At 45.7% G+C, this 144,179-nt stretch overlaps 2 protein-coding genes across 4 annotated transcripts; one reads left to right on the top strand and one right to left on the bottom strand.

Moving 5' to 3' along the window:
- Positions 1-39,650: 39,650 nt before the first annotated feature.
- IRF2 (interferon regulatory factor 2) lies at positions 39,651-125,821 on the bottom strand. 3 transcript variants are annotated; one of them, XM_039253836.1, is made up of 9 exons: positions 125,660-125,821; positions 82,153-82,248; positions 73,004-73,103; positions 71,149-71,325; positions 70,785-70,831; positions 60,820-60,937; positions 48,934-49,098; positions 41,943-41,989; positions 39,651-40,634 (listed from the first exon to the last, which is right to left on the bottom strand). In XM_039253836.1, the coding sequence occupies exons 2-9, from the start codon at positions 82,237-82,239 to the stop codon at positions 40,326-40,328; spliced, it is 1,050 nt and encodes a 349-aa protein (XP_039109767.1). In that variant the 5' UTR covers positions 82,240-82,248; positions 125,660-125,821; the 3' UTR covers positions 39,651-40,325. The 3 variants fall into 3 exon arrangements, with proteins under 3 accessions (XP_039109767.1, XP_039109769.1, XP_039109768.1); XM_039253838.1 differs by lacking the exon at positions 125,660-125,821 and adding an exon at positions 125,262-125,283; XM_039253837.1 differs by lacking the exon at positions 125,660-125,821 and adding an exon at positions 124,154-124,233.
- Positions 124,200-125,423, top strand: LOC120246367 (basic salivary proline-rich protein 4-like). The gene is made up of 3 exons (XM_039253835.1): positions 124,200-124,436; positions 124,586-125,167; positions 125,406-125,423. The coding sequence occupies exons 1-3, from the start codon at positions 124,200-124,202 to the stop codon at positions 125,421-125,423; spliced, it is 837 nt and encodes a 278-aa protein (XP_039109766.1).
- Positions 125,822-144,179: the final 18,358 nt, after the last annotated feature.

The following is a 144,179-nucleotide window of genomic DNA, read 5'->3' as shown; positions in this document are numbered from 1 at the left end:
CTTCTAGTCTTTCCTGGCTTGCTCATACAGTTGCAGTCAGCAAAAGGCAGTTTGTTGGAAGGTCCAAGATGGCCACACTCACATGTGAGAAGTAGGTGCTGGCTGTGAGCTGGTGCATTTTGTTTCTTCTCCACACCGCCTCACATTCTCCAGTAGGGCCAGACATACTGCTGTTATAGGCATTATAGGACAATGGTCCAAATGAATGAGGGCTGAACCTGCCACACTTCTTGAGCCTGGGCTCTGGAACTCACATGTATGTCTTTTCTGGTACATTCGATAGGCCAGAATAGGTCACAAGGTCATCACAATTCTGAGGGGGGAGGGGAAACAAACTGCAATGTTGCACGGAAAGGATGACTAGGTCACACCGTAAAGAGTGTGCATACTAGAGAGGGACATATGGCCACTAAACAACCAGGGCCATTAAAAATATTTTATTTTCCTCATTATGAAATTAGAATAATAACCAACTTCCAGAGTTATTTTGATAATTAAATAACAAATCTGACAGCCTTAACATATAAAAAACACTTGGGGAAAGTGTACCTATTATTAATGTCATTAAAGACTAAGGTTATAGGGGCACCTGGGTGGCTCAGTTGGTTAAGCATCCAACTTCAGCTTAGGTCATGATCTCATGGCTCATGAGTTTGAGCCCCACATCAGGCTCTGTGCTGACAGCTCAGAGCATGGAGCCTGCGTTGTATTTGGTATCTCCCTCTCTCTCTGCCCCTCTCCCAATTGCATTTTCTTTCTCTTTCTTTCTCTCTCAAAAATCAATGAACACTAAAAAAATAAAATAAAATAAAAATAAAGACTAAGGTTATAGACAGGCCTCCCTCAAGGAAAATTTCTTCTTTTAAAATACTTGTGTTGGGGCAAATGGGTGGCTCAGTTGGCTGAGCACCTGACTCTTGGTTTCAGCCCAGGTCACGATCTCGCAGTACATGAGATCGAGCCCTGAATCGGGCTCTGTGCTTACAGAGCAGAGCCTGCTTGGGATTCTCTTTCTCCTTCTCTGTCTGACCCTTCCCACACACATGCACACGCTCTCTCAAAATAAAGAAATAAACATTAAAATAAAGAAATAAAAAAATGCTAAAATACTTGTGTTAACTTCTTCCCAGGCTTGGTGAAGCCTGCAGGACATAGGACAAAGAACTGAATTCTGTTACATTTTGGGGTAAAGTCTTGCTTATCCTTTCCTTTCTGTAAATTCCAAAATGGAACTGGAGTAGGGGACTAGTGACATCGAAATGGTAGTTTGGTGTGCCTTCGATTTTTGTGTTGAGTTTATATGTGTCTACGTTGGTCAGTGTCCAGTCAGCAGGACAGGAACGACTACAGGAATTTCAAAGAGACGAGCGGTTCATAAAACGTGAAGGGCTGGAGGAAGCTGAGATCATCCAGAGATGAGTAACAGCAGGAAGCTACTACCATCCTAAAGCTGAATGAACACAGGAAAAAACGGTGTGATCCAGGATCCACAACTGCTCTGTCGCTGGGGCTGCTGGTATACCCGCTGCCCCGCTGTCCTCGACAGGCCATCGGTCAGGAAGCCGGGAGGCTGAACGGCCACCCCAGGCCACCTGTCGCCGCTGCGGCTGCCTGAGCCAGAGCCAGAGCCAGAGCCAGAGCTCGGGGGCTCCGGCCTGCGGAGGCTGCAGAAGCATCTCTGCCCCACGGCTATGGAAGTTCCAGCACCCGAGCACAAGCCCGCAGTCACCTGCTGTCGCTGCCGCGGCCCAAGCCTTCCGCTGACGGGAAAGAAGAGCTGGCTTTTTCTTCCGCCTCCCTAGCACCTTCCACCCGTCTGCGCCACGGGTGGAAGCTAAGCGGAAGCCAGCTGGCGGGGGAGTCTGGGAAGCGGGGTTCCCAGGCTTCCAGTCCCTCTGGACAAGGACGGGAAGGGTGGGCGTGGAGTCGGAGCCGACAAATAGAGTGTGGCTCGGCGGCTGATTCATACCCAGATGTGTCCCGGAGCGCTGCTGCCTGTGCCCCCAGATGTTTTCTGTTCGAGCCTGTGGGAAGCGAAGTGAGCATATGTTGACTGTTTCAAAACTGCGAATAGAACGTTCTCAGGCCGCATTTAACCATGTGATAATCAAACCCCTCTTCCTCGTGCCCATGTACTCCTCTCCTCCTTGGGTTTTGGCAGGGGATGTGTAAACACTGGCAAAAACTTGCATTTCACACTCCACTGTGCAAAATACCAGTGAAATCTTTCTAGTCTCCTGCCTCTTACCCACTTGGGAGTGTTTCATTAAAGAGCCGATGCCTTGTGTACTCTGTGTGGGGCAGCTCTTGGGAAGGGACGTGGACCCCTTATTTTCCTTCAGCGGGTCCCAAAGGTGCTCCTGGTTTTCTCTTCCAAACTGTCATCTCTTTTCAGTGACTGCACATGAAGGACAACAGAATGTGCCACCCCAAAATATGCCATGTCACCCCAAAATATGCTATGTCAGTGGTGGTTTTTTACATTTTTAATTTTTTTTAATGTTTGTTTATATTTGAGACAGCGAGAGAGAGACAGAGAGAGCATGAGCGCGGGAGCGGGAGAGGGGCAGAGAGTGAGGGAGACACAGAATCCGAAGCAGGCTCCAGGCTCTGAGCTGTCAGCACAGAGCCCGATGCGGGGCTCAAATTCATGAACTCCGAGATCGTGACCTGAGCTGAAGTCAGAGGCTTAACCGACTGAGCCCCCCCAGGTGCCCTGCCGCTTTGGTATATTGATTATTTTAAGCTGTGGGCGAATACAGGGGGAGGCTTTCTCTGAACTCCCCTCATCTGCCTAAAGGCAGATCCTCCAAAAGGAAGTCAGTTGTCATACATCCCCTCCTGTGAGTCTCATCAACCAGGGAGAACTGACCCTTGTCATAGGAAAGAAGCCTAAAGTCGACCCGCACCCAAACTAACTTTGTCACAAAATGTCACACCACCCATCCATTCTGCCAAGGGCCCACTTGTCTTTCCTAAAAATCATTTCCTCTCTCCTAAGGGGCCTATATTCTCCTTCCCCTTTCTCTATTAAGATGGCTTTTAAACCTGAATTCTAATTCACTTCTTTGAGTTGTTAATTTGTCCCTGGGTATCTCCCACATAGTTAGGAAGGGTACATGGTAATGCACACACGTATACATTGTACGAGGCACATATACAGGTGGTATACGTGTTAATGAAAATCTGTTTTTCTCCTGCTAATCTGTTATTACAGAGGTCTCAGCTGAGAACTCAGAAAGGTAGAGGGAAATTACTTCTCCTCCCCTGCACATGTGAAGTCTGGTGGATACACAATGATGCTAATGAACTAGCAGTAACTGTCCCTTACGAAGCAAGGTCATTTTCCTTGGACACCTGAGCACTGACTTCTTTAGACTATTATTGGATTTTCCCTTAGGTTTGTCGCATCCGGTTTTTCCTTCATGGGTGCAAATCAAGCTGCCGCCTACAAGACCAGCCCTGGAAAGGAGAGGGGTAGGGTACGTGTGATAGGGCCCAGACATGCTGACAAATGAGGCTTGATCGGGCCTTGGGGGAAACTCTATCCTGACCCTGGAATTGGCTTCTCTGGTAAGATCAGGTCACACTGAACAGTGAAGCAAGGCTCGTTTTGGAGTGGACGTCTCGGGGACCTCGAGGCAGCTTAGATACCTGGCTGAGGCTCCCGATGGGGCTCCAGCTGAGGCTATACCAGGGATGCAGCTGCATATGGTCCATTTTGGGGGGCATGGATGGCACATTACAGAGAAGTTTACTGCCTCCTCTTTCCAGTCCTGACAATGACCTTCTTACATCATATCCTCTTTAGGAAGAGGGGAGCTGGGGGATCTTGAACCTGGGGAGCAGCTGAGCCAGAGTCAATGCCCTATCTATTCCACCAACACAGGAATGGGAACAAATCCCTGTGACTGGCTTCCCCTAAGGGGCCTGAGGGACAATCCTTCGTTGAGCATTTGTCATGTGCCAGGCACTGCGCCGTGTGTCTGACACACACATGATGTACTTTAGTCTTCCCAAGGACCCTGAATGGTAAGTGTTGGTGTGCCCATTTTACAGGGAAGGACTATAAAGTCTAGCACAGCAGAAGATTCAAACCCAGGTCCGGCTCATTCGAAAGCCATTTGTTTCCATGACAACAGCCTCTCTATTTAGAGAAAACGCAGTGTGGAAGAGGACCAGAGCTGGATGGACAGATGTGTGTGGAAACAGAGAGGAGAAGGGAGAGCCCGTGTCTGGAATGACCACGCACTCATCACAACTGCTGTACCCCTCCCGTCCCCTCTTCCTTGCCAGTATCTCACAGTGGCACACCTTACCTGGGCTACTTCTTTTATTTTTTTCCCAGAACCCAGTATAATTTTGAATTTGGGGTCCTAGATGAAGGTTTCTGCTGATCTGCCCCCTATGGCAGGGCCCCTTCCCTGCCACTTCTGCTGCCTACATCCCAACCCACTGGCTCTAAGAGTAAGGCCTTTCATTCCACACAAGGCCTCCCCTTTCACAAGGCTGTAAATACAGCTGGGCAGGACCTAAGCCTGCTTGGTAATTGCTGTTCCTGAAGACCCATGACGTCACTGAGCACCCAGGGGATGGTCTCTACATATTTTCTGACCAACTGAAAAAACACATTAACCTTGAAAAAAAAAAATCCCCGGCATATTAGGAAAAGCAGAGCCACTCAAGTCACTTTCATGGGGCTCACTTTGGGATTTGCAAGCAACATTTTGAACAACTAAAAGCATGAAGAAGTCAGTGGTGTTGAGCAAAATGAAAGAAGTACACCAAAACAGATCGCCATTTTTCAAAAAATCTCTTCCTTTTAAATTCGGTGTCACGGGACAGTATTTGCTGCCTAGGCAGCTCGGCATGTCCTCACCCCACATGCCCTGCTCCCCTCTGAAGAAGAACAAAAAGTAGGAAAAGGAAATCCTATGCTATTGGGAAACTGCTGGCTAAAATTTCCTTCTATCTTCCACACTTTGTCCTCCTAACCCAGTTCTGTGAATGACCTCAGTGGTCGAAAGCTTTGCACATTTAAGTCAAACAGGACTCAGATACAGAGAGGAGAGGGAAAGAAAACGAGATGATCTGAGGTCCTAGAACAAGCTCTTTTAGCCAACATCATCTGCAGAAAAAAATGTTTTAAACACCATTTTATGAAAAACCAGTACGGGGAAGCAACCTACCAGGGATTTCCTCTCGGCAAGGAGTTTTTGGTATTTCACATCCTCCACATTTCCAACAGGTGACCCAAAAAGCAATAACAGGGCTGGGGAAATTCTTCCATTTCACGGCAGCTACAAGAGAGACCATCTCAAGAGTCTCAAGAGTCTGAAAAAATATATCCCCAGGGACAATTTCTTAGGAGGTTTTAAAGACAGATTGCTTTGGGGGGAAAAACAGATTGCTTTGTTAACTCTCTGTGAACTCCATAGTATTTTCAAAATGCTGCTCTCCTGTCTTCAATTTTACTTCCTCTTTCAGCTGTGGATCAGCAAATGCTGTTGCAGACATTAGCTCTCCCATTAGTCCTGAGTCTTCAACTCCAAATAAAAATGGATGGATGGATGGATGTGCTCAATACTCTGTCTCTGGGACCAAGAGCTTGTACTCAAAAGGGCTACCTCACTTCTCAGCACTGTCAGATTTCTGTTGACGCAAGAATCCACCCAGAAATCTGGGGAAACATCTCTGGTAGAGTGACACCAACTGTCCCACGCATTGGCCACAACATACAGGAAGGAAGTCATGACTTAAAAATATAATTCACACATAAGCATTCGGCCAACATTTAAATCTTAATCTGAAGTCTCACAAGTCCCATCCAGTGTCATTAATAATCACACTGACACTGAGTTCAGACCGTCTCCTCTGAGCTGGCATCTTCCTGCGAGAGATGCCTCAGCATAGCCAGTGGAGTGCCATCTGATGAGAACTCTGCCCATGGCTGGACTGGAGTCCCACATCCATTTTCCCCTATGTTATGGCCATGTCCTTCTGTCCAGTGGTAAATTCCCAGGGCTTATGACATGTCCTTGGATCTCAAGTCCCACTTGAGAAGGATTTTGGTACTTGCCTCCTGAACTCTAATGATAGATGCGAGAGCTTGTCATTGGGTCAAAGAAGTGTTCATCAAAGTCCCTGCTCTGCTACTAAATGATCCAAGTAAGGCTTCCTCCACTGGGGCCTGTGTACCTGACAGAGGTCCCCAACCATGGTCGATCACACTCAGAGCCCAGAGCAGCATGGAGGAAATTTCAGTGTCTCCACCCAGAGGTAAACGGGGGTTTAATCCCTTGAAGTCAATGAACTTCTCCAGACTGCTCTTCAGTAAAAGATCTGCTCTGACTTCTGATATGCTTATCTATTTTCATTTTTTACATCACTTCCTGGTAACAGCCAGGACTCACAGAGATGACTGAGTCCTTTTATAACACCCCAGTTGGCTTCAATGCTTCCCCAGTGCCTGCTCCCTGATGGCAAGGCTCTGTTACCCAGAGGTCAGCATGAGGCCAAGGGGAGAGCCATCTGGTACCCAGGACATGGGAAGTCATCATTTTAATCCACTGACCATCTGGGTCTATTAAGAGACCTGTGTCTGTGGTCTGGTGCTTCATTAGAAAAACTGTTTTTCTGAATATAGACTCCAAATCATCATTCCATACAAATGAAATTAAATAAGACACCTAGCCCCAGATATGCCTTCAAGCTATTGTTCTTTGACTATTCAGACACACCGACCCCCCTCAACCCTTTTCCCTGCCTGGCTACCCTGAACTGTGTACTTATCAGCTGACCGAAGTTCTTTTTAGCCTGGTTTTGGGGAGTCCTCCCCTGATCAGTGTTAGCCTTATCTTTTGGCAGCAGTTTTTAAAAACACGTAAGCCCTTTTCTTTTCCCTCCAGTGCCGCGCCTGCACGCCGTACACGCTGCCCCTAGATGCCTCCCAGGAGCACTGCCCTGGAATATGGTAAGCGGAACAGAACCACCTGATGATGTTACTCATTCACTGGGATGATGGGAGTTCAGTGGATTATGGAGATCATTTCTCTGTGATGTTAACTGAAGGCCAAGGTCCACACTGCTCCGTGTGCCTCTTTTAGAACACCAAGGCCAGTATCATTCTCACTGCACCAGTTTATCATCGACTTCCTTGGAAGCAGGTGGGTGTGGCCGGACAAGGATTTGCTGAACCAACTGGCAGGCAAATATTTACACCTGCAGGCGCTGCTGCTCCCGGGTGGGGCTGAGGGCCCTGCGCAGAGAAAGCTCCCTCCATAACTCTTTCCTCCTCTTGCTTTCCACGGTCCCCACTTCAACCTAGTTTAATCGATCCTCTTTTTAAAGTTGTTCAAATGAGGACTGATAAGTGCCCTCGATAGAGCTCCTTGGTGAGTAGTTTAAATCCAATTCACTTACATATTCAATCGGTGCCTTACCGGCACTTACTGATCCATTGCGTGGAACTCATTTTTCATTATTATTTCTTGAGTAGGCGATTGGAAAAAGTTGCATGTGCGTAGCTCATTCTCCAACCTCTTTCTGAATCTTGTGATCAGGACAGAGCACGGGCTTCCATTTTCTTCACTGCCGTCCATGCAATGCTTCCCTCTTAGCAGAATTCAGTGAATGCTGACTCCCTCTTGCTTGCTATGCAGAAAGGGGGTTCTCACCTCTTCTAAGTCCCCCAGCGGCCTGCCTTCTTTCCCAAGTTGTGTGGCCTCAGTTTCTCCCATTGTCCTTGTGGCTTCCTTCTGAACGCCCTTAAGGGTTTATTTCTTCTCTTACTGGGCTGCATTAGCCATCACTAAGCTACTTCTGAGTGAACACCAGGCGAACAGACAGGAGAGACTCTAGAAAAGCTTTGATGAATGCTTGCTCTTTTGGAACAAAGGGTAAGGCCAGCCCCGAGTCCAGTAGCGCAAACAGGACAGATCTGGCGACTGTCAAGGACAGAGGCACCACACAAAGATCTTCTGGGGTGCACAGTGAGGAGGAAGCCGGGGGCTGCCCAAGGGGCTCCACGGCCTCAGCCCCTTCTCGGTGCAAACGTCATCTTCCAATTTAGAGGATGCAGTTGAAGGGCAGAGGGGGGAAGAGGCACCGAGAGGGTGTGGATGGAGGGAGGAGGTGGTGGAGTGGGAACTGACCCCACAAGTTGGGGAGTCTGAGGAACAGATATGGGTTAAGAGTGCTTCAGGCTGGGAAATGGGTGCAAATCCATTGTGCACATTAATATAATGGAGGTCCTAAAATCTGTCAGTGGGGTGTGCGTTTGAAGGCCACCCCTTCCCCCATCTTATAGTGGCTTTGTTGGTGAGGCTTTTTCTCTCGATCATACCTTGTGATAAGCAGAGGCATTGAAATTGTTTGAAGGAAAAGTTGGGACAGCATGCATGTCTAGAACCTTCTTCTATATTTTTATTTCCTCCAAGGGTTCCAGGGCCACAAAATCATAGGAGGGTGACGTGAAGAGGGAATTACAGGGGCGAGGCAACTTGAAGGATACATGAGGAAGGTGCAGTGTATGTGAGTGTGAGCATAGGGGTGGCACCGCCTTCTTGGGAGAAGCTTCTCGGTGCCTGCAGTCCAAGACCATGAGGAACAGCCCGGGGTATAGGAGGTCTGCCGCCTCCGGCCATCGTGACTGTGACAGCCAGTGGTACCAGAGCCGAGCACAGCTCATCAGGCACCCCCCCATGTTGGATGCTACTGCCATTGTCCTTTGCTCCACCCAGAAGTTACTCTATACCTGCCACAGTCTTGCTCATTCTCAAGGCTCTGCTCAAGACCGCCTACCGCGGGAGGCCTTTGCCTCCACACTGCCGCCCTTATTTGAACTCCTAGCACTCACTGCTTCTACCAATTACAGTCGGCTTTTGCTCATTTTTTCCAAGCAGATCAACATTTGGAAGCGATGACCAGCAAGGGTTTTAGAATTAAATAGAAAGTTTTAGCACTAAAGGAAGACTCGGAGAAAATCTGAGAATTTGAGCATCTTGCAAAAGTGTCTCCCATTGGGCAAGTAGGAGCTGGTTTCATCACTTCAAGAAATTGGACTTTCCAGTACGTCTGGGGAAGTTGTAAGCGGAGATAAAGAATTTGCAAAGACATTTTCTCCAGTGCTTAAAAAGAAATGATGGACCAAGTCAGCTATCTCAGGATTGCACTTTAAAGCAATTTTTATTTTATTTTTGAGAGAGAAACAGTGTGAGCAGGGGAGGGGCGCAGAGAGAGGGACAGAGGATCCAAAGCTGGCTCCGCGCTAACAGCAGCAAGCCAGATGCAGGGCTCGAACTCACAAACCATGAGATCATGAGATCATGACCTGAGCCAAAGTTGGACACTCAACCAACTGAGCCATCCAGGCGCCCCAAGATTGTACTGTTAATTTTAACGAAGCAGATCATTATCAGAAACAATCGCTCCCATGAACATTTACTTCTCAAGGAGAAAGCAAGAGCCCAGAATGGACTGACAGCGGTGGATGTCATGCCAGTGGAGATTAACTGTGCTAAAATTTTTATTAGCGTTATTGTTATAGTAGCGCTCTGCTTATACATTTCATAAGCTTTGAATAATTTGCCCTAACCATACTTTTGCTAATAGCTCAGCTATTTTTCATGCTTGATTTTACAGGTTTTTTTTTTCCTTTTAAGTAGGGGAGGATATATATATATGGCATTATGTAGAAAATCCAATATTTGACAATTTCTGGTACTGACCCATGACACCATTTTCTGGATTCTTGTCTCACTTCACTTTGCTGTTTGTATTAGTTTCCTATTGCTGCTGTAACAAATCACCACAAGCTTAGTGGCTTCAGACACCACAAATACCTTACCTTATGGTCTGAAGATGAGAAGTCCAAAACAGGTCTTACTGAACTAAAATCAAGATGAGGCAGAGCTCTGTTCCCTTCTGCCTTTTCCAGCTTCAAGAACCTGTTTTCATATCTTGGTTCATAGTCAACATTGGCCAGTCAAGTCATTCTCATATTGCATAACTGACTTACTTGCTTCCCTCTTTCGCGTAAAGGACCCGTGTGATTACACCGGGCCAAGCTGGATCATCCACGCCGACTTCCCATCTCAGAGCTTTGATTTAGTCGTATCTGCAAAGTTCCTTTTGTAGTGTAAAGGAACACATGCACAGTTTCCAAGGATTAGGGTGTGGACCTTTTAGGGGCGCCATTATTCTGCTACCACTCCATTATCTACCCCTCTGCGTCTTCGTGCTTCATTGTCTTTCTATTCCCCACAGCAATTGCTCAATTCAGATACTCAGAGCGTATTTTCAAATTAACTTTCCTTCCTGACTCTTGATTTGAATAACACCCAGGTGTACTCTCAGGTGTGGGTCGTGGTGAGCCAACCATGGCATCTTTACCTACCTGCTTGCTAGGATTCAAAAATGATTAACTATTGCCCCGATTTTCAATACATTTGCCTTGCAAAATGTTCAAGATGACTGGTCAGCATCCAGGCTTTTAAAAACATGAATAACACATATAACTAAAGCTAAGAATAAGTGCAGTACAGGATCAAGCACAGTTTTACAGAGCAAGGAAGGGGCTGCAATTATTGGAGCAGACAACCAGGGAGAAAGAGAGTCAAAGGGGGTCCATTCTCTCCACATTTTGAATAAAGTCTTGGGGAAAATTGAAGTGGTGGAGGCAGGGGCGGGTAAGACAAAGTGTGCAAAGATGTCATGGCATAAAAGTTAGAATCCAAGGGGCACCTGGGTGGCTTAGTCGGTTGAGCATCCAACTCTTGATTTTCACTCAAGTCCTGATCCCTGGATTGTGGGTTCAAGGCGCACATTGGGCTCCGTGCTGAGTGAGGAACCTGCTTAAGATTCTCATTCTCTCTCTCTCTCCCTCCCTGCCCTCCACCTCCACTTTGCACACTCTCTTGCTCTCTCTCTCTCTCTTTAAAATTAAAAAAATGAGACCCCAAAAGATATCAAAGTAAGCTTATGCCTCAACATATTCAAAGAGCAAAGGAATACACATTTTATTTCAAGCGATACAAATAAAACGTTAAAATGTAGAGACTCTTGGAGGGAAGGGGAGGGCAGGAGGAACCGATACAAGCAGTTTCCCTGGTCTTTCACTTTGTCAGTCAACTGCTCAAACAAATCACGGTTCCACAGACATTTCAAGTTTATCTCCACCTGCCCATGAGCCTCTCTCCAAGCCGTAGTCTCATGATACAGTCACAACTCCCTGTACTTCGCACCTCCCAGTATTTAAATGTGCTACCTGCTTCCTCCTCCCAGCTGCAGCTAAAACACAACCAGACTCGTCTCGATGAGTGAAGATTTCCTCCACTCCTGGACTCCCAGAGCACTTTGTTTGCAAAGTGCAGAGCACTGACCACATGTGGCTTCAAATTCTGCAACACAAATCCACACACAACCTCTAAAAGCAGAATCCACTGTGGCTGACTGTATTTTCCAAAGATTAGAAGATGACAACATCTTCCATCAGGCCCTTCCAGAACCTTGCCAATAAACCTGTCAAGACGTAGAGTCTAATTCTCTTTCCTCTGAGTCTGGGCAGAGTTGAGGCTTGATTGCCACAGACAGAATGCAGTGGAAACGGTGCTGCACGACTTCCAAATCATAAAGGCCATTCATCGAGCTTTCGTCTAGCTGCGGAAGCACTTCAGCTTTGAGCCCTGAGCCTCCATGTTTGAAGTCCAGCTACCCTGAGGCCGCCACGCTGTGTGGGAACCACACCACATGGAGAGGCCCTGGATGGGTGCTCTGTCCACAGTGCTCACCTTCAAATATTTCATCCCAAACCAGGGACCAGATATGTGTGTGGTGGAGTCTTCAGATAATTACATGCCTCAATTTCATGTCACTCCACACATTATGGAACAGCCCTAAGTGCTATGGAGCCGGGAGATGGCCCCTCCCATGGCGCCAGCACAGACGGATGAGGTGTGCTGGCCCGGCTCGCACTGAGCACGGTGGTGCTAAGGCTGCCTAGGCCCCCGTCGTTACTGAACAGCCATTCCCACTCTCGATTCTGAAACCACACAATCCATGAGCAGAATAGGAAAGTTGTGTTAAGCCACTCAACTTTGGGGGGGACTTCTTACACAGCAACAGTAACTGGGGTACCAAGTTTGAGCTGTATCGGTATTTTCACTGAATTTACTGTTTGGGGGTATCCTGAATCAGAGTTCTGACCACAGCCATGAAGTCCTCAGACAGACTAACCCAGGAAAACTAGAGGACAGTCAGTGGCTTCTCCAGCTCTGGATGAGAGAAAAGCATTATGAGGATCATTTCTAAGACAGTTATGTTACTTGATGCAAGAAAAAATATTGGGGGGAAGCATACCACTTTTCTAGAAAAGTGAGAATTTGGGTGCCTACAGACTGCTAAAAATAGGCACAACTCCCTCCCCAGGACCCCTGGGTGCACTGCCTTCCTGCTCTAGGGAAGACCACCACCAACTTAGGCAGGAAGGGCCCCTGTGGGAGGAAGACAGCAAAGGACCCATCTCAGACACGTTAGGGATTTCCAAGAAGTCCTGGTAACAGTCCTTTGTGTTGCTGCTTACATATGTCTTTTTTATGCCACATTGTGGGTCTCTCTCTCTCTCTCTCTCTCTCTCTCACACACACACACACACACACACACACCACAGCTGACTGTGCACAGGACTTCCTGAAGCTTGGACAGAGTAATTATTGCTGGGAAGAAAAGGGAAGTGGATGCTTCCGGTGAGTTTTGCCATCTGTGGCTGACATGTAAGGAGCCGGGCAAGCTTCCCAGTCCAAGGAATCTGTGACAGGCTCATAAAGCAAAGGAGAATAATCCCCACCGAAGGTGCTGAAATGAAAGTGAGCTGTCCAAACAGGGGACCCTTTCCTTATCTGGGGACCAGCTGAAATGAAAAACAAAACCTGGCAGACTTTGTATCGTTGCCTTGACAGTTAAGGAGACACAGATCAATATTGTTAAGACATTTAGGAATCCAAGAAATTGTTATTTGAACTATAATTTTTCTTTGCTTAAGACAACTGAATACTTTGTGCATGGACCAGGACGGGAATATAAAGTTCTTGGATGTTTAAATCAACCAACCATTCAATCATTCAATCAATGATTACTGAGCAGGAAATTCCAAAACTGTTCATTTGCATAAAGAAATTCCAAGAAAGAACTTGTTAAAGTCTGCAGTAAATGGACATTTCCTTCCGCATTAGTGGGGTTTATTACGCATTATAAGTCTACCTGAGGCTCCAGACTTACATTTCAAATATCAGGCTTCCTTCTTCTTATCCTAAAAGGTGTAAGCACGAACTGAGTACTGGTTTAAGTCTTTCTTAGTGTAATCACCTCCCCAACACCCTCAGTTCTCCGATCACTCACTAGCCAAATCTCCAGCATACCGGTGCTGACGCTTTGGGAAAAGCCAATTACAAATCATCTCGTATTAGTTAAGATGGTGCTGGCTGTTATCACACATAAACACGCAAGCCTCAGAGGCAAAATCATATTATTGATTTATATAAAATATATAATTTTACTTATGAAATTTATGTTCCACTCATGTAGGGTCCAAGTGACCGCAAGGCTCCACTCTGCACAGCCCTCTGGAGACCCCAACTGAAAGAGCAAATGCACGAGCGTCCTCAACGCTCACAGGGCTGGCCACGGCACAGACATCCCACCAACACACAGAACACAGGGAGCAAAGCATCATATTTTTATAGGCCAGGCCTAGATGTGTTTACATGACTTTTGCCCACATCCCGATGGCCAGAGCTCATCACATGGCCCAAATTAGATGCAACTGTTTCTTCTGGGCAATGCTATCCCTGGCTGACCATCTGCTTCCCAGCAACACGGAAGGGAGCATAGTTCCTTGGTGAATAACCAACACTTCTCCACCCGTCTCGCTTACACTGTGGATGCCATCCATCCCCAAGCCTACGGGATAGTGCCATAGATTATAATCTGGAGCCCAGTGCCACCAGATCCATGCTTTGCTGTCCGGCCTGCATCATGTTTAGTTTGGAGCAGTGCCGTGGAGGTGGGAGAGGGCCCCCCCCCCATGATGGCACCGCACAGATGGATGAGGTTGTGCTTGCGCTCAGCACAGTGGTGCCATGACCTTTCGTGTTTCCCATATCCGTTCACCTAAGGGGTTCTCCCATGTGTGGGAGGACCTTGTGAAGGAGCAAAGGGTTCCTTCCATCCTTAATGACAGATGGACACATTGGCATGTTTGGTGCCTGCAGGCTGACTTTGGGAAACCAGCACCGGGCATCAAGAAGGTTTGCTGTGGGCCACCTGGGTGGCTCAGTCAGTCAGGCGTCCAATCGCCACGATCTGGCGGTTCGTGGATTAGAACCCCGTGACGGGCTCTGTGCTGACAGCTCAGAGCCTGGAGTCTGCCTCAGATTCTGTGTCTCACTGTCTGCCCCACCCCTGCTCATGCTCTGTCTGTCTCTGTCTCAAAAATAAATAAAACATTAAAGAAAAAAAAAAAGATTGCTGTGGGACGAGGCCTTGGCCAGGATTTCACTTAGTAATAAATTCTAGCTGCTTTTGTTCTTCTGGAAGCATCTACGAACAATGTAAGCCCCGGGCAAGGGAGCCTGTGTAAAAACCTGCTCATTTGCATAATAAATCAGCCCGCTCAGTGGGCTCCTCACCCTCCTTCGATGCAGATGGAGATTATTTTTAAGTGATGGCAATGTAAACCGTCATGGCTTGTTATCCCATTGTCCGAGGCACTGTACAGAGTCCAGCACTGCTAGTGTAACAGTAACAATCGTTCCGTAAAGTAGACAGCATTGGTTTTGTTTTCAGAGGCGGTACCTCAGCAAGGTTAAGTAGGTGGTTCAAAGTAAATGATGAGAGGCTGAGCTGAAATTCAAGTCCAGAACTATGTACCTCTACAATGCGTTCGGGGGCGCCTGGGTGGCTGAGTCTGTTAAGAGTCTGACTTCGGCTCAGGTCATGGTCTCACCGTTAGTGAGTTCAAGCCCCCGCGTCAGGCCCTGTGCTGACCGCTTGGAGCCTGAACCCTGCTTCGGATTCTGTGTCTCCTCTCTCTGCCCCTCCCCCACTTGCATTCTGTCTGTCTCTCTCAAAATAATAAATGAACATTAAAAAACATTTAAAATGCATTCTCCTCCCACCACGCTCCAGGATGACAACAGCCAACCCTCCACTACCGCACCATGAGGTGCTCACCACCAGCCAAAAAACAAATGCCCAGCACACACCAGGCAAACACCAGCCCCCGCCCCCCTCCCTGGCAGGACTCACCCATAGACGGCTTCTCAGACTGCCCCGGGGCCCGCCTGGGCCTTCACCTTGATAGAGTAAGCCCCGCGTACAGCTAGTTTGGTGACAGCGGATTCACTGCAAGTGAGCGTTCCCTGTACATAACCACTCACGACGATAGCGTAGCCTCTGTGGCCACACCCACTCCTTTCCAACCTCGCAAGGGCTGAGCTGCGAGACACCACAGCTGTTCTGGATCGTCGTGTTCAGGCGGACCTCGTTACAAGGCCCTTCGCGTACCCGCTTCACAGACGACAGTCAGGTGTTCCTCCTCTGGAGATGTCACAAAAGCAACATCGATTTAAACGGTGACCAGCGGGTCACCAAGACAGCTTTTTTGCCAAGCCACGGAATATTTTGAGAGATAGTTACTAAAACCAAGAATCCGAATCGCTTAATACCTTCTCCAGCGGATGTGTGTGTGTTCCTTTACAGCCATTGGGCAACACTCTGGTGTTGATCACAAGAAATAAAGGCTGCATAATCCCTTAGCGCCGTAATTAAGCGAATGACTTCATTTATTGTGCTGCTTAACATCGCCAGGCACTCTGCTGAATGATGTACATGCATTGTCTTACTCAGTCTTCACAACGAGGCTACAGAGGCTATAATCTTACTATTTCCATTTTACGGAAGGAAGATTCAGGTGTATGTCAAATGGCAGCAAAACTGGAGGTCTGTCTGTCTCTAAAGCCCAAGTTCTCTTCTCTGAACCAGCCCACCTGGAGGTCCCAGAGCTGTCTGCAAAGAATGCCAGCCAGAAGGACACTACAGCATGGATCAGGGAAACATTCCAGGGCCCTGTGGCAGTGCTTTTATTGTGCAATTACAAGAAAGGGAACACAATGTTCTGAAAACGCACAAGGAATGTAAACAAGATAGAAGGAACCTCAGAACTCATGCTAATCACTTACTGGAAGTTGATTCCAGAAAAAAGTCTTTTGGATCACATTTGACAGGGTAGATTCCCCCCCCCCCCCCCCGCCCAAATCCTGAAAAAAAGTGCTGAGCGCAATGGCTGGCTTTTGCAAGGGTGTATGTACTTAAGATAGTTCATCTCTTCCTAAGCAAGTGGTTTCCTTGCTTACACTGGATCTCAAGTGAGCTAGTTAAGAATTCCAAGGAAGACGAGAATTAGCTGTTAGAGGGAAAAATCCCAAAGCTGACATTGGTTGACAAAAGTAACTTCACAAGTTTGATGGCATGATCTTGGTATTTCACAGTGAACCCCAATGCCACCCACTTAACATCTATAACCACTTCTGGGGACAGCCATGGGATAGAGTTATGTGAAGGACCCCTGCCACATGCCTGTTCATATACAATAAATCACTCAGTCAAGATCATGAACTCCCTCAAATTATTTCAGTTGCTTCAAACGGAAACACTCACCTGTGAAAACGCATCCATATTTTGTCATATTTTCTTTATAACTGAAGCTTTAGAACCTTACAGTAGAAATGAGTTCATACCCTGTAACCATTTATTGAGTATTCACAATGTGGCAGGCTCTACAGGTAGTATCTTACTGAATGTTGACAATATCCTGAGAGTTTGTGGACAAAGAAATCTCACGTCCATGCTATCAAGGGGAATTGAAATTCGGAGAGCTTAAGTGATTTTCCCAATGTCAAATGACAAAAATAAAACAATGCAATGACTGTGATGTCCTTTACTCATAGGAAAACCATCCACGGATTGGGGGAGTACCGTGCTTCTCAAGCAGTAAAGCACTCTTCCTGAGGAAATTTGGGCAAGAGCGGATTTTTTAGAGCATAAGAAACAGCAACTCAGAAACAGAGCATCATTGGCTAAGAGGGTGGGGACTTCCTTATAAAGCTAAGAGTTCCTGTTTTCTAGGCTAAGGTACCGTAAAGCTCAGTCGGACGACTGTGATTGGCCTACGCTAAGTTTGACAGCGACGCATTTCCCTTAAGGGCTGCAGACTTAGGTTTTGATTTGTGTGGTGGGCCATGCCACTGGGGAAGCCTCGACTTTGCAGGTCTTGATATAAGAATTAACGTCATCATTTAAAAGGAAAAAAGGGGCGCCTGGGTGGCTCAGTCGGTTAAGCATCCGACTTCGGCTCAGGTCATGATCTCGCAGTTTGTGAGTTGGAGCCCCACATCGGACTCTGTGCTGACAGCTCAGAGACTGAAGCCTGCTTCGGATTCTGTGTCTCCCTCTCTCTCTGCCCCTCCCCTGCTCACACGCTGTCTCTGTCTCTCTCAAAAATAAATAAACATTAAAAAGAACTTTAAAAGAAAAGAAAAAAAAGAATTACTTTATAACCAAGAACACAGAGGTCGTAAGTGGCTGAGTACAGATTCAGACCCAGGTCTTTGCTTCCAGAGACAAGTTCTCTTACCAGTTCTCTGAACAACAGACTTGAAGTTTTCTAGCACAGTTGTACAGTGGGTCACCCGAGAAACTAGAGGACCTTGCTTGGCATCACTCTGAAGTTTCTATTCCACCAAAGCATGTCAGGAATCCTGAGAAAAAAGGATTTGTATATGTATTCAGAGACTGCCTTTATTTTTTTACACATAGCCCTTTCTTACCCGACATTGTTCTCTTGCCAAAGGCCCCCCAAATCTACCATCCACTATCTGAAGTAATACATAATTTCATCGATCAAAAAGTCACTTCTTTTGAGCTCTGAGAATCTGCCCATCAGTTCCTATTTGGAGCCTACAGGAGCTATGTTAGCTCTGTCTGAAGATCTCCTGTAGCTCATGGGTTCTGTCAAATAGACTATAGTGGCACTACATCAAGAATATAAAGTCTTGTTTCACTGAGATCTCTGTGAAGTGTTTGTCACAATACAGGTGAACCTATATCCCTAGCCTTTTGAAACCAAACTGTGACAAATATATTGACGTCACTTCTTCATGTGGTGATCTGCTCCAGCCAGGCCAGTCCTCGTGCAGGTGGGGGTGGGGTTCTCCTAAAGGGAGTAACATTCCAACTGTTACTCATCTGGCGGAAGATAAATTCTGGGACAGGAAATAAGGACCTGGGATTGAGATGATGGGGTACAACTTCCTCTTCTCTGAAGCCATGGCTCGGTTTGGGCTGAGTTTGAGGACGGAGGTGCCCCGGATATTTCTGGCAGTAGGGATGAGCTGCCCCTGGTCACAAGCCATGCAGACAGCGGGACAGTGGTCTGGTGAGAAAGCCCAGCACAGATATTAGTTTATACAATATTTGTAAATTCATTCCTGGGCAATCTATATCAGTATCTATATCATTTTCTCTCTCTCTCTCACTCACTCTCTCCTGCTCCGGGGGTGGGGGATGAAATACATGTATGTGTGTATGTGTGTGTGTGTGTGTGTGTGTGTGTGTGTGTGTATCTCATCCCACACATATCTATGTATACACACATACACACACACATATATATGTGTGGTTTTATGTTCCTTCCTTTATCTTTGAATAAAACCTTGTTAAGTGCTCTAGGGCTAACTCAGCCATGCCATGAGGAATTAATGAAAAACCCAGGCACATGCAGTTGGTGGGCACAGTACAGAACAGAGCGGCATCCCCCCCTCAAACTGGTAGCAGGAACAGTCTCCGGAAAAAGCCAGGTGTACTCAGTAGATACGCCATCCTCAGAAGGGTCAACTGCAATGTGATCAGAAGGTTAAGACGGAAGGCCCTGAGAGACCTACCCTTGAGTTCAAGTTTGACAAAACTTCGGGAAAACGGCCATGGATGGCCAGCAAACAACTGTGAAGACAGCCAGTGTCCTGCAATGCTACAGCCAGGGGCCATGTCATCAGGATCGTCCCCTGGCTAGGGTGTGTCCTGCCGAGGACAACCAGCCAAGGGGGGTGAGTTTGGGCCGAAACCCAGGCCGTCCTCTACTTACCGAGCCAGGCACGCTTGCCTGGCGCTGCGTCCACCTGGAGGGAGTAGATGCATGCTTCCAATTTGCAGGAGTGTTGCGTGCACTAGCGCAGCCCAAACGCCACTGTAGTTTGACATACACATTAAGAAGCACGACTCTGGCGCGCTGCTAACAGAATGGAGTACAAGTTGGGGTGAAGAGGACTCAGGCCCACTGGAAGTTACCATTGAAACAGGTTTGAGTAGAGAATCGTCACGGGGGCTGGGGCAGTTGGCCAGAGTGGGTGGCATGTCTCCTGTCACAGAAGTGGGAGGGGACATGTATATAGTGCCATCCGCCAGTATCTGCAGTGCAGGGAGCCTTGGGCAGGCATTCATATCTACATGTCACTGGACCCAGGATAGCTGACCACAGTGGGCATGGGCAGACAGAGGAAGAAGACCGATATTGCACTGTGACAGCCAAGAGGTCTTCATACCCTTATGGAAGACCCTAGAAACTCCTAGACTTCTGTGGATGGGAGTCAGAACAATACAAATCTGTGACTACTAGTAGGATCTCTATCCCAATTCCTACCACTGTCAGCAGCACAAGCCAGGAATTATGACTTACATCTAGGGGTCTGTTGGAAGTTTGTATTTATATGCTTGTCTCCCCTGAAAACTAGAAGCTCCCTGGGTCAGGGATTATGTTACGTTCATACCTGTAACCCCCAAGAATCCCTAGTGCCTGAAATATAGTCAGCGCTGCATCTACTGTGCTGACCACAGGATGTGGTCACTGCAGAGCTGGGCACATCGTGTTCCCACTGACTGATCTCTGGCCGCATGCCAGTTTGTGCCACCCAGTGTGATGCTACCGCAGGGCCAAGGTGCTCAGAAAAGGCTACGATGTGGGAGAGCGGCTGTTCCACTCTCCGGTCATGCTGGAGCACTTGAGCACACTCTCGACTCACCATCCGCCTGAGCTCGCCAGTTCTCTGCCTGATGAGCTGGGTGTGGACAGTCTGCCGAGTTGGGAAAGATGACCAGCGAGAGGGGACAGGGCACAGAAAGTTGAATGTCACAGGCTCCACTGTTTCTTCTAGTCACAGGTGCAATCCAACTTCAAGATAAGAATGGACTGGGTGGTCTCCTCTCCAACTCCCTGATTTCATGACCAACAGGCCAAAAGCGAAGGAACAGTTGGGGGATGTGTTTCGTACACTTGGCCACAAACTCCTGGTTTCACCTACAAGTTCCAGGAGACCCACGCATGAGCTTCATGTTTCCATTAAATATCTTCTCCCCATTCAGTCAGGAACTGTGAACAAACTTCTCTTTTTGACATTTGTTCTTGGTGCCTGGATAAATGGAGAGTCAACATTTAATAAGTGAACTGATATAAACGGCTATTAATTTACTTTAGCTGAATTCAACAGCGGTTTGTAAGCAGGAGCTTTGCACACAACAGCAGGGGACTTTTTAAAAAGTCTAGGATATCCAAGCCTTCCCCTAAGTATCTCATTACAAAAGTAAAGCAGAGCAACTCTGGGAAAAATATAGAAAAAAGTTAGGCAGGATGTGATCAAGAGTCCCCAGGAGTGTCCCACTCATTGGGAGGTCTGAGAACAATCGCTGTGGGCAGGAAAAGCTCCCTGTGGGCATGAGCCAGGTGGGCAAAGCTGGGTGGGTTAAGGGAGAAGAAGGGAATGGGGGGAGGCATTTTAAGCAGGTGGAACGGCATGAGCAAAGGCTTGGAGGGAGCATAACTGATACCTCAAAAATGTTTCTCTTGGGAATAGAGACCAAAAGGAAGTACGCCTGGATGCTTTGGTTGCAAATAGATTAAATGCACCACAAAAGAGTGTGTACTTGACCATATATTCAGGCCAGCATTTGCCAGAATATTCTCACTGGAGTACTAGCCTTGCAATCTTGACCATGAGTCAAGGCAAAATCGTAGTCCCAGCGATCTTCCCATTAGGCGGGTCACACTCTGCATTAATAGAATAAGACTGAGGAGTCTTGCAGTAAAGAAAGGAATCCGTTCCACTTGGTTGAAAGCCTTGTTAAACATGAAAAGATGTTCAACATCATTAGTAAGTAGGGAAGTGAAAATTTAAACCATGCGCCCCATTAGAATGACTTAAAAAAGAAAACAAAACAGGCAATACTAAGTATTAGTGAGAATGCCGAGCAGATGAGACTTTTGTAACCTGCTGGTCAGGGTGCAAAATGGTACCACAACTTTGGGAAACAGCTGGGCAGTTTTTTTTAAAAAGAAAGTCAAATATACACTGCGGTAGCTTGGGCTCCCATAAGAAACGACCATAGACTGAGTGACTTAAACAACAGAAATGTATTTTCTCACAGCTCTGGAGGCTGCAAGTCCAAGATCACGGTGTTAGCACGGTCGGTTTGTGGTGAAAGCTTTCTTCCTGGCTTACGGAAGCCACCCTCTCTTTGTCCTCACATTCAGTCCATATGTATGTTTACTATACAGCCAGCAATCTCACTCCGAGGTATTGACCCAAGTGGAAAAAAAACCCTTATATTCACAGCAAACCAGGACACAAACGCTTAAAACATTTCATTCATCATCACCCACAAGTGGAAACAATGCAGATGTCCTTGGAAGGGGGCCGGAACGTGCCACCCCAAAATAATGCCACTTTGGTGTGAAGATTATTTTGAGCTAGAGCCAATAGAGAATCAACAGATGAAGAAAGAGGGCTTCTCAGAGCCTCTCCTATCTGGTTAAGAACAGAAACTTCTGAGAAATGAGGACTGCTATAAATCCCCTCTCCGGGGGGAGTTTTATGGCCACAACGCAGATGGAAAGTCAGCACCAAGATGGACCTACACAAACAAGCTTTACTAAATAAACCTTATCTCCCATTAGTTTCCCCATATATTTACCTTCCCACAATTTACTACCCTAGAAGCTCAAACCCTTTCCCTCTGTCTTGCTTTATCTCCACAAATTTATTGCCCTTTTGCTAAAATGGTATATAAGCTTTAAGGTCTCACAACCTCTTTAGGGTTTTAATTTCTTTTTTTTCAATGTTTATTTATTTTTGAGTGAGTGAGAGAGAGAGAGGCAGACTGCGAGTAGGGGAGGGGCAGAGAGAGAGGGAGACACAGAATCCAAAGAAGGCTTCAGGCTCTGAGCTGTCAGCCTGATGCGGGTCTCGAACCCACGAACCAGGAGATCGTGACCTGAACAGAAGTAGACACTTAATCAACTGGGCCACCCAGGCTCCTGTGGGGTTTTGATTTCTGTGAAGTCCTTCTTATGCACATATGAAATAAACCTTTGTTTCCCCTGTTAACTTGTCTCTTGTCAGTTCAATTTGCAGGGCTCCAGCCACTGAACCTCAGAGGGTAGAGGAAGAAGTGTTTTGCCTCCCCTCCACATGTAATGAATGAATGGATGAACAAATGGATACGTTCATACAATGGAAAACTGCTCCACAACAAAAAAGAATAAACTACTGACACATGCAGCCATATGGCTGAATGTCAAGTACACTGAATGAAGGGAAAGGAGCCAGACTCAAAAGGCTACATACTGTATAATACCATTCATATGACATCCCAGAATAGGCAAAACTTGTAAAAGCAGAAGGCTGACGAGGGGCTGGGAGCAGGGGAAAGGTTTACTAGAAATGGACAAGAGGGAAGGTTTTTGAGTGAAGAAAATATTTTGTATCACAATCGGGGCGACGGCTACACGACTGTGTATTCGTCAAAACTCACAGAATTGAACGCATTTAAAAGGTTAATTTTACTGCACGTAAGTTACGTCACAATCTTTTTTAAAAATGAGGATAAAGGAAAAAAATGACACAGAACAAATGTCGAACAAGGAAGAAATGCCTATTCACATCCCTTGGAATTATGTTTACATGGAACACAATTTGTAATTGGGGTTTGAACTCACTGACGAAGCACCCCACCAGTCACACCAGGGTCCCTCATTCATCCCACAAATACTTAGTGAGCTTCTGCCGTATGCATTGTTCTAGATTCTGGGGCATTTAAGGGCAAAGTAAATTAAAAATGAGAGGCTTAATTCTCCCGGTTGAAAAATAAAGGGAGACACACTTTCCCCTTCTCCCTGTTCTTTCCGTTTCTTTCTCTGGTCTTTGCAGTGCTGTGGGAGAAAACGCAGAGAAGGACATCAGGGAACGTGAGGAGTAGGAATCTGTGATTGTTAATGTGGTGGTCAAGGAAAACCTCAGTGAGAAATTGAAGTGTAAGCAAACACTTACAGGAGATGAGGAAGAAAGCCATGAGGCTGTCTAGCGGAAGGCGGCTCTGGGCAAAGGGAACAAGTAGGTGCAAATGCCCTGAGGGAGGTTGCACACTTGATCTCTAAATGCTCAAACGTCACTGCCTCTCTTCTTTTGAGAAGGCAGTTTGCTGATCTGCCCACTTACCTACTTGCCAAGCTCACAAAACCAAGACTCACCCTTTCTGCCTTTGCTTATGTTTATCTGCACTCGACTCAGTTACGGCGATTTGATCTCTTCAGTATCTTCTCTAAAGACAGTCAACAATCCTACCTGTTTGAAGTCATCCCCATCCCTTCATCCCAGAGGCTATTTCCCCAATTCTGAGATGCTTCTGTTGTAAGATGCTCTATCACCTGAATAGAAGCCTTTCAGTGGGAGAATGAAAGGAAAGAAGGAAGTAAATATGAGAAGTTAGGAAGAAAGAGAGGAGGGAAAAAGACAGGGAGAGCTTGGGGAGCTAAAGTAACCATATATACGCTGAAATTACTTCAGCGTTCACACATCTATGCAATTATATGCTGCTATTGTCTTCCTATATACCAGCAATGAACAGGGGTGCCTGGGTGGCACAGTTGGTTGAGCATCTGGCTCTTGATTTCGGCTCAGGTCATGATCACAGGGTTGTGGGATCAAATCCTGCACCAGGCTCCACACTGAGCATGGAGCCTGCTTGAAATCCTCTCTCTCTCTCTCTCTCTCTCTCTCTCCCTCCCTCCCTCCCTGTCTCTCTCAAATAAAAAAAAAAAAAACATAATACCATTTATATTAGCATACCCCAAAATAAAATAAAAAAAATCTAACAAAATATGTACAAGATCTATATGAGGAAAACTGTAAAACTCTGATAAGAGTATTAGAGAAGAACTAAATAAATAATAAATGGGGAAATAGCTCATGTTCATGGATAGAAAGACTCAGTATTTTCAAAATGTCAGTTCTTCCTAACTTGATCTACAAGTTCAATGCAATTCCACTAAAAGCCCAGCAAGTTATTTTGTGAATACCAATACCCTGATTCTAAAGTTTATATGAAGAGGCAAAATAGACTATCCAGAATAGTCAACACAATATTGAAGGAGAAGAACAAAGTTGGAAGACTGACGCTACCTACCTAATTTCGAGTCTTACCTCAAAGCTGCAGTAATGAAGAGGGTGTGGTATTGGCAAAAGAATAGTCAAATAGATCAATGAAACCGAAGACAGAACCCAGAAACAGGCTCCCATCAATACAGTAAACTGATCTTTGACAAAGAAGCAAAGCAATATAAAGGAGAAAAGACATAGTCTTCTCAACCAATGGTGCTGGAACAATGGATGTCCACGTACAAAAAAATGATTCCAGACACAGACTCTACACATTCACAATTACCAAAGCTTAACTCTGGCTTATTTCATAATCAGAGATTAAGCATTCTTTCAAATCATTTTGGATGCCCACATTCATTTCATAGCTTGGTAGGGACTTGCTGCTTTTCAGCCGTGCTTACGAATGTGGCCTCATTAGCACGGGTAAGATAGACAATATAGTTTGAAGGCATCATGGAGAATCCTAGGGGTTTATTGGCATTTCCTCTTTGGTTACATTTATAATTTTGTTTTTCCTTTTGTTAAGGATAAACATTAAACAGCTTCTGGTGAAAGTCACTAGAAATTTTCTACAGATTTTGAATTCTGAATAACAGGTTTTTTTTTTAATGATGCATGAAATGGTCATAACAATTTCCCATAGCTTTGAAAACTTTTTAACTCGCTCTGCATGATGGGGACAGTTTGTAATGCTTGGCGTGTGCTAGGCAATCTTATGCACACTTGACATATGTTCGCTTCAATTCAGTAAAGCAGGGTAATCTTTGTGAAGACACTTCAGTGACCATTGGGGACAGAAGTCTAAGTTAGGAGTGTGCGGTGCCACCAAACAATGAAACAGAGGTGGGAAAACGAAGAGGCACTTTCTCGCTGCCTCAGTCTGTGTGGCCACAGGCAATACCCCCAGCCACGTGGGCACCTCACTCCTCTGCCCAGTAGCTGGCAAATATTTTTGACAGAGCATGTATTACAGAGCCCAGTTTCATCAACGTTACCATATAAAAAAAAGGAGGAAAAATAATTTCCTCTTAAACTAGAGGAAATATGGCAGTTTTAAAAATTCACAAGGCCTAGAGAATTCTTTTGAGCCCCTTCACCTGGAGCTGAATCCACCAGCTAAAAAGTTGTGTCTACCTCCAGACTCTCTGTAATCCCAACTCCCACTCCAGTCTTGGAGATAACAATTCAAAGCACAGGAGGGAAAACCAATCTAAAAAGGAAGAAGAAGACAATAGTTAACGTTTATTTTAAACTTCCTGCCTGAAATACCACGAGGCTAATTTCTTTCAGATTGGACTTCGTTTCCTGAAGGCTCACAGGCAAATGTGTATTTTCACGGCTGTGCTAAAATATGAAGCCTTGAACGGCTTCATTGGACGGCCTTGAACCTCACTTGAATGAGCTACTGTGAAACAGCAACTCACATCTGATACAGGAATTAGGAGTTAATCCTATAGAAGTAGTTTTGCAGTTTTGTGTGTTTCCGTGTATGGTTGTTTTTGTGTGGGGTGTCTTTTGTTTCTTTCTGAATAAAACTATAAAGCGAGAACCATTTCCTCCTGGTCACTAGCGCTCATACGGCAAAGCGCCTCCCTTCATGTTTCAGTAGGAAGAGCTTGGCCTCGCTGCCTCTGAAAAGAATCTGGAAATAGGTGACATGAACCTACATGGGAGGGCAGAGCCACGGCAGGCCAAGATGCAGGGTGTGGAGGGAGTCACCGTGCCGGGGCCCAGGGCCGCTGTCACCGAGAGCCAGCCACAGGGCGAGAATGAACGCCCGCTGCACCTGCTGCTGCCCGCAGCCGCGGGGACGGACAGCAGCACTGGGTCGCTGGACAGGAAAGAGCACCACGTCTACTGGGCCAGCTAGAAACCCTTTCCTCTCATTTCTGGCCATGAAATCGTCTGCATTCATGCAAGATATATCTGACTTATTCGGGTTGATTTCTTTTGTGAGAAAAGGCCTCATTTTCCATTACCGACCGTCTCTTCATGGCACACTTGGAGATCCTGGGCTTTTCTGGCCACTGGCAAAGCACAGGCCAAGCAGCCCTGCTGCAACCAAATAACAGGGGCACCATTACTGGAAATGAAAAAGTTCATTTAGAAAAACAGACATTTGGGGGCGCCTGGGTGGCTCACACGGTTAAGCCTCTGACTTCAGCTCAGGTCATGATCTCCAGGTCCGGTCCGTGAGTTCGAGCTCCACGCCGGGCTCTGTGCTGACAGCTCAGAGTCTGGAGCTGCTTTGGTTTCTATGTCTTCCTCCCTCTCTGCCCCTCCCCCACTCGCACTCCGCCTGTCTCTCAAAAATGAATAAACGTTAAAAATTTTTGAAAAAGAAAGAAGAAAAGCAGACATTTGATCTAAATACAAAGTCAGCACTGCTTTGCAGTGACACATAAATGCATCTTTGGTATCTACTTATGTTAAATAGCCAACTTCAAGTACGATCTTTTTAAAACATTTTTCATGTGTATTTACTTTTTAGAGAGAGAAAGAAAGAGCACAAGCAGGGGAAGGGCAGAGAGGGGGAGACACAGAATCAAAGCAGGCTCTAGGCTCTGAGCTATCAGCACAGAGCCTGACACGGGGCTTGAACACAAGAACCACGAGATGGTGACCTGAGCTGAAGTCTGATGCTTAACCAACTGAGCCACCCAGGCGCCCCCACAATCTTCTTAAAATAACCACTAACTTCTGAAATAGATGCTGACAGTCTTTTAGCAGGTTTTGTCCACAGGTTTTCCTGTGGGCAGCCCCTGGCTGGATGGTGACTGTCAGAAAATTTTAGTGTAAATTACATGTTCATCATAACTTCGCTGGGAATAAAAAAGACAGTAATAATTTTTTTTCATTAAGCACGTACTTTTTTAAAAAGCCTGTTGTTCCTCACCTTGTTTACTTATCAAACAAAAACAAGGAGTTACTAAATATCAAAATAATAGTTGTGGATTCAGACCGTACAATGAATGACAAAACCACTGCAGCAAGAGCATTCAGGGCATTTTGCACGTGTGCTACGGAAGCCACGCTCAGCTTTTGTCTTCCGCACGCATTTCACGTATGACACACCTGTGGGTTCCCATGTTCGCCACTGACCTTGCTGAGCGTCAATGGGATGATGCCATCCATCTCACAGGCCACGGCACGATCGCACAACACAGCCGACTGGCACACGGAGTGACCTGCCCAAGGAGCAGCAATAGACACTCTTCGGGAGATGTGGAGACTTACAGGAGTATCGATCCTGAGACACGAGAGCATGGCATTATTCTAAGCAGCCCACATACTGACCTTCAAAAGGAGATATTAGTGATGCTGTGTCTGGGAAGGGTTAGGGATACGTGTTAAAGTGAGAGAAGGTTTTCACTGAACATGCATCACATACAATAAAAGCAGAGGTCTACCAAACTTAACCCAGGTTCATTTAGTTTGACCATAAATATGAATATATGATCAAGTTTTCAAAAAGATCCATGTCCATTACATTTGAAAAGAAGATATACTCTCTATTATTAGGGCATAGTACTAAATCTATATGCACAAGTTCTACCTTATTATTTATTAAGTTGTTTAAAACATGTATATCTTTACTTTCTTTGTGTTAGACTCATCATGCTGAGTGTGTGGTGCTAAAGTCTCTATTTTCTATCTTCTTCTATTCTCATTTCATGTAATTTCTGCCATATGTTAGTGGTGGCTGTATTATTTGGTTCAGAGATGTTTATAATCTCTCTTCATTGCAAATTGTGGTTTTCAGCCTTAAGTGTATTTTTTGTCTCATTTAATGTTTTATGGCCTGAATTCACTTTAATTGATATGAGTCACTACTCTGTCTTCTTACTGTTTTTATTTTTATGGTGTATTTTTGGCCATTTCTTTATTTTGGATCTTTTGAATCACTGTGTTTGAGGTGCGTCTATTAAATATAATACGGGCTCTGCTTTTGCCCTGTGAGCTAATTTGAGAATTGGTTCATTTGTCCCTAGAGCGAGAAAAGAGAAGAAACCAGCACATTCCATTCCATTAATTGATATGTCTTATATGTTTGGTCTCAAGGTGATCATATTATGTTATAATTATGCATGTGTTATATTTCCTGTATTCCCTTCTTTATTGGGCATATTTTCTTTGCTATTTATTTGCTCATTGCTTTTAGCATTTCAGAATGTTTGTATGTTTGTCCCCGTGGAGGGCTTTGTATTTGTTCCATTTATGGTGCCCTTACTCTCCCTTTTTTCCTTACTAAGGCTTTGCCATCTAAAATGCTCATTTGTATCCCTCTTCGCTTATCTACACAACTGTTGATTTTACGGTTCTACCTTCCTGTTTCTCTCCCTTCCCTCTCTTTCTCTCTCGCTCTTTTTTTTCTCGGCTGTGTTAGTTTTACTTTTCCAGAACGTAAGATATAGAGATACTACTCTTTAATCCATATCCTCACCCTCATTTTAGTCCTAGCTATGCAATTAAATATATTACAACATAAGTAATATAATTAATTAATATTAATAAAATAAAATAATATAATAAGATTACGTCATACAATACATTTTCACCACTAGCCCTTTTGCTAAAGTTTTCCAATTATCTCTTGGTTAGATGAAGCTTATCCTATAGAAGAGTACTGTTGCACATGTACACAGTACTCCCAGAGTTACTGCATATTGAAACCATTTCCTTTCACCTTGGTATTTGAAGGACAGCTTGGCTGGACAGAAAATCTTTGGCTCCCACTCTTTGTTCTTGAGCCTGTTAAGAATGCTGCCCTTTATTGACTGGCTTTATAAGTTGCTCATGAGAAGTCTGATGTCAGTTTAATATTCTTACCCTTATAAGTAATTTGACCTGTTAGTTAGGAGGCCCTGTAGTGGATTGAATAGTGACTCAAAACAGATATGTCCTTATCCAAATCCCTGACACATGTGAATGTTACCTTATTTGAAAAAAAGGTCTTTGCCAATGTAATAAAGAATTTTGACATTAGGTCATCTTGGATTACCCAGGTAGCCTCTAAATGACAAGTGTTCTTTTTTTGTTTTTAATGTTTATCCTTGAGAGAGTGCACGAGCCGGGGAGGTGCAGAGAGAGGGGGACAGAGAATCAGAAGTGGGCTCCGACCTGACAGCAGAGAGCCTGATTCAGGGCTCAAACTCATGAACAGTGAGATCATGGCTGCAGCCAAAATTGGACTCTTAGCTGACTGAGCCACCCAGGCGCTCCTCTGTGTTCTTCTAATCACATCTTCTTATAGGGTTGGGTTGATTATTTTTTCTTTTTCTGAGCCATTTGACACAGAGTTCCTGATTCAAGAATACCCTCAGCTGTCAGTGCAGTGAAGTAAAATGTCTCTGGTGGACAGTGACAGGGAGCAGAGCCATCAGGCCTTACTGATGTGTCATTTCTACAAGATCCAAGTTTTCTTCTTAGTTCCTTCTTTCCGTTCTTTGCCAAGTCTCGAAGGCGCACTGCCCTTTTTTGGTTTACCTGATTCTCCCACAAAGTAATGCTTTTCTGAAGCAGCTATTTTCAGCTCTGTTCACTTTCAAGCACCTTCTCCCTAACTGTGCTGTGGACATTTCACTTAAGTATTAAAACCTGCTCTTTCTGTGAGTGTTTTTTGTCTATGCTACAGCTAAGTCTTCCATGTCTCCTTACCCTTTTCCTGGAGATTTTAAGTCTCCTCTCTCCCACGCTCTTACCCAGCTTACAGTGACAAGTGGTAGGAGCTCTCGGGATACAGCGTTCATTTCTCTCCTTGTTGGTAATTTGAAGTTTGGGGTATTCTCTCTCTTCTCATGCTGATGTCATGGGCCATGGGTGGTTTTCTTGTGCTCTTGTTGAATTTAAGGTGTGTATGAAGAGACGCGATTTCAGGTGCCTGCACTTACCCTCCAAATATAGAAGCTTGCTTAGATCAGTGTTTCTTAACCCTTTTGAACCCATTTTCTCTTTTCATCATCCCCAAAATCTCATATGCTATTGAAATGTTTATAAAATTCAAAATGGATGAAATTTCCATAACTAGAAACAAACCAAAGCAATGAGACAAAGCACTGTGGTTTTTTTTTTTCCCTAGACACACACTTTCCCCTCCCCCAGAGTCTGGTATGTGAACATTTCCTCATCCTCTCCTTCAAATCACTGAACCGAGCAATTTCCAGAGCCATTGTTTTAGTCCATTCAGGCTGCTAAACCAAGAATACCATAAACTGGGTGGCTTATAAACAACAGAAATTTATTTCTCACAGTTCTGGAGGCACGAAGTCTAAGATAAAGGCATGGGATGGCTGTTTTTTGCCGTGTCCTCACATGATGGAGGGGAGGAGGGAGCCTTTCTTAATAAGGGCATGAATCCCATTCGTGAGGGCTCTACCACATGACCTAATAATCACCCACTTCCCAATACCATCCTATTGAGGAAAGAGTCTTCAACATACGAATTCTGGAGGGACACAAACAGTCCATCTGTAACACCCATATTACTGGATCACGATATTTGGCCATAGTTGTTTTGATGAAGGAACATTTGGATACTTCTAGACTTACACCTTTTGTAATACCCTTGTTTTCTCTTTTTCTTAACTCTTTACTATCTATCTTGTCCATTTTAAGTGGTGCAATACGACTCATACCCAATATCTGTCAATATCATTGATATAATGTATAATACAAGAGAATGAATGATGAACAAGATGGTTCCCTCCTTTCTCCCACCATTATTTAGTTACACGCTTCCCACTTGGCCAGAACACATAATGTTTACATGGTATTATCTGATCACGTCCCCCACCTCTGCTTTGGTGTTAGCTATGCAATTACATACATTCAATTTTCATCATCAGTGTTTTTGTTGAAGTTTTCTCTACCTATCCCTTGCTGGGAGCAGCTCATCCCTCAGGAGAATTCTCTAGAAGCCATGTGTGTGTGGTACTGATTCCCTGTAGGATCTTCAATGTGAGTGAAGGAGCACTGCTGAGAGAAGCCTTGCTTCGGAAGGAGAAGCAGACACACAGAGAAGCAAAGGTGTTCCTTACAGATCTGATGGTGAGGAGAAAGGAAACAAGAGAGGAAATCTTGAGAATCTTGAAGAAATGAAGAAGAAATACACTTTCACATCATAATGGTCACACTATGATGAAAAAGCTTTTTTTAATGTTAATTCAGTTTCTGAGAGAGTGAGCCGGGGAGGGGCAGAGAGAAGGGGACAGAGGATCTGAAGCAGCCACTGCACTGACAGCAAAGAGCCCGATGTGGGGCTCGAACTCAGAAACTTGAGATCACGACCTGAACCGAAGTTGGATGCTCAACCGACTGAGCCACCCAGGTGCCCCCAAAAAACTTTTTATTATTCATTTGTAATTTGAACATCCCAATGTTTACCAACCTGTATCCAAGTAACAGCATATGACACGTAGACTAGCTGCCCTAACCTTGAAAGGCCAACCTATGCAATCTAAGGATTTCCGTAGCAGAGTCTCTTGCCACTACCGCCGTCCATTTGTGCGGTCCCCTCCAGCTCCCGTGTCTTAGGTTGTCTGCTTCGTGCCCCCACCCACTAAGTATACTCCTTCCGTCCCTAGGCTCAGAGTGGCTGCTTTCCCGGGCCGCCTGCCAGCCCCATGGCCTTGCCACTTGTTGCCAAAGTCTCATCCCTTGGCTAAAGCCACCCTGGGCTCTATCGATGTGATCCCTCCAGAATGTCTTAGAGTGCCTCCCGGTCACCCGCCCTTCCCAGAGTCCTTCTGGTCATTCTACTTGATCTGCCACTCAGGCTCAGGCCACGACTCATCAAACCACTAGCTAGGGAGATCGGGAGGGGGAGGGGCCCTCAGGCGGCAGTTTTCCACACCCCCCACCATCCTCTCCTGGGGCACACACACTCCTCAAGGCTGGCCAAGCGTCCTCGGGGCCTCAAGCAACAGTCTTGACACTATGAGAACAGCTTACCTGTTCACCTACCACCTTCAGAGTCCTTACTGACTCTAGATGGTCACATCCCAGGACCTAGTCTCTATCTTCTAGCTCTTCTTCCAGAACGTTCTCAGCCAATGTTCGTCGATTTAGGCGAACAGGCCCTAGAAGGGAGTACTCCTGCTCTCACATTTGGCACACGTTTGGGCTCTGACAAACATCTGCCATGTAAGTTCCCTTGTCCTATCCATGAGCACAAAAAGCACAAAAGCTTAATTGTTTGACAGCCTGTTTTATAAGTATGTTGAAATATACCTAATTTCGAAATTGCTGAGTCAAATGTCAAGCATCACATGAATCTTGTGGGAAATATGGTGCAAACTGGTCCATGATAGATGGGTGTCACATTGCCGACCCAGAATGAAGAAAACTAGGATCACCTCAATGATCAAAAGTTTATTTAATTCCCCTTGGCGGTTTTATAAGGCATTCAAAAAAACTGTTTAATTCTATGTTGTAAAAACTAAAAGTAACTACTAGTAGGTTCTGACTCTTTCAACTTCAACCAGAAAGGAATGTTTTCTTAGCTCTTTCTAAGCTATTCAATAATAGAATTAGCCTGTCCCACTAAAGGATGCCCCAGGATCAAAAACAAAACAAAACAAAACAAAACAAAAATAACCCTGCTCATAGGGTTAGCTACATAGAAACTGGGATCACGATTGAGGTTTGGGATCTTCTGTGGTGAATCCTTGAATTAATCTAAGTCTGGGAGAGGATAGGTGATTTGGAATCAGTGCTCCAAAATACGGTTAGTAACTATTTTACATACAAGTTGTATGGGTGATAAAATTGAGTGCCTACAATATGCTCTATGTTTTAATGGCATTATCTTATTTAATGCTTACAACATCCTTCCAAGTAAGACGCTAATACTCCATTTTATGTACAAAGGAGCCATTTCTCATAGACATTAAGAGATTGCCCAAAGTCATCAACAAGTGAGAACTGAATCCAGGTTTATCCGATTTCAAACACCTAATTTCCTCCCACTACACAATGTCGCCTTCCCATATACACTGGATGTACAGGATGAAGTTTTATTCTCTGGACAGTCTTACCTTGGACTTTCTACTTCCTTTGGTATTCTTGGCAAAGAGTGGTTTCCTGGAGACATATGGATGTCGTGAGTAGGCACTCAGTACCCATTTCCAGTGCCTTCTCGTGTGTCTCTCTCTAACGCAGCGGCTGGAAGTCCAGAACCGTGTTTCCTAGTCTTTCTTGCAGCCGGACTTCTAACTGTGAATTAGGGTCAACTAATTATATGCATTTGCATGAGACTGGAAGTCAGGATTGAAGCAAAATCCACCTTCCCATTGATCTGGCTGGGACCATTGGCAAACGTGCTTGTGGAGACACTGGGGCTTTCTGTTACTGCTTTAATGGGCGCCAGGAGACAGTCAGAATGGGGGTGACAGGGACTTCTTGATTCTCAGATTTCAGGGACAGCAGTGTGTCCCCAGGCATTCCTTCTAGCCACAGCCTCTTGGTTGCCAACCTTCGTGGCAGTGGCAGCGAGGGAACCAATCAGCTCCCCCAGCTTCCCAAACAATGCGGTAAACACCTGCTTCGCTCTGGTCAATGCCTTTCTGCTTAAAATAGCTAGAGTGGTTTCTGCTTCCTGCAACGGAATCCTGCTGATACACACTGTTTTCCTTCTTTCCCACTGACTGCTGGTCTTTGCAACTGCCAACACTTCAACTGATCCTCGAGGCTCTAAAATGAAAGTGTGAATATCCCCCGCTCACTCCCTATCTCTCTTACTCTGCTTTGTCTCCATAGTATTTATTATTATAACTCCAAGATGGTTTATTGGTCGACTGTCCATCCCTACTGGGATTTAAGCTCTGCTGGACCAAGGCCTTAGTTTTGTTCAACTCTGTACAGTTCTCCACCACTTAGAAGAGCCCCAGCCAGGGGCGCCTGGGTGGCTTAGTCGGTTAAGCGTCCGACTTTCGCTTAGGTCATGATCTCGCGGTTCGTGGGTTCGGGCCCCGCGTCAGGCTCTGTGCTGACTGCCAGCTCAGAGCCTGGAGCCTGTTTCAGTCTGTGACTCCCTCTCTCTCTGACCCTCCCCTGCTCACGCTCTCTCTCTCTCTCGTAGAAATAAATAAAACATTAAAAAAAAAAAAAAAGCAGAGCCCCAGCCAATAGTGTCAATACAATACACAGTGTCAAATGAATGAATCTACTTTTCTTAACAGAACACTCCTACTAAATTAACGCGTTAGTAATAGACTCATCAACAATATACCCTCAATAACACCTCCTCATGAAGCTTTCACCTGGGTTTAGAAAATCACAAAGAACACAAAGTGATATCTGTTCTCTGGATCTTGGCATTAAATTTAAGCTGACTAACTCCTCCCAGCTTGCCTGAGACTTTCCCAGTTTCACCACTAAACTCCCCACCCCCAGCCCCATCCCGGGACTCCTTCAGTCCCAGGCAAACCAAAATGGTTGGTTACCCTAATTAAATTCATGAGGTGCTAAAGAAAGGCATCTGGAATCACATTACTTTAAATCGACCTTGCACATAAAAGTTTGCAAATATTGATCTATTAAACCGGCCTGTGTCTTCCTTCCCAGATCACAGCCGTGTTACTGGATCCCTGAAGCCATCGTGTGAAATTTGAGCAAAGGCTTTGAATTGTATTTTGCACTTTTACTAAGATTCCTGTTTGCCTCTACCCTGGATGTGTTGGAGCTCAGCCTGTGAATCTGAAGTGAAATCTCTTCTGTATTTCATAGTTACATTAAAACTACAATATGTGAACCTCCCAGAGAAAAAGGTACTGCAGGATTTAAAGCGTTAGATCCTCTGGGAAAGGCAAAAGAGATCCGAGTTTATAACCTCTTTGGGAGTTAGAAGAGTGAACTCCAGAGAATATTTATCAATGTTATTTCTAGGAGTGAATAAAGGCGTAGCCATCCCTAATCCAAAGGAACTCATCCCCTTTAGCTGCTAACATTACCCTGAAACTTCAGACACCGGGTTCAAACATAACTTGTTGATTCGAAATGTCAACACCTTTCAAATGGTGCCTTAGGAGAATTTGGAGAATATGAACATCCTCAGATCTAGGCCCCAAGCTTCTAGCAGCTAGAACATCTTGGGTATTCTCTTTCCCTGATGATTCACGGGGATGGGTGTTTGGGTGTTTCAAGTTTAAAACGTTCTTCTCAGCCAAAACTGAAACTGAGAGAGGCAATCACTCTGGAATTTTTTGCACCTGCAAAAACAGTTGTTATTAAAATCAACTGTTTGCGCTGCACAGGCCATGGCATGTGGTGGTGGTGTTTCTCCAGCCACGCGTGTAAGGGGTTCGCGGGGCGGTGCTTGCACAATCCGGACACAATACATCCCCCGGAGCCAGCATTCTCCATTCCCACGTGTTTATAGAGCAGACACAGAGCCAACGGACCAAACCTCCAAAGCGCAGCTTGCTTAGAGGAACAGAAGTGCACGTGCAGCTTTTCTTCTATAGAAACAGGCCAGAGGACTCCAGGAAATGTTTTTCGGACTGTGTGCGCTCTGAAACGCCCCGCATCTTGCTCCTTCACAGCATGACCCACGTTCTTGGACAGACTTACCATTTCTGCTAAAACCAGCTATTAGGCTTGGCCACTTCCTTCCTTCCAGGCACTATTTTCAGTAGCAGAGACACAGAGCCCCGGCACCTGTTGTTAGCACAGCCACAGAAGGAAACTCTACGAACCCTCGTTTGCCCCCACCGCACGGCCAGGGATGTCCGAGCCGCAGCGGGGGGACAGGGCCAGTGTCCCGAGGGGCGGGCTGGGGCCCAGAGGCCAGGCGGCCTCAGGATGTTAACGTTTCACCCAGCGCCTTCTTGGCACACCGTGGGGCTCCTCTCCAGGTCTGAGGCTGGCCACGTCCCCGAGGGTCACGGCCGTGAGTCCCAGCCCTGTCTTTTCAACACTGGGACGGTGGGTCCCTGAGGAGGAGGAGGAGATTCTGGGGGCGGCTGCCAACCTCGTTGCTCCCCTTGGGATGCAAACATGACTGAGGCACGGCCCCGAGGAGCTTGCAGCTCCGTGGGCCGGGATACTCTCGGGAAGGGGTCGGCTGCAGCCTGGGAAGGGACGCAGAGCTGGCTCCCGGCCCCCGCGGCTGGTCAGGCTCGGGTCCCGCTGGCTCCGATCATCGTGGCCCTGGGCATGTCACCCGATGGAATTTTAGGATGAGGTGGCTGACCACCACCAGGTAAAAGCCAGTTTCTGCTTCCGTTCTCTTTCCAAACCAAAACTGGTACTGAGACACTGGAGGGCGGGCACTGCCTGCTGGGGACCCCGTCTGGGCTACCTCGATGCAAACCTCTTCCTTTGTTCTTCAGCAGAAATTTGGCAGAAAAGTGGGGTTCTTATTTTCACCTTTTATCCGAGTCTGTTTGTCCACAGCTAGAATAACAGGGGCTTTTAAAACCTAATGAATTCAACGTTCAAAGAATAGCCTCAAGCAAATGGAATGTCTAATGTTCCCTCTCCCTGGTTTAGGGCAGGAGGCCATTGGGGCTTAACGTCTTTTTCATTCACATGCAAAGTATTTCCAAAAGCACAAGTCTTAAAATTCAGAATTCTGAGACCAGATCTCTAATATTCCTCATTCTTAAAATTTTTATCTCCTTAGTGGGTACTTGATAGTTTAGTATATTTTAGATGTGAAGAACAAAAAAAGGGACACTGTTTTGGGGGGTTTGCTGTCCAATGCATTTGTGTGCGTTTCTTTCCATGTGTATTTCTTCTCTATAAATACATTTGAATAGACTAAACACCTCCTTTGGCAGTTACTTCATCAAAACATTGAAGAAATGCTACGGTTGAGCCTGGATTTATTTAGAGACTTGTGAATGGTGTTCTGGAAGCTCTGTGCAGTTGGAGGATGTTCTGGGTTCTCTCAGCCTTCCGACTGGGAGGAAGATCCTGTCACTGGCTTCACAGTTCACAGCTGTACAGTGTTTCTGTTATCAGGGGAGAGACCTGAATGCCGGCTGCAGAGAATGGAGATTATTGTCCCAAAGGCTGTTCCACTGAACTTGCTACTTAGACACACACACACACACACACACACACACAGCCCGTCAGAAAAGCATTATCAGCTCACACAGACGCTAGCCAAACAGAGCACATGTCCCCAGAACTTCCTCTAACTGACAACAACAAGGTCTAAGGCTGAGTCCCGGAGATGCCCATGCCATTTGCTTTTCTTCCTCATGTCAACCCTCGGCATTCTTTCCCGACACTACCGGCAAGTAACACTTAGAAGCAATACAGCCTTTGTCAGACAGAATTTCAATATGATTCTGTTTTCCGTGGCCATGGGTACTTTGGTACTTCAACTGGGCACTTCCAAATCCTGAATTTTCTTTCACCCGGTCAGGTTCTGGAAGTCTTGGTCACAACCACAGAGGGGGAGGAGGCAAGCGGGGAGGCGTTTGGGGACTGCGGAGCTGCGGAAAGGGGCAGGGTGCGAGCTGGGAAGAGAGAAGGGGACAGACACCGGGAGCTACCCACAACCCAGCGATTGCTGGGCCACTTTTTGTTCTGGTTTTTTAAATCTATTTTAAAACAGGGGGACTAAATCAAAGGACTTAGGTCCAAGTCACGAAGAGCTGGACTCCTCTATTTAGGACCCTGAAGAAGAGTCGGTCTCCGCTGAAGAGCACAGTGCTTAGGAGGCGGAGAGCGGCTCCTTCCTCTCTGGGACTTTTTTCACTAAGAAAGTGAGGCTTTCCCATGGAATTGAGGTAAACACACGGTCCACAAACTGCTCCTCACAGAAGCGGTCAACCATCATCTAAGATGTGGCATTTCAACACAACCCATCACCCTGTAAAACGCTTCAGTTAATTTCTGTTCAGAGCTGGATAACGTTATGACTACTCATTATGTCTGTAGCCACACATGAAGAAAAGCATAAAAATAGCTCACTGTCCTTTCATTGAAGGAACCTTTCCAAACATTAACTTGGCAATCTCCTCCACAACCCTGGAGGTAGCAGTCAGGCAGCTAGAGCCCCAGTTCTTTTTTTTTTTTTTTTTAATTTTATAGACATCGCGGAAGCAGGAGAGGTTAGCGCAGTGGCTTTCCCAAGGTCAAGGATACACCTTGCAATGACACGTGGGTGACGGAGTCTGGAGTTCTCTCATGCAAAAAGACCTGCCACACGTACTGGGGGCAGCTTCTTCGTCTAAGGGTCAGGTCCTGGAAGGAAGACTGGTGTAGACTAGGAACCTAACCCAACAGGTGTCTCCTGTTACCGAAAATGTCTTGTCCACGGGCCTGGTATGTGACATAAACACAAGATTTCCGTCATACGTATAAGCTTGGGGGGAAGAAGAGGAAAAGCACAGAGGTAGACAAGGAGAGGGGGGAGCAGGAAAACGACTCCCTCCACAGTCACACCAGACTTGGCTTAACTCGTGCCCTTGATCACTACCCAGGTGACCTTGAGTAAAGGCATTTTAAGTTGCCATTTCTTCCACGTGAAATGGAGAGAAGTCCCTATCCCGGACACAATCTTGTGTGAAGGGAGCTCACATAAAACAGGCTCAGGGTGAGCTCTGAGCCCAGGGAGAGCACTAGAAAGACAAGGCCTTTGGGGCCTCCTGGTTAAGAACCCCCAGGGTTTCTTGTGGTTGAAATGGGAGAAAGTTTTGATCCCCAAGAAGCAACGGTACTTGGCCAGCCCCGTCCCACGGTGGTGCCCCCAAGCAGACACGGACAAAGTCAGGCATGATGCTCATTAAAAATTTAACTATATATCATATTCATTTATTATCAATCCACAGGATAATTTGATTGCTACATGAGCTCATAAAAGCTTTTTCACCTTTACAAAATTAAAAAAAAAATGTGCCACAAGGATGTAATAACAACTGCTGATAAACAAGAAAAGGAATCTTAAAATTATAAATTTGCTGTAGAAAAGATAAAAAACAATTATATTTTCTTTAGAATTTTACCTTGAATAAAATATTCCCCTGTATAAAAAATAAAAAAGCTTGCTCTGGTTAGAATTAGAATATTTTTGTCTTCAGATCTGGGAATTTGCATAATATCTCCATGATAGTTTTCCTCTGTACCGCGTGGCATTCAAGCACAGCAGATTAGATTTTCTTTTTCTTTCTTTCTTTTTTTTTTTTTAAAGCAGTCTTAAAAAATGGGGTATCTGTGGAGAAGCTCTTTCTTCTTCTCCTCCTCAGGGATGTGGAACACAGCCTCTGTGGGGAGGACAAGGAGGAAAGGGAGCGGGCCAGGCCGAGGGGCGGGACAGACACAAAGGGCGGCGAAGGGGGGGCGCTGAAATGTGCCGTGAAATAGAGCAAGATCACAAGAAGAAGGTCTATCTGTAAGTGCTTTAAGATAAGGTGCAGAAGCAGACTGCAACGTCGCTAGTACTGCCCTATGTACATATTCACAAGAATAAAAAATTCCAGCTAGTTCACATTTTCTCATCTGTTCTGAGGCATCCACTCCACCGTGCTGGCCTTGACCGCAGGCATTGCAGCACCTTGCTGCCCGTGGGGGTGTTGGTCCTATGACGTCCTTGAACTTGAGGGAGCAGCCCTGGGAGATCCAGCAGGCTCTAGAGATACGCGTCTACCAATGGGCTGGAGTCCTGAGTTAAAAAGAAGCTCCAGTACTGGAGTTGGACACAGCAATCAATGTTCTATTGTCAAGGCTTTTTCCCTTAGATTTGTCTAGGATAGGTGTCAGAGAGAAAAATAAAATACAAACAACCAACCAAACAAAGCCAAGAAATCCCAACAACCACCAGGGGAAGTCAAAGGCTTAACAGCTCTTGACGCGGGCCTGGGTGATATCTGAAGTTTTCTTGATGACGCTGGCCCGAGTCTCCCGGTCCGGCCGACTGCTGCTGGGCGCTGGGGTCACGGAGGGTGGGAGGGGGAGGTCTGGTAAAGTAGGCCACGAGCTGTTATAAGGCACCGGACAGCTCTCCTCTTTGATGGTGACCTGGAGGTCGGGTTTGTTGGAAGTAACGAAGGTCGCCATGCCGGGCAGCAGGTAGGTGCTTCGCGTCCCCATGTTGCTGAGGTACTGTTTGCCTTCAATGTTCCTCTTCCGCCAGTGTGGCCGTCCCTTTCAAAGAAAATAATCGAGAGAGAAATTTTTTTTCTTTGCCTTCTATTGAATGGCATTCTACAAAAGGGCGCCACTGTTCCCACATGTTGGTGTGTTAAATGAATTTCTTAAGAGGCGTGGAATGAACAGAAGCTTAGCGACTCGACGCCCCTCAGCTGACATCCATACCAGCTACTCACATGCCAAGCAATGGTTTCATTTCCCTTTCTATCAATTCCCATTTGCTACCTCCCAGAAAAAAACAGCCAACACTGTTCTATGAAGGCAGGAAAACAAGGCAGCAACTTGGTTTCTGGTTCCCTCTCCTCCGGCCGCCCAGCCTGATCACTGGGTAGGTTTTAGGTCATCATGGCTGGTGTGTCATAGAGACTTGGTTCCTCACTCCTGGCCCAATCCAATCTTTGAGTCAATCTGCATTTTCAGAGAAAGGGAAGTGAGGAACTCGGAGGGTGAAAGCCCTTCCAGTGAGGACAGCTTACAGCTCCAGTGTGCCAAGCAAATAGGGGGCCTCCGGGGTGACTTCGCTCAAAGGATGAGCTGGAATTTCTGACCTTGAAGAAATAGGGTTTGGCATGCCAGCATCTACGCTTCCTGTCTTTGCAGAATTCCTGGACTCTACTTGAAGTATTTAGTACACTGGGAAATGACGAATTAAAACAACCATTAGTCAGTCAATCTCTCTCTTTCTACCGCAAACACAGACATAAAGCAGGCCATTAGCAGGAATGCTCTCCTTCACATTTCCTGCCATTGTGTGAGCCCAGCCTCGAGCAGGGAAGTGGGAAGCAGGCGACTAAGAACCCAGACTGAACACACAGCTAGCCTCTGGGCATTGATCACAGAGAGAGGGGACTCCAGGTAAAGGTGGGAGATACATTTGCTTATTAGCACTTTCTGACAGTTACTTCCGGTCACTGCTCTTGGCCACTTGGACGTTCTATTTCTGCCGCTGAATTGGGATGTTTATAGTGGTGAGAATATCAACAGTTCCTGGCCTCCACTTTAGTTTCCTTTTCCTGCCGTCATAGCCTCTTTCTCTAATAGTAACATCTCACTCTCCTTCCTCCCGTTCAGTTCCCAAAGCTTAAATTTAGAATCCAGACTCCAAAAGTGTGGCAAATTTCATGTAATGTATATTTTGCAACAACACACACACACACACACACACACACACACACACAATCCTCCAGGAAAACTCATGATCAAATGCAGAGCAGCTTAACCAGCAGCAAGGACACCGAGGTGCTGGTTGGGAATGGCTTCCCACAGCGTCGGTTGGAGCCGAGTGGCGGCCGCCATGCTTACCTCGGCGCTCTCTTCATCACTGGGCACACTATCGGTAGTTTCGCTTTCTGTTCACAGAGAGAAAAACACAGGGCCATCATTCCTGCCGCTCAAACTGTCGTGAGGCTCAGGCAGTGTTTAAAAAATATATCAGCACTTCTTTTTTTTTCCAAAAGAGAAATGGGTCCGTGAACTCCTCTTCACCCCCTCTGTAAGGGTAATAAGCACTTGGAACTTGGGAGATGCTACCATGGATTTTATTTCTCTGATTTTAGCCCTTCCGAGAAAAGTTTTAGAGTTGGGGGTAGCTCCCTTTCCAGGGGCCAGGCTATGTTTTCTCATGGCCGCTACCTCCCAGGATGGGGTGTTGGTCCCCAGGGTGCCAATCTGCTCTCTGCTGCGGCCGCCTCACCCCCTTTCCTCAGGGCTGACCCATCCGTGCACCCCACTCGTGCTTTCTTCCAATTCCTGTCAGTTCACTCAAGTCCCAACTCAGAGCCTTTTCTGGATTATCCCCACTTACTCAGATCTGGTCCTTTATCTCATGTCCCTTGCATACTTCTATTTTGGGTTTAGAGAGTTGCATCTCCCACCCGGGCTACTGTGGTGGACAGATTTTGGGTGGGGGCTCGCAGGATCCTCGTCTCCTTCCTGGTGTTTACTTGCTCATTGGGATTCCCTCCTCTGGAGTGTAGGTGGGACCCGAGACTTGGTTTGAAGCAACGGAACACAGTGAGCAATGGGATGTGTACGGTTATGTTAAGGAGGACGGAATCCTGTCCCGTGAGGAGACTTTCTCCCTTGCTGGCTTTGAGGAAACAAGCAACCATGTTGGGAGAGGCTTGCATGACCAAAATGTAAGAGCTGCTTCCAGCCAACAGCCAGCAAGAAACCGAGGCTCTCAGTCTGCCAACCTGCAAAGAACTACATTCCCTCCGAAACCATGTGGGCTTAGAGGTAGACTCCCCTCCACTTCCGTCCTCAGATGAGCTAGCAGTCCTGGACCATACCTTGACCACAGGTCTGTGCAGGCAATGTGCTGGGCAGAGACCCCCACTAAGCCGTGCCTGTGCTCTTGATCCTCAGAAACTGGGGTGGGATAATAGATGTGTGTTGTTTTAAGCCAGTGAGTCTGTGGTTATGTTGTTGCTCAGCGATAGATAACCAATGAGGTTGCCATTCTGCCAGCTGTGAGACATAGCAGGTTACTGAATTTCACAAAATGCAGTTTCCTCATCTGTAAAACGGGAGTACTGACATCTCCCAAAGTGGATTAAGTGATGAATCAGTGAGGGGGTGTGTGGGGAAAAGCCTAGCATGGGGCTTACACTCAATTAACGATAGCATGCCTTTGTCCTGAGCTCATCAGCCTTCCTCAACATTGGATTTGCACAACACGCTAGATTAACAGAGTCAAAGTCAATAGCAAATGATTGAGTACATATCACCTGTACATGTAAGATTCTTTAAATAAAGAAAAAAATTGAGTTAAAATTTAAAAAAATTATTAAAAATGTATTTTAAAATAATAAATTAAAAATTAAAAACTTAAAAACAGATAATTAGTTAAATTTCTTAGGTGAAAAAATTTAATATTTTTAAATAAAAAAAATGATGGTATGCAGCTCTACGGTGCTCATTGCATTAAGAAGCGAAAGCACAGAGGGCAGAGAAATAACACTGACCCTTAGAGATCTCGGAAGTCTCGGTCATTCATTTACAGACCAGGCCTAGGGGAAGCATAATGACGACACTGACAGAGAGCCGCGTGGCGGCCGTGCTGGCATCCTGGCACGTAGGTCTCGTTCAGCCCTGAGATCGGCAGCCAGGGAGCAGCTTCCTATCACCCGTCCCCCTTATGCAGAAGAGCTCGTGTGCTCTAGCACCCTCCGCCTCTTTCCATCCTAAACCTGAGGAACAGGCCGCCGGTCTCACATCTGGCAGGTGGCACAGCCAGGACCCAATGGCTCCATCCCAGATGGAACCTTTTCACCCACCCAGAGCACTGGCCACAGAGCAGGATCTCGATGAAGTCAAGGTTGAAGAACAAATGGATAAACGGAGCCGCAGGTTCATTCCTTAACCAGACATCAAGAATGCTGACCACACTGGGCCCACTGTGGAGCCTTTTTACACCTGGATCAGCCGCTGTTCTCCAGTGACGTCCCCCAGCCCCCCCAACCCCCGCAGGGGGCATGGGTGATCCCCGAGGGCGGACCAGGAGCAACTGGACAGGGTACGGCCTCTCCTCTCATCGGGATGAGCAGGCTCCACCTGGGAGCAACAGCTGCCGGGACAAGGCCCAGCCTCGGCCGCCTACGACCCTGGCTGTCAACACAAACTGGTGACACCAGGCACCAGAAACGTTTCCACACAAAAACAAGTTAAAAACAACAGAAAAGGAAAATCCCCGTGCTCACGTAACCCTCGGCTAGCTCAGTCTCCCGAGGAGGCAGGAATCAGGACTGCCACTCCCAAGAAGAATGAGGAACAGAGATGTTGAGAAACCTGCCAGAGTTGTGGCCTGAGTCAGCACAGGGGAGAGAAAACAAAACTGCGCGTCTGAGCCCAGGGCCCTGGGCACCGAACGCAGCAGCCCTGCTTCCTGAAGCCTCTCCTGCTGCTCCGGCTGAAATTTCAAGATCCCCTTTCCATTTTTAGGCTTAGCTTTCTTTGTGCTCCAAAGCCAAGGTTTCTCTTCCTTTCCTACGTGTCTAGACCCCTTTGCTCCTAAGTACCCTCCGTAAATGCCGCCATCTTCGGTTCCTTTCCCCTCAAAATAAAAACAGATGCCAACAGGCCTGTGTTGGCGTCTGGAAATATATGAAATTGAGCAGTTACCATCAAGGTCCTGGGGTTCCGCCACAGCCCAAGTGCCAGCTGCAGGGTGGGTTGGAAGCCAGACCCTGAGTAGACTCCTCGGTAAGACCTCGCACAGCCCATGACCATCATCAGAATGTTAACTGCCTTTAAGTACCCAGTGTTCAACTTCAGGGAGATGGTCTGGGACCAGAAAAGACATACATGTTCTGAACTTAATGCAAATGTCAGTCGAGAGCGTGGTTTCTAGATTAAGATCACCTGCTTCTGAAGTAAGTGCATTTCATAACAATATATAGCAATATCTCCATAGTAGCAGGCTCCAACCTGGCAGCACAGAGCCTGACGCAGGGCTCAAACTCACAAGCTGTGAGATCATAACCTGAGCTGAAGTCAGACACTTAACTGACTGAGCCACCCAGGTGCCCCAAGATCCTTTCTTGTAGGACAAATGTGTTCACTGGAGCTTCTGCTTCTGGGTAAATGCTACTGCCGAATATCAGCCTGCAGTGTTACTTTGTTTTCCCTTCTGATTAGTTTGGATTTGGGGTTTTCATTGGTTGTGAATACAATGGAATAAAAAAAAAATTGGAGTTGCTTGACAACACTAGGGATTAAGTCGAAAGTATGTGCAGAGCAGTAACAGGTATGTGAGTAACTCGTGTCAACATTGTGGCCTTAGCTTCCCTGAAAGTAACTGGGCGGGCGGGGGGAGATGGGGAGGAGGCCAACCTTTGGATGGCTGATCTCTGAGATTCTTCCAGAGCTAGACCTGGATGACACTAGTCCTGGGTTGCCACTCCACTTCAGCCCAATGTCTACTGTCCAACCACCTCAGGAACATTATGGGGAGGGACACAATATGTGTAATGTTAAAGCCTTTTTGCATGCGGATACGCTGGTACATTTCTGGTACATTTTCATTTAATGAGCTTTACTAATAAGATTGACAAGGATTTCTGTTCCTCCCTCCTTGGCTCAACTCACTGGAAAGTTCAATCAAAAGATTCAAATCAGAGTGTTCTTAATTTCAGAGCACTTTGCCCCACTCAACCAAATGCAACCCTACTATGGTTTCCATAAGGACCCAATGTCTTTACTGTCAGCTGCTGGTCAGTAGGCAATGTCCATTCTCTTGGTTATAACCAATCAATCCTTTGTCTTAGACTCTCTGCTCTAACTCTTCTCCATCCTCTCGTCCAGCCCTCCACAAAATATTGCTATGGCTTTCTTTTACTAATAAAATCCTGGTGCCAACCATACATCATCCAAGAGGCCACCTTATAGTAAACCTTTAAATATAAAATGACCGTCCTCCAGAGTTTCCCAAGGTTGGGCTTTGGGATTATCTCTCCCCAGGGTGAGAGTTTTAAAAACCCAGCGAGAATTTTATATTGTCTTCAAACATCCAACACAAGTACTTCCACTCAAAGAAACTGCCTCTTTCCTTGCTCACCACAAAATTTAGACAGGCTTGCAAAACTGAATGCGGTTTTGTAAGACTACTGGATGAGATTTCAATGATCAGTGAGGGTAAAAACTAACAAATAACAGCCTCTGAATACCAGTTTCCTAAACAAGTGAATGAAAATGGCTGGAGGAAGTCAAGTTCAGTTGAATTTCAGTCCAAGCAAAGGAATCTTATCACTAAAAAACAAACAGCCTATTCTTTGGGGGAACATAAAGTAAGAAGGGTGAATTACAACCAAAAAGCTGTCCTTTTTAGCAGAAAGCTGGAAAACTGTCGAAAAGACTTAAACCAGCCACGGTGTCTAACAGGTACATTTCATGTCTGTAAGCTCTGGAAAAGCAGTCGTGATGAAACATTTTGGCTCTAGCCAGTAAGCCTCACTCTAAAAGGTTCTGGAGAATTCAGACAATGAAAACAACGGAAAGAACCAAAGGCCAGACAGAAAAGCCAGGCTCCGACAACACCCCCCAGCTGCCTGCCAGTCTGGCACTGGAATCCTTCTTTTCAAATCTATGCAAATGTCCTGAAAAGGGTAATGAAATTTCCATTTCTCTCTGCACGGGTCAGCTGTCCTTGGGATTCTTCTGCTTAGGCAAAATGCCACTGAAGGCAGAACAGCAAGACGATGTCTTTCCAGAATCCTCAAGAAGCCTTAGGAAAGTCTTCAACAGATAAATAGAAACATCTATTCTAAAACTACAACCCTTAAAAAAAACAAAACAAAAAAAAACCCCACAAGGGGTGGAATAATGCCTGTAGCTACATGATGTAGAAGAAACTCACACATTTTTAGCCAAAGCTTTGTAAATATAAGCAAAGTAACCTAGTGTTATCTCAACTGCAAAATTAAGGCATAAACATGCTATTCAGAAGTGTCTTTGGTGGGTCTTTGAGATCAGGGCTGTGGACGTGCACCGAACGGGATCGGGACCGTGGGCGCGCACCGAACGGGATCGCGTCTGTGGACGCACAATGAACGGAAGAGCTCTGTGCAGCTGTCTAGGGCAGCATAACAGTGGAGGGGTGAGGGTTAAGAACAGGCTTTTGGCGCCAACCACGTGAAGGGGGATTCTATCTGTTTTACCAGTTGTTCGTCCCTGGATACGATGCTTTACCCACATTGGCCTGAGTGCTGTCATTTTTAAAGCAGGAATAACAAGAATACCCAAGCTGACAGGGTCGTTCTCATAATCAAACAAGTCAGCTGATTCCAGGCAGTTAGCCCAGTTCCCAGGGCACGATAAACATGCAGCCAATAGTAGTTATTCTTACTGAGGCCTAGCAAAGACCATAAAGGGCACATGCAGGAGCTCAAAATGTGACAAATAAATAACCAATAACAGGCTTATCCAGTTTGACAGATTAGAAGGTTCTTGCAGGAAAGGTTTGATCTCACATTCATCTTATGTTCCCAGCAAGGAGGAAAGTTAGGCCCTTGAGGACAATGAAGGAAACAAGCCAATCACAAAAGGACGAATACTATTTGACTCCACTCGCATGATGTACCCCACAGGAGCCAAATTCACAGAGGTAGAATGGTGGTCGCTCTTGGTGGGCTGGGGACAGGGGGCTGGGGACTTCGTGTTTAATGGGGATAGAGTTTCAGAGTTCTGGAGATGGATGATGGGGGTGGCCGCACAACGCTGTGAAAGCACTTACTGCCGCTGAAATGTGCGCGTGAAGACAGCAAAAATGGTCAGTTCTGTGTTATGTCTATTTAGCCACGATTTTTGAAAATAAGCTAAAAAAAAAAACAAACCCAGAAAGTTGATGTTCAGGAACTAAATGGTTAGGTTAGTGGCTGATAATTCACAAAGAACCTGTCATTTAAATCAACCCAATTCTGACACAGACTGTGTGCCAGTCACGGGAGCGGCATCTCACTAAAGGACACTGGGAAGGATTCCTGAACATTTATGGGAGCTGACTGTAGTTATTCATGATAGGGCCTCTGCTTTCTTTTTGTAATGTTTGCAAGCAATAACATTGACTCAGGATGTATATGTCCTAATTATAATCGAGTCCCCCGAAAATTAAACAGAGATCACCAGAGAGTATATAATGTAATGTTGGCAGATAAAGGAGTCATTGGTTTGTCCTATAAGGATTGAAGAACCAACTTAATCCGGTTCTAATTCTGTGGCCCTTCCCTGGGGAATCAGATATGGGCTCAGTCACCTGGCCTGATCAGAAGCTCTACTGAATTGGAAAAGAAGGGGAAGATATGTGGAAACAAGTAAACCTGCTGGAATGGAATGATGGTCGAGATCTCAAGGTTGAGTTCAAGTCCTGACCCAAAACCTCACTGGCCATGTGACCTAGAACAAGTGCTTTCACTTCTAAGAATGCAGGAGGTGGAAGAAATGGTCCCCAAGGTTCTATCCAGCTTTTGGCTAAACTCAGATTCCACTGAAAACATCCTTCCAGACTCCTGATAATTTATGCAAATAAAACAGACTTAGAAAAACTACTTCTCCAAAGAAATATTATTTGTTAATCATGCACGAAGATGTTATGGGCGATCAAGTAAAGAAATGCTGTGGCCAAGTCTTCTGGGAACAAAAGTACCCAAGGAGAAGTTGGCTGAGACAATAAAGCCAGAATAATTCCCAGGATGGAGGAGAGGTTCTTTGCTGTGTGGAGAAGCGGGTGGCCCCACCCTGAAGGGCTGCCCCAACTTGATCTTTGCCCAGTTCCAGGGCCCCCCTCCTGCCCCCTTACCTGCATAGGAAGACACAGGGGAAATCTGCAGAGGGTAGAGCTCGCTCATGCTGACCGGCTGTTCGTCACTCTCGGTGGTCACCTCTACAACCTGGCAAATGTCCGGAGGGTTTGTGACAATCTCTTGATCCTCAATGTTGCTGTCCAGATGCGACTGTCCTACAACTTCAAAGAAAAGACATCCATCATGGGCCGATGCCTGAATCACGATTGTAACATATGTTCTCAAGAAAAAAAAACCTTCCCCCAAAGAGCTGAATAGTCAGGAGTCGATTCTCAGTGACCACGTGTCATCAGCCACGAAACTGAAAAACAGCTTTAGCTTTGGGTTAATGTCTCCTCGATGCAGCCTGCCAGTAAGCCGGCTCCCCGGGGCTATTTCCAGCATGCTGGCCAATGGTGCTTACATGTGGCAAAGTCCCAACCTCAATCCAGTCACAGCCAAGCCTGCAGGTCCAGAGGCTGCATCCAGACCTAGCCCCTGGGCCCGAAAGATGGTGCTTTGAACTTGACCCATTTCTGTCCTCTGTTCTTGCTCTGAGGGAAGCTGCTGTGCCATCTTCCAGGTCCTGGGTCCAGAGAGACGTTATCAAATCTTATTAAGGAGAAAGGACCACCAAAATCCGCTCTACTGTGTCACACCCAGCTGTGGGGGCTCTGTTCACGGTCCCAGCCCCTTCCTGCCCTGCCGGCAACGTGACCACTGGATGAAATATCGGAACAATGGATCAGAATGGTTTCCCAACCAGATTAGCAGCACCAGCTCCCCAGCACACGGAGAAGATGAATTCTGACCACCCTGGTTCCGAATCCTGCCTCAACTTCTTTTTAATGACATCCTTTAGTTTGGAGTCATTATAGACTCACATACAGTTGGAAGAAGTGATAGATCCTGTGTGCCCTTTATCCGGTTTCCTCCAACGCAAGCATCCTGCAAGACTATAGTGCAATACCTGGCGCACCAAGGGGGCTCAGTCAGTTAAGCAGCCAACTCTTTGTTTCAGCTCAGGTCATGATCTAACAGTTCATGAGTTCGAGGCCCCCCACTTGGGATTCTCTCTCCCCTCTTTCTGCTCCTACCCCACTTGTGCTCACGCATGTGTGCGTGCTCTCTCTCTTTCTCAAAATAAATAAACCTAAAAAATTAAAATTTAAGACTATAGGTACAATACCAGCATACTGACACTGATAACATTCTACACATCTTGTTCAGATTTCTTCAGTTTTCCTGTGTGTGTTTGTGTGTGTGTGTGCGCGCGCACATGTGCGCAATTAGCTTTATGCAATTTTATCACATGTGGAGTTTCATGTTTGCCAGCACAATCAAAATACAAAACAGGTCCATCATCACAAGCGTCTCCTATGTTACTCTTTCATAGCTGTATCTACCTTCCTTCAGCTTCTCTTCCCCAAGGTATCTAATCCCTGACATCCACTAACCTGTCCCCCATTTCCATAATTTTTGTCATTTCAAGGATGTTTCATAAATGAGCTCACAGAGTAACCTTTTTATATTGGCTTTTTTCACTCAGTGTAATTCCCTAGAGATTCACCTAAGTTGCTGTGTCTAACAAAAGTTGGTTCCTTTTCATTGCTGAGTAATATTCCATGGTGTGGATATACCACGGTCTGTTTAACTCTTCACCCATGGAAGGAAGAGAGGAAAGGCACCCAAGAGGCTGGGGAAGGAGGCTGTTTCCACGTTTTGGCTGTTACAAATAAGGCTGCTATGAACATGTGTGTTTAGGGTTTGTATGAACCGAAGTTTCCATTTCTCTGGGATAAAAGCCCAAGAGTGCAATTGCTGGATCATATGGCAACTTCATGTTTCATTTTATAAGGAACTGCCAAACTGTGGCTTGCCATGGCTGTCCTGTTTCACGTTCCCACCAGCAAAGTACGGATGATCTCATTTATGCACATTTCGGTCAGCTTCTGGTGTTACCACCGTATTTCTGTGTCAGCCACTCTGATAGGTGTGTAGTGGTATCTCACTGTGGTTTTAATTTGAATGCCCCTAATGCCCTCCCCTACTTTTAAAGAGAACTGGCCTGAGACTTCTATTGGCAACTGACTGGATGAACTATCCCTGAAAACTGGCACCAATAAACACATGGAAATAGTAAAGGAATAACAATGTTTTCCCAAGGGCCTCAAAATACTCTGTCAGTATAGTCAATGTTTTACTCACGTAAGATATTTTAACATTTCCACCCATGACCATGACAGGCAAACCATCATAATCCTATTATCAATTAAGAAACTCAGGCACAGAGAAGTAAACTGACTTCTCCAAAGTCACAAAGTTTGTGGGCTATGTACAGTGTCCACGTCCCTCACATTTTCTGGGCCATCAAGGTAGGCAAGAAGGCCATCATGTTCCAATCTTCTTGAGAAGTTTGCCACCATGGACAAATTCTTATTTTAACTGCTCAAAGTATTTTCATTGCTCTAGTATTTTTGTTTATAAATGAGTTCCTGTTTTAATTGCTTTTTTGGAGACAGACGAAATGACCAGCACGAGGTAGGGAGAACATGACCTGATTCTACTCAGAGGAGGCTTGCGAGGGGAGTGAGAATTCTCCGGTTCCAGAAGGCAGAGAGGAAAGGCATTCAAGAGGCTGGGGAAGGAGATTTGTGCATGTGATAACCGTCCACAGAGCCACAGCGTTCAGAAGGGAAGGGAAGTGGAATGTTGTTTAAGTTCTCCTGGAGGGAATACAATTAAAGAAGAGGAAAACAGGCTATATACGGCAGACAGAATCTCCAATTTTTATTTTATCCTTTGCACTAGCCTATTTGAGCATGAGAGCATCAATTATGCAGTTCACCAGACACAGACGAGTGCCGACACCGACCGCTCTCAGGTTTCTTCTGCCTCTTCTCGCGTGGAAGGCAAAACAGCAGGAAAACGAGATTTCCCAAGTCCTGAAAGCAGTTGGCAGATAGAAACCAAATGGGGCGTGTGTGCGTGCACATGTGCATGTGTACGAGGAGAAGCTGGCTACAAGTGACACCCTGCACACTAAGGCAATTAGGGTCTTCTGTATATTTGATTTCAGTCAAAGCCACGTTAACTTCCAATACTCCAAAATTCAATTCTCTTTTGCATGGTTGTTGCAAACAGACAGCAAGCGAGCTGGGAGCATATGCACTGGTAGCACGTCGAACATCTTCCTCTCTCTCTCTAACAGCCCTGTGCTGTCTGACCAGGAACTCATGCCCTCGCTGCTCTTCCCTTGAATGCCCGACTCAGTCACTAAACATACAGAAGATTTACTGAGCACCTACTTCTATGGAGAACTTGTCACATACTAGGGAGGGCAGGCCATGACTAAGCCGGCAAGGACCTATTTTGTGAGCACGCTGGTATGGCTTTGAGAACACTCAAGAAGCGAAGTTTAGGACAGTTGTGAAAAGAAACAGAAGGGAAGAAGGCTGGGGAGAGGCCACATCAAAGAGTCGAGACAGTAGAGAATTTCCTCCCAGTTGGAAGAATCAAAGGCTTCAGTGAGGCAGTCACACGAGTTGGCAGGGGAGAAGGAGTAACAGGCAGCGTTCAGAATGCCCCTGTCTTTCTACAGCCTCTTCCTGACCATCCAGGACTGTCTGACATCCCCTTCCAGAGCACCCCTCAGTGGCGGTCCCCACTGCTCGGCCAACACTAACAACATGACATGACCTGGTGTCATGTCATTTCCTGACTTTCTGCCTCCTACCACAAGCTAATTCTCTATGTCTCCCTGTAACGTTTTATTTGGATGCATCATCACCCCACCAAATCGTGGCTCCTGAGAGCCGAGAACCGGGATTAGAACTTTGTGTGTCAAGTCGCAGCACAGGCTCATGGCGGACGCCTGAGAGCAGCTAGTAAATTTCTGCTAAACAAAGAGATGGATGAATACAGCATGGCTCACCGACTGGAGCCAGGGTCCTGGAGGAGACCGTGACCACTTGTGAATGCCGGATGTGACAATGAATGTGTCCTAGCAAATGTCAGGACTCCTGGAGAAGAACCTAGATGAACTGATGAAGACGGGGCAGACCATAGTTGCCAGACGCTGGGGGTAAGGGAGGAAATGCTTAGGGGTGATAAAATGTCCTGGGTTTTGAATATAGTGGTGGTTACACCGCCAAGTGCACCAGCCAAAATTCATATAGCTGTATGCCAAGAAGGGGTTAATTTTACATTACTTCACTTAATATCTGAACATCACCGAGCACCCAACCCATAGGTCCCAGCCCAATAGAGAAACAGGGAAATATCAACATCTGAGCTGGTCTTTGGATGTGATTTAGGAATAAGCCCCAATCAACTGAACGATCTCTGTCTCTGCGTCTCGCTCTCATAAGTTCCCTAAACCACTAGCCTTTGCCCCCAAGTGACAACAGACAGTAACACTAACTCCTGACACTGGAAGAGACATGCCAATAGCAAACTTGTTAGCATCCCCTACAGCAAATAAAGGCAGAAGTGACACCCTGCTAGGCTTCTGACTATCCTCACTGCTAAACAGGAACAAAGCCGAAGGCTTCCTAAGCACTTCTCTTTGCCTTTCCCACTCACCCCCTACCTCCCACCTAGAAGGCTCCACAACCCCATGAGGAAGGCACAATTACTGTCCCTGTTCTAGACAGGAGGAAAAGGCATCATGAAGAGTGAAACATTAATTCAAGGTCAGACAGCCAGTAAGTGGCAAAACCAGGAATCAGATTCCACTTTCCTTGACCCCAAGGATCAACTCAAGTGCTCCACAATGCCGTCTCCCAGATCTCTCCAACCTAGAGAGCTCATGAAATTCTGACCGGACTCCTCCTGGCTTTCTAAGCCCATCTGAGGGTAAAAGCGTACGCATCTCACCTTAATGAGACTCTGGGCTCGTTACCAGTAGTGACATTGCTTTTCAACAGCTCTCTATTGGGTGCCAAGGAAATCTCCAATGGTTAGAGGGGCTTGACTAAAGTCCTCCACTAAACTTCTCCAGCACATCAGGAAAAGAGTCCCCCCGCCCTCTCCCCACAGGAATGTAATTTTATCTGGACCAAGTTGCTAAGAATTACAACAATATTATTCATGGCTGGTTACTGATGAACCAGTTTGGTTCCTTAAAAGGTCATCGCAACTTTATTAACAATTGTTGCCTTAGTGGAGGGCTCCACCTGAGAACGCAGTTGCCCCCATGTCTCGCAGAAAGCTCTTAATAGCAGAGACTGTTAGAAATTAAAACAAGGGTCTCTGACGGGGGGAGGGGGGGGGCTTGGTCCTACACTTCATGAGTAAAGAAAGCTGTAATCCAGAGAGGCCAGACAAATAACCACCAAGGTCACCCAGGTAGTTTCAGGGTCAAGGGTAAAGCTAATTAGGGGGTGGGGGGCACCTGGTGGCCCAGTCGGTTAAGCATCAGACACTAGGCTGACAGTAGAGAGCCGACCTGGGATTTTCTCTCTCTCTGCCCCTCCCTCACTCGCGCGGTCTCTGTCTCTCTCAAAATAAATAAATAAAACATTAAAGCTTATCAGAGGGCACAGAAAAGCAAGCCATCAGTGTGGCATTATGGAGAGAAATTTCCTCTTGATCCTGTCTGAAATTCTGAGAAGTGAAACTATTAATATAACTTCTGAAGATGAGGCACAGATTAGAGGCTATTTTTCTTCCTCAGATTTTACTTAATCCTAGTATTATTTTACTACTTTCTAACTACACAGTGACTTTTCCATTAGGTTAGTTCTGTGCTCCCAGCAACCCTATGAGGTAGACAGGATCAGTATTACTATTTCTACTATATATATGGGGACATGGGGTCTCAGAGAGGTTAGGGAGTTTGCCCAAGGTCATGTGGTACATAAAAAAAATAAAAGCTGCAGAAGTAGGTCTAGAACCTAAGTCTTTTAACTTCCAATCTGGTGTGTGTGTGTGTGTGTGTGTGTGTGTGTGTGTGTGTGTGTGTTTTAACAAAATGATTTGAAATAAATGTCCAAGAGCAATGGTGGGACAGACAGTTACTACAGGGTTAATAATTTCAGAGGCTGGAGATCTGTCCTCGCACAGGCCAGATGGCCCGCCCGGCAGCCTGTACGAACCTCAACAGGTTGATGTAGGTCAGGGCGAAGCAAGAGTGCGATTGGGGGAGCAGTATACACTCTTCACTCCCACGAGAACACAGCACCACATGCTCCCATAAAGGGGAGCAAATAGTCTGTCCCAATAAAATCTCAGTACAGTTAACCAATACATCACAAGGGTCAAAAGTCTGGGAGCAGAAATGAGGATGAGTCGTGCTGGGGTAGCAGCTCACACTTCCCAGTGGAACTGCCAAACGTCCATCTCTTTCTGTGCTGCGCTGACAGAGCCCACACCCCACCTCGCTTTCGTGCTGGACAGGCACATGGAAGTTGAAACATGATGAATAATTCAAGTTCAAAACCAAATATATGGGGCACCTGGGTGGCTCAGTGCGTTGAGCTTCTGACTTCAGCTCAGGTCATGGTCTCACAGATCATGAGTTCGAGCATCGTGTCAGGCTCTGTGCTGACCACTCAGAGCCAGGAGCTTGTCTTCAGATTCTGTGTCTCCCTCTCTCTGACCCTCCCCTGCTTGTGCTCTGTCTCTCAAAAATAAATAAACATTAAAAAAGAAATATGAAAGGGGTGGGCAAGGTCCAGGTCATCAGGACTCTGGACACACAAGAGAGATTCAGGTCTTCATCTTGGGGACAATGATGACACGGTGAGACTGGCATTTTTGTTTTTTAAATCACTCTGTGTGGAGAATGAATGGGGTGGGGGGAGAACGGAAGCGGAGCCCAACGACAGCGAAGGTGGCCGGGAGTAGTATCAGAAGCACAAGGAAGGGGCCGGATTTGAGAAACGGGAAGGAAGGCAAGAGGAGCTGATGGTTCATTATAAATGAGGTGTGAGTGGCGAGGAATAGGGGAGGGTGAGAAATATTTAGCCTCATAAAAGGATGGCAGGTTTCTTGGGCAAATAAAAACTTCTTAAGGTTGAAAAGACATAGCTCAAACTACTGCCAGAGCTCTGCACACGCGTGGCGACAGAGGGCGTCCCGTGCAGTCCCACCTCTGCCACCATGCTTTTCTAGGTCGGGTCCAGGGAGGAAAATAAGAGGCACATCTCACGTGGAGTTTCCTATTGCTCTGCGTTTTCCGGGAGCGCTAACAGAACCGGAAGCCTTGTCTCCTGAGGGGTGAACAGCTCAGCCTTCGTGGGGAAAGGCAGAAAGCATAGCACACAGCTCCCCCCTCCTCCGAGAAGGAGCACGGAAGACCTTCACGCCCTCCCCCTTACCAGGGGGTGCCTTCCATCTAAAGATCTACCTCAAGGGGCACCTGAGAGGCTCTGTCAGTTAAGCATCCAACTTTTGATCTCGGCTCAGCTCATGATCTCACAGTTCATGAGTTCGAGCCCCACGTCAGGCTCTGCACTGACAGCTCAGACCCTGCTTAGGATTCTCTCTCTCTCTGCCCCGTCTACTCTTGCACTCTCTCTCTAAATGAATAAACTTTTTAAAAAATATGAAAAAAAAATAAAGGTCCACCTCAAGCTATCACTTTTCTTGTAGATGAAGTTTTTTACATCTTAAGTACCAGTAAAAACAGCAAAAAAGAAAAGTGAACAAAGGGGCTGGGAAAAGATGAAGACCAGTTCTACTGCCTTGCACCACCTTTGGCCAACCTCACAGCATTATGAATTCTGGTGCCAGAGGCTGCCAACCTTGACTCCTAACCCTGAGGTCCCCGTGGGGACCCACAGGTGGTACACGGTGAATCCATTCTCTTGCAACTGCAAGTTCATCCTGGTGATACTTGAGTTTCTGAGCTTGTCCAAAAAAGCTACCAAGCTTTACTTAACAAAATTTTTTTTTAAATGTTTATTCATTTTTGAGAGAGAGAGGTAGAGCGTAAGTGGCAGAGAGAGAGGGAGACACAGAATCTGAAGCAGGCTCCAGGTTCTGTCAGCACAGAGCGCAACGCAGGGCTTGAATCCACAGACCGTGGGATCATGATCTGAGCTGAAGTCAGATGCTTAACTGACTGAGCCACCCAGGCTCTCCTACCAAGCTTTACTTTTAAATAAAGTCAGTCAAATTTGGAAGCAATTACCAAAAAAAAGTACACACACCCCATAAGGTGCATTTGGGCAGACAAAATCTAGATAAAATCCAAATTACGTTGTTTCCTAATTGTTATTTGTGACTAAGGATTGCTCGATTTACTTTGAAGTAATGAATAGCCTCCTCTGTTTCACAGCAATCTTTGCTTTATTGAAGGGTGGGGTTACCTTTTATCAAGAAACACAATGGCATTGTAAAGCATTGCCCAGGCAAGTCAGACAGAATGTCCACACCTGCAAACTTTTTACACTGTCCCGGGAATGATCTCAATACGGCTCTGCAAAAGCACTGCTAACCCAGGCAAGATGCCAGCGGGGTATTGTCAGAACAATTCAACATGTTGCTGGCGTCTTCCACTTCCTAAAAACAGAAGTCCCCCCGCCCCCAACAGAATTCAATGCTAAAATAAAATAAAAATAAAAATAAAGGAGTTTTTTTTCTCCCACTCCTTAAAAAGAAGGCAGGGATAGGTCGCTGGGCATGCTAACCTGTGTATTTAACCAGACAGGAGCGGCAGAACATTAAAAGGCACATCCTGGGGCATCTGGTGGCTCAGTCGGTTGAGCGTCTGACTTCAGCTCAGGTCATGATCTCACGGTTCGTGAGCTCGAGCCGCACATCAGGCTCTCTGCTGTCAGTATGTTGGCATAGAGCCTGCTTCCGATTCTGTGTATGTCTCTCTCTCTGCCCCCCTCCGCACCCCCCCACCACTCGCTCTTTCAAAAAAAATAAATAAGTAAAAGACAAAGCTTAAGATTTGGGACACTGTGCTCATTTTTGGCGTGCACCCCTAGCTAAATCTGAAGGTGCATTCAGCACTAGCAAGAAGGCAAGACCAGGGCCCAGCTCGCCGAAGGCCACAAGCCTGTGTGTGACTTCCCACTGTCATTTGTGGCAAGAATAAAAGTCAAACAGAACAGCAATCAAGCAAGAGTCCCTGTGTCCGGGCCACGGTCCGTTCCCCGTTACTCTGCACTTAACTGGATTCACTTAGAGTGATCTCCACCCTGTCTGGAGTAAAAAGGTACCGGGTGGCCAGCCTCAGAGCTTATACACAATGTAAAAAGTTGCTCTCAGATCAAGTCTTCATTTCATTTCTCAATTTTAACCTCATCAACATAATGCTTAGAATGAAAACATCTGGAAGCTTTCCTCTTGGGGCCTAAATACAACACTGGAATGAACTCCAGGTTTAGAAACAAATGAACCGAACGTGAGAAATGGTGTCATTTTTCAATAAAGCATTTTTAAAAGGTTAAGAGAGACAGAATCTCTCAAGTTCCGCAGTGGCCTTGGAATCAGAATCCCTATGTTTCTCACCTCCGTCCACAAATCACACAGGCTGGAATGGCTAATTAATGGTCGTGTGGGAGTGGAGACAAAAAAAAAAAAAAAATCTGTGAACAGTTTAAAATTGAAGGTAGCGCTACTGTTAACAAGAATCACAAATTACCCATCTCTTTAAAATACTTGTATGGATACTTGGTATATTATTAGATACCTTTGTGAGGGCCACCAACTAATTAGAGATATTCAAACTCCTTTCACTGCTACCAATTATTATTTTATTATTAGGCCAAGGAAGAGACTCATGCAATCAAGCAGGTGATTTTCAAAACCAAACTCGGCATCCAGTCTTTGCCCCGGAAGTAAGGAAGTAATGACTCATTAAATGAGCACCAGCCCCTTGAGCTCTAATCCTACCAAAAGGGCAAAGAACAATCAACCTGACAGAGAATTTACATGCCAAAGACTCAAGCAAATGTTTAAGGGGGAAAAAAAGGCAAAGAAAACTCTAATACCACTCTGGCTTTTGTTTGCCATTTTATTTGAGGCTGAATGCACATCATAAATGATGCGGAGCTCAAAACCAATCAGCTCCCTCGAAACAGCTGAATCTTAAAGTCCCTGGAGTCTTGGCAAATTATCTCGGTTTTTTTGTGTGTTTTTTTTTTAAAGGGTTCAATGGGCAAGGCTTTCCAGAGGCCGCCAGCCTGGAGGACAGGACGACTGGCACGCAGGGCCGTTATCTGCCCATACAGCGAGCGGCCACCCTTCCTTCACACTGAGCTCTGCCAAAGCCTGCAGCGTTCAGGGGGGTCCCTCCAAGCATACATCATCCTACATCCTGGTCGCCAAAACCCAGGGGGAAGGAGGGGCGAGTGACATTTGTAGCGTCCGCAGCCTCCCATCCGTACTCGGCTGAGGCTCCAGAAATGAAGGTACCTGGACAGGTTTACTCTCTTAGTTCTGTATGATCTCGCTCGTTCTTACGAGCATCAGAAGCCCTGACAGGCTACAACGTGGAGAAGAGTCTAAGGGACCCAAAGGCACCTGAGGGCAAAGCCTGGTTGTAGAATCTGGGGCTGGAGCTGGAAGAGAGGGTCACGGCCAGGCCTCCACTGCTGCAGAGCCCCCACCTGTCCACGCCGTGCAGCGGCCCAGTGGGACTGGGTTGAGATGAAATTCACACTGGTCACCCTCCTGCCTAAAACCCTCCAAGGGGTGGTGTTTACATTGCGTGTGTATGTAAAATGGTTGCGCACTTTACGGTCTGTTATACTTCAATTTAAAAATATATATATCTGGGAAGCCTGGGTGGCTCAGTGGGTGAGGCGTCTTGACTCTTGGTTTGGACTCAGGTCATGATCTCACTGTTCATTCCGAGCCTTGTGCTGGGCTCTGCGCTGACAGTGCGAAGCCTGCTTGGGATTCTCTCCCTCTCTCTCTGCCCCTCCCGCACTTGCACATACGCGCACGCATGCTCTCTCTCTCTCTAAAATAAATTTAAGAAAAACATTTAAAAAATAGTAAAAATAAAAAAAATATGTATTTTGAAACATACCCTCCGGCAGTTTGGGGATAAGACCCAGAGTCCTTCCCCTGCCCTGCACAGGCCCCCCTGAGCCCCCCGCTCAGGGCCCCCTCTGCTGGAACCTCACCCTGCCCAGCCCTCTGGGTTTCCTCCCAGCCCTCCAAGTGGGCTCCTAAACTGGGGTTCCTACACTGGAGTCCGTGACCCGCAGTTCTGGGGCCTGCCCCATGCGGGCCCTCCTCACCCACCCACCTCAGAGGAAATGGCGCTCCTTAGAGAAGCCTCTAGTTGAAACCTGGGCCCAGATATTCTCTTGTTCTTTTCTTTGCAGCATTCTTCTCAAATGCGAGCGCTGTAGGTATCTGTGGCTTTATGTAGGGACTGTCTGTCTCCTTCGAGACTGTCCTACTCCCCAACCAATTTCCAACACGGAGTCTGGTATACAGAAGGCGCTCAAGACTTTTGTGGAACGAAGGGTGCCCTCTGGCAACAGGTCTCTGTGCCTCAGTTCCTTCATTTCTAAGAATGAGGGCCACTTATATGGTAGGTCCGCGAGGGTGCAGGGGCAGGGAGGGCCCACAGGGACAGTCTTCCCTCTCCTTGGTCCCAAGTTTAATGAATGATAACACTTTTGTCCGTATGACCGTTTACTGAAAAGACGGAAAACCACTAATCATGAGCCACTGGGGGTAAAAGAACCATTTCACCTACCAGGCTCTCGGGGAAAGTCACTCTTGAGGATGACCCATCCCAAGCTCCTTTATCTGACCTCAAAGGTCTTTCTTTGTCAGCCCTCAAATCTGGGGGCTGGACCTTTGCGTCCTGAGATGGTTCCAAGACCTCCTCCCACTGACTATGTTATTGCAAATTACGTTTTACAAACTTCAGACCCCAGGGGGCTGCTTGTATATATGAAAAATGAGATGTCAAAACAGTTTACCTATGATGTTCACCGTACTATCCACTTCATTTTTTATAGCTGAAGTCAGGACGGCATACTCAGGAGAAAGATCACTTACTCCATTACTAAGCCCCAAAGATGACTCAACTGGTTCTTGCTAGGAAGAAGAAAAGAAAAAAGAATTGAGAACACTTCCTTTTCCCTCCTTTTTCTTAGCTTCAATTCTACCCTCTGTCTACTTTCTTTAATGTTAGGCTCATGTTCGTCTCCTGAATGCGTACCCTGCTAATCTGAATCGGCCTGAAGCTAAAGAAGCATGTTTCTGCATAGAGTACACCTGCTGTGTACTGCCTTCTTGTATTTTCCTTCGAGGAAAGGGCTCCAGCACATTTGGTTTGCTTTAATGAAATGCTTACGCCTATAGAGGATGGTCTGGGGGGTTGAGCAGGGCTGTGTCACTGTCTGGGTACCGTACCTAGCTTTTAACTCTTCCTTCTTTGAGAGAGTGCTCAAGAGGGTCAACTCCTGGCATCCTAAGGTGAGGAATCATGCCATGTCTTTTACAATTATTTCTGAGGAAAAGGTCTGCCTCAACCATTGAGCCAAGAGCAGGAACCCAGGGGACTCTGTGAATGACTTCTCCTCAGGTAAGGTTTGCCCTGGAACCTGGTCACTTGAGCACCCTGTTCTGGGAGGGTGGCTGATAACATGGGCCAGACCGCATGGAAGGCTTCTTTCCTGCAATGGGAGTGCAGTTGGGCAACCCCACACCCACGGCTACACACAAATGCCTTTCGAGTGCCTGAACATCCCAGGCAGCCTGAGACTACTCATTCATCCTACCGACACAATGCAACAAATTCCTTTTCCTTAAGGTAGCTCTCAATTCTGCCTTATTCAAGTGCACCGGAGCCCTCCAATCTCTGAGAAAGCCAACTAACTTTGGGGGAGCCTGTCCCGAACATACTGACTTGCAGCATTCTGATGAGACAGCTTTTCCTCAAGGTAAGATTGTATCTGCATCTATGATCAATCAAGTCAGACAAAAAAAAAAAAAAAAAAGCCACACAGAACAACTCCTTTGGGAAACCAAAATGAAGAGTGGGGGCAGAAGGAAAACAAGACGGAAGCAGAAGATCACTGAGGGTAGACATGCCTGTGCTTTGAAAAATCCAGAGTGGTGGGTACCTCTAAGGCATGCCAAGTACTCCTAGCAATTTATTTATGTGCTACCCAGAATCAGTGGGAAGGAGCAAGAAACTACCTCTTCCTTTGCAACCCCACCTGGCCGACTCCCACCATGGTCAATAACTCTAACTTCGAAGATATCACTTCACTACACAGCTCAGTCCTAATAAGGCTCCACACTGCACGGCTGACAAGAGGCGGCACAGGGCCAACAGAAGAGGGGCCCAGGGCAGTCCCCCTGGCACAGTCTTTACCCCTTTCTCCCTTTCTCCTGCAGAGCCTTGCGTTTCCCCATTTTTACAAGTCCAAATAGGAACTCTGCCGCTCTGGGGAAAACTCGCTTGCCTGTGACGGGAGTCTCCATCTTTTCTCTTCCTTTCTAGCCAAACTTCTGAAGAGGCGTCTGCCTTTCCCACCTTAGCCTCCTCACCCGCACCCTTATCAGGGCCTGGGGTCTGGCCGCCACCCCAGCCGTGGGCTCCGGCTCTCGGCTCCTGTGGGGCTGGGCAGACAAGCCTGCTGTCCGTCAGGCTTTGCGGTCACACGGAGCTGGGCTCACAGCCTGTCTCGGCCACCTTGTACTGGATGCAGGACCTCATCTACCCCTCTTCAAGCCTTTTCTAGGGCACTGTGGGCAGCTGTGAACTGAGGACAATAAGGGACCCACGGCCCAGGCATGATGTGAAGATTAAATGAGATAAATATGCACCTGGCACTTAGTATCAAATAGATGCTTTCTGTTATTCAAGATCAGAACTGCTCGAGAATACAATGACCTTCCCTTGAGTCCTGTCCCTCAGCCCCACCCAACAGGGGGCACTGCAAGATCCCTCCTGACGTGACTGTCTGACGTTACTAGAATTCCCCACCTTCTGATGCCACCTGCCTCTCTCGCTGCTTCCTCGGTGGCCCCCTCTCCACATCTCCCTCCCCAGTCACGCCCCTCAATTCATTCTTTCATGTTCCTTTTCCTCAATTGCCCAAAAGGAACTACATGTGGAACATGTAAAGAAATTATGAAAAGAGCTGCTAATCTTTATGCCTCTCTTAGGTTGTGAAGTTATTTTTTACTCACTCTGCTTCTAGGTTGCTTACAAAAGTAATGAGGGAGCCAAACGTGCATAGATTTAAAAACCTAAATTATTCTGATCTCAACTGAGGGCCTCTCAAGTGCTTCTCATGATCTACAGTTTAATTAGTGGCAAGTGATACTTCTATCAACTCTACACTTGAGAAAACTATGACTCAGAGACTAAACTAATTTTCCAAGATCACACTACTTTTAGCCTAAGGAGATATAAGAACCAAACTCCAGTCTTTGGTCACGCAACATGATCCGATTCCAGGAGCCTTCTGTCTTAGTAAACCCTGCGCTACTCCCCACAGAGATTCAGAGAGAACTATTTTCAACAGTTTTACTTCCCACCCCATCCCTGCCCTGTGCCCTGCGCTATGTCTTTAATGGAACAGAACACTCTACCAGTGGAGAGGAGTCAGACTATTTCAAACATGGTTTTATTCCTCCCATCCTACTTCAGAGATGCCCTGTTGCTTTTGAAGTCTTCGGTGCAAACCATCTCTTCGGCATTATCACTCTGGAAGGACAGTACAGTAACCTGAGGAGTGGGATGTAGCGCCTCTCAGAAGGTCTCCACCCAGGGTGCAAAACAACAGAGATCTTCACTGTACTCAGTCAAACCTAAACTATGTACTTTAGAAAAAGTTTAAAAAGAGGGGGGTCCTGGGTGGCTTAGTCAGTTAAGCCTCTGACTTTGGCTCAGGTCATGATCTCACAGTCCATGAGTTCGAGCCCTGCATCAGGCTCTGTGCTGATGGCTCAGAACCTGGAGCCTGCTTCTGATTCTGTGTCCCCCTCTCTCTCTGCCCCTCCCTGACAATCTCTCTCTCTCCCCCCTCAAAAATAAACAAACACTCATAAAATGTTTAAAAAAGCAAAGAAGTCAAACTAAGAAAGGGGGTGCACAGTTCTCTACGGAACATGTGCATAGAGGACTTTGTCCAGCCTCTCCTGCTCCCGTACGGTGCCCATGCCTGCCCTGTCCCCTGCCTTGCTGTACCACAGCCGGGTCTGATTAATCCTGAACCAGCCTCCTCTTTCAGTTCCCTTTCTTAGTTTAGACATAGGCTGTCCCGTGAATCAACTAGTTTTGGTTTCTAAACTGCCCCCAAAAAACTAAAGATTGTGCTTAGGTTCAGACCCCTCCCTGGTGCATTAACTCTGCCAAATATTTACAACCAAGAAACTTTTTTCTCAGTATAGAATCTACAGTTTGGTCTGCAGTTGAAGGGATTTTATGCAAAAGCAAACCGGCACAAGAGAGAGTTCAAGGGCAGGGGCTGCCCTCTTTAGGCCTCTAAAGTAATACATTCTTGGGTGGTCTCAAAAGCTGCACTTGGTGAAGGGGTTTGGGATGGACCAAGTCAAGAGGCCAGCAAGGGGCACTCAGCCATCTGCTCCAAGCTGGTTCCATCTCATTGCTTTGCCACAGCTCCTTGTCCAGACATCCCTTTCCTTGAGGCCAAATACAATGGCCGTATGACTATCTCCATGGGCGACCCAGCCCCCCACTGCCAGAAATGCCCTAATTCATCTGAACAAAGCCCGTCTCCTTGAGGCCAAATTTAAGGACATCTCTGGGTCTCTCTACTAACTAAAATTTCAGGTTGATGGCTGGGCTTCATAAAAGCCCAGGAGACTACACCCCCCATACCATGAAGCCACTAAGAGCAAGAACTCTAATAATACAGGTTGACGCCTCCTGCGCATCCCACGACACATTCCTTCCTTCCCTAGAACTAGAACTTCCTTGAATTTCATTCTCTTCCTACTCTCATTGCAACCTCCCTTTGACTTCTCTCCTTGGCGCCCTTTTCTCTTCGTCTTGTCCTTGGGTCTCTGCTTTCATCTTATACAGCTTCTCCTTAGAGACGGCATCTGTTGTCAAGGCCTCCGGTGTCATTCTGGAGTACACGACCACACGCCTACGTTCCCACCCTCACCTGCGCTCTGGGGCCTGTCAGATCCAACTCTTCTACCTGACATTGGCTGCGGGGGTCTGTCATCTCAAATTCAACATGTCCCAAGTTAAACTCACCCTCTTCTCCAGAAAACATGCTCCACTCCCAACATTCCCTTCTATGAGGCTGGAGTCAGGGCCTCCTCTTTGATGCACGCCTGTCTTCACCCTCTATATCCTGTGCAAACTCTCCTCCTCTCCATTCGAACTGCCGCCATCTTCATCTACACTTTCCAGTGTGGTTTCCTCTCGTCCATTCCATCCTATTCCCAACTATCAACTCCATCATGCTCTGATCTTACCCAAGGAGTTCAACCAGGCCCTCTTTCACAACACCATCCAGAGAGGTTATTCAACCACCCAGCCTTGGCACTGTGCTCGGAGCAGTACCCTCAAGAGCTGCCAGGAGTGGAAGGAGGCACCAGCGCCAAACACGCAGGGCAAGCCCCCTCACCTGCTCCATCCCGGGCAGCACTGATTTTACTTGTTCTTCATGTGGGTTGCCAGCCTGTGTCTTCATCTGATTTTAAGGTGTAAAAACTGAAGACTTCTTTGACCAATAGAAGCAACTGTTCCAGTATCAGCACTGACAGGTGGTCTTTGGACAGTGACAGGGAGCATGTTGTTTTAATCCAGCTCAAGTCACCGTCAGAGCCAACAGCTCAATTAGAAAGTTGTGCTAGAGGGGTGCCTGGGTGGCTCAGTCGGTTAAGCATCCGACTTCGGCTCAGGTCATGATCTCACAGTTCATGGGTTTGAGCCCCGCATCGGGCTCTGTGCTGACAGCTCAGAGCCTGGAGCCTTTTTCAGATTCTGTGTCTCCCTCTCTTTCTGATCCTCCCCTGCTCACGCTGTCTCTCTCTCTCTCAGAAATAAATTAAAAAAAATTTTTTTTAATTAAAAAAAAAAAAAAAAAAAGAAGTTGCGCTAGGGGTGCCTGGGTGGCTCAGTAGGTTAAGCACCCAGCTCTTGGTTTCAGCTCAGGTCATGAGTTCGAGCCCCACACTGGGCTCTGTGCTGACAGTATGGAGCCTACTTGGGATTCTCTCTTTCCTTCTATCTGCCCTCCCCCACTTACTCTGTCTCTCTCTTAAAAATAAATAAATAAAATATAAAAAAAAAAGTTGTGCTAAAAACAAGAGCGCCTGGGTGGCTCAGTCAGTTGAAGTGTCTGACTTCGGCTCAAGTCATGATCTCATGGTTTGTGGGTTCAAGCCCCGCATCGGGCTCTGTGCTGATAGCTCAGAGCCTGGAGCCTGCTTTGGATTCTGTGTCTCCTCTCTCTGCCCTTCCCTCACTCGCACTGTGTCTCTCAAAAATAAACAAACATTTAAAAAAATGTTTTTAATAAAAACCAAATACCTGCTTTTCTGTAACTTCTACCCAGAGGTCTGCTGTCAGAACTAATACACACCAGGCCTGCTCTTTACCAAGTGGCTTTAGAGGAACCTCTTCAAATATATTTCCCATCATAGTACCAATGCTTTGATCTGGGAGCACTTTATAGTTTCAAAGCATGTCTGTTTCATCTGCAAATAATCCAATGAAGCGGGAAGTATTAATTTCTAATCCTCCTCACCCACAGTCTTTGTTTCCCACTGTTGCCTCACGCAGACTCCTGCTCTAATTAAGCCGGTTTCCTGACTCATCCAGGGAAGACCAAACAGCAACTCTAACTTCCTGGCCTTCATTTGATGCTCCTGGTGCCGGGGACTGACGACCATTTTATTTGATCCCTGCCCCAAACCCTGGCTCAGGTCCCACAGCTTCCGAAAGGCCAAGAGGCACCAGGTGTGGTGAGAGAGTATGGATTCCGGAGCTAGACCAACCCCGATTCAAATCTCAGTTTCATGAAGCAGTGCTACCTTGGGGCAATTACTCAACTCCCTGTACCCCCATTTCCTCATAACCTGCCCATCACAGGGAGAGCTAAGTGACATAATAATTAGAGCTCAGAACTTGGTAGAACTTGGCTCTAAAATGTCAGCTCCCACCCTCTGTTTATCCACTTCACTACTTATTGATCTTGGCCTGGTGACATTTTTTTGAAACATATATACACACTGAAGATGCACAATATAGTATTGCTCCCTGCTGTGTGTCTTAGTCTTATTTCCTTAGATGGTTACCTTCATACAGGCAAAGCCCAGTTCCAGTAAAACATGGCTCACTGAGCTCTGAACATACAGATTCACAAAGAGAACATCAAGGAATATCAAGGCAGAGTTTCTGCACCTCCTGCATGGCCGATGGGCCTCAGTTTCCCAGTCTCAGGGAAGCTGCTGGCTGAGGGAACATGGATCATGGAGAGAAACTGCCTGACCTACCCAAGAAAAATGCTGACACTCAGCCCACATGTTCGAAACATCATTTGCTAGTTAAAACTTCAACTTGAACTCAATGAAGACTGGGAGGCGCTTGTCTCAATAGCAATTTCTCCCACCTGGTTACCAGACACAAGGCAAATTTTCTCAGTGCAAGAAACCGACCCAGTCGACCCAGCTGCACAATGGCACAGGACATATTAACTCAGAGCGCAGGCACTGTGACGACAGAAAGTAACGTATATAGCTCAGTAAGGATAAAGCCCTTAAACTGTATGATCCCAGGCAACCTGGAGACTTAACTTTGGAAACGTTTTACATGAACGTTTTAGGAAACATAGTGGCTTTAGCGGTCACGAGCCACAGGACTTGGGAAGGCTACAGGCCTTATCTAGACTCTGCTGCTACCCTGTGTGACAGGTGCAAGCAGATTTAAATAAAAAACAGGCTGTGCTTACTTCTGATGAATCGCCTGCCTTCTGCGAAGGAACAATGTCTATCTGAGGGACAAGTCTCAGGGATGAACCATACCGTCATCACTGGCGGATTTCACTATGTACACTTGGCTGGGATGGAACGTGACCTACAGAGCTGCATGTAAGAGGAAAGCTCTCGATTGCTCCCCTGGACCAATACGGCCAAACCTCATCCAGGGCCGCCCCTTCTACAACTTGCTCAACTGAGTGGCCATATGAAAGATACTTCCATTGCTTATGTGACTGAAGGTGTCTTCTGCTTACAAGAACACCCCGTGTCATCTATTCTAAGAGGCACATCTCCACAGCCCTAAAATAGGATTGCCCTGTCATTCGGTTATGGGCCATGTTTCATTGTAAGCAGTTTTTCTTGCATGGACATACCTAAAAGAATGGCATATCTTATAATTACTGGCATCTATTTTCGATGGACTCTGGTAAATATGTAAGAGCCAGGTTTGTTGAAAGTGAACATCTGTTACTCCATTCTTATTGTCTATTAACAGAGAGTATGAAATTAAATCTGCATTGCAATGTAAACCCTGCGGTCCCACCTCACATGTTATATTTCTTTGTGCATCTATTTAGGGATCAAATATGTATTAAGTATCTGTTCCATACCAAGCACTGAGCTACATGCTATGAAATCAGTGTAAATATGACACAGTCATACCTAAGACTGTACAAACTCTTCAAACTCACATATTTGTGGGGAAGTTAAACTTTTCAGACTAAACAACACTAATTAAAATGTAGGCCCTAAAAAAAATCCAAACTCCAGGAAACCTGAAACTAATAACTAGGTTTTTTTCAATTGCAAGGAAAAACAAGTTGTTTTTTTTTTTTAAAGTGATGTTAAGGAAGACCTACAAATTAAAAAAACTTGAGAGACATACCCCCCAATCACAATGTGGGAACCTTACATGGCTTTTAAATCAAGTAAACAGACCGTATAAAAATTACATCACTTACGAGACAACTGGGAATCTGAACACTCACCAGATATTTGATGCTATTGAGGAATTACTGTTAACTTTTCAGATGCAATAATGATACTGTGTTGATAGCAATTTTTAAAGAGTGTCCGTATTTTGAAGATATATACTGAAATAGTTATGGGGGAAACATGAGACGATGTGGATTTTGCTTCAGAATAGTGAGCTGAACCATCTGAAATGGTTTTTAGGAGTCAAAAATGGCTATCCGCTGGGCACCTGGGTGGCTAAGTCGGTTAAGCATCCAACTTCAGCTCAGGTCACGATTTCACTGTTCATGAGTTCCAGCCCTGAGTCTGGCTCACTGCTGTCCACACAGAGTCCACTTTGGATCTTCTCTCCCCCTTTCTCTCTGTCCCTCCCCCACTCACACTCTCTCTTTCAAAAATAAACCTTTAAAAATGTCTGCCTGCAGTTTGCAACTTCACATGGGATGGGGGGGAAGCGATGGAGGCAAGACTAAATGGCTATGAGCCAATTAATGTGGAAATTAGGGTGATGCTTGCAGAGTAAATTTTACTCAGTTGTCGCCTTTCTGTGTGCACAAAAACTTTCTACAATAAAAAGTTAAAATTGGGGTGCTTGGGTGGCTCAGTCGGTTAAGCTTCCAACTTTGGCTCAGGTCTGATCTTGTGGTTTGTGAGTTCAAGCCCTGTGTCAGGCCCTGTACTGACAGCTCAGAGCCTGGAGCCTGCTTCGGATTCTGTCTCCCTCGCCCTCTGCCCCTCCCCCACTCATGCTCTGTCTCTCTGTCTCTCAAAAAATGAATAAACATCAAAAAAATTTTTTACAAAGTTAAAACTAGGCTTTAGTACCACTCTGCATTTAAAATAAGTCACAAAGTGAAAATATTTAGAATGAAATTGGGGGCATCACTAATACTCTGCCTAAAATATTTGTTTTCCAATTTATCTCAGCTTCCCCTCAAACTCTGTCTACCGTCACAAGATTAACTTTATATCAGAAGTAAATAGTCTTGTATTTTTTCCTGACTGTTTTACTAACTGGCTTGCTTTTAAACATTGTGCTGTCTGGACACTTTGTTTTTTTTCCTCAAAAGTGACAGTGGATTAGGGATCATAATACTTGGCATCACCTTTAAGGTCAGTTCTAAAGGCCCATGTGACCTTGGCCACATGACCTACAGCCTTTGGGCCCATATCATTCAACTCCCTGGAGCCTCAGTTTCTCCACCTGCAAATGGTGTGCAGTGAACCCTGAGACAATCTTCTCTTCGTTGGTCTGTAGGCCTGGGGGACATAGTGTCTGCTCTTTGCTTGGCAACGGGAGCTCATCCTCCGTTTTCCAGGGGACGTTTGCCTCTTCTCTGGCTATTTAACAAGGACTACACAATCCCCTCACACCACAGGGGGTTCCAGACCACACAGCCTACTGAAACGCTCACACACACAAACATACCTTTGGGAGCCATGAGAGGTAGCTCTGGGTGATGGGGGGAGGGGAACAGAAAGAAACTGCTGAGAGCCGCACTAACAGGGTGTTCAAATGGACCACTGTGCCCCTAACCTAACGGCCTGTCATGGAATACAAACATAATATCAAGGTGCTACACTGTAATATCAGTATATACTACTTAGTAATACATTAAATATATTTAATAGCCTAAAAATATACTTCATATGATTGGACATATGACCAGGACAGTAGCTGGTTGCTGGAGCTCTGCGGACACTAAGTGACCAGCTGGCAACAGATGGAGGCTGGAGTCCAGATCAGCGTGAATTTGTGACTTCATTCATAAACTGCTCAGTGAAATCGGATTAAGCAGGGGATATGCGTGTGGAGTCTACAAGAGGGGACTGGCCAAAGAGGAGACATGCAAAGCACATAAAACACGACAGCCAAAGAGGAAAGATTAAATACTTCACAGAGATCCCATTACTTGTTTTCACGAGACAAAATACGAGTCATTAATAAATACGGTCACAAGTTTGGCTTTCTCTCTGGATAACCAAAGATTACCTTGATGTGCTTAACTCTATCTTCTTTTTCTGTCTTTGGTTTCTTTCCTGTGGCAACAAATAAAACAGTTTTGGGTTAATTTGTGAAGAACACACAGAGGAACATGTCCCCTCAATTTCTTTCTGAAACTCTCAATGAAGCTGTACATGTTTTAATGTATATATCATCAAAATTCCAATGTTTGGCTGCCTTTGGTGACGGGACCGTCACTTCCCCCAGCCAGGGGAAGGCAGGACCATCATCTACAGTGTGAACGAGTGTTCCCTCTCTCGAGTGACTACAGGCGTGGAAATACAGAAACCACAAAGGTACTACAATGTATATACGGGGATCGTGGTTTTCATCAGTAAATTTCTTTATCTACCTTTCTTAGAAGGTCGTTCAGATAACGGCAACATCCGGTATACCCTGAAGGCATTGTTTCCTTTTTTTATACTTTTATCCTTGACTTCTTCAATGTCAGGCAAGGAGTTCATCGCACATCGGAAATTCGCCTTCCATGTTTTTGGATCAGGTTTATCTACTCCTGGTTGATGCTTTCCTAACAAAAGAGCCAAAAGAATGAAGGTTAAGAAAGAGAGAGGAGGGGCGCCTGGGTGGCTTAGTCGGTTAAGCGTCCGACTTTCGCTTAGGTCATGATCTCGCGGTTCGTGGGTTCGAGCCCCGCGTCGGGCTCTGTGCTGACTGCCAGCTCAGAGCCTGGAGCCTGTTTCAGTCTGTGACTCCCTCTCTCTCTGACCCTCCCCTGCTCGCTCTCTCTGTCTCTCTCTCTCTCTCCCTCCTAAAAATAAAAAAAAAAAAAAAAAAAAAAGAAAGAGAGAGGAAGGGGAACCTGGGTGGCTCAACTGGTTGGGCATCCACCTTCAGCTCAGGGCATGATCTCACAGTTCGTGAGTTCAAGCCCCACATCGGGTTCTGTACTGACAGCTCAGAGCCTGGAGCCTGCCTCAGATTCTGTGTCTCCCTCTCTCTCTGCCCGTCCCCTGTTCACACACACATTCTCTCTCTCTGTCTCTCAAAAATAAGTAGGAAAAAAATTTATTTAAAAAAAAAGAAGAAAAAGAGGGGGAAAATATAAGTAAAAATGTCTGGAAGTATAAGGAATGCTGGCTAGGTAGTGCAGAGAGGCCTTTTAATTCAAGGCTATACTTACAGTGGCCAACTGTCCTGGTTTGCCTGGGGCTAAGACTAAATTCCTGGGATGTGAGAATTTTTGTTTTAAAACCTGGACACTTCCGGGCAAACTGACAAACTGGTCACTCTGGCTCTACCAAACAGCTTGAGAAAAACTTCATAACAGAAGAAGAAAGGAGAATCTAGGTAAGTAACAGAGAAGGCTGGAAGGCCAGGAGGCCAACAAACCCTGATAACTGGAGTGTCTCTTTGTCATCTGACTCAAATATTAATCAGAAAGCCTATTCCTGTAAATAGCTCCCTACTTAAATTTTGTTATAAAGCGTCCAACTCTTGATGTCGGCTCAGGCCATGATCTCACAGTTCATGGGACTGAGCCCCGTGTCGGGCTCTGCGTTGACAGCGTGGAATCTGCTTGGGATTCTCTCTCCCTCTCTCTCTCTGCCCTTCCCTCGCTCTCTCTTTCTCTCTCAAAATAAATAACTGACCTTTAATAAATAAATATATTCTTGACTACCATTTGGAGAGATAAATCCAACCCAAGCTTACCATTCCAGAACAAACGAGTTCTATATTCCCCTGGCACACACCTGGGGCACACAATCAGAATCCCACATTAAGTACAGGAAACTTAAGGACTAAGTTTCTCTAGCATGGGCATAGCATCACTTCTGAATGATGAAGTGTGTACCCCATGTGTCCTGGACGTGCCTGGGGACACGTCACCAGTTTTTCAGAGCTATCCTCACGAGGCCGTACGCCATACGTGTGTAGTGAGAAAAAAACACAAAACGATGGTGAACAGTGTATTAACTGTATAATCGAAATTTGCTAAGAGAGTAAAATGTCACTGTTCTCACTAAAAACAAAAACAATAAAAGGTAAATGTGACAGGTGACAGAAGTGTTCATCGATTTGATAGGGGGAAATCCTTTCACAGTGCTTACATCAGATCATCACATTGTACACTTTAAATACCTTACAATTTTATTTGGCAATTTACACCTCAGTCTAAGAAACAGAAGACATGTAAGCACACCAACAACGGCATCTGCCTCTAGAAACAGTGCAGGGCATTTTGATACCTGTATGGATGGCCCAGTTTCTAAAGAGTGGCGCATCTTTTTCCACATCCCACCCATGTCTAGCCGCGTGCATCCAAGGGATCTGGAAAATCTTCTTTTCCTGGAAAACAAAAGCAAAAAAATAACTGCAGCCACGGGGTTCAGGCCACCTTTGCGGGAGGGAGGTTTGTAAGCCCCAACCAGTTAAGATTCTCTACGGAGTGTCACTGGGTTTGCTGATACGGTGAAATCCATCATGAACCAAACCCACCTCCCCTCTGGACCCCAAATCTTGACAGCCCATTCCTGAAAGATTCAGAGTTGCGTGGAGCCTGGCAGCATATGAATGTTATTCCAAGGTCAAAGGTGATGATTTGGGGATGTGTCAATGCATCCTGTTACCCGCGTCATTTTTCCTTAAAGGACTATAGATAACCAGCCACTGACTGCAACTTTTAATGCTTATTATTACCACTGATTTCCATCGTTTGCTAAAGAGGAAGTCTGGTTGCCTTAGGTAAATTAAAAATTAGGCAACTCTCCAGAATGATACCCATTTGTGCTGCTAAAAGGGAAATCAGGGTTATCTGAGGTCAGTGGCCCAGAGACCAAATACCTCAATCTACTTGTGTAGCCAACAGAAATTGAAGATGTGGTCTAATGTCCTAACCCCTAAGCATCTCCTGCCCTGCATGGAAGAGCAAGACGGGCAAACGAAGATGTACTGAGTGTCCAGAGATGATACTACTTTCCTGGAGAAGTGTCTTGGTGCAATTCCTACAGTAGACCCTCTCCATCTCTCTTACAGCCCAAGAGGTAACTCAAAGTAGCTGGAATCAACCCTGGCAAGCAAAAGATTAGAAGCCAGCACTTTGGAAACAAAGTCATGCTCATGTGCAACATGTTCAATCAGCTCTCCGGACAGGACCAGCAATTACTGAGTTCCCGTGACACTTTACATCTGACTGTCCACATGGTCACATGGTCTCAGTTTTGTTTTCTGCAAGAACCTACGGAGCTCCACGTATGTTATTATTTCTGTTTCACAGCTGAGGAAACCGAGAAACAGAATTAAATTCTATAGCCAAGGAAATAATCGTAGTGTCTGAATTCAAAACCATGTCAGGTGATCCCATGTTCAATCACTTAATCAACCACACACCGTCTCCCAGACAATCCTATGCCACATCTGTTGTCTTGGATTCTGTGGAATCTAAGCCCAGGAAAAACTGTATTTTTTGAAGCCCTCAAGGTAGTTCTGGTAGTTTCTAGGAATGGGGACCCCTGCAAAATACACTGGGGAAGGGAAGACGATGTCTGTAGGGATTTTCCACCACCTTGGTTTCACACAGTGAAAGACAGAAAGGGTCCCAACTGACCCAAAAAGGGACTCAGTGCCTCTCTATAGAGCCGATCACAAAGCCTGAACTAAAAATATTTCAGAACATTTGAGAGTTTCCCCAAAACTGTTAAAATTAAAAAGAACTGAAAGCCAGAGACTTTTCATAAACTTCTCCTTGTTCCTTCTGTATCATCGACCGAGACTGCGTGGTTTCAGGTTAGCCATCTCCAAACGGCAGGGATGAGCAAAGGGCTCGTTGAAATTTTATTTTTTTAATGTAGATGAAAATCAGAGGGCAAAATCATTTTAATGTCATTTTTGATGTTCACATGGAAATGAAAAAAAAAAATTACTTCTGTGAAAAAGCTTCTCCTCAAAAGAGCAACCAGAATCTAAAGGCTTATGCTTCAAGACCTAGGCCCTTCAAAGAATTAGCTGTTGGACCTTTCTGTAGGTCAAAGGAGTTCTGGAGGTCAGTCACCCAAGCTGAAATCTAGCTCATTAAGCACAAAGGATTCTGGTATATAGATCTTCTCAAGCATTTGTGTGCGTGGGGGCAGGCGCGCACATGCACACACACACATACACTCACACACACACATACACACACACACACACACACACACACACACACACACACACTCACCCTACCAAACCTAGTCCTACAGAAACTATGCCCAAATCATGTAACAACAAACATAATGACTAAACCTAGCAATTATCCACCACAGATTCCTGGATCCTCTTTAATATGCAAAGAGTCTGAATGGACCTTTGTTGAAAGCAGATAAATAACATGGCCAATAAGAACATGAGGACACCCGGCATCACCAATCATTAGGCCAATGCAAATCAAAACAATGAGATACCATTTCCTAACCCAGGATGGCTAGATTAAAAAAAAAAAAAGTAATAAGTTATTGGTAAGGACATGGAGAAATGAACCCTCACACACTGCTGGTGGGAATGTCAAATGGTGTAGAAACAGCTAGTCTGCAAAAAGTTAAACACAGAGTACCCACATGACCCAGGAATTTCACTCAACAAATCACAAACAGATGTTGAAACAAATATTTACACATGAATGTTCATAACAGTGCTACTCACAATAGCCAAATGTCCATCAATTGCTGAATGGATAAAGAAAATGTTGTATATGCATTAAATGGAATATTATTCAGCCACAAAAAGGAAAGCACTATTGACACAAGCTACAAACATGAATGAACTTTGAACATTTCGCTCAGTGAAAGAAGCCTTCCACAAAAGGCCACATATTGAATGGTTCCATTTATAGGAAGGTACAGAAAAGGCAAATTCAAAGAGGCAGAAACCAGACTAGTAGATGCCTTGCACAAGGGAAAGATTTGCAATGCCTTGCCATGGAAAGTGACTGCTTAATGGGCACAGTGTTTTCCTCTCGGGGTGATCAAAATTCTGCAAATACATGTAACTTTTTTTAAAGTGTATTTATTTATTTTGAGATAGAGCATGAGTAGGGGAGGGGCAGAGAGAAAGGGAGAGAGAATCCCAAGCAGGCTCTACACTGTCAACACAGGGCCCAATGAGGGGCTTGATCTCACAAACCATGAGATCATGACCTGAGCTGAGATCAAGAGTTGGACACTTAACCAAGGAAGCCACCCAGGTATCCCCAAAAAACTACATGTTAACTTTTAACTACTTTTTCATGTTGCAAAAAATAAACAACTAATAAATATATCACATATATGTTTTTTTAAGACTATGTTAAAAGGTAAAGACGGGGAGACTCATTTTAAAACTGGAAGAGATTCTGGGGCTGCCTGGTGGCTGAATCGGTTGAGCACCCGACTTTGGCTCAGGTCATGATCTTGTGGCTCATGAGTTCGAGCCCCGTCTAGGATTCTGTGCGGACAGCTCAGAGCCTGGTGCCTGCGGCTTCTCTGTGTCCCTCTCTCTATGCCCCTCCACTGCTTGTTCTCTCTCTCTCTCTCTCTCTCAAAAATAAAAACATTAAAAAAATTTTTTTTTAATTGGAAGAGATTTTGACCAGTAAACATTCTGGTCATAGATCATTATGTCCTATGGGATGGTAATGGCATTGCTCTGTGTCTCTGTAAACCCTGGGACATCAGTATTTCCTATGAGAAGCCCTGAAGTGTCCCATCCACATAGGATGTGCCTACCATCTATGGAAGGACAGAATGTTCCAGGCTCTACCCCTGTTTATACAGTGAGAGGACTCTGCCTGCCTGAGGGCAGGAGGGAGAAGCACTGCTTGGATTGAGAAGAACATTTAAGATTATCTTGATTAATGCAGAACAAACATCTCTTGGCCCCAAATGGAAACTCATTCGTTTAACTTCCTCTGCCTCTTCTCTCCTCCACTATCTATAGGATAATCCAATTTGCTCTGCTATTTTTGTTTGGACTCCTTACCTTGTTCTGAGATGACCTCACATTTATGTTAGCACAAGCCAGCTCGTGAATGACAGGATAAGGTCTGAAACCACCTAGTGACACTGTACACTTGGGGAGTGGCTGGGGCCCCGGGGTCCAGGCAGATGTCCCACACGAAATGAGAAGAAGAACCAGAGTGGGAACCAATCAGAGCTACAAAGGAAACGAACCTGGATATGGCTGCCTCCTTCTTTCCTCGAGAAATGGCCCAGAGAAACCACAAGCAAGCACTTGAACCAATCCAGAACTGACCTGGTCTCTTCCACAAGTCAATGGCAAGAAGGGGAAAAAAGAGGAGCTACTGTTCATAAACATGACAATCAGGAGACACTTCAAATCAGAACAACCAAACACAACCTGTGTGCCTTCTCTGGATTCTGACTGAACAAATCAACTGTACAAGCACATTTTGGGAATAGTCAGGCATTTCCGATATGGACGGTGCAGTGATGATATTATGCATCATGCATGATGATGTGCATGATTACTTATGATTAATTTATGGTTATACAATTGATAATAGTACTGTGAATATATAGAAAACGGTTTTAAGTCTTATAGATGTACACTCTCAGGGAGTCGCTTTCAAATGCTATACACGCACAAGTTTTTAAAATGTTAATAACTGGGGCGCCTGGGTGGCTCAGCTGGTTGAGCACCCGACTTCGGCTCAGGTCATGATCTTGCACTTCGTGAGTTCGAGCCCCATGTCAGGTAGCTGTCAGCCTGCTGTCAGTGTGGCGCCTGCTTTGATCCTATAACTCCCTCTCTCTCTTTGCCCCTTCCCTGCTTGTGCTTGCTCACTCAAAAATGAATAAAACATTGTTTAAAAAATATTAGTAACAGTTAAATCTAGATGTGAATTTTAACACTACATGGGACTTTGCTACACTCCTCTCTAGTCATTATACTCTTTAAACCTACTGTGTGTGTGCGCACAAATACTCCTAATAAAAAGTAATGGGCACTGGCATGCGTGGGTGGCTCGGTCAATTGAGTGTCCGCCTCTTAATTTCAGCTCAGGTCATGATCCCAGGGTCGTCGGATCGAGCCCTCCATGGGGCTCCATGCTCAGTGTGAAGCCTACTTAAGATTCTCTTTCCCTCTGCCCCTCTCCCTCCCCCTTCTCTTTCTGCAAAAATTTACAAAAAGCAACGGGCCAATCCAAGGCCTCTTTCATGAGCTACTGATAATGCTGCTTCCGCCAAACTTCCTCACTGCTCCTTCTGCAGAGTGCAAAGGACACATGCCACCACCGTTCTCCTCAAAATGTACTGAGAACAGGAGACGGAAACAAAGTTAAGGCATTAATCAGCCACCTATTTGTCTCTTACTAAGAATGTACTGGGTTTGGGGCGCCTGGGTGGCTTTGTCGGTTAAGCGTCCGACTTTCGCTCAGGTCATGATCTCGCGGTTCGTGGGTTCGAGCCCCGCGTCGGGCTCTGTGCTGACTGCCGGCTCGGAGCCTGGAGCCTGTTTCAGAGTCTGTCACTCCCTCTCTCTCTGACCCTCCCCTGCTCACGCTGTCTCTCTCTCTCTCTCCTAGAAATAAATAAAACATTTAAAAAAAAAAAAAAAAGAATGTACTGGGTTTGACGGACTCTCTACTTGAGAGAAGGACAACTGTCAAGCCAATGATCTTTTATTTCTTTATTTTTTTTACTTTTACTTTTGAAAGACAGAGCATGAGCAGGGAAGGGGCAGAGAGAGGGAGACACAGAATCCCAAGGAGGCTCCAGGCTCGGAGCTGTCGGCACACAGCCCCATGCACGGCTTGAAACCGCGAACATCAAGATCATGACCTGAGCGAAGTCGGATCCTCAACCGACTGAGCCACCGCAGCACCCCTGCCAAGCCGATGTTCTTAAGTCTAATTATCTTAACAACCTAAACAGTCACCAAAGCTGCTTCTCCTTGAGTACATATCATTCTCCCACTTACTCACGGGACCACATCCACCTACTGGCTCCAAGGCGCCAGGCAGGCGGCCCAGCACCCCGCAGCGGGCAGTAAGAACCGAGGCCTCCCTGCCTGCCCTCCAGGGCCTTCCAGCACCGAGTAGCCCCCATCCGCGCCAACACACTCTGAACAACGCAGCTAAGGCACCAGTGAGTAACAGAGGCCGGGGACTGGGCCGTTTTCTCCCATCCAGGTACTAACCAGGCCCGACCCTGCTTAGCTTGCGAGATCAGACGAGATCCGGCGCGTTCAGGGCGGCCTGACCGAAGACGGCCGTTTTCGAAGAGTCACCACCAGTCATAAGTGGGAGAAGACATTTGACGATGACCTCAAACCACGGAACACCAGCGGGGATTTCGGGCAGAGTGCTCATCAGGGAGAAGGAATTAAGAGCAAGGTCTCCGAGGTTTACGTGGGCAGATGAATGCCAAAGCCTAAGTTAGCAGAAACCTATAAAAAGATGCCCGGGGGGGGAGGTACGGAGAGAAGACGTCCTCAGGCCATCCGAGGTGCACTGTGACGGTGACAGCCCTGCCTGAGCACAGACAACCTTGCGACACTGCCCAGTCCGGGGGGGGGGGGGGCGGCCTGACTGACGCGCCCCTGGGCGCACGCGGCCTCCAGCGCCCGGGAGGCCTCCCCGCGGCGGCCACGGCGGCTCCCGGCGCCTGACAGGCCTCACCGGGGCAGCCACGGCGGCTCGGGCGGAGGGGCGGCAGCGGGGACAGACGAGGAGGTGGCCGAGGGGTCTCCCTTCCCGCGCCGCCAGGGACGAGAAGTCAACAAGCCAAGAGCCAGCCGCGTGGAGCTCGGCGGGAGGCCACCTGACAGGGGCGGGGTGTTCGCCGCACAGAAAAGCATCCATTCCCGGCGCGGTCCTCTCTCAGAAAACCACAGACGGACGAAGTAGACGGAAGAGAAGGTGTCTCGCTGGAAGAGTCCCGGCAGGAAGCAAGCCCAGGGGGGCGGATTCGTTTCCCAGGGCCGGGGCGGCGTACCGCCCAGCACCGTTCTGGAGGCCGGAAACCCGGAAGTCAGGAGGGCTCCACCTCCTTCAGAGGCTGTAAGGACAATCCTCCCTCCACCGTCAGCTTCCGGTGGGGTCAGGTGCTCCTCGCCTAAGTGGATCCATCTCTCTAATCGCTGCCTCTGTCGTCGCTCTGTCTTCTGCTCTGCCTGGATCTTCTCTTTTCTGCCTCTTATATGGACACTTGTCATCACTTTGGCCCAGCTAGACGATCCAGGAGCATCTCATCTTGAGATCCTTAACTTTTCCCAAAGACCCTTTTTACCGGCAAGGGCGCATTCACAGGTTGGGGGAGGGGGGTAGAGGTGGATATATGGTTTGCAGGGTTGAGGGGAGGGGGCACAATTCAGCCCTACTCAAAGAACAGTTCACTGCACCCTATCGAGTGCCTACCCCTACAGGGGACGCGATGACATGTTAAATTTGCCACTACATCAAGCCAGCCAAAACTGGTGGATGTATTTTTGTACAAAGAAAAAAAAAGTTACTTCTCTCCAGAAATCAGGAACTTCTGTTTTAATTTCATACTCTGATTGATGGATATAGGCAATGTTATCTCGTTCTTTAAAATATCCTACTGGGGCTCCTGGGTGACTCAGTTGGTTAAGCCTCCAACTTGGGCTCAGGTCATGATCTCAGGGTGGAGAGTTCGAGCTCTGCATCGGGCTCTGTGCTGACAGCTCAGAGCCTGGAGTCTGCTTTGGATTCTGTGTATCTCTCTCTCTGCCCCTCCAACACTCTCACTCTCACTTTCTCTCTCTCTCTCTCAGATGAATAAACATTAAAAAAATTTTTTTAAACTATAACCCTACTTAATGACTCTGTGCCTTGGCTTCCTGGTCTGTAAAATGGAAAACATAATAGTACCCACCCCACTGTGGGGATCACACGAGCTAATGCATGTATCTTGCTTCAAGGAGTAGCTGTTTTTACTATTATTATCATCATTATGGAGTACCCCATGTTTCTTCAGCTCTCCTCGATAACAGCCTCCCCTCTCCTTAGAATTCCACCTGTGCGCCTGCTGACCAAGGACACCAGGGCCCAACCTGATTGATTTCTTTGTCTCTTTGGAGCAGGCTACTTACAAAACCCCTCTGGGATACAAATCTAAAACAGCAGAGATCCAGCATGCCTAGAAAACTGTTTTATTTGCCATGAGATCTTAAGATAATACGACAGCTCTCATGAAGTGGGCATATGGTTTACTTAAGTTATTTCTATTTACTTCATATCCCACCCTTGTTTCAGAAAGGACCCACCGAAACCGATGCACTCAAGAAACAATACATTTAAAATGAGTGAAAAAAAAAGTGGATGAGAAAAAAGAAATAAAGCTCGAGAGATGTCTGAAAACCAAAGATGAAGCCAGGAGTGATCTTATTAAACACAATGATGCTGTAGTATCCGGCATACTTGTTAGAAGTGGGCCACGTCAGGCCCTAAGCACTCAAGCACGCGATACAAAGATAAAGCCTGACCAGCTGAATTATTCATCGGGCCCTTAAGATTAAAATAAGTGGGGAGGCAGAAGTGGAAAAGGAAGTTTACTCAGAAGAACTGAGATATTCCTAGTAGTGGGAGAGAAACTTCTCCCTTGGGCCTTCTTAAAGACGGGGTGATATGTTAGATGCTTTTCTAGCTGATAACTATATATTTTCAAGTGTTCTTTATTTTGACATCCACTCTCTTCCTGATTTACTCCTAACAGATAGGATCAATTAGACTGAGAGTTTGAGGTTGATAAAGTAAGGGAGTTATTTATGTATACGTGTGTATGTATGTGTACATATGTGGAGGGGTTGTAAATGACAGACTACTTTTTTAGGACAAGTAGGCACACAGTGTTTCACAATAAAAAGAGAAGACAGGGGCACCTGGGTGGCTCAGCTGGCTAAGTGTCTGACTCTTGGTTTCAGCTCAGGTCGTGATCTTGCCGCTTCCAAGGATCAGGCCCCACATCTGCTAGTGCAGAGCCTGCTTGGGACTGTCTCTCCCTGCCCCTCTCCCACTCATGCTGTCTCTGTCTCTCAAACAATAAATAAATAAACTGTTTTTTAAAATATTTTTTAAGACAAAGCCGAAAATTTTCTCTATAGAGAATACTGAGAAGAAAGCCAAGATGCTCCATTCCCAATATAAAACCCAAGAATCTCCACATCCTCTGATCCTAGAAAACCAGGAGGAGCAGGAGAAAAATTCAGAGAAGAAGAGGGTAAGAACCATTAAAGAAAAACAGAGATCATTTAGGATGGGTTGGTTTTATAATTAATAGGCATAAGATTTTGAACACAAAGAATGCAATTTTACTTTTTGGCGGTCTACATGCATGTAAGGATCCACCCTCCTTCTCTCTCTGTCTCTCTCTCACACAAACACACAAGCACCCAGCACACTTACCTTGTTAAGCCACTTCAGCCCTGGTATTGTATTTGAATTTATCTGTTCCTCGAGCCACGGGCGCATCCGCATCCTTTCCACGGGCATGGTACCCTTCTGCAGAAGAGAAACACAGTATTAGGCGATTCTGCCACTGCCTGTCATGTCTGCACTAGAAAGTTCTACACCCCGGCCTGACCCTCCTCCACCGTCCCCTTCTCTTCCCCCAAACCACAGCGCTGATGTGTACACGGGGCCTGGAGGGCTAGAGCAGGTACTGACGGGTTCTGCATTCGAGCCCACCTGCCCTTCCTGGGCACGCTTAGTCCTGAGGAGATGTCTCAGTGGGTCAGTGGTTTGAGCCAAGCCTGCTCTCAGCTGAGAGGGTTCCATGGATGTAGGAGGTCTGGGCTGGTAGAAATTCTGTGGGCTCAAAGGCCCAGACGCCCCTGTTTGGCCTGGCCTGATGCGAGGTCTTAAGCCCCCTGCCCCAACCTGGCTGTGTTTATAGCAGACACAGTCCATGTATTGACAGGCTGGTATTGGGCGGACCAGTATTTTACCAATGCCGTCGGGCATTATCCTTCTAAGGGCCCACGGTGGACAGAGCAAAACAGCTGTGGGTACGAGCTCTTAGAACCAATTCATCGCTTCTGGGTATCTGGGTTACCAAAATGCTTTGAACTACCGATTTTAAGAATCAGTTCACTTGACTCTGAGGTCTTTCACCAACGAGCTCTTCCCTTCAGACATGTCCTACCTACTTCCAGAGCACAGCACCATCTTGCTCTGGCTTCTGTTCTGCGCTCCCGTTAATGCATTCTCTTGCTCCCTCAAGGGCCTTCCTTTACTGGTCCCTCCCCCCCCCGCCCCACCCCTGCCCTGAGATCGATCACCCTTCCTTTCCTTTTGCTTTCCTTCCCTCTGAAAACAGCTGCATGGTCTCAACGAGGTTCTTCTCCAGCCCATAGAATGCTTCTCTCCCCTCCTCCCAGACACCTTTCTGGAAAGTCTTTCTTCCCTCATCCACAGAGGGGCATCGCTAACAAAGTACTGCCTGTCACTCATCTTCATCCTATTTGCACATAAATCTAAATTTAAGGTGGGATTCAAAAGCAAAAAGAGGAAGCCGACTCAAGCCCCCACTCTACAAAACTTCACGGGCAGTGTGACATCATCCTCTCTTCAACCCTTTGCTGTACCTTCCTTCTTTTATTCATTTCCTCCTCCACAAATGAGCTCTGAAAATTCCACTGAGACGAGTTTGCATGGAGATGAGCACAGTTTCAGTTACACTCGCTTGCAGCCTGCTGAGGACTTCTCTCCTCTGTGCCTCCCCCAGCTCATGCCAGAGTGCCAGCATCACTGCGTGAACCACGTGGGGCCACGTCCTTGGCCTCTAGGGCCTGGTTACATTCTAGAACCTGCGTTTCCCTTGCACATCTCTCCCGGTTCAGATGCACTCAATGGTTGCAGATGCCTCGGGCTCTGCTCTCTCAACACACCGCGCTCTCCGCTCCTCCTTCCCTGGCCTGGTCCATCCTTACCCATCCTCCGCCCCCTTCTGCCCCCCTCCTCCACGGGCCTCCGCAGACCCCTCCAACCTGAAGAAATCCCTCCCCTCCTGGACTCCCCCAATACTCACCGATCTTACGCTGCTCATTTGAGAATCAAACGCTGCTTTAGGACAGCTATTCTACATTGTCTTTGTTCTTATCCAACTCTTACCTTAGCTCTAAGCTTTCCTGCTGCGTACCCCTCTCTCCCTAACCAAACCGGAGGCTCTCTGAGAGTAGGAATTCCACCTCGCATAGGTCTTTTTCTATTCCTACAAAGCCCGAATGCTGCTCCCACCCAGGAGACGTTCAAACAAGATGCAGGCCAGCTCTGAAGGTCCACCAGCCTGGGCTGCCATTGCAGAGTGGCCCCCGGTCCGCACCCGTGGAGGCTCTGGGCCACTCTTTGAGATAAGTAACAGGAACCTCAGGGGCAGGCCCAAAGGAGCTCCCAAAACAGCTGTTCTTCATGGTTCTCAATTTCATTCATTTCCACTCATTTTCAATCATCCACCCAGTCAGAGATGTTTATGGAGAACCAGAAAAGGTAAGACATCCTCTAGCACCTACGAACTCCCAGCTGAACAAGAGACAGGTAGGAAGGCATTTCCACACCACGTGACAGGTCCTGTGTACAGAATGATACTAGGAAACAGTCAGGAGAGAGGGTGCCGGAGACGGGCTGGCCCTGCAGGGCCTAGAAAACCATGCCAGGGATGGGGGCCATCATCCCAAGACTGAAGGCGAAACTGGAGACTGATGCAGATGAAATGATATGACCCATTCTGTTAACAGGAAAGGTAGGAGCAGATTACAGAATCCAGACCAGCACTCACCAACCTTAACATGCACACAAATCTTCATTTGGTAGGTCTAGGTGAGCCCTGTGCTTCTGTGTTGCTTTTTTTAAGTTTATTTTGAGAGAGAGAGAATGAGCAGAGGAGGGGCAGAGAGAGAGGGAGCCAGCGAATCCCAGCCAGGCTCCATCCTGTCAGCACAGAGCCCAATATAGGACTTGAATTCACAAACCGTGAGATCATGACCTGAGCCATCATCAAGAATCGGACACCTAATTGACTAAGCCACCCAGATGCCCCATGATTCCATTTTTCTAATAAACTCTTGCGTCCTGGAACCAGACTCTAAGGCAAGGCTCTAGATTGCCTTTCATTTTTAATTATGAGCCACCTGCTCTTCTGTGACTTCCTGCGAAGTCTGGCCATTCGGGCAGGCAGACCTCCCCCATTAGTCTCCGTGGGTCAGGTTGTGCATCATCTGTCTGTTGGTCCATACCTTATTCATTCACACACTGTGCCTTTCTAACAAACCTCAGTCTATTACCTACAGAGCCAAAATGCTATGGAAATTACACATGTAAAACATTTTCTAAATCTTTAATCAGGGCTGTCATTAGTCACAAGCAGATTTTTAGGAAAAGCAAATACATGTAAGTATTGCCTTATCAGACTAGGACAAACTCTGTTATAAAGGGCTTCACTTGGGGCGCCTGGGTGGCTCAGTCGATTAAGCATCTGACTTCAGCTCAGTCATGATCTCACGGTTTGCAAGTTCGAGCCCCGTGTCAGGTTCTATGCTGACAGTTCAGAGCAAAGCCTGCTTTGGATTCTGTGTCTCCCTCTCTCTCTATGCCTCTCATGCGGTCTCTCTCTTTAAAAAAAGATAAACGTTAAAAAAAAACTTAAAAGGGCTTCACTTATTTCAGTTTCTTATGTTTTGTTAGGTTTTAAATAGCTAGGACATCCCTGATGTTAAACAACAAAACGTAATCCTTTTATGTGAAGATACGCCCTCTATTTATACTGGATTTTATAGCCTGGCCCCACTTCCCACACTGAACAAGTAATGAATTACCAGGGGTCTTGCCACATGACACAGAAGAAGACAGGTGCTATAGACACAGATTTCCCACGACTATCAGAAGGTGAGTGGTGCATCCTGACTTCTGTGAAAGAAAGCACAGGTGGAAGTCTGTACTAAGCCTAGCCCCAGAAACTCACCGCTTAGTGTGAACTAAAAATATGTCATACTTCTAGAGATTAAAAGGCTGGAATGACAGTCACAGAAGGTCCAAGACCAAATACTGAGAAAAGATGCTTGCTCGGCATGTTATTTTCCAGCTTCTGTCAATGAATTCACAGTGACAGATTGATCTTCCTTCTGGAAGGCAAGTTCCCCATAGGCACCAGTTCCTATGGCCCTGATGAAACTCTCAGAGAGTTCGGGAAGGCGTGGAACTGGTTAGAACAGACACAGAGGGGCTATTTTTGCCAAGAAAGCCAAAGTACTCTGGAAATCAACACACTTGTGTTCTAGTCCTGAGTTTGCCATCGATCATCCAGGAAAATGAAGAGGTTTCAAAAAGATAGTATGTCAAGTTATCCATGACTCCAGGAATCCTTTTGTAACATGAAGGCTCATAATCTGATTTATCTGTTTTGGTAAGCTGCTATCTATTCTTGTACACTGTACACTCGGCCGTTCTTAAAAGCAAAATGCTAAAGTCTTATGGTTCCATAAACCTAAAATACAAAGCATCTACCATCAAGCCCGACAAGAGGCACTTTCTAAAGTCACTTATCATTACACCTTTGGGATGTGAGGTTGGGGTCATCTTTAAAACCACGGCATCAGCCTATAAATCAGTTCAGTACATGGTGGGTATTTAGGGCACCGTGACGCTGCATAAACGCATTCAAGCTGCTCTCTGGAACACAGGAACTGAACTCATAGGAAGTGAACAGCCTGCAGGAAGATGATAATGTTATGGTCCTGCTTAGGGCCATTAACAGTGATCTTGCATTTTAACCTAAATCACCAAAGGCTGGATCTTGGAATGGTAACAGAAATGGCTACTATTTGCTGAGCACATACTATACGCCAAATCAGAGTTTCTGTGAGTTTCTCGTGTAATTCTTATAACCCTGGAAGGGAGGAACTTTAAAATTCCATATTACAGATGAGGGCATAGGTAAAGGAACTGTTCAACGCAACCTCCTCGTATGCAGGAGAGCCAAGACTCTCATTCAGGTCTCTCTGAAATGCCCAGATTCAGAAAGGCAACACCTGCTTTTTTTGTTACTCTAGAAGCACCCAGTTATGATGGTCTTTTAACTGTTCTACTTACTGAGCTTTTCCCAACTCCTGTCTGCTTTGCATACCAGTGACATATTAAATTTCCTAAAATACCACTTAAATCATGTTAATGTTCTGTTCTAGAGACTTCTCAACATCCCTGCTGGATTTAAGATAGTAAAATTCTTGGCTGAGTGGGGGAGGGGTGCACTTCTGCTAATGACACAATAGGTAATTCAGACCCAACCCCCAAGGTGAATAACAAGAAAACCTGTACAAAACATGGTGTTTTTTTTTATATCCATTTAAAAGAATCAGAGAGTTAACAAGGTAGTAAAGAATTAGGAGAGCAGGGTCTGGGAGAAGAATGAAACCCAGGAAGGTAAGCCTGACGTTAGGGGCACTCTTCTCCGAGCCTGGGGGCTGATTCCAGAACAGGAAACGGTTCTGGTTTCCTGAAGGTGAGCAAACAGAAGGTGAGCAAAGCTTCTACATGCTCAGGTGGCTGGGGGGATAAAAACTGAAGATCAGGACCAAAGTAGGAAAAGGGAGTCCTGGACACCACACACACACACACACACACACACACACACACACACACACACAAGCTTTGTTTGGGGTAAAACTAAACGGAAATAGACTGACCTGAGAGACTGAAGCCTAGCCCTGAATCACCCCAATCCCTGTGCAAATTAAAATGATCTGGAACTCCCAGAGGTAAACGTAAATCATCTTGAGGAAGACAACGTTATCCTAGGATTTATATTATCTCTGGAGTTTTTCATACGCAATGGCGAGCATTCAATCAATTTAGCTGAGAACGCAAGGATCATAGACAACAAAATAAAACATCAATGAAATATGGACAACAAAAACAGGCCCACAGGGATTCAGACACAGGTCTTTCACAGATGTAATGGATACACAAGATACCAAGTTTTCAGACACAGTCTTTAAAATAAGAACGCCCGACGTGCTCCAAAAAACAAGATGGAAAATTCTGGCAGAAAACTGGAAACTCAAAAAAGAAACTCTAAAGGGCAGGGGTGCCTGGGTGGCCCAGTCAGTTAAGCATTGAGTAACTTGATTTTGGCTCGGGTCAGGATCTCATGGTTCGTGGGTTCGAGCCCTGCCTTGAGCTCTGTGCTAACATTATGGAGCCTGCTTAGGGTTCTCTCTCTCCCCGTCTCTCTGCCCCCTGCCTTTAAAAATAAATACGTTTAAAAAAATTTTTAAAAATAACACGGAAGGGCAAATAATTAAAAATAAGAGCCCAACAGAAGGGTGCACCCAATATATTAGGCATCATGAAAAAAAATAAGTGAACCGGAACATAAGTCAGAAGGAAATAAACAGAATGAAGCACTTGGAGACGAAAGAGCGGAAAAAGTTAAAAAGAACATGAAATCCATTGGAGATTTTATTTTAGATCTGAATGATCTTAAACCATGAGCAGTTTGTAGTTCCACGAACACAAGAGAAAGAATAAGGCAAAAAGCGGTATTTGGAGACAATGACCAATTATCCTCCAATCACAGACTGAATAACTTACTACAAACCCCAAACAGACAAATACAAATGAAACCATACCTAAGTATACTATAGTCTGTTTGCTGAAAACCAAAACTCTAGAGAAAAATCTTAAAAACAGCTGGGGATGGGGGGAGGGGAGACAGGTATCCCCTTCAGAGAACAAAGAACAAAACCCAGAAGGCTTACAGTTACCACTCAACAGAAACCAAGGAAGGTGGAAGACAATGGAAAAGGTGTCTCTAAAGTACTGAAAGAGACAGCTATTTTTAAAAGTTTATAGACAGCAAATACTTCCTTCAAGGATGAAGTAGAAATAAAAGCATCTTCACTCAGGGAAAAACAGAGAATTTCCACCAGCAGCCCCACGGCTCATCCATTCGCAGCTGCAGGGGCGCAGGGCACACCCGGGGAACGGTCAAGTCCGGAGTGTCGGTGCTATGCAGCTATTATCGGGGCTTCGGTGTGAGTCTGTGTCACGGAAGCTGACCACAGCCGTGTTCCATCTTCCGCAGCTGCAACGTGTATGTGTTTTCTCAGTAATCCATGAGGGCTCCTGGCACCTAACAGCCCTCCGTGCATAACCGTGTGCCCACCCTGCTTACCAACCTGTGGAAGTGTTACCCTCCTAACAAAAGCTCGTTCAAATCTCTTTTCAGCCATTAAACCTTCTCTCCCAGCTCTATTGCAAGTGCCGTCTGCAGTATCCAGCCAGCCAGTGCATCAACAAGTATTTATTAAACACATGTTATTACAGGGAACTCTGCTAAATGGTATGGACTATCAGAGATGTGTGAGGCATGATCACTACCCTCAAGGAATTAATAAGTTAACTGGGGATATGTGACATAAATCATATAAAGCTACCTAATAATACTGTAATTATATTAATAAAAGACTGCAATGGAGATCAGAAGGAAGTAGATGATTAATTGCCAACTAGGTGAATCAGTTCATGAGGAATATATAAGTCATTATTGGATGGGTTTTTAAGGGAAGGCTGTGCTGCAAAGGGAGAACTTACAGGATGGAGAAGAATTCCCTAGGCAGAGACAAGGCAAAAGTGAAGTTAGTAGAAAGAGCCAGGGGCACCCAGGAAGAGGTGTTTGCTGCTGCTGTGGGCAGAGCAACTGACTTAGGCACCAATGTGGGTGGAGCTTTGTGAGAGTCAGTGAGCAGTGAGAAGCATGGGCTGGGTGGTTTGCAGAAATCATCGCTAATCCACACACCGGCCCCAACAAGTTAAATATTATTATCCCTGTTTTGGGGGTGGGGGGGAGAAGCATAGCTTGAGAAAGTAACTTATAAAAAAGAAAAAAGAAAATCATGTTCAAGTCACCGAAGCCCCACGGAGAAGGGACCAAGGCTTGAACCCCTGACTGTCCAGCTTTAGAGGCTACTTAGACTGCTGAGATTAGCCATGACCCAAGCAGCACCCATACAGGGGCAAACTGAGGCAAGGAATTGAGCCAGGAGCTACTGCTCTGGTCCTAGATGGTGGCTACGGGGAACGTACAGGAAATAAAACCAAGTGGCAACAAAGGTGTAAGAATGCGATAGCAATTTTTAGTAGTAACTTTTCCTGCACATCTGGTAATCTTTCCCCAAATGCAAGTCTACACCCCTCACGTTGACTTTTACACCTTTTTGGCAAAAGTTAATTTCTAGTTCAAAATTATGTGACTTGAGAGAAAGCTCGAGTTGAAAACTACAAATCATCACCACCATCATCACCATCACCATCCCCGTCATCTTGTTCGAGTGCTTCCTAGGAATCAGACACTAAGCCAGGGGCTTTCTGTGCATTATTTCACTGAATCTTCAAACAAACTATAGGAGGTATAGTATCTTATCTCCCATTTTTCAGATTAGGAAATGAAGCCGGTCACCAAGGTGCAGAGCTATTAAGTGGTAGATCTAGGATTCGGAGCCAAAGAAGATGCCAAAAGCCTCTAGACCAGTGTTTTTCAAACAATGGGTCACGAAATCAATTTACTGCATTAAGATCAGCAATTCAATTTTAATGTATGTGATCACAGAACACAAACTCTCAGAGTTCCCCAAATAAGAGTAAACTTGTTTTCTTAGACTTGTGGTTTCAATTTTACATTGTATCATACTGGTACCGTGGTCAAAAAGAGTCTAAAAAGCAGAGGCACCTGCGAGGCTCAATCGGCTGAATGTCCGACCGGCTCAGGTCATGATCTCACGGTTCATGAGTTCAAGTGCTGTATCGGGCTCTCTGCTGTCAGCACCAGCCGCTTCAGATCCTCTGTTCCCTCCTCCTCCCCCTGCACCTCCCCCACTCATGCTTTCTCTCTCAAAAATAAACATTAAAAAAAAAAAAAGTAACATTAGGGCGCCTAGGTGGGTCCATCAGTGAAGCGTCCGACTTCAGTTCAGGGTCTGATCTCGCAGTTCGTGGGTTCGAGCCCCGCGTCGGGCTCTGTGCTGACAGCCAGCTCAGAGCCTGGAGCCTGTTTCAGATTCTGTGTCTCTCTCTCTGTCAGACCCTCCCCTGTTCACGTTCTTTCTCTCTCTCAAAAATAAATAAAACATTAAAAAAAAAAAAAAGAGTATAAAAAGCACTGCACCCGGCAGAACCCTTCCCCAGGTGTATACACAGATGTGTGTGAGCATGTGGGGTGGGGGGTGGAAGGGGAAGGTCAGTGGAAAGCAGGAAGCAGAAGAGAAGGACACAGCAAACCTTAGAACCAGAAGGACTCCTGGAAAACAGAGAAGTTTAACAACACCAAGTACCCGATATGAAAATATCATGTTCAGAGTGAGATAACAGCACTCTGTATCTGAGGGCAGGGCTGGAGACCCACCCATTTGGCTCTACTCAGTGCTTCTCTGCCTACAGTATTCAAATCACTCTGCATACTCCCGTGGGGCCCCAGAGGATGAAGTCCAACAATTACCACTCATGAAATCAGGAATACGTGTTAACCCTGGCATGGGTGCTGGACATAGAGAAAACATGCCTCTCAGTGGACATGGTATCTGCACCCATGCAAAACCGATTTTAAAAAGCTTTGTTAAACTTCAGGAGAAAGACACCTGGGTGCCTTAGTCGGTTGAGTGACCAGCTCTTGGTTTCGGCTAAGGTCACGATCTCATACTTCATGAGTCTCGGCCCTGCTTTGGGCTCTGTGCTGATAGCGCAGAACCTGCCTGAGATTCTCTCTCTCCTTCTCTCTCTGCCCCTACGCTGCTCGCTGTCTCTCTCTCTCTCTCTCTCTCTCAAAATTAATGAATGAACATTAAAAGAATAAATAAACTTCAGGAGAGTTAATACACAATGGAAATCAAAGCAAGTGTGTGACACTCCTCGTTGTCACTGATGTAGTCCTTATTTCATGCACTCGGCTGTTTCCTTTTATTGAACTTTCGAAAGATGCGTGTCATAGATTCGTTTAATAACTTTAGTCTCGGGCCCAGTTTTTCTCAAGGTTTTTAAGCAATTCAACCATGAATTCTCCTACTATGTGGATTTTTCAGGAACTCAACCTTGAACAATGGGGCAGGATGGCTGGCAAAGGCTCTCCTCGAGGCATCATAACCCATAATCACAGTTTTCTGCCCTACTCAATTCACCTATAGCAGCAGCCCCAAACTGCCTGGGCCACGTTGCTACCTAGGGATTTAAAAAAAAAAAAAAAAAAAAAAAGGCTTGCTGGCCCCCATTTTAGACTCACTGAAATAGAATCTCCACTAAGGAACAGTAATTTTTATTATCCTAGGGCAATTTGGATATGCAGCTAAGTATGGGTATCACTGCCGTTCAGTAACCATCAGCTCAATGGCCTTTCCAGATTCTGGATGTTTAAGAAACATCTCCAAATGAGTCGTAGGAAAAGCAAGGCGCCAATGGCGAATAGATTTCATCATGAATGGAACATGAATGCATATGAAATTAAAACTCTAAAATGCCTTTAAATACCACAGAACAAGTTTCCCATGCTGAGAATCATCCAAATTACAGTTCTGCATATCTGCTATCCTACCCACAATTTTCTCATTGGACGTGTTTTCTATATCCTTTGTGAAGATAGTACCGTAGCTACTTGATCAAAATTTCCCTGTCTTTGACCACAAACTGGTCTGGGACCTGAAACAGGGTGATTTAGCCTCTGATAGTAACTCGCTCTGCACCATTTCAACTGAAACTTGACTTCTGGCCTCCACCTGTGTGCTCGAAAGACACCAAAATATATGACTGGTTTTCCGTTCTGCAGGTGAGCCAACGGTCATTCTAGGAAAGAGTTCTCAATGCAGCCCAAAGCGATCAGGAGTCCTGCATCCAGAGAGAGCCAGCCTTGAAAACCACGGAATAACCTCTGTATGCAAATGTGAGCTTTTCGGAGGGGGAGCCCAGAGCCCTGCTGTCCATCCCTGCCCAGGGAGCCCCGTTCCCCAGGCCCCGCTCCCCAGAGCACCCAGTCTCCGGCCCCATCCTCTGCCCAACACAGCTGCCCTGGCGCTTCTCCACTGCAGATGGGTCTCACTTCCTCCCTCCTGTTTGCTCATGTGCCACAAACCCACGCCCGGGGCTGAGTGATGCCCAGTCCTGGCTAGACCACGGCACACTGATGGTTTTATCACCTCACCCGAGCGTGCAGATTTCTGCGCACCTTTTTTGCTTCCCCCTCATCATATCTTTCCATCCTCACGCTGCCGAATTCACTTCCACACCGATCAGTCCCCACAAGGGGTTTTGCCTCTGACTTCAGAGAGGAAAACAGAAGCCACCGGGCTCTTTCCGAATTTCTGACTCCTCTCCCTCTTCAAACTTATCTGGACTTCTGTGACCTCCTTTTTCCCTTTAGACGGGGCAGGTGGTAATGCCACTCTCTGCAAGGGGAATGTGGAAAGTTTAAGAAGAGAAATATTGAGGCTGGTTTGGGAATTACTGCCCTTGGGATATAAAAAATAAGTAAAAATTAAAAAAAAAAAATAAGTGCTGGGTGGGCAATTCAATCCATGAGGCTAGAGCTCAGGAGAAAGATCTAGCCGGGAAGTAGGAAGCCACGCCTTTACAGCGAGTTCAAATGCCCTTCCTTCCGCAAAGCCCATCCTGACCAGCTCAAAACACCCCTTGAATTCCCACAACCCTGCCTCCAAAATACAACCTCTGTTCTTTTCAAGCTGGAACCCTGTGTTAACTGCCACATCGGTTAACATGTAGATCTGCGTAGCCTTGCACTTCACACCCAGCGGGCACCCACTAGGCCGACACAGACACGTTCTGGATCTATACCGTCCGACAAGGGAGCCATCAGCCACATGTGGCCACTGAACACCCGCATGTGGCCAGTGTGAATGAGGAACCATTTGTCCCCAAACAAAGACACATAGTTTCAAGGCCACTTCTAGTTTTTGAAGAGTCAGGTTAGCACCTGACATTGAACTGTTCTATTCTGAGAAAAGCTTGGGGGTTTTTTGTTGTTGTTTGTTTGGTTTGGTTTTGGTTTTGGTTTTGGAGTTTTTTTGTTTTGTTTTGTTTTGGTGTTTTTTTGTTTTTTGAGAAAAGCCTGACTCACACTCTGTAGGCTTAATCATCTTTTGGAAGGCAACCTATTGGTAAGTGGGGGGAGCGTCTGTGTGAGTAATTCTTATCCCTGTTTCGACCTGCAAGCCCTTGAAAACACCAGCAGCTGACAGGTACGGAGCACACAGAATTCCATGCTACACTCCAATGCCATGAACAACAGCGGATGAGCACTGCGTGCTTAACAGCGTCAGACAAGTTCTCAGCTTGTCAGGAGTATTAGTTCCCTTGATTCACCTCAATCCTATAAGGTAGGTGCTACTAAAATCCCCATTCTATAGATGAAGAAACTAAGACACAGAAGATTAATAAGTAACCTGTCCGAGGTCACAGAGCTACCGAGTGGTTGAGTTCCGATTTAAACAGAAGGAGTCTTAGGCCCTTACTTGGCCTTTGGACCGTGAGGCCAAACTGGGGTCCATATAAGGAGGCGCGGAGGGCCCAGTACCTCCCAGTCCGCACTGGGAGCCTGTGCTGAAGGGGCTCCCAGCCAGGGCCGAGCGGCCGCGTGGCCAGCAAGCACTGCCGGAGCTGCACTAGTCGGGCGGATACATAAAAAGCAGCTTCCCAAACCGCCACTGCCCAGCACCACCCCCGTCAATTCACACTTCCTGCCCGTCTAGTGCCTTCCTGGCTGGTGGAAACCAGCAGGGCCTACTGCACGTCCTGTCCAGCCAGAGCTTAATTTTCGTAGTTTGTTCTGGGAAAACAGTATCTCCCCACTCCAAAATAAAACGATTTTTCCACTTTCCACCCTCCATCTCCCCCCCTTTAAGAAAGCCAACAGGGGAGAGAACCAGAGGGTTGGTTGGTTGGTTTGTTTGTCACTGGGTGTATTCTCCAGTTTTAGTTTCTGTTTCTGCCATAAGGCAGGGTCACCTGGCCCAGGGCACAGGCCACCTGGGTCCCTGGGGCGGTCCTCAGAAAGAAGGGGAAGAAGAAAGTGCGGCCTGGCTCAGCCTATTACTGATGAGCCCCAAGAACTATTTTAGGAGCACAAGAAAGCCCCTTTTAGACACGCTGATGCTCAATGGACATTTCGCACTACCATTGTCGTAAGGTACCGAAATCTCTAGGGTGGTAAGCACTGGGGTATCTGTCAGTTTCCACCCCCCGTCAGTGTGTGTGAAGAGCAAATGTGGGCTGGGAGGGCATTCTGCTTCTCCCTTATTTTTAGTATCAGGACTTCTAGGGAGAGGCAGACTTCACGCCTGCAAAAGCCACAGCAACCAGGGGACATCTCCCCGCACCCTGTTTGCCCCACACCCCTCCACACCAGCTCACTCCTCTCTTGGAATTAGCGGCCACTTTTAAAGCTACCCTTCCCCAAAAGCTTTCCCTGACCATTACAGGTCCAGCTATCACCACAACAGTCATTCTGTTCATACTTTGGCTCTAAGACATAGTTGGATGTTAACGATAATTGATCTTGTCTGACTCTTGGCTAATTAATTTGACCTAGAGCTTCCTAATAAGTGATTGTGATCTCCATGAGGCCTAGTTGTCTTTATTTGTCATCGAGCAGGACAGTGCCACGATGCGGGACTCACAGACACAATGACTCGAGACACCCACGAGCAGGGTGGAGACCAGGCAAGGCTTTGGAGGCTCCTGTACCCACCAAGGTGGGCAAGGGGTGAGCCTATTGCTGACGCCACATCCTTGTCACCATGCCCCGTATGAGGCTAGGATGGGGGCGTTGTAACCCTGAATGAGAAATCCACCTGCCATTCCCCTAAAACCTCATAAATCTCTTAGTATCTCCCACTTTCTCCACAACCCTAATAGGGGCCGCTCAGGTCTAGGAATATTTCATTTGGCAACACAGCCACTCCTCAGGGCAAATCTTCAGGAACCAAACACAAAAGGTAGCAGAGCCCCACATCCTTAGGCCTCAGTTTTCTCATCTGCGAAATCGGGATAACTTCCTTAGGATTTGCAGTAGTATTAAGCAGATGTCTAAAGTGCCTCGCTTACTATCTCATCAACAGTAGATATTTAATGATTAATGGTTTCCACAGACACAAATATTTGCTCAAGGATTATTTGATGGAACATACTCTATAGCAGCAAAACATTTACATTGATCCCAATACCAGACAGTACGGAGGTGGTTAAATAACACGTGGTAGACTCGAATAATGAAATAGTGTGACTCTGGAACAGTATTTCCTTTGTACGGGACAATGATCAGAATATACACATTAGTATAGAGCTACTACATGTAATCATATGTTCCATGTATTTTTATATATTCTATGTAAGTCATATGTATGTAAATATAGTTCAGAATATAATACAAGTTAATAAGTGAAAAAAAGCAGGGAGCAAAGGTCATTTTTCAACTATAATACACTCCGGGATGGGCTGGTCCGTGGGCGGCGTCCCCACGGCTGCTGAGTCGGGGCGCTGACACAGGGCTCTCTTCTTGATGACAGCCAGACCTCATCCTCCGCAAGGACTCTGGCCGACTCTCTCAGAGGCCGGCATCGCCTGTTACGGGTCCAACAATGGGCACCAAGACACAGCTGTCTGGCCTGGAACTGGGTGGCTAGGGGAGAGGGGGCGCCCCAGCCCAGCGGCCCCAGACCAGGTGAGGACGGTGCTCCACAGTGAGCAAAAGGCTGTAATAACGTTACAGTGTAGGGTGTCTTGCGGGGCAGAGTCCCCACGAGGCATCGTAACGTCACATCCTAATGAGTGCCAGGAGAATGGAGGAAAGCAGATGTACTGTATTGAATGGTGTTCCCCCCGCCCCAATTCACGTCTAACCAGAACCTGTGAATGAACCCTATTTGGAAATAGGGTCTTGACAGATATAATCAAGTTAAAACAAGGTCATCCTGGATTAGGATGGGCCCTAAATCCAGCAGGACTGGCGTGCTTACAAGAGGGGAATCTGGACACAGACACACACATAGAGGAGGAGGCCAGATGAAGACAGAGACAGGGATTAGGGCGATGCGTCTACAAGCCAAGGGACGCCAAGGACTCCCAGCCACCACCAAGGCAAGGGAAGAAGCAGGGCGCAGATTCTCCCTTAGAGCCCTCGGAAGGAGCCAACTCTGCCATCACCCTGCTTTCAGACTTCCAGCCTCCAGAACCGGGAGACGATCCATTTCTGATGTTTAAGCCACCCGCCTGCGGCACTTTGCTGTGGCGGCCCCACCGATCTGAAAATAGCAGACATCAGGAGGGCGGAACAGAAGCATGCTAGTGAGGACTATTGGCATAAAGAGGGGTCCCTTTGGGTGGAAGGAGGCGGGGGCACATAGTATGGCGGATCCTGAAGCCCAGGTAGGGTAGTGAGGATAGACACTGGGGGGAGGGACACCAGCCCAGAGTGGGGTGTCAGGGCCCAAGTGGGGTGAGCGGGCTCCTGTCCAGGGGCGGCAGACTCGAGCAAAAGCGCAGAAGCCTGAGGAGTGAAGTGGGGAGGGCAACCCCTTTGGAGCGGGGCGGCCGTGCAGCCATGAGATTAGATACATGCAGGCAACTGAGTAAATTAATTAATACATTAGGGGTAATGGAAGCCAGATTTCTCACTGTTGGAAAAGAAAATTCAAACAGAGAAAGAAATCTGGGTGTTGGAACAGAATAAGGACTAAGTTCATATATCTCGATAAACACAGAAAGAAATGTAGATGTAAAAAATACATGTAGGTACATATATATGTGTCCATACAAATATGTGTAGGTACACGTAGCACACTATTCCCTAACCCTGCCCACTACGAGGGTCTGGGGGCAGCAATACACCACTGGTGAGAAGCACACGTTACGCCCAAATCTTAGTTTCTAAATACCACTCTCCACTAAAAGGAATCAGGCTCCTTGGGAAAATGGCTGATTGCATGCAGGTCTAGGGCAGGGAAAATGGAAAACGAGCCTGAACCATTTTGGGGAGCCGGAAAGTAAGGACGTGTCCAAAGAACACTGGGAACTTCAATAGGACATGGCAATCCACATGAAGGCTCCCACCAGCCAATCAGGGACCATCTGAACGTCAAAGCAATGACACAAGTGTGTCACGGTCCACTGAATGAAATAGGAATCGATGAAAAAGTAAACAGGGAGAGGAGAACGCTTTCCTACAAAGCAGAATGTCAAGCAGTCAGTGGGGAAAGACGATGGAACTAAAAGTCACCATGGAGCTGCTATCAGGGAAGTAATTCTGCTGCCAGGAAACATCAATGGCTGCGAAAACCAGGGAGTATGAGAGGCTGGTGAGAAATGGGACGCGGACATGATCTCGAAGGACATCCCACAAAATATTCACTACGAAGGGAAAAAGAATAACCTTACCGAAGAGAAGCCTGACAAATCTGACCTCCTTGGTCGAATTATCAAATGAACATCACCAAGAAAGGAGCGCATCAAAGTCATTCGGCATCTGAGAAGACGCAGTGAGGAAAGAGTACTCGTTTGTGATATTCCTGCAGAAACTACTGAACCTAAATCTGATCACGAGTGAACGGTCCCCAAGCCCTACCTGATGGGCATCCGGACGATAACAGGCTCGTAACTGTCAAAAATGTCAAGATCACAGACGTTACGGGAAGATTAAAGAGGCATGACACCGGAGCCTGAATCGGATCCTTCAGCCATGAGGTCACTGTTAAGAGCACTGGTAAACCCGGACGGGGTCTGGTCTGTGGATCAGGTGTTGCTAACGTTAACGGCCTGATTCGGACAGTTGCACGGCGGTTGCGTCGGAGAGCGCCCTTGTTTGCAGGAAAGACACGCACTCAAGCACTCGGGAGTGATGGGATGCTCCTGTTGGCAGGTTACTCTCCGAAGGGTCAGGAAAAATAAGTTCTTTGTAGTGTTCTTGCAACGTTAGCGCAAAAGTCTGAAATGAGTTGCCAGGAAAAAAGGACTGGGCCAGAAAGACAAGAGCAAACAAAGTACAGGAGTTATTTACATTCCGGAGGGGGAAACAACAACAAACACAACATTCTTCTGCAAATACAACACATTCTAGAAAATTCTCTCTCTGGTGCTTCAATGAAACTGCTGGCAGGTTCCCCCCCCCCAATCCAGGCACCACGACGGGATTAAGTACATGCATCAATCACGTTACGCAATCAACCAACAGTGATCTGGATGGAGGAGACTCGCAGCTTCATTTCCTGGGGAAGACGAGGGGGCAACGGTCCAGAATTCACTTAAAGTGCAGGTTGTTTAGAAAGCCAGAAGAGACCAAGAGCCAGGGTGCATATGTAAGAGAAGGCTCTCGGCGTTAAGCAGGAGACATCTGCCTCCTAACCTTTGTGCTAATATTTAACAGCGGTTATCAGCTCTCTACACTTGGAAACACCAGGGTGGTTTCCCAGAGACACTGCCTCGCCCCATGGGCGAAGCCAGCAGCACAGCAAAGCCTCAGAAGTACCCGCTGCCTTGCTGCAGACGTGCAGCATCCAGGGGCCCCACGCCGCCTTATTCTGCGGAGGCCACTTCAGGCTGGCTCTTGACCGTCCCCCGAAGCCACCCTTCCCAGCCTGGCTTCATCCTTCTCATGAGGATGGACCCCCTCCCTCAGCCTGTCGGGCACTTGGCTCCAGAAACACCCACCATGAGTCAGGGTTCTGCTTCCTGTTTCTCATTTACAATTTTTCCTCATCTTGCAGAACTCGGAAGCCTGAATAACCTTCAGTGCTGCTTGCGCTAAGCTGGCGGAACATCTCACGGACTCCTTCGGCCCCACAGTTCGGAGCAGAGCACATATTTACTCTTCTCCGGGAGAGTAACTCGAACACTGTGGGAACAGAAAGAGCCGCGACCAGTGGGCCAGGAACAATTCCTTCCTTCAGCAGAGCCAGTACCGGGCAGTTCTGGACGCCCGGCCCCGCCCTCCAGCCCCAATCTGGTAGCTTCCCTGCAGCCAGCCAGCCCCGAAGACGCACCGATCCGATCTGTTTGGAGCCCACTGTTCCACGGGAAGGGCCCCAGCTCCATCTCCCTCCCCTGCCCCTACTCCCCACACCTCCACCCCTACTGTGCCGGGGCCTCCAGAGCGTCCCCTTCCACCCGGCCCCTCACCTCACACTCTTCCCGTCTTAGCTTCAAAACCACTTCCTCCACAAGCCTCCTTAGTCCCCGAAGGCCAGGCCAGGCCCCCAAATCTGTCTGCCCGACTTGAGGAGAGGCTCCATGAGGGCCCAAGACCGCACCTGCTTGCTCACGGCTCTGAGGGGCTCTCTAGGCGCACGGTCCTAGACTACGGCAAAGGCTGAGGCCCAGCAAATAAACCCCGAATTTACTGTGTATGCCGGGCACCAGTGATGATGGAAGGGGGAACGGAGAGGAGCTTGCGAACTAGTAAAAGAAAGCTCTACGCAAGCAATTACGATAAGGAAACAAGGATCTGCCATGATAAAAAGATGTGAATAAATGCTGTGGGGAATCCCACCTAAGAAAGCTGTAAGGTATACTTTTCAATTATTTATTATCGACAATGTTTCCAATTACCTTAGGGTGGTCTAGATATAATCTAGAACCTTGTTTATTTTAAAGCCCTATCTAGAACTCACTGGAAACTTACTGATGCCCATCAGCACCACACTGCCCATCACCAAGAACTCAGATGGTCAGGATGGCGACCAAATCATGTATTGTCCAAAATGGAACACTTCTCTTCTTTTTTTAAGTTTTATTTATTTTGAGAGAAGGCGCCAGCAAGGGAGGGGCAGAGAGAGAGAGAGAGAGAGAGAGAGAGAGACGGAGACAGAGAATCCCAAGCAGGCTCCACACTCGCAATGCAGAGCCAACGCGGGGCTTGAACTCACGAACCATGAGATCATGACCTGAACCAAAACCAAGAGTTGGATGCTTCACCAACTGAGCTACCCAGGTGCCCCCAAAATGGAACACTTCGATGTGTGAATGGGGCCTTATAGTTATACTTTGCCTCTAAACAGGTGTAAAGAGGAACTGTCCCTAGAAAAACCAGGATGGGGGGCTGTTCTGGTTATAGAAGACACCTGCTCGTTTATTCAAAGTCCTTAGGCCAGGTAGGTTTCAGAACTCGGCAGTGTAGGGTTATTAGAAATATAATATGGTGCATATACCATATGGAACAAGAACACCCCCAGCAGTATCTAGAGGACCCTTTAATCCACACAGTAACAGTTGTGCAGTAAAGCGTGAACACTCACACGGACTGGGATTCCTGAAAGCTCTATGCCAGTTCAGGGCAGACCACACTGCCAAATGAGTCACGACAAAAACGTTCCGTTTTCAGGGGGTTTGGGGATTGCAAACAAGAGATGTGGGCTCCGTAATTAATTTCAAGCTATTTCTATCCTTGGAATGTGTTAGTGTTCCCATGTTACACGAGGGAATCAGCATCCTCTTCCTTAAACTGTACTTACATTATAAATTAATCTGGCACACATTATTAAGTTAGTGAATAACAACACATTTTAGTCCTGAAGTTTTTCTTTGGCATAAGAGTAGAATGTTTTTATAAAATTTGAAATCTTAAGTAACCATTTAAAAATTATTATTGCCTCTATGCTAGATTTACCTAGCAGTATGGATATGTGTTTACTTTTCCAATCTAACATATAAAATATTTATTTATAAAGTAAGAAAAGCATTAAATAAGGATTCAAATTTCTGTCCCGGAGCGCCTAGGTGGCTCAGTTGGTTGAGCATCTGACTTCAGCTCAGATCATGATCTCAGGGTTCTAGAGTTCGAGTCCCGTGTTGGGCTCTGTGCTGACAGTGGAGCCTGCATCAGAGTCTCTACGCCCCCTTTCTCTGTCTGTCCCACACTTGCTCTCTCTCTCTCTCTCTCAATATAAATAAATAAACATTTTTAAAAAGTTCTTTCACGTATCCTCCCTAGAGTTCCTTTACAATGCCATTTGTGATGACATCGTTCCTTCTCTATAACATTTCATTTCCAAACTTAAATGTATTACCAAAAATAATTTTAGGAGTGCCAAGCTAGAACAAGGTTATTTTATTTTTGTTTGTGTGGTATGAGCGAGATGGGCACACGAACCGCTCTCGCATTTCACAGAACCCCCTTGTGGCCACCATCTTGGGAAACACAGAGAGTAAGTACCTACCGTGGCACAAATGCACACGGACTCAAAGAACCGTCTGGGAAGTTTACCTGCACCATTTTTTTAATCACATAAAACCATTTCAAACGGAAGAGCACAGATATCGTTGCGATGTGAGAAGTACAATACACGCTGGATTGTTTAGGGTCTGTGGAACCTGGGCAGAAATTCAGTTCGCAGAGCCGTGGGCACATGTGAAGAAAGAAAACACACTAAGGCTAACAACGGTCAAGGTGAATACCTCCCAGAGACCTTCCTCCCGTAAGGGCCAAAGCACCTAGATCAGCGTTTACATTTACTGACTTGAATTATGCCTAAATATATGCATTTTGGGAGGCATTTTTTTGGCCTCCAAAAAAAACACAAATGCTCTCCTGATTTTTCAGGAGATCATGACGGTGGTAGGGGTGGATACCATCTATACAGCACCCACGCTGCACCTGCTATTTAAGTCTATGCTTTGTAGACATGATCTCATTAACCCTCACAGTAACCCTCTGAGTTAGGCTCTCTAATTGCTACCATTTGAGGAAGAGGAAGCTGTGGCTTAGCCCCGGCCCGCGCTGACTCCCCATCACAGCTCCACTATCATGAGGACCCAGTGTCCACAAACAGGCTTCAGCCTGGAGCGGACGGTGCTCATCCACAGGTGCCCTTCAGGTCCTCAAACGTAAATGCTCGGAAGCTGGTGTGTTTCCCAAGCTTTACTCGGATACCGTGCTGGTCTGACGGCTGCCGCCCCAAGTCAGGAATATTTCTGGAACACGAGCGGTAAAGTCACCCTGGGGGCTGCAGATCAGAAAGAAAACACACAGCCAGAGTTGTCGCATTTCCCAACACTTTCTGTTTCGTTTGGTCTCTGCTCTGAGGGAGGTACAATGAAGAATACAAATCACCCACAAGCAAGGACAGAACAAGAAGATAAGTGAGCTGTCTGGGGCTTTTTCTAAATAAGGAAGTCTGACCCTGTATGACCCTGTGGCTGCACCGAAAACACTTTTGTTGGGGGGGGGGGGTAAGGTATGATCCTTCCCACCAGATCCGCCAGCAAAGATATGCATGGGTTTAAAACCTAGAGTCCTTGTGGGGGGGGGGGGGGGGATGGGTACGGAGGGGGGCACTTGTGGGGATGAGCACTGGGTGTTATATGGAAACCAACTTGACAATAAACAATTGGTAAAAAGAAAAGGAAAGGAAAGGAAAGGAAAGAAAAACTTCAATAACATGCAAAATGAAACTAACTAACTAACTAACTAAATAAATAAATAAAACCTGGAGTCCTTAAACCGAACTTTGTAAAACCTTTGCACCGGCATCTGACCCTGCCCGACGGGTGATGTTGGTAACCTCGTGATGACGAGGAGGCAAGAAGACGAGGAGATTTTGAGGGTAGGAGGTTTCATCCCGCCTCCCGCCTTTATTAGCCTGCAGCCTGTGGAATGAGGGAGAACTGAGGAACGTGACCGCTGAATTACACAGTTTCAGTAAGAATGTGCAGACCATGAGGCGCCTGGGTAGCTCAGGGGGTTAAACATCCCACTCTTGCTTTTGGCTCAGGTCATGATCTCATAGTTTGTGAGTTCGAGCCTCACATCAGGCTCCGCTGTGCTGACAGTGCGGAGCCTGCTTGGGATTCCCCGTCTCCCTTCTCTCTCTGCTCCCTACCCAACTTGCTCTTTCTCAAAATAAATAAATAAACTTAAGAAAATAAAAAGAATGTACACACCAAAGGTTTCAGTTCAGGGAAATCATTCTGCACCCACCTATCCTTTCTGATGCATTAAGAATGATGGTTAAAGAGATTATATCCATACCCAGGGCTCATTGCAGCATCGTGTTGTTAATTTTCCACAGCGGCTGCTGTGGAAGTAACAGAGCACAAAAGGCAACAGTGTGCAATGTGGAGTCTGGCTAAGATGCTGGGTTCCAAATTCTAGCTCAATCACTTAATAGCTGCGTGACCTTAAACAGGTAGCTGACCCTATCTGTTCTCTCCTTTGCAAGGATTAGGTGAGCAAATACGTAAAACATCTAGAAGAGCTCTTTGTAGCTCACATGGGTCATGGTATAAAAAGGTACACAATTCCCAGATAGCAGCTTGGCTATAGGTTATCAAAAATTTTAAATGGCATCCTTTGACCTAGCCATGTCACTTCTAGAAATGTTTCCGAAGCACTTTAAACAATCATGTGTGAGACGTGTAGTCTTAAAAAAAAAACCTATTAATAATTATGAAATCTGTTGCAAATACAAAGATTCTATTCTTTCTTGTAAAAAAAAAAAAAGAAAGAAAGAAAGCTGTATGCAGTTTCACAGAGAAATTATTTCCCAGATAACATCTAAATTATGAAAATCTAAGAGCATTTTAAAATCCATTAATTTTTTTGAGTCTTTTTCGGAAGAATTCAGAGAAGGTGATAAGGATCTAAAAGGGCAGAAATCACACTGTGACCCAGACCCCGGCGCTTCCGCCCAGACCCCGGCGCACTGACGGCATCAGATTCTGCAATTCAGCAAAGCAAGAATCATGGACACATTTCAAAGCATATGGACTCAGGCTCATTCTGCATGTTCAAACCTTCTTTCCATATGGAAAACAGGAAAACAAGCGACCCTAATTTGCCTTTAATCAGCATGTCCTCTGAGCACCGCCTTTGCAGAACAGGAGAAGCAAAGCCCTCGGAAAGGCACGGCATCTCCTTTAGGGACTTGAGTGAAAAGTTCGCTAAGACTGTCTCTCTTTCCACGAACAGGTTGGTGGCCTGTGAAGCCACCCATTTAGGTCAGCCCGGAAAAGACACCTTAGTCCTCAAGGACACCAGGAAAGTAGGGAAGACGTTTAATAAGACAGTGCATGTGAGAAAATTGTGGACAATAAAGTGGGTAAATGGGACGCAGTGTGGACAACAAAGTGGGTAAACGGACCACACACACTAGCTTGGGGGTGGGGAGGAGAATAGCAGGGAGTCAGGCAGCACCTGAAGTCCCTGAATCACTTTTTTTTTTAAGTTTATTTATTTATCTTGAGGGAGGGGAAGGGCAGAGAGAGGGGGGAGAGAGAATCCCAAGCAGGCTCTGTGTTGCCAGCGCAGAGCCTGACCCGGGGCTCAAATCCACAACTCTGGAATCATGACCTGAGCCAAAATCAAGAGTCGCATGCTTAACCCGAGAGCCACCCAGGTGCCCCTCCCTGACCTGTTGATACCACACTCAAGTCCTCTTTACTGCAGACCAACAATGAGTGTACACTGACACACTGTGCAGACAGAAAAGACAAAGGGAAAGGGGCAGAGGAAAGAAGAGAGGGCAATGCTTTCAGTGCTTGGGTTTGAAAAGCACCAGCCTTCCAGAACCTTCTAAGAAACCCTATCTGCATAAAATGACGAAACTGTTTGCTGCCATCTGATTTCAAATCCATGACTGGCAGACTGCTGAAAACCAACGCCTTCCCAAAAAACAGTTGCCTGGAAATGATTTGCTCCGAAAACAGTTGACTTTGAAGGGCACTGTCTATCTTTCCCCCTGGCTGAGAATAAATGATTCCCTCCCTCAGTCTACATCCACAGGCTGTGCCTGGACAGCCTCTTTCCTCCGGCCATTTTTCCTCTGAAGATCTCGTTTAGATGTCCCCTGGGCCAGTAAGCTCTCAATGAAGGTCTCTTATGAACATTATTAGTATTACCTGCTATCATTATCATTATTATAGAGCCATTCAATTCAGCTCTTTATGTTCGTCAGGACGAGGTCCAACACACAACCAACCTCAGCACGAAAGCATTCGTGAGTTGGATTCCATTGATAAGGTATCCTGATCGCCAATGAACTCCAAGTAGCAAAGAGCGAAAACCGCTGCCAGGTCTAAGTGCAGAAATACCTCTGAACCAAGAACAAATCTCTCCCCACAAGCTGCAGAACGGTCTTTGAATATTTTTAAACAATCCGTACTGCCTCAGGACGAGTTCCGGATGGTACCTAGAAGCTGGATCTGGCGCCCACGGTGTGGTCACCATTCCCTCCTCCTGCCAACCCCGTCGAGGGCCACAAGGTCTCCTTCCCCGTCCTTGCCGCAGCAGGACGTGCTCGCAAGCTCAGGCTTGGTGGCCAGCACACCTGCATTCGAACCTCACCGCTCACAACCTGTTAACTTCTCCAGATCTCAAGTTCCTCATCTATAAATAGAGATCGTAACAGCAACTTCGAAACATCTCTGAGCAAGAGCTGGCTACGGAGGGAGACGGGATGACTGCCTGGTCTCCTCTAAGACTTCCTCCCCCAAAATTTCAAATACAGAGCCGGGCCTCCATCTGACAGCAGAGTGGACGAAGATAGATTCTCTCACAAGGGAGCAGTAGACGACCCGGGGTCCATCTTCTGGAACACTAGCATGGTCTCCGCCGTGCACAGTAGTGGCCAGATTAATCTTCTGAACCACTGTATCCCCTCGCGCAAAAACCTTCAGCAGCTAGGCAAGGCCGCCTGCATAAAATCTGGGCCATAACTCAGCCTGTCCTACCTTTCAGACTTCATAGATTCCTCCCAAAGCTCACTGCTTCATGAATTGAAAACAGGCACATCTCTATAAAGTCCTTGTGAGCAGAAATCTCATCTTATTCATCTTGAAGCCTTCACAAGCATCAAGCACAGTGCCTTGCAAATAAAGATAAGTCGTCCTTAGTAATTACTGATTGGTCACTGTTGGGGAAGGTCATGGAAAGGCGGAACCGGCAGCTGCCCTGTGAGCTTGACCTCACCAATAGGAGGCTCCTCACCCCCTCCCCCGTCCTTGGAATGTGGGTTCTGCTTGCCTTCCCTGCTCCCGGAAACTCCTCCGGGGACACACCCTTGAGATAGTGATGTGATGTTGAGAACACCTGCACGGACCGAACCCAGTTAAGGCCTCTATATAAACTTCTAAGGTGTGGCGGGCGGGTGCAGGCATCCAATCATCCTGCCGCGGCCAAGACAAGCCTCCTACGGAGTGCCCTTTGCTTATTAGAACTGCCACCTACCAACCTGCGGTGGCCTGCTTCCTTCCTCCTCTCTCTCTGCCCTCTGGCCAATTTCAGATTACAACAGGGAGGCTCCCAAGAGGGTTGCAAACGAGTGATAAGAAAGTGGGTAAATCCCTCCCGGAGAGCCCATGGTTGGCAGGGGCGGGGGAGGAAAAAGCAGATAATATGAACTATATGATGTGATGGAAGAAACTTACTATGAATAAGTGGTAAGCAAGTAGGGGGAAAACTGATTGCAGAAAGCACGTGACATAAAAAAAGAATAATTTTACTACTTTCATGACGTTTTCCAGATGAATCAAGCTTAGTGTGTTAACAAACTTTTGAAATACATTCACTCAGCTTTTCATTCAAAAAATCTTACTGGGCGCCTGGGGTGACTCATTCGGTTAAGCGTCCACCTTCAGCTCAGATCACGAGTTCAAGCCCCACATCGGGCTCTCTGCTGTCAGTGTAGAGCCCACTTTGGATCCCCTTGTCTCCCTCTCTCTCTCTGTCCCTTCCCCCTTCACTCTCTCTCTTTCAAAAATAAACATTTAGGGGCACCTAGGTGGCTCAGTCGGTTAAGCTGACTCTTGGATTCAGCTCAGGTCATTATCTCACGGTTCAGGGGTTCAAGCCCTGCATCGGGCTCTGTGCTGACAATGTGGAGCCTTCCTGGGATTCTCTGTCTCCCTCTCTCTCTGACCCTCCCTGCTGTCTTGCTCTCTCTGTCAAGTAAATAAACATTTTAAAAAATCTTATTGAGCCAATAAAAAGCCCTATGTGCCAAGTGCAATGACCAGGTTTGAGGCCGGGAGGGGGTGGGTGAGGAGGGCGATACAAAAGTGACGAGGACATGATCTCCATCCTCAGACTTAACACAGCAGTGATGGACCCAGGCACATAAGCAACCAACTCCAAAATGAAGCACCTCATCCTGAAGGTGACTCTAGGGAAACAAACTAATGACACCAGAACTTTCGATGGAGCACTTCAGGATACATGACATCCCGGGACAACTGAACAGCAGCGTTCAACACCACTGGTGCCTGGTTCGCTCTCTGCAACAGACTCCCTCACCCCCAGCACCGTCTCCTTAGCCTCACAAGAATGTGACCGACTTTTATACAGGTGAGTGTTTTTGGAAGGCATTTTGGGGGCATTTTACTATATTGTGGAAAAGCCCAGGAGCACTGACTCTGGAAGACTTCCAAGAAGAGGGGGCATCTGAACTGGGCTTGGAGAGAGAAGAGATCCTCAGGTGAAAAGGAAGGAAGAACACATGCAGACAAAGGAAGAATAACAACAAAGGCAAGAGGAAGGAAGTGTACGTGGCAGGAAGAACCGGTAACAGGGAGAGGCTGTGCCACAGGGTGAGGACGGAAGTCAGAGAGAAACAGCTGGAAAGCTTGTGCAAGGCTGGCTAATTGATAGAGGCCCGTTTGTTCATGCACCTTAACAAGGGTCCCTGTCGACTGATGAGGGGGAACCCCCTGATACACCCCTGGGCACATGTGAACATGACTGATGAGCTTTCCCCCTGCTGCCCTGTCCTGTTCCTTACGAGGCAACACAGGACCTGAGCCCTGCTAGCCCTAAGGTATGACAGGCGGGCCATGTCTGGCCAGGAAATAACAAACGGAGAACTAGGTCAATCATTACAATGCAATTCAACCAACATTTATTGAGTACTGTGTGTATGCAAGTCATTTTGCTGAGCCCTGAGGAACCCATGACAGCACTCCAAAATTTATCATCAGAGTGAGAAGGCAATCATTAATAATAGATGCAGAATGTGATATATGTAATATAAGCCAGAAAAATCTAGGGCCTTTGAATAAGATTTTCAAACTTTATGCCTACAATGAAACAGAGAGCCTAGCAAATACCCATCATGCTATCAGTGCAGCCAGTCAACCAAGTGGATGCGTGGCCCCCACACCCGATGGTGGCGCCATTTTGACTTCAGCCGTGCGGAGGGAGTGCAGATGGGAAGGAGCCTCAGCGCGGTGCAGCCAAGACCACCAGTTTCCTCTGGGCTTCCCGAGTGTGTGTGATTCAGGCTTGACCCTAACAATCCATGCACCCGCCCCTCCATGGCCTTCCATGGGCATAACTCGGAGAACGAGAACAAGCATACCTCACGGCTGGATGGCGGGTGGGGGGAGCCTCCTACCCCAAAAGCCAGTCTCACTACCCAGGGGAGAGTGAGCTCCCCACCGCACTGTGAGCCAACAGCACGCCCGTTCCAAAACCTTCTATGGTGCTAACGCAGGTTCGGGTGCACCTCGCCATCCGTTCTCTCGGTTCTCCAGCTTGGGTCTCTCATCCATATGAAGGGCAACCGTGTACTGTACACCTGTGCATAATCACTTCTCTCTCTTTATAAACCAAAACAAAACAAACAAAAGAGAGCACAAAAAATATTTTCATACCTGTGCCTTACTTCCTCTTAGAAACGTATCAAAGCACCTCAAAGGCAGGCCTGGTTATCATCAGAAACACAATGCGGCCCTTTCAGCAAGACCCATCTGTGTAGGAATGGCCAGTGAACGCCCCCTTACACCTCCTCTCCAAAGCGACAGGCTCGCAGCTCTGCCACACCCGGCCCACAGCCATTATCTACCATTTTCTAAAATGTAAGGGGGAAATGTTCCAATTTCCTTGCACCCCCCAGCACACCTGCTCTATCCTCCAAACAAAGCCTTCCTCTCCTGGAAAACACAGGAGCACAGAACCTGAGGCAGCTGTGGCCACCCAGACTGTCCCTGTCACTCCTGGGAGCCATCCGCTCCCGCCCCACCAGACCACTCCCCATGCACCAACAGTGGAAGGGCTTTTCAACCCATCTTACCTTTACTCTTACTGTGCTTTCAACCAAAGACGCCCCGCTCACCCTTCGGCCCTCAGTTGACTACGGCCATCCTTCTTCTGGCAGGTGGGAAGTACGGAGTGAAACACACCCCATTTCGCTGGTCTAGGACACAGCTCCTTGGGCTTGCTGGGCTTTTATTAAGCACACATTTCATTCTTTTTGTTACTACAGATGGTCTATGTGCCTGTCCCTCTAAGTAAATGATCGGCGCTTTGAGAACATGAAATTGTCAATTTTACATCTCCTCGGCACAGGACTTCACACACGCCCGGTTCAGAAATGTCTGCTGGAGGCGCCTGGGTGGCTCAGTCGGTTAAGTGTCCGACTTTGGTTCAGGTCATGATGTCACGGTCCGTGGGTTCGAGCCCCGCATCGGGCTCTGTGCTGACTGCCAGCTCAGAGCCTGGAGCTTGTTTCGGATTCTGTGTCTCCCTCTCTGTCTGACCCTCCCCTGCTCACGCTGTCTCTCTCTCTCTCTCTCTCTCAGAAATAAATAAAACATTAAAAAAAAAAGTCTGTTGAAGGAATCAAATCTCCTGAGAGTTTCATTTAAAATACGTACTTGCAGAAAGGACTCTTCACCTTAATTTCATCATGATCATATTTGCTTCTCTCTCTCTCTCTCTCTCAGAAATAAATAAAACATTAAAAAAAAAAGTCTGTTGAAGGAATCAAATCTCCTGAGAGTTTCATTTAAAATACGTACTTGCAGAAAGGACTCTTCACCTTAATTTCATCATGATCATATTTGCTTTCATAGTGCTTGAGGCTAATGTTGAGGGCTCTTTTTGTAAAACCTGGGTCCCACACCAGAAGGGAATATAAATTTCCCCCCTCTGCCTTGTGTCAGAAACATTATGTATTTTCTTCCCAATTATTTTACAACTCACCCTTAGTTATAATCCATATGTTATCTTGCCAGGCTGTATGATTTAATAAAGACCAACTCTGCAAAAGGATCAGGTGAAATGAAAAATTGGAGCACAACATAAAAGCAACCCAATAATACATTTGCTACTGTACAGCTGTGAGATTTCACTGAATTTCCTCATCTACCGTAGCTCCCACAAGAACAAATAAATGGTTCCTCATTTTGTCAATAATTCACAATAAATACACAAATGCGTTCATTTTACTTTACAGATCTGTTATTACAGCAATAAATTTGTTTTCATCCTCACAAGTAGTAGTATTAAACCATTATTGGATGTTTTATATTTAAAGTCTCATGCCCCAAATGTTATTCTAAGGCTGCTTTTACTCACTTTTTATTTTAATGTTTAAAATATTTTAATGTTTAAAATATTTTGAGGGAGAAATAGAGGGCAAGTGGGGGAGGGCAGAGAGAGAGGGAGGCAGAGGATCCCAAGCAGGCTCCTGGCTGTGCACATAGAGCCCGATGCGGGGCACGAACTCATAAACTGCGAGATCATGACAGGCTGCATTTACTCACTTTTTTCCTCATACCACATAGGTGATGAACCCGAGGATCTTTTTCATGAACACCCGTGAGCAGCCACTACAGTTAATTCATTACCATATTCAGGCATTAGTGCACTTCCTCTAACCAGAAATTTTAGACTTCAAAAATATGACACAAAAAATGTTAATTCTTTACACCGAGTTCCACAAACATACAAGTACTTCATCTGGCCACCAGATCCTGGGCAGATCACTTGATTTCTCCAGCTAAAAAACTTAAGGAGCAGACTATAATCTCTGAGGGAACTTCCAATTCTAGTATTCTCTAAGAAGATTAAGTACTTTTATCTGATTCCGTATTTACCAATCCACCCTGATTTACTTCATGCAACGTAATTTAATTTCTCAATAAGTGCTTTATCAACAATTTTGCTTTTACAAACATTGCAAATTTTTCTTTACATTTTCTTTTAAGGTTGATTTATTTTTGAGAGAGAGAGAGACAGAGAGCACGCAGGGGAAGGGAGAGAGAAGGAGACACACAATCCGAAGCAGGCTCCAGGCTCCGAGCTGTCAGCACAGAGCCCAACTCAGGGCTCAAACTCAGAAACCAAGAGATCATGACCTGAGCCGAAGTCAGACGCTTAACCCTTAACCGACTGAGCCACCCAGGTGCCCTATCCTCACAAAATTTTTAAAATGTATTTGTGTCACATGCTACTCATACTATGAAGAGGGAGCAAGCATTATCAGTTTTGAAGACCATCTAGCATGTCATTTGGGAACCCACAAAAAGAATGACATAATCCTACAACTCAGCAACAAAAAACCCAAATAACTGATTTCAAATTGGGCAAAGGATTTAAACAGACATTTCTCCAAAGGAAATATACAAATGACCAAGTACGTGAAAAGATGCTCAACATCACCTAGCAGGGAAATGCAAGTCAAAAGCCCAAAGAGATACTGCTTCACATCCATCAGGAGGGCTACTATTGAAAAAAAGAAAAAGAAAAAAGGAAAGAGAAACAGAAAGTAACAAATGTTGGCCAGGATGTGGAGAAACTGGAACCTCCGTGCATTGCTAGAAGGATGTAAAATGAAATAGCCACTGTGGACAAGCTTGGTGGTTTCTCAAAATTTTGAAACCTGGACTTACCAGATGAGCCACTGCACTGAAAGAGTAGAAAGCAGGAACCCAGCCTGATACTTTCACAGGAGGGACCACAGCAGTGCTGCTCACAGCAGCCAACTGGTAATAATAATAATCCAGGCCACTATCAACAGATGGGTGGAAAAACAAACTATGGGAAATACTACTCAGTCTTAAAAAGGAATGAAGTTCTGGCACACGGTACAACATGGATGAACCTGGACAGCACTCTGCTAAGTGACAAAAAACCAGTCACAGAGGGACAAATATTGTAGGATTCCACACACATGAGGTAGCTAGAGTGATCAAATTCATAGAAAGTATGACGGTTGTTGCCGGGGGGACCGAGAGCAGCGGGGTTCTCGTTTAATTAAGTACAGAGTTTCAGGGCGCCTGGGTGGCTCAGTCAGTTAAGCGTCCGACTTCAGCTCAGGTCATGATCTCATGGTTCATGGGTTCGAGCCCCGCATCGGGCTGTGTGCTGACAGCTCAGAGCCTGGAGCCTGCTTCGGATTCTGTGTCTCTCTCTCTCTGCCCCTCCCCTGCTCGTGCTCTGTCTCTCTCACAATTAAGTGAACATTAAAACAAATTTTAAAAAAGTAAGTACAGAGTGTCTGTTTGAGATATTAGTAAGTTCTGGGGTGGACGGTGGTGATGCCCAGCACTGTAACTTAAAGCCTTTGGATTTTATACTTAACAGATGTTTGTTAAAGGTAAATGTTATGTTATGTAACTTTTACCACAATAAAAAGAAGTAAGAAGACAGGCACTTATGAATTCACCGCTTGCCCCACTGTTTCCTCAGTCTTGCCATGGATGACAGTTATTCTTTGATTCCAGGCAGCTTGAAGTATTCACTGGCCAAATGCGCACGTGCATGCGTTTCTGTACCCGTGTGCACACACACACTCACACACACACGCACACACCCGAAGAATAAGAGAGAAAGAGAAACAGAGGCAAAGGGAGGATTTTCCAATTTAAGGAGGGGCCAACTTCCCCTTCATGATGAGGATGCCTCAAACCAAGTGAGGACAAAGCCTCTCCTGGACGTGCAAAGAAAGGGCTAGATTCTCCCAGCACCGATCTCCGGGGAGAGAGTGGAGAAGTAAAATTAATTGGCAGCACTGTGGGCTACAGTGTCTATCTCGAGGGAAAGGGAAGTAGGTGTCAGAGATAGCTATCAGGGCTTACCCACATGGCTTTCCTGAATGACAAAAGACACCAGACAACAGTCGAATTCTACACGCCAAACGAAATATGGAAAGAATTGTAGAAAAACAACAGTAACGACAGAGCAATATGTTGTTCCATGCCTGGGATCGAAGAATCTGTCTTTTAGAAAATAAAATGAGTACCCCCGGCCAAAATTTTGTCACATTAGCACTGTTGCTTCGCCTACAATCTGAGACGACGCCATGTGGCCCAGCGAAGACTCTAGAAGTTCCAAGACACATGTCCAAGAGCACCTTCCAGAACTGGGGTCTTAGTCGCCTGACTGCTTGGTTCTCTTTCATCTGGCTTTAAAATTAGTTCTATCCTTACAGCTCTATCCTCATGGCTATAGCCTCTGCCTACCTACCTCAAATCCAAGCTCATGACTTTTTTACCTTTTAGCACCTCCCTCTCCACAGAGTTAGCACTGAGTTTACTAACCCGTGAAATACATCACTCAATGATCAAAATAGTCCATTGCTCCTGTGGAATGGCTCATCTCAACCCAAACTGCAACCGGACTTTAAAGAAATTAAAAAAAAAAAACAAAACCTGTTTTAAAGACCTAATGTACGAAAAGCACCTGTAAGGGGCGCCTGGGTGGCTTAGTCAGTTAAGCGTCCGACTGCGGCTCAGGTCATGATCTCGCAGTTTGTGGGTTCGAGCCCTGCGTCAGGCTCTGTGCTGACTGCCAGCTCAGAGCCTGGAGCCTGTTTCAGTCTGACTCCCTCTCTCTCTTACCCTCCCCTGCTCACGCTCTCTCTCTCTCAATCTCTCCTAGAAATAAATAAAAACATTTAAAAAAAGAAAAGAAAAGCACCTGTAAGAGAGGCAAATCCTCTCCTATACTATTTTAAATCCATCCAGACCTCTCGAATCACCAGCATGACCAATTATGAACAACCCACACCCAAAAGTGGAAAGAGCAGTTCATCTACATTCTCTCCTGGTGCCTCCTTTGCAGGAGCCCCATTTCTACGTTTATCCCCCAATGGAGGGAAGAAAGGAAGGCAATGCTGTCGGTGCTGGTCCCTGGGAGCGCCCTGGACACCCCCACAAGTCCTTTGGGGGCAGCGGCCCCATGTCTGACTTCTCTGTCTCCATTCTACCCCGAGGACCTTAACTTTTCAAGGTCAGCTAAACAGTGCACATTGAGTTAAGTTTTCCCGTACGAACAAAATCCCAACATTCCCCAAAAAAGAGTCCATAAAGATTTACCTTCAGGATTACTATTTTAAAGTGAGATTATACTTTCCTGTTCTTCTGTCAGTTGCAAATCCCCAAACCTACTAGAATTCACTTAAAACTAATCTACAGTGTTTTCATTGGCAGAAACCAATCAGAAAAGCTCGGACCCACTGAGCAGCTGGGAATTTCTTTGCTGAAGGTTTGGTTTAGTCTTTATTTTTCTAGCTGCTGGCCCTGCTAACACGATTCAGTGAAGGTCGTATTTAATCTCGCGGAGAAAAGCTACCTAAGCAGTTCTTAGGTAGGCTTCAGTAAAAATAAATTGCCTTGGCTCTTGGAGAAGTCTGTTGCTTCAAACCAACAATTACAGTCAAAGGGAATAAATGAAGGCAACTGTAAACTATTGTAACTTGACTTTAAAAGAATTTCACTGCATGTACGTTATGGCTAAGTGTTTGTTAATAATAAAGTTATTGTCAATGACTAACCCACCAAGAAAGTAGCAGCTCCCAAGTGCTCATCTCCAGTTTATCAGTGAACACAGCTTATGTATATGTACAGGAAGCTGTTAGTGTGCTCATTGGAACTTCAATGTCAAAGAAAGGGACAGGGCGCCTGGGTGGCTCAGTAGGTTAAGCGACTGACTCCTGACTTCAACTCAGGTCATGATCTCATGGTTCATGGAATTTAGCCCCGTGTCTGGCTCCATACTAAGAGCTCGGAGGCTGCTTGGGATTCTCTCTCCCTCTCTTTGCCCCTCCCCTGCTAGTGTGCATGTGCTCTCTTCAAATAAATAAATATTTTTTAAAAAGAAGGGACTGGTAAGATTTCTGTCAAGTCCTGAGTACGAAGGAGGGAGAAAAAACAAGTTTTCACCCTCAAAATGTTGAACACCTAATACAAACTGACAAATCCTAATGCAAAGTGACAAATCTCAATGCTTATGTGCTCAATACAGACGCCATTTGGTTTTTAACACAAAGTAGATAGATCTGGGTCATCCATTCCGAACTGGAATTCAGCCTTCTGAGCTAACCTTTGCTTCAGGGCTGAAAATCAAACCAACAAATATTTATCTAGTTCTTACTGCGTATCAAGTACTGGTGTGGAATGCAAAGAAATATAACACGATCCCAAGCTCACAAATAACTTGCCATGTAGGTGCTATAAATGGAAAAACCCAAGGAATCAACTATTTTCTTAAGAGTTCCAGAGGCTAGAAAAGATTCAAGGTGTTTGTGACTGATCGCCATCGAAGTAGGTCACCTCTAAAGAAATTCGGAGCATTTTATTACCTTCGGCTGAAGAGCTCAGGTGGGGTTTGTGCGGGGAGGCAGGGAGGTTCAAACAGTTATCACCAAATGACCAAATCGCCCAATGACCACTCAAATCTGCTCTCCCTCAGTCCTGCGAGGTTTAGTCCTCGATTACAACTTTTCTCCATACTTCTCTTCACATCTTGCTTCATATCCTAATCCTGCACCACCTAACACAGCAGCCACATGTGGCCACTGCACTCTTGAAACGTGGCCAGGCTGAATTCAAATGTGCCACACAGGTTTGTAAAAGACACACTGGACCTTGAAGATTCAGTATGGGGGAAAAAAAAAACAACTTAAATGACCTCATTAATAATTTCATATGAATCACATGTTGAAATGATAACATTTTGGCCATCCTAAGCTCAATAAAATATTATGAAAGTTAATTTTACTGCTTTCTTTTTACTTTCCTAACGTGGTACCAGAAAATGAAAAATTATGCATGTGGCTCATGTTTTATTTGTACTGGACACAGGTGTCTTAATCAACACTCGTCTTTCTTTCAAGCTGTGCTTCAGTATTCTGCCTCTGAAGCGGGAATGGCTCCTCCCGTAACAATTCAAAATTCGCAACAATCCAAAAATATCTCCAGTTATCTACAAAGGGATCAAAACTAAATTTTTTCTCAGACACAAAGAAGGGATTTGGGCTTCTGCAATTGTGAAAAGTCCTCAGGCACACTCTGACTAAGTCCGACTAAAAGTCATTCTCCAATGAAGGTTGTTGTGTGAGGAAATAAAACTTCCCTGGATTCCTCGGTGCTTCTGTGAGCCACTTCAGCCACCCATGACACAGGAATGTATGCAACATAAAGACAGAGAATGTATATGATATAAAGATAGGAGATGTTTTTGTTTTCAACTTAGTTAACATACAGTGTAGTCTCGGCTTCAGGAGTAGAACCCAGTGATTCATCTCTTAACATAAAAGCGTGCTTCAAGATAGGGAATGTTTGCATCCACTTCCCCGAGAAACATTTTAATTTTTCATGCCATGAACATTGTATCTGTAGCCATTTGTCTAAATTAATTGCTCTGATCCAATAGGATAATTTAACTCTTATCTGCTCAAGAGGGCCAACTGGTTACAGCCTGGACTAGGTCCCCATGTTAAGTTCCCAGGGTGCCAGGACATTTCAAAAGGAATGAAAGTCAGATCTTAAGAACACTCTAGAAAAAAACCCTATGTTCCAAAAGGTTAGGGTTAGAACCCTGGGTCCTTTCCGTTCCCTCTCAAAGGAGCAAAGGTGGTTGGGTTCCCCCCCCCCCCAATCTCTGTTTCTCTCTTAGCTGAGGAGAGGGGTAGTCGCTCAGGCACCGACTGTAGAGTGTAGCCCACACCCAGATTCCGCCTGTCTTCCCAGCATCACCTGAGGCTCTAGGTATGGGTGACTATCGCTGCAACATCCTTCTGGCTGTTGACCCGGCCATGGAGATCGATAAAGAATTCCTTTACCCCAGTGTCTTGCTTCTGCAGTATTCACACACACAAAGGACGTATCTGTGAAGTGAGGTAACATCTCTGAGCCCCCACAGTTTTCGACAAATCAGCGTGTCCCACCCTCACCGAGGAGCTGTCACTCTCAGTGACTTCAAGTAGCAAGAGGCAAATCCAGACAAGGCATCTCTTAGCCCTGGCCGGGAAAGCCCGGATTCTAGAGCCTGGCTCCATCCGTCAAGGCAGAAAGAGTTCAAGAACAGCCAAGTCCACATGTAATACCCCCCTCGGCAATATCTTGATCTTACATTTATCAGAGGTGAGGTCAGAGGGGACTACAGAGTTGTCTTGAGAATATTTTCCTCATTATAGAAGCCAGTGGTGCTGTTATATTAATTTGCAAAATACAAGTGTTTTGGGGGGCGGGGAGCAAACAGCCTCAATCCCACCATTCAAATGTTTTCTTCTAGTTTTTTTTCTTTAAAAACTAGATGTGTGTATACAAATACACACATACATTTTTAAAATGGAATTACAGTCACCATTAAGTATCTCTTTTTCTCGACTCAACATTCATCATAAGCATTTTTCCATCATTAAGTGCAAAAACATGAATTTCACAAGCTATCTGTACTCATTGTCTGGATGTGCTATAATTCACTTAAATGTATTCCCATTGTTGGGTATTTAGGTTGTTTCCAAATTCTCACTGTGACAAAAGCTAATTCAATAAACATCCTTGTACATAAATCTTTGTCCTGTTTCTGGTTACTTCACATGACTAGGTTCGTAGAAGTGGAATTACTGGAACAGAGAGCTTAACATCTTTACAGCTTCAAGCATGTAACACCAAATAGAATTCCAGAAAGTTCCTTGCAATGTCCAATCTCAACTGCAATGCAGAGTGCTTAGTTTCCAAATCAGTGACCAGCCGGACCCGGCTTCCGCACGCATGGTTCAGTCTTAACTTGTGCCAGTTACTCTTCGGGGAAACGCCAAAGTAGCCCATTCTGATCTCCTGATCCCTGGTCACCTCCTACAACTTGACAAGAATAAAACAGCAGCAAGGAAGACCAGCATGGGTCTCAGAGAGCTGTTTTGATACTTCTAAAAAATTTTATCGCCATGTATCTTTCTCTCAGAGCCTGTGGTTGCCTCCAAAGGCAATTTTCGATGGAGTCTGAGGTCTCAAGCGGGGGCATCCATTCCTCCATCCACTCTGGCTCCTGCACTACTACCTCTAAGGTGGCTTCAACCAAGCCCAAGAGATAACTGTCCACAACCTCCGATGCACTTGCCTAAAGTTGGCTGGTGCCCCAGTGGTTTTCCCATCAGACTTTCCCTTCCCAGGATAAAAACCCTTCATTCCAAGGTCAGATGTGGTGGGTCCTCCAGTATTTCAACTTGCCCTTGAGTCACTATCCATTAACTACCAACGTGCTCCCTGCTACCCCGAAAGTCCTTCAGTGGTATCTGTAGTGAGACAGAAAATCCACCTGCCTGATTCCGCCTTCTCTCGCTCTCTCGCCCACACAAGAACTCAGGAGGCACTATTCCACTCTACACGTATTCTCTTTTTCATCACCTCATCCCCCCCAAACTGTCACCTTCCACCTCCCTCTCACTCCCATCCCACCCATCCGTGTACCCACTGACACCCTGCCCAGGTGTTAGGACACTGTTCTCACCAGTGTTAATTTTCCTCACCCTGTTCACTAATTCTAGGGTAAGAAGAACCAAAAAATAAGCTCTCTTCAAAAATAACACGTGAGATATTACTTGAAAAAAAGAAATTTGTATGCAGTCCCTTCTCATTCAAAAATGTCAACTTCATGAAATGGAAAAGTCAGCAGGATTCTAAGATTATAGGGCCAGGACCCTGTATTCTAGCTATACGATGTTTCTTTAGATCCCGCACAAACCTGACATTTATTAGCTCAACAAGAACAAATTAAATTGGAAGCTCATCTTTCCTTCTATCGCACTGAGTGGGCGAGTGTAGCAACAGATTGCTAAGTATGCCTGAAGAGAAATTATTTACAAAGAATATAGAGCAAGCAGTTAACTCTCAAAAAATACTGGATTAAGAAAACTGGAGAGAACTTTATCACAAAAAATCCCAAACGAAGGTATTTTGTTGAACTACATCAGCCTTGCCCTCGAGATAAACATGCTCAGAATCCCTCCTCAGAAAGAACTGCACAAGCGTGTTTTTCATAAAAATGGGGACAATGAAGCATGCAGAGGGCAGAAGGCAGAAGAGACATTTTTGCTTGACTCCAGTTTTCTCTTGTTTATCAAAGCTGAATACTCCAGAAACAAACAAAAAAACAAACCCATTAATTCTTCATGCCCTTCCTAGACAGAGACACAGCCATCAAACCAAGTCCTGCCTGCCTCTTCAGAATGGAACATTCAAAGGAGTCAGAACCCCAATATCAGTCTCGTATGACAAGCAAGGTCAACAAGAGCAGAGCCAGCTGAGAGTGACCACGAACTCCCGATTGAAAGCCCAGTCTAAAATGTGGAAAACAGGTTCCCTGTGCTTGCTTTCTACACAGCGTGGCCTCTGAGTCAATGAAAAAATAAAAGATTTGGCCCTGGGAAGAGAGATCCGTGATTCAGTGCTTCTCCACCCCTGCTAAGGCCCACACATCTGCGGGACAGGGATCTAAGAGACCCTGGTGGATATCAAAGCTTGTATGAGGGCAGGGATGGGGGTTCTTCGGGTGAAAGAATCAAAGACAAAAACGCATTTTAGATAGTCTTAACTCCAAAAATTCCCCGTGGCTTCTAAAAGCCTCCTCCCCCAGGTGATGCTAATACATATCTAAGCCCCTCACCCCAAAGAAAATAGAACTATGCAGCCCCATTTTATAGATGTGAAAACTAAGGTCCAGAAAGCAGAAGTGATTGGGAGATCACTTATTGGAAGTTAATAAAAAGGCCCAAAGTCAAGTTCAGGCCTCCAGACACTTAGAGTTCATGCACCTTCCACTACCCAGAGAGCCTTGAGCATAGCTGGTTGTCAAGAAGTAATAAATTAATGATATGAGCATACAAGGTTTGTGTTCATTCAACCCAATAACGGCCTCAGGGTTGCTCCAATGGGTCATATCCTGGATCCTCGGATCCCCAGCAGCACTGAAAGGTACTGATATTAACAGAGGTTCTGGGCTAGTTTCAGAACTCACAAAGATTAGGAGCCAGGAGTTGATCTTAAAAAGGCTGCCTGGGGTCTAAAACGTCAAGTCTCTCTACTTCAGGCCAGAATCAGATCAACCAGACTTGATGCTATTTCTCCCAAGTCAATCAGGAGTTCTGACCAGAAGTCTTCTGCAATTTTGAATAATAAAAATGGGAATTCAAGTCTTCCTAAGTAAACACAATTTATTTCAGAGACAGAGGGGGGAAAATCATTCAGAAAGGATGTTTGAAGGTGCAGCCCAAGGGGCTTGGCGGAGTCCTCTACAATGACAACTGTATTATTTTATTCATTACATTATGAAATTACAGAGCATATAGAGCTTGGCACCCAGTGCCTAAAGGCGGGACTTCCTGCTTGGGTATTTCCCTAGGTATTTTATATAAAATATTGGCTTCAGGTTTAAGTCTGGAACCTATAATTTATCAATCTTTGTTGAAAAATCAATTTTTATTCAAACTTCCTCACTTTCATTCCCATCAGCCACTCCCTTGGGGGCCATCCCTCAACCCTGCCTTGGGCAGAGACTGTTCACCAAATATTGATCATACTCAGGACAAAGTAGGGCACACAGGGGCAGAAAGCCCTGACGTCCTATCTCAGGTGAGAAGAACATGGTATCCCATACAGACAAAAAGAAGAACTGATTTTATTATAATAATATATATTACCATGCTGTATAGCATATAGTATACTTGACACTTCATAGTAGTTATATTATTCTTATGTATTACTTTATATACATAAAAAATGTTTAATATTTATTTTTGAGAGGGGGGAGGGCCAGAGATTTGAGAGGGGGGAGGGCCAGAGAGAGAGAGAGGGAGACACATAATATAAAGCAGGCTGCAGGCTCTGAGCTGTCAGCACAGAGCCTGATGCAGGACTCAAACCCACAAACTGTGGTAGCATGACCTTGGACACTTAACCAACTAAGCCACCCAGGTGCCCCTGCTTTATATACTTTTACATAGTTTATAAATATATACTATCTGTCTATTTTATTTATTTCCACATACATAGTGTTGGGCACACAGTAAGCATTCAATAAATGAAAGTTACCCAATTCCCATTAAAGATGTTATGACAAAATACTAAAATCAGCTAGGGGCATACCTGTAATAAAAATAACGAAGTCAGGAGTCTGAAGCAATGGTGAAGAAAATTCAGACTAAAGCACACTGAGCCTGAGAAGATTTATGATATATGTGGTGGGGGGGTGGGGTGGGGGAGAAAGGTTGGGGAGAGAGAGAAAATACATCAGTCCAATCACTGTTATTTCCATATCATTTGGTCTCCATGGATACCATCTAACTTCTCTTCAGACAGGAAAAAATTCACTGACATTCTATTTCACTGTTAAATTCTTTCAGGCTTTACATAAAATAGCTATTCTGTGTTTAATTCCTTGCCATTATCCATATACTCGCAGGAGAAGTAAATCCCTTTTTGCTGAAGATTCTGTAGGGGAAGTCAGTGTTTAATCCACAGTCGTGATTTCCTGGCTTTTCCACATTAATAATAATAACAGAATTCTGAAAGTTAAGGCCTCACACACTTGTAGATTGCTGTAACTTACGCAACCTTCTTTCATACACAGTACCTCATCTGTTCCCCAAAGCAACCCTATCAGATATGCAGTGAAGTATTACTATCACCTTCCACAGAACTAACCCCAAAAGGTAATCACTGTTATTTACCTTGTCGTTGTGTATTACCAGCTCACCAACTGCAAGGCAATTTCTCTAGAAGGTAAGGAAGTTGTGTTCCTGTTCCCAGTTGAACTCACAGAGCCTAGCGCTGTGTCTGATGCAGAGTGAATGTCTCACGAATATTTATTAAATGAATCAATAAAGTCCTTTATCTGCTCTGAGCCCTTTTTGGTATAAAGCACAAAACGGAACCGTGTCCCAGATACCCCATTTAGAGTTCTGTTCTCTGTCAAAAGGAAATTGTGTGAAAATGCTCTAGAAACAACAGAGTTTATATTCGATAATCCTAGGAATGAAAGTACGACGTCCGTACAAAAGTACCATGAAACAACAACGGATGCACATCTAAAGTTAAAATCCAAAGTCTCAAATGGTCCACTACCAGTTGTAAGTTTAACATCCTCAACTAGCGTTAGTATATTGAATATTTGCCTAATAAACAGTACTTCAGAAAGCAGAGTAAGAGTGGGACCACATTCATAGAGCTGTGCTTAGCACAACCATCTCTTTGCCATAATTTGCTCCCAATTTAACTGCAAACTCTTACTTTTGATTATGATGACATTTTTACGGGCAGGTCTGAAATAGGCAAAATTATCTTGAACTTTTGAAGATCAAAAGAAAAAAGACAACTCGGGGAGGATGAAATATATAAATGTTTAATATTAAGAAGCAATTACAAACCATCACGGAACAGGACTCCTAAATCTAAGAGGCCAAAATCTAACTTCTTACACAACAGGCTGGGTTATAAATTATAATCGTTCACTAATTACAGCGACATTCCGGACTTTGCCACATCCATCAATCGATGTTCCAAGATTACCCCTTAGAAACGCCAGTTTAATTTCTAAATGGTCCATCTCCGAGGTCTCCTTAGCAAAGACAAGTTTTTCCAAACACTTTTTAGGTTTCTATTTCCATCCCTCTCCCGTCCAAAACAGGAAGGATGGGCGTTGAGAAAAGTAGAGAATCCTGAATCTGTGTGCACGCTGACGTGAAACAGGGATCACCTTCCAGGTCCTGATAAGGCAGCGCGCGTCTGTCTACCATCAAGCCGATCCACCTTTGGAACTCAGTCTGTCACCAGACCCCTGTCTGCACCTGCCCCGAAAAGCACCAAAAAAGGTGCAGGCTCCTAAGTTCCAATGCTATTTGCAATCGGTCTGAAAGCTAATAAACGACTGCAGGCTTGACAGCAGTCTCGGTGATTCCTGAAAATCCACAACAGGAAATGTAACTATCCTCCACCCTCCCTAGCCATTCATCAAAAGCCGACCGAGTCACAGCAACAGGGAGGCCAGTGGCGGAAGGCAAATGCCAGCCCTTTTCCTCATTTAGAAGGACTGCCTTGTTCTTCACCGGTGACCAAGGACGAGGGAGCACAACCCTCCGCCCGCACTGGAGGGAGGGGCTGAGGAGGAACGGAGCGGGTAAAAATGTCCCCAAGTTGCAAACACTCTACCGTGGGACTGAAAACGAGTGCAAGCCACGCCGCAAATATGTGGCAACGTCGACTGCCAGCCCCAGGGGGGCACGTCTGCAGCTGGTGACCGAGGCGTGTGCCTCCAACCACGGACCCGGGCGCCTCACCTGGTGCCCGGAACACCGTCGGTGCGCCCGCTTCGGGCTGCCAGCCTCCTCCCCGGCTCCCCCTCTAACAGGGCAAGGGGGCAGGGCGGCAAACGTACCGAGACCTGGGGCCAAAGACAGATGCCGGCGCGTCCTGGCGAGGGGATGAGTTACATCCAGAGGCCCTTCGGACTTGCGGCGCCTCCGCGAGCCCCTGTCGGGGGCCGGCCCCCAGGCCGGGGCACGGAGCGCGGCCGCAGGCGGGCTGGCGCCACGATTGGCCGCGGCGGGCAGCGCTCGGTGGGCGAGCCCGGCCCGCGGGGCGGAAAGGAAGTGGCGGCCACGGCCGCGCACCAACCACGTTCGGCCGGCGGGCGAATGCCACTCGGCGCCCAGAGCGAGGTCGGAGGGCGCGGGGCGGGCACTCGCGTCCCCACCCCGCCGCGGCCCGCGCGCCCGAGGACCCCCAGGGGACGCCCGCCCCCACGCCTGCCAGCGGGGCGCCGCTCGGTCCCCGGAGGCTCCCCGCCCCCACCTCGCCCGCTCCGTAGCCGAGGCGGGTCAGGCCCAGCGCGCCAGGCCGGCCCGGGGGCGCCTGCGGGGACCCGGAGGCGCCCGGCGCTAGGCCGCGGCCGGGGCGGATGACCCCCCTCCGCGCGGCGCCCTCCCGGGACGCGCCGCCGGAGCCCCCCCGCGCGCCTGGACAAGTGCGGCGACAAAGCCCCGGGGCCGGGCCGGACGCTGGCCGGCGGGAAGGAGGTCGCGGCGTCCCTCCGGAGCGGCGGTGGCGGCAGCGGCCCAGCTCCCAGGAAGCCGGGCGTGCCGGCCAGGCCCGGCGCCCACCCCCGCTCGGAGCCCGCCCGCCGCCTCCGGCCGCTGGCACCCGACGCCCGCGACCGTTCCCCGAGTCCCGCGAGCGGACGAGCCCCGGGCCCGCCGCGGGGCGCCCCCACCAAGTTTCCTCCGGCCGCGGCGCGAGGCGCCTCTCCCGGCCGGGGCGCCGGGCGCGGGGCGCAGGCAGCCGGGCGGACGGCGGGCTCCGGCTTCTTTACGCAGGAGCTGCCGGGAGAGAGGCGCCGCCGCCGGACCCCGAGAAGGACCCGCTCCCCTCCTTCGGATCCGGTGGCCACGGCGTCTGTAAACACGCACACGCACACACATGCACACGATAATGTTGTTTTAAAAGGAGGCCCGACTCCGGCGGACCTGCACCCACACACACAACACCTGAGGCGCAGAATCACACAGAGCAGGTCTGTGTCCATGGAGCCACCTCTCCGCATCTGCAAATCCAAAAGTGAAATTAAACCTCCACCAACCTCCTCCTCCTCCTCCTCCTCCCTCTCTACCTCCTCCTCCGCCTCCTTGCAGCCTCAGCAGCCCCAGTAGCAGCAGCAACAGCAGCAGAACCTGCTTCCCCTAAAATCAGATGATCCATAAGAGCTCCGACCGTTCCTCCAAACATCGGCATTAATATTTATGAACCCCAGCATTCTCCGTCTGCAAAACACTGTGTCAAACCATCAGGACACGCGCACACACACACATCCCCTCCAGTCCTCAAAACATGCCCTCGAGAAAAACACACACGCACAGTCACAACTATTATTTGAAAAAAATGTTACCTCTCAGTGTGCTTTTTCACACTACCAATACAATTCCGCAAGGTTTAAGGGTTGCTAGGGTGTGTGAAATGGAAACGAAAGCCCGTCAGTTGAATAATCGCAGGAGCAAAACTAAAAGTTACTCCCCGGCTTGCCTGAGAACAGTCCAGATCGAAAGCAAAACAAGGAGAGGAAACTGCGAAGAGCCGAGGCTGGAAATCCCCCCACCCCCCGCCCTCCTCCCTGCCTGGCTCCCTCCCTCCCTCGCCTCCCCCCTCCGCCCTCCTCCCTCCGCCCTTCCTCCCCAGTGTTTGTTTCGAGCTTGTGCAACCGGGAGGTGGAGGCGGAGGGAGGGCGCGAGCGGCCCGGCCCGGAGGTGCGGAAGTTCGCCGCGGCTGCTCATTGGCGGGCAGCGCCGCTTTCATCATTTCTCGGAAAAGTCAATTTCATTTTCACTTCCCCGCGGCGCGGCGGCGGCAGCAACAAGCGGCCGCTCGGGAGTCGGCTCCTGGCGCGCGGGGACGCTCACACTCGCCGCGCTCACGCTCGAGGCGGGGTGGGGGGCACGTCCCGGGACCCCGCGTCGTTTCAGGCCCGAAGCTCGCGGCTGTGGGAGAGGAAAGCAGGTACCCGCCCCTCCCTCCGCGCTCGGGGTTACCTGAATGCTGGGAAGGAAGGAGGGGGAGGGCGGCAGGGGGAGCCCGGGAGGGCGCCGTCCACTTGGCGGGGCAGGTGTGAGTGGTGTTTAGCACCGCGGTCCGCCGAGTGGAGGAAAATTCACTCTGCAGCACCGCCCGCCTCAAAGCAATAAAAGGAGCTGAAGACACAGCGTCACTTAAATATGAATTCAAGAACTGGGCTAAGCGAGGACTTGGCGCCCTTAACCTTATTTGAAAACCCTCATCAGTAGTTGACGGTGCAACCATTTGAAGGATGCTCCCATCTCTGGCACCACCTGGCGCTCTGCTGGGGGGCGATAAGGAGGCCTTCCCCTACCCCCGTCAGCAGCACACTCCAGACCGAGCTATCGCCAGGGCAACAGAAGTTACTTTCCCGCAGGAGAGATGCGCGAGGGTGTGAATTAACTGTACTTCAAGATGTCTTCGTCGTGCCTGGTCCAGGAGAGAGGCTGTATATTGTGGCACTTCCGGCCATGCCGTGTCACGCCGCATAACCTGAGGCCTCAGTTTTCAATGCTGTGAAATGGGGATAAATGGTAAAATGCAAGAATACAGGTACAGCACCTGTCACCTTCAGAGTGTGTTAGTTCAAACTAATACAGTTCATTTGGGATCTACCACGTTTGGGTCATTTGCTGTAAAGTTTTATTTATTTGGGGGGGGGAGGGAGAAAGAATGAAGGGGGAGGGTCAGAGAGGAGGAGGGTGGACAGAGGATTGCAAGCGAGGAGGCTCCTTGCTGACAACAGAGCAATTCCTGAGATCACGACCTGACCTGAAGTGAGACGCTTAACCGGCTGAGCCACCCAGGCTGCCGTGTCCTTTGCTTTAAAAGTATCAATTCTTGGGGCGCCTGGGTGGCTTAGTCGGTTAAGCGCCCGACTTTCACTTAGGTCATGATCTCGCTGTTCGTGGGTTCGAGCCCCGCGTCGGGCTCTGTGCTGACTGCCAGCTCAGAGCCTGGAGCCTGTTTCAGTCTGTGACTCCCTCTCTCTCTGGCCCTCCCCTGCTCACGCTGTCTCTCTCTCTCTCTCCTAGAAATAAATAAAACATTTTAAAAACAATAATAAAAAAATAAAAGTATCGATTCTCATCTAATTAGACCTGTTTCTTCCTCCATGCGCAGTTTAATCAGCTTCTCAGATCTAGCTAACAAAGAAAGACCTTTCCTGGGAGGCCATGGCTGCTTATAGGTAAACACTTTTCTAAAAACGGCACTCTAGTATCCCTCTTTGCCACTGAAGTATTGAGTTCTAGGGACTGGATATGCCTGTGTGTTAGGAGACAGCTGAGTGCTTAGGAATCTGTTTTCTATGGGATCTCAGAAATAGATACACACATTGCTCCTTATCCTCTCTCCTATAATACTGTCTGACACAGCTACTTGCCTTCTTATTTCATGTAACAGCGACCACGACAGGCAACTGGAGTCATCCCATACAAAGTGTGTAGGGCGGTTATCATTCTTTAGCTGCCTACGGCCCCCACGTTAAAAACCCCAACATACATCCCGTCCGTAGCATCCTGCTGGCTTGTTGATGCTCTTCCCAATTGCGGTCGAGGCTTCCTCTTCCTCTGCCCTGTTTTGCCTTCGTTCAGTGATGTACCGCCTCGGGCACGGCTCCTGGGTTGTGCTCCGCTAGGCAGGCAGCCACACTACTGTCCAATTAAGTAGAAAACTAACTCCAAGTAAAGCGTGTTCCAACCCTAACCCCATCCCTCAGAAACCTCTCGTAGCCTTCAAAATAAAATCCACAGTATTTAACAAAACATATAAAATCTGTTCTAATCGGGCACCAGAGGGCTTTTCCAGCCTTATCTCCTGCTCCTGGGCCCCACAAGCTGTACGCTCCTCCCTGGTTAAACCAGCTGCCGCTCCTTTTTGTAAAACAGCAGAGCCATTCTCTTTGCTGTTTTATCCTGAGCGTGGTCCTGGCACCCAGGCGCTCAGATACTCGTCAATTCATAATTCCTTGCCCTTTTATTCTCCTGAAATATTTTAGACTCTATCAGAGTCTTTTATTAATATACTGTAACTGATATTTATTGTACAGAATGCAAAAGATGCAGAAAAGTTGAAAAAAAAAAATAAGCCACCTGGAATCTCACCAGTCGGGAACTGAGCTCTTGATGTTTTTATGTCTTTCCTTCTAGTAATTTTTCAAAAGGGCCGTTTCCAGTTCTCATCTACTCGGTCTCTCTGTGTCACATAGCAGTGCCCATCCGGGTGCTTGGGTGACTTCCCTCTGTCCTGTTCTAAACCTTGGCTGGCTTCTCTTCTGCCAGCCCCCTAAATTATGGTGTTTCCAGACATTCCATCCTAAACCCTTCTATTTTCTCATTCCATGTGCTTTCTCTTTGAGGGCTCTCACTCACGCCCAAAGCTTCAGATATCTCTATTTGGTAATAGCTCCAAAGTCTGTAGCTTCTGACTTCTGGATGATTTACCTCCTGGATGTTCCTCGGGTTCAACAAATCATGATGCATGTCTAAAACTAAACTCACCACATCTTTCCTGACAACCTTGTATATGTGTCACCTCACTGACCCCCCAGGAAACTGGCAGAGATCACAGACTTCTGCCTTTGCTGAGCCTCCCTAGAGCTCCCTCAGGCATGGGTACTGTTTCCAATTTTTCAGGCCCTTAGACACAGGAAGCATAGAATGAATTTCCCTCTGTTGTTATGACCTTGATGACGTATCACTGCAGACAAAAGTGTAAATACGCCCCCCACATCCACATGGTATTGATATTCACAGTCAGGAAATATTTCTCAGCTCTTTTATGAGATACATACAGTCACAAATCTCTCTGCAAAACGCAACCTTTTTGAAAGCCTCTGGAAAAAGTAACCTGACCAAACACCTTGGTCTAATGCAAAAAAACGTTGTTCAACCCATCTATTATGATGAAACTGGAGTGATCTCCTGAATGGGGTATGTTAATATTTCCCCCGTGGATCTTCCTAAAAGAAGATCTACATGCATGCATTAGGACTAACTTCTTTTCAGGGAAGTTAAGGAAGAGCAGTGATTAGCTGGACACCTAGTGATTGTTCTCTCCTTTCAAATGTGTTTTTAATTTATTTTTCTAACGAGAATAGTTTCATAAAATAATCATTCAAGTAACAAACGTTATTAAGTGCCCACAAACTTTTCACAGCATTGGGAATACAGCACTGGACCCAAACCATTGGAAACCTCTGCAACCCGAGAAGGTCTCCTAGAGTCTAGTAATTTCCATTACACCGCCCCAGTATCCCAGCCTCACTTCCATCTGTAATCCCAGCCTTTAGAACCGTACACTAAAGCTAAGAATGTGGAATATGATGGCTGACTCACTAAAGTGTTAAATATTTATAGTTATGATTAAATCAGTAGCCCCTAATCCACCTGTCAAGTGATGTCCCAATTTTCTCCACCATGTCACTGATACCACTCTGTCCCGGCCACTAAGGTCTCTTCCATGGTGTTAGAATTTAGGAGACTATAAAATCATAGGAAATGAGTGTCCCACACTTGCAAAGGCAGTTGGCTAATAACCCATAGATTGTAGTTCTGCGCTCCAAAGAGTATTCTTGTGAAGTCCACACTGAATAAACACACAGTCAAGTTAGATTTTAGTTGAGACAATGTAACAGTAATGACATTGAAAAAGGCTTCAGTCAAAGTTCAAGGATCAGAGGCATTAAGTTTGAGAGATTCTTGCTTGACTGTACCTCATGTAATGCTTCCTCCCATTTTACTAGAAACTCCGAAATGAGATTTATTTTATCGCAATTATTCTCTGAAAATCATGAATTTAAATTGAGCCATATATTGCCCAGTCCTTAGTAATAAATATTAACTTCGTCCTGTTCTGACGAAGTAAGGGGAAAAATATTCTTTAAAATTGCCAGGATGTATGTGTATCTCTGTGTATATGTGAGAGAGAGAGAGATTTTGTGCAACAGGAAAACTTACAATTTTGAAAACTTCATAAATTGTTTTTTGCTAAAACCTCTCTGTTCCACCCCAAATAGCTTTGAAGTATCCATTACTATATCCAAATGATAAAGTAGTGCTTTCCTTTTTAAACTCAGGAGGAGGGGCACCTGGGTGGCTTAGTCGGTTAAGCGTCCGACTTTCGCTTAGGTCATGATCTCTCGGTTCATGGGTTCGAGCCCCACGTCGGGCTCTGTGCTGACTGCCAGCTCGGAGCCTGGAGCCTGTTTCAGAGTCTGTGACTCCCTCTCTCTCTGACCCTCCCCTGCTCATGCTGTCTCTCTTTCTCTAAGAAATAAATAAAAAACATTAAAAAAATTTTTTTAATAAAAAAATAAACTCAGGAGGAAAAGACATCCATAGCTCTGCCTTGAAGTTCTTTAGAAAGAATTACTATAATAGTTTCAAGTATTAAAAATATATTAAACAAATACATTTCAAGTGTTTAACATAAATTCAGCAAGCCACAAAATTCACGGGATCCGGATATTTGACGAATTTTCTGTTACAGCTTCCTCTCTTTCTCTGCAAGCTCCTCACAGCCTATGAAGCTCGATGACATTCAGTATGTTCTCCTTCTCCCCAAATTTCCTAGCGCTCTGAATGACGCACCTTCACTCTGTTTAAAAATGTTTGGAAATTTTCCAGTCAGAAAGAGAGACGAGTGTCATAAAACAAAGGATTGAGAGTATTTCTAAGTCTCTGACTTCCTCGGAAAAAAAACGTCATCTCCACTAAATCCAAACGTGCTTGACAGTTCACACAGAGGGCTCCTGGCGCTGCCTCCTTAGCCTCTGATGTGACTTGGTGACATGTCCCGCCCGTGTGTGCCCAGCCTTGCCAAGCCCCCGACTCTGAGAGCCGCAGTGAAGGCAGTAAGGTCGGGACAAGGCCCTGCTCTCCCGGACCTTACACTGCAGTGGCGGTGATGTCAACAGTGACAGTTGGCATTGGTGTTCTGAAGGAAACAAGCTAGCGCTCTGGCAGATCTAGGTGGTCAGGGAAGGTTCCTCTGAGAAAATGGCTTGAAGGTTATTCGCTTCCCGGAGTTGCCCTAACAAAGTACCTTAAACTGGGCAATTTAAATGACAGCACTGTATTGTCATACAGTGATGGAAGCTAGCAGGCCAAGATCCAGGTGTCCCAGGGTCGGTTCCTTGTGAGGCTGAGGGAGGGATTTGCTCCTTGCCTCCTGGCTTCTGACGCTTGGCCAGGAACCTTCGGCACTCTTTGGCTTGCAAGTGATCTCTGATCTCTGCCTGCGTCTTCACAAGGTGTTCTCCGGGGAATGCACTTGCATCCAAATTTCTCCTTTTTATCATGACACCTGTCGTTGGCTTAGGGGCTCCACTCCAATATGAGCTCATCTTAACCAATTACATCTGCAAAGACCTGTTTCCACATAAGGTCACATTCTGAGGTACTGAAGGTCATGACTTCCACCTCTGAACGGAGTGGGGGACACAATTCAACACGTAACAGGTACCAACTATGCGCTGAAGCTCTTGAGCAGAGGTAAGAGTTGGGGGCTAAGTCCCTAAGAAGCTAAAGGGTCTGGCATATTCTGGGCGCTGAAGGAATCTGTGACTTCAGAGTTGCAAATGAGGGAAAGAAGGCCCCTGCCAGGGGCAAGGTGAGCAGACACCAAATGGAGAAGTTTGGATTTTATTCTGCAATCAATGGGAAGATTTCCACAGATTCTGTGGTTTGAAAAGGTCATGTTATAAATTTCCCAATTGTCACCTTAACAGTGAAATGCAAGGATTTCTTAATTTGTCGGTTCCTAACAAGACTTTACCTTCCACTGCCCTCTCCATTACATGTTGAATTTGCTAAGGAGATACAACACATTCATGATCCCTGAAACAGTTTTATCTCTTTATATTCGTTTTTAACTCCTCAGTTACAATATTTATTTCCTGTTATGGGACAACTGGGTGGCTCAGGTGGCTCAGTTGATTAAGTGTCAGACTCTTCATTCGGCCCAGGTCTTGGTCTCATGGCTCATAGGATCAAGCCCCACATCAGGCTCCATGTTGCCACCACTGAATCTGCTTGAAATTCTCCCATTCTGTCTGGCCCTCCCTTTGTCTCAAAATAAATAATATAAACATTTAAAAAAAGAAAAAAAAATCCTGTTAACTTTCTCTCTGATTTTCATCTGCAAAAATAAAATAAGTTTTCTCTTCATTCGTTTTACCCCCTCAAGAAACTTCCCTTGAGGAGGAAGGAAAAAGAGAAGAAATGTTCAACTGAGGTATTTCCCTCAGACTTTGGAGTGAACCACGATCTTTTTCAGAGATTGGGTCACCACAAAATCAATATTCATTCCAAAGTTCAGTGGCTCCAAAGGTATTCAAGTTGTTTGATTTCTAAAAATTTTTAGATCTTCTCTCTGTCAGAAACTCCATGTGAAATAAATCATTTTCGCAAAACTGAATTTTTGTTGGCAGAACAATCCGCATAAGTAAAACTTCATGGTTTGCTTGAACGTTTTGTAATTTGAAAGCAAATATTGGTTTAAACAACCCATCACATATTTTCTCAACCTCAGACTATGGATCCTGGTTTCTGCACTCCTCCTTCCTTGACAACGAAAAAAGGTCCACTTTTTCCTGTTTTACATATTGACGTTCTGGGTCAGATTTCATTTTGGAAAAGGTTCTGTTGCTTTATTTTTTTTTTAATTTTTAATGTTTTTTATTTATTTCTGAGAGAGAGAGAGAGACAGAGAGCGTGAGCAGGGGAGGGTCAGAGAGAGAGGGAGGCACAGAATCCAAAACAGCCTCCAGGCTCTGAGCTGGCTGTCAGCTCAGAGCCCGACGCAGGGCTCGAACCCACAAACCGTGAGATCATGACCTGAGCCAAAGCCGGACGCTTAACCGACTGAGCTACCCAGGCGCCCCAAGGTTCTGTTGCTTTAAAAAAAAAACTTTTTTTTGTTTAAAAACTAAGAGCCACAAAAACTGGATTGTTAGTTTGATTTCATTTTCAGATGACTGGAGATAAGAAAGGAAACACAACCAACCATGAGCGGAAAACCGTTCAGATTGATGGAGAGAAAGAAATACGGACACCAAGCGACAGGAGGCAGCTGTAAGCGTTGATCAAGCAGAACGAGCCACGAGAGGTACCCACATTATAATTTCATCATCACTCGACTTGCTCAGTTGCCCCCCATTTTTCTTTGCTTTTCTTTCCCATCTTTGATGAGAAATTCTCATCTTTTCAGTGATGCAAAACCAGCAGAGCCATGACCTCTTGTTTCCATGTATGCAATTGAGGTCATGCTTTTATGACACTCGGGCAAAACTTTTCCCCTCCTTGAGAAACTGGAGACACACTACGCAATCCCATCATCTTTCACAATGCTTATCCATGTTTTCCCACATAAAACCTTTTCCTTCTGTTGGTAGTTTTGCTGATGATGAACTTACGATAAATATGATAGTAGGAAGTATTTAGGCCACATTGAGGGTAAAGGGAAAATGGGGTATTTTTAATGTCTATTTATTTTTGAGAGAGAGAGAGAGTGCAAGCAGGGGAAGGGCAGAGAGAGAGGGAGACACAGAATCTGAAGCAGGCTCCAGGCTCTGAGCTGTCAGCACAGAGCATGATGAGGGCTTGAACTCACTAACCGCCAGATCATGACCTGAGCCAAAGTCAGAAACTTACCTGATTGAGCGACCCAAGTGCCCTAAAGTTTTATGTATATGGTATAGCCACTCCAAAGATGTCTTTATTAAGTAAGACCAAACAGAACTACATCAAAACGTTAATACTGGTTGTCTTTGAGTGATGGAACTATGGATAATTTTTTTCCCTGTGGAAAAGTGAACATTTTTAAGAATAGATTTTACTTTTATTAACATAAAATTTTAATAATATTTAATAGGTGATTGCAGAGAATTATTTCTTGATATATGATCTTTATATAAATAACTTGTAAGCTTTTAGCTTGCATAGTACTTCAAAAATGAAAGCACTGATTAATAGATCTTCTATTTTACACTACAGTCTTTTAAGGATTTTTAGACCTATGTCTCTTTAAGTTACACGGAAGATAATTTTTCCTACAAATGTTATGTAGTTTCTCCTAATCTTCAATTTTATCAAAACATTCAGTTTTTAAAACACATTTGTGTTTTTATCTTACTTCCAATATTGACTTTCCGAATGAACATATAAGAACAAACTTATAAATCAATGAGTGTCCAGATCAATAGCTATTCATAAGTACTACATCTCATGATCATTAATAGTTAAATCATCTTTGGCTTTGATTCACATCATAGTTGAACTATGCTATTTGAAAAAGAATACGAATTAAAAGAAATCTATAACAACTAGCGTATCTTTTCTATAAGTTTTATTTCACTTATATGCAGATTTCAGTTACTATATTCTTAGCAATCAAATTCAAATTCTTAGATCTCAAACATGAATGAGGACTCTAAGAAAAATATCCCACTTTTATGTTAAATTTGTTCTTTTTGCATTTTGTCTTTCTGGCACTTTCGTATTTAGTCATCCTATTTCCTATTCTGCTTGCTCAGTTTCCACATACGACCAGATCAGCAGAAGGGGAGAGAAAACATCTCATTTGAGGGCAGAGAAGGAAAGAATCTCTTCCTTTTTCTTTCCTTCTCCTCTTCACCCCCCCCCCCACACACACACACAGTAGGGAAGCATTCTCTGCATACAGATGCTCATTTGGAATTCAGAAATATTTTACCACAGAAAACGTAAGAAGCTATAACAATGTAAGTATATCGTTTACTTTCATTCTGGGTTAAAATAAGAATTTTCGGGGCTCCTAGGTGGCTCAGTCGGTTAAGTGTCTAACTTCAGCTCAGGTCATGATCTCACGGTCCCTAAGTTCGAGTCTCGTGTCGGGCTCTGTGCTGACAGCTCAGAGTCCGAAGCCTGCTTTGGATTCTGGATTCTGTCTCCCTCTCTCTCTGCCCCTTCCTGCTCATGTTCTGTCTCTCTTTCTCTCTCAAAAATAAATGAACATTAAAAAAAAAAAAAAAAAGAATTTGTAGGCTGTCCTGGAAATCCAGTTTTGTAACATTGTACACATGGGAAGTTTTCGTTCTGAAATCTAAACCGCTGTTTTCCAAGAACTTGTCAGAGCACGTTGGGCTGTGTAGGCCCGCCTGCCCTCTGCACGGCTGCGCTCAGCAATTTGGAAGAGACAAGAAGGAAAGAGTCCTGGTTCCGGATCTCAAGGCATGTGAGTCTACGTTGGTTGGGAGACAGAGCCCACAATGAAATGACTGTTTCAAGACCGAAACAGTACGTGGCTCTGCTCCCGGGTAACATTTTAATACATTAATTTACCTGTTTGTTCAGCAAACAGGTTCCATGTGCTTTTTGACTCTATAGTAATTCTCTCTCTCAGTTTTATATTTTACATGATGTTTTCTAATATAGGTATTACGTGATTATAGTAGAATATGAGAGCAATACAGACCTATTTGTAGTGACAGAATCGGAACGGACTTGAATGTCTATCAGTAACTAAATGACTGAATAGACCATAGTTGATTCGTTCTATGAGATGTTATGCACAAATAAAAAAGAACACATTAAAACTTTCTGTCGATCTAGAGAGGAGACTGGGATGTATTTTTAAAGAATAAAAACCAACAGGTAAAGCAGTGTTCACATTATGATCTCAGTTTTGCAAAGACAACAATGAATCCCTCCTCCCCCAAAACAGTGTTTGAATTCGAAAGGACAAAGGTGTTTATACAAAGCTGTTAATATTGGTCACCTTGAGGACACGTGGGTTACTAATTTTTTTCTCTTTGTATGGAGAAAAAAGTGGTAATTTTAAAATGAAAATCTGGAAACACAGAGCAGATAAAAGAGAGAAATTAAAATCCCTTTGATTTCTGGGATTTCTGTTTTGTTAAGGGTGTGTGTGTGTGTGTGTGCGTGTGTGTGATCTACCCTGGATAATTAATATAGATTTTTCTTGACTGTCCACTATGTTTATGTCACTCCAAGGGACTTCAGCCAAAAGGGCTTTAATCCAAAGCCACCAACACACCCACACTGGAGACATTTTTAAGCAGGGCAGGCACTTCAGTCCCCTTTGGGATCTGCCTACTCTCCCAGGGGGAATGGCCCATCTCAGCCCTTTCTGTACATCTCTCCTCCCTAAATGGAACAGAAGAGGTGTAAAAATGTGGGAATAAAGAGTGTTGTCCTCACGCCAGCATGAGCCCTGCTCTCATTAAGGGTTCTCCCCTTGATACTGATGAATCGCCCAACGTCATCCTAAGGAACCAACATGGCTTCCCACCAGGCAGTCTGGATGTACTCACAGGAAGGAAGCAAGCAGATAATGGAGTCTGGCCCACTAAATACATGTTAAGAAAATGCTGTATACATTTCTGCTCAACATTATCTGTAAATCCATAATACTAATTCAGTGGCCTCAGAAAAAGTGAGTCACTTAGTCCAGTTTTCTCTGAACTTCTTCTGAAGAATTATTCATCAGGAGATAGATGTCCATTATATCAACGTGATACTTTCATCAGCACAAAAACAAACAGTTCCAGATAGTAAACAACAAAGCATCGCCAAGACTACTCAGAAGACTTTCAGAGGTGGTAGGATTTGAGCTGTTCCTTAAAGAATAGATTAAAAATAGAGTAATTAAAAATAGATTTGTGTGTGTGTGTGTGTGTGTGTGTGTGTGTGTGTGTGTGTGTGTGTTGGTTAATAGCTGGCTTTAAAAAGCCTTGACAGAAGCTTTCAGACTTTAAAATGTCCTCTCATCCCACAGAGAACACACATCTAACCAACTCATCTGGTTGTAGTCCAAGCTAGTTCTGCATTTAAGCCAAAGGGATTGTATGAATTCTACATTAAACGTATTTGTAGAGTTAGGAAACTGGCCTTTTCCATTAAAAATTGGAGGTGGGGGTGGGGAGGACGACCCCTAGATCCAACATGTGGAAGAAATATGTGTGTTTACTAAGATGTCTAAGGCAGATCTTCAGCCTCTAAAACTATAGATCGAAAACTATTTCCTTGTGATACGTTAACGGATTCCTTAGAAGTGAAAGAGAAAAGTTAAAGTCACCCATCAGTGCCTGTAGACATGAATTTCTCAGGGCATGCAGCAGGAGGCAGGCTGATTTGATACTGGAGGTGATCCTATTCATTGTCATATTCAGGAAGTACAGAAGTGTCCCCTCAACTTATTTGTCAACTCAGAGTTCCACTCATAAGTCACTTTGATTATAAGTCTGTGTCTTCCATGATACCAAACAGCTGGTAGGAACTAAAGAAGAAAATAGCCAGTCCAGATGGTTAGCTTGTGGTCATGTAGGCAAAACACCTGAGCACTAACCTAGTATTTTTTCCAGGTGTGCGATGGTTTGGGCTTTGATCCTTCCACTATACACTTTACTTCTTCCTGTTAGCCAGCATGAAGCCCAAATTCCATTCAAATGCAATTTACCTCCAAGTTTAGGCTTTAATTAAGCAAAATAAAGGAATTCTAAGAATCCATAATATGGTGAGTCATGTTTTTCTGTGATAAAAATGTGAAAGACTCCTAAGTTTAGAATAGCAGAGTGAGGACATACCCACCCAACCACCTTCTGTCAAAATTCACCACGAAATGTCAGGGAGAATAGGTAACAGAAACGTATATCCATCACTAGGAAACTAAGTGATGTCCGTACCCGCAATATACAGAAACAGAGTTTGGAAAGAGGAGTAACAAAGGGCGAGGAGCAAAGACCGAGCGCAGAGAAGGAACATCAAACCTTAATGCCTGCAAAGGGAATTGGAGGGATACCTATGAGACGTGAGCTAATTTTCCACACAGAACCCAGAAAAACACAGGAATAGAAAACACTGGGCAGAGGCAGCAGGGTTAATTAGAAGTCTAAATAAGGAGCATTTCGATCCCTCCAGTTCTCCACCCGTATCCAGTTCCCAAAGTGGATATTTGCAAACAGTGATGTGTAGAGAGCCTCAGGAGAGGACCAGCTGTTTCCCTCACAGTTTGCCCTGTGAAGACCACCAGCGTGTACGCTCATGCCCAAAGAGCTTCTGGTCAGGTCAGCTTTTTGCCTTAATCTTAAGAGTGAACACTTTTAACGTAACCAGAGTGAAAACAAACAGAATAAAGAATTCCTGCAACAAAGAGGATGCAGGAAAGAAAACTTAAAAAAACAAACAACTTTCATTAACATTAAAGATATGAGAAAAGATATTGCCTCTATAAAATGGGAGCAAAGTGATATGAAAAGGAACCATTTAAAGAACCAGAAAATGTTCCTAGGAATTAAAAAGAAGACAGAATTTTAAAATTCTATAGAATAATGAGAAGATAAAGTCAAACAGATCTCACGTAAATTGTAATAAAATAAGAGAGAAATGGAAAATAGGGAATAAAATGAAAAATGGATGTTCAGTCAAAGAGATCCAATATCTAGTAGAAATTCCAGAAAATGATAATGAAGGTAACAGTGGACAGAAAATTAGTAAAAGCATAAGAAAAGCCCTCAGGACATTTTAAGGAACACGATTTTCCCAATTTAAAAGGCACCCCACTGTCCAGCACAATATGTGAAGGGAGATATGCACAGATCTGTATCAAGATTACCATCACAATAAAGAACTAAAAAAGACAGTTTGGCAATGAAAAAGTAACAAGGACTATAGTTGATCTCCTGCAGCCAGCAACCAGAACCCTGGACAATACATGAAACAACTGTTTTCAGGCATTGAGGGTTACACAGACTAGAATCCTTAAGAAAAAGGAAATGAATAAGGGAGCACTATGCTGTCTGTGGAGGCAACTTCAACACTGCAGCTGCAGTGATGCGGGGGGCAGGGGGCAAAAGGGAGTGAGGAAACAACTATGAGAGGTCAGAGAGGCTGAGGGCCTGGGAGCTGTGAGGCAGAGTTCTCAAAAAAGAGCCTGTTATATAGAAAAAAGGTCCAGAAATTCGTATGGTCCACTCTAGTGTTTGCTGAGTACTGAACCAGGCATGTGGAAGTCAGTACTCCAAAATGCTAGACAAAGAATGACTGGCAAACTAAATATTCCCAGAGCTCACACAGACCTTAGAATTGACCAAATCTCCCACAGGCAGAATGGAGGGGCCTTACTGATCATCCAGGGTATTGATTCCTATTCCTACATAATAGGCTGAACAATCACTGGAATGAGGGCTATTTTCTATATGTCTTAGCAAAGCCTAGAAACAAGTCTTAAAGGGATAAAGCTGATATGGAAATAAAATTGCTTGCTCAAGCAAAGCCAAAAACTTATTAAGGTAAGACAAAAAGCAAAATCCAGACATTCAACAACACAAAATATGCAATGTCTAAAATCTAATAAAAAATTACCAATCATGTCAAGAAGTAAGAAAATATGACTCATAATCAAAGGGTTGGGGGGGAACTAAGCAATAGGAACAGACACAAATCAAAGCCACACATGATGGAACTAACAGACAAGGATTTAAGCTATCATGATTGTGAACACATGTTTAAATGAAAATATGAACCTAATGAGAAAATACATGGGAGACATCAAAAAGAATCAAATGAAATTTCTAGGATAAAAAGAAAGTTTACCTAGATGAACCCAGACCCAGATCTTGGCATCCAAATTCATTCTCCAATAGGAGAATCCAGAGCTCCTTGGAAAACCGACAGAGTCTAGGGCTGAGGCGGGGAATATACAAGATGAGCCTGATGCCAGAAGGTAAGGATGTCCTCAAAAACTAAAATGATGGGGATATGTCAAAGGGACACAGGAGCCAACTGAAAGCCCTATGCATGAACAGTTTTAACAAAGCAAAACAAAAAAACAAAGAAGAAATACCGGATTATAACTGAAGTATAAAATAAATATCTATGAGTCCACACAGACACAAATTAATGATAAATAAATTAATGCAAATAACTCACATAGAAGAATTTAAAATAATTGTATGTAGTTACTTCTCCCTCAAAGTCGTAGAGCATATCTTTTACCCCTTAAGCACCGTGCTTCCAATGAGTACAGGATTGAAAAATCAGAAAAACACTACCTCAGTCAGGTGATCAAAATTACCATCATTGGTGATAAGTCATGTTGATAGCATATACCCTTAATATGATGTGATGAGTAAGGCACTTTACCTCTGTGGTCTTCCTCCCCAAAACCCATAACTCCAATGTGGCAGGCAAAATAACGGCCCCCAAAGTGTTTACCTTTCAAAGCCCAGAACCTGTGACTATATTACCTATGACAAAAGGGACTTTACAGGTGAGATTAAGGATACAGACTTTGGATGGAGGGATTATCCTGGGTTGCCTGGCTGTACCCAGGCTAATTGTATGAGTCCTTAAAAGTGGAGACCGTCTACTGGTTCTGTAGTCAGGAGAGAAAGAGAAAGATGTGACAGTGGAAAAAGTGTCAGAGATACGGAAGGGTCAGAGAGTTGCTAGGTTTGTAGATGGGGGAAGAAACCACCAACCAAGAAATTGTACACAGTCTCTAGATCCTGTAAAAGACAAACACAGAGCCTCCCCAGAGCTGCCAGAGAGGGTCACAGCCATGCTGACATCTTGATTTTGGTCCAGGGAGACTCATGTCAGGCTTCTGACATCCAGAATTGTTAACAAATACATTTGTGCTATTTAAGCCACTAAATCTGGAGTAATTTGTTAACAATCAATGGCAATAAAGAACACATACATTAAGTCTAACCATGAGAAAAACAAACCCAAACTGAGTGACATTCCACAATGTACCTCATCAAAACTGCCAAGATCATCAAAAACAAAGAAAGTCTGAGAAACCATCACAGCCTAGATGAGCTTAGGGAGACATGATACATGTAATGATGTAATGTAATATTACATATAATGTAGTATCCTAGATGGGAAAAGGGACACTGGATAAAACCTAAGGAAATGTGAATGAAGTATGGACTTTAGTTCATAGTAATGCATCAATGTTGGTTCACTATTTGTAACACATGTACCACTGTAATAGGAAAGGATATTTACAAGAAGAAAAACTGGGTGAGGAATGCATAGGAATGCTATGTACTATCTTTGCAAATTTTCTGTAAATCTAAAAATCTTCTAAAATAAAAGATTTTTTTTTTAAATTCACTAGATAGGATTAGCAGCAGTTTAGATACAGAAGACAAGGCAAAATGAAATCATAGCAATACAAAGTATCCAAAATGGAGCCCAGAGAGTTAGAAAAAGACTGAAAGAAGAAATAAACAGAGACCAAGTGAGCTTTGGGAAAATGCAAAGCAATCTGACACATGTATAACTGAAGCCCCAGAAAGTGGGGAAGGGAGGCCAGAAAAAAATCTTTGAAGAAATAATGACCTCCAATTTTCTAAATTTGATGAAATCCACAGATGTAAGGAGTTCAGCAAACCCTAAGGAAAACAAACAAACACCCAAGAAACACAGCAAGGCGTATTATATTCAAGCTCTGAAAACACATGATAAAGAGAAAAATCTTAAGACTAATATTACATAGAAGAAAAATGTTACATAGAGAAGAACAAAAATAAAAAAAGATAGCAGACTTCTCAATAGAATTTTGCAAGCCCAGAAGGCAATGGAATGGTACCAGTTAGTAATCAGATTGATGAATTCAATATAAGAAGCAGCAAAAAGCATAATTAAACAAGTGGCACAGCAACTAAAGAGCTTCTGCACAGCAGGAACCCTCCAGAAAATGAAAAGGCAACCTACTGAATAGGAGAAAATTATCACAAATCCTATCTGGTCAGAAGCTAATATCCAAACTATATAAAGAATTCTTACAACTCAACAGAAAAAGAAAATCCATCCAATTTAAAAATGGGCAGAAGATCTGAACAGACATTTTTTCCGAAGAAAATATACAGATGGACAACAGACGCATGAAAAAATGCTCTACATCATTAATCACCAGGGAAATGCAAATCAAAACCATAATGAGACATCACCTTACACCATGTGAGGATGGCTAGTATCAAAAAGACAAGAGCTAACAAGTGTTGGTGAGGATGCACAGAAAAGGGAACCCTGGTGCACTTTTGGTGTGAATATAAACTGGTGCTGCTGCTATGGAAAACAGCATGGTGGTTCCTCAAAAAATGAAAACTACATGAGCGCTGGGTGTTATACATAGGGGATGAATCACTGGAATCTACTTCTGAAACCATTATAGCACTATATGCTAACTAACTTGGATGTCAAATAAATAAATTCATTAAATTAAAAAAACAAAAATCCCTCCCCAAAATTTTTAAATACAAGGGTGCGTGGGTGGGTCAGTCGGTTGGGCATTCAGCTTTTAATTTCAGCTCAGGTCGTGATCTCACGGTTCATGAGTTCAGGCCCCGCATTTGGCTCTGTGCCGACAGCGTGACGCTTGCTTGGGATTTTCTCTCTCTCCTTCTGTCTTTCTCTACCCCTCCCGTGTTCTCTTTTCCTCTCTCTCAAAATAAATAAATAAATAAAACTTATTTAAAAAACTAAAAAATAGAATTACCATATGATCCAAAAATTCCACATCTAGGAATTTATCTGACGAAAATTAAAACATAAACCCAAAAAGATATGTACACCCTCATGTTCATTGCAGCATTATTTACAATAGCCAAGTTAAAGAAACAACTTAAGTGTCTATCAGTGAATGAACATATGAGAAAATTATGGTATATATACAATGGAATACTATTCATTCATTAAAGAGAATCAAATCCTGCCATTTGCAACTATACGGATGGACTGCAAGAGCATTATCCTACGCGAAATAAATCAGAGAAGGTCAAATACTCTATGATCTCTCCTACATGTGGAGTCTAAAGTAAAACAAAAAGCTAGCTCATAGATACAGAGAACAAATTGGTGATTGCCAGAGGCATGGGATGAAAATTGGAAGACACAGGTGAATTGTCCTTTGTTGTTTTTTTTTTGTTTAAATAAATGAGGTGACATTTTAAAAACCAGGAAATAAAAAAATTTTTAAAAAAAGTTTAATGATATTGTAAAACAATAAGAAGAAAATACCTTGCAATGGAAAATCAAAATCCTGGAAATCACCAAATAAAAAAATTAATAAATTTAACTACATATAAATACTTTTAAATTCAACAGGAAAAAATATAAATAAATAATAAAACAAATAGCAAACTGAAAACCAGTATTTATAACATATAAAACAAGCTCTTAATTTCTATGAAATAAAAAATAAATAAGATTTCTTCCAGTCTACTTATAAAAAGATCAAAACTCCAATATTAAAATGGGCATACGCACGGGGTGCCTGGGTGGCTCAGTCGACTATGTGTCCAACTTTAGCTCAGGTCATGATCTCACAGTCCATGGATTCGAGCCCACATCGGGTTCTGTGCTGGCAGCTCAGAGCCTGGAGCCTGTTTCAGATTCTATGTCTCCCTCTCTCTCTCTCTGCCCCTCCCTCACTCACACTCCGTCTCTCTGTCTCAAAAATTAAAAAAAGAAAAATTAAAAATTAAAAAAAAGAAAAATGGGCATACGCAGAAACAGATATTTCATAGAAGAAATGGGCAATTGACACGTAAAAAAGACATTCAGCCGCAGCTTTAATTAAATAAATGATCATTAAAACAATAATTTTTAATGAATGATTTTGGCAAAGATCAAAAGGCCTGATAGGAAACAAGTTTTTGCAAGTTCAAGGTAAACAGATGCTCTTACACACCTGTTGCAGGACAGAATTGGTGCAACCCCTTTGGAGGGCAATTTGACAATACATATCTTAATGTAAACTTCACGTACCCTTTAATCCAGCATTTCTGGATATGGATATTCATTGTATTACTATCTTGGTAGATAAAAGCTAGGGCATGTGGT

This window comes from Hyaena hyaena, unplaced genomic scaffold, assembly GCF_003009895.1.
Source record: "Hyaena hyaena isolate Hyena2069 unplaced genomic scaffold, ASM300989v1 scaffold_467, whole genome shotgun sequence".
Lineage (NCBI taxonomy): Eukaryota > Metazoa > Chordata > Mammalia > Carnivora > Hyaenidae > Hyaena > Hyaena hyaena.
This window is presented reverse-complemented; position numbering and strand designations above follow the sequence as displayed.

What these genes read in the sequence shown, in the direction of transcription:
- IRF2 (XM_039253836.1), bottom strand. Translation starts at nt 82,239, where the DNA reads ATGCCCGTGGAAAGGATGCGGATGCGCCCGTGGCTCGAGGAACAGATA. An exon ending in TGAACGACCTTCTAAGAAAG is followed by an intron (nt 70,832 to 71,148) that starts GTAGATAAAGAA and finishes TTGTTGCCACAG; the next exon opens with GAAAGAAACCAAAGACAGAA. An exon ending in ATAGAGTTAAGCACATCAAG is followed by an intron (nt 60,938 to 70,784) that starts GTAATCTTTGGT and finishes TCTTCTTCCTAG; the next exon opens with CAAGAACCAGTTGAGTCATC.
- LOC120246367 (XM_039253835.1), top strand. Translation starts at nt 124,200, where the DNA reads ATGAGTTACATCCAGAGGCCCTTCGGACTTGCGGCGCCTCCGCGAGCC. An exon ending in CACTCGGCGCCCAGAGCGAG is followed by an intron (nt 124,437 to 124,585) that starts GTCGGAGGGCGC and finishes CCCGCTCCGTAG; the next exon opens with CCGAGGCGGGTCAGGCCCAG.